This window comes from Eubalaena glacialis, chromosome 11, assembly GCF_028564815.1.
Source record: "Eubalaena glacialis isolate mEubGla1 chromosome 11, mEubGla1.1.hap2.+ XY, whole genome shotgun sequence".
Classification (NCBI taxonomy): domain Eukaryota; kingdom Metazoa; phylum Chordata; class Mammalia; order Artiodactyla; family Balaenidae; genus Eubalaena; species Eubalaena glacialis.
Window position 1 is genome coordinate 90984590 of NC_083726.1, and position 144179 is coordinate 91128768.

The following is a 144179-nucleotide window of genomic DNA, read 5'->3' on the forward strand; positions in this document are numbered from 1 at the left end:
AATAAATTGTTTAAATACTACTTGAAAAGCTGGCATAGCATTGAAATATTTTTTATGCATAAAGGAAGCTACTTGGAATCACTCCAAAAGTAATTACATTTGGCAGGGAGGTGCTAGTGGAACCAGCTGTAATCATTAACTAAAATATTTATTTTTAACTAATTGACTTGTGTATTACTTTCCAAACAATCACTGATTGTTAATAATTAATTCTGATAAAATTTCAGAAGCTCAGTAATCTGTTGAAAATTTCTGCCCTGCCAGGTGTCTCTCTCTCTCTCTCTCTTTTTAAAAGCAACAGCCGAACAAATTATTCACAAAATTTCTACTATGAATTCTGCTAATGGGAAGAAGTGGCTTGCTAACAAAATGGAATATATAGCACTGGACCCCAGAAATTCAACTTAAGCAATTTTGTCAGGTATTTTCATTGTTTAACCTAACAAGATTAAAGAGGCTTCCTAACAGAAAAAGGAGGGGGAAGATAAGCCCATGGAAGAATTCACATTCATCAACTGGCACTTAATGAAATTGCAAGGCTCTATAAATTCAAACCATAATTTTCATCAAGAGAATTAAAAATAATTCAGAATTCTTTATGTGCCAAAAGATACTCATAGCTCTGCTTTTCACCTGAGGAATAACAGAAAGCTAATGTATTTCCTTGTCCTAGAATTAGGCCTGTGATAGTACATATGAAAATGAATATTCTGCAAACAGAAACATCAGCAGCACTTGCTTGTTTTGTATGAGACTGTGACTGCTCAGAGCCAAAGGATTTTTATGCTTCTTTCACTTACAAAACTGTTTCCTTCTATAGAGATATGGTAGGTTGGGTCTGTTCTATAACTTGCACCCTTCTTGGGAAAGGTCATGTAACACTGAGTGGGTTTGCACCCCTTCCACCTAATTCCACTGTTGCCTTCCCAGTCACCAGCATATCACAAATCATACCATGTCTACTGACTATCACTTTCTTATTCAATCCTGCTTTTGGAAGAAAGACAAATGTACCAATAACACATTGTAGATCTGGAAATTGTCTTCTGATAATCTCAACTAACATGCTAGAGTTCAAATGGAATATTAAACTCAAGTCACTTTGGAGACACTGTAAAGATCATCCAACCTCCTTCCTCAGTGGGCAGACAAGCCAAACAAAAGTGGTGAATGACATCATCAGAACTTATGCATATAGAGAGGAAACATATACCCAGGACAGCTACATAATACACAGTGCAAAATAAAAATGTGGGCATCTGTGTTCAAAATGCAGGAAAAGTGCAGTTAAAAGTATTAAAATGTAAAGGTGTTTTCTTTAAAAAAATTTTATTAGTGATAGAATGTAGTACGGGTAATTGTGGTACAAAAGTAACAAAATAACCAGAATATTATTTTTGGTGTTATTCTATTCAAACAAAAAATAGTAATACTTTATTAATGTGAGATCTTGATCGACTATAACAGTTTTCTTATGGCTTGATTTTCTGCAAATTCATTTATTAGGATATTATACTTTTAATAACTTTATTTTCTAAAATTTAGATATAATTGACTAGAATATTTTATTTTATTTATTTTTGGCTGCATTGGGTCTTCGTTGCTGTGTGTAGGCTTTCTCTAGTTGCGGTGAGTGGGGGCTACTCCTAGTTGCAGTGTGCATGCTTCTCATTATGGTGGCTTCTCTTGTTGCAGAGCACGGGCTCTAGGTGTGCAGGCTTCAGTAGTTGTGGCACGCAGGCTGAGTAGTTGTGGCGCATGGCCTTAGTTGCTCTGTGGCATGTGGGATCTTCCCCAACCAGGGCTTGAACCTGTGTCCCCTGCTTTGGCGGGCGGATTCTTAACCACTGCACCACCGGGGAAGTCCCTGACTAGAATATTATATTAGTTTCAGGTTTACAACATGATGATTCAATATTTGTATATTTTGAAAAATGATCACCACAATAAGTCTAGTTAACATGCGTCATCATACATAGCTACAATTATTTTCTTGTGATGAAAACAACTTCATTTTGAATTGATACAATTGAAAGTAGTGTCAGACACTCTTGGAAAATTCAAGATCACAACTAATTTTTAAAATTAAAGTATAATTGACTTACAAAATTATATTAGTTTCAGGTGTACAACATAGTGATTCATTATTTCTGTAGATTATGCACCATACAAAATTATTACAATATTATTGACTACATCCCTGGTGCTGTACATTATATCCCTGTGACTTATTTATTTATTATTTTTTTCCCATTAAGCTTTCCCCCCCAGTCTTGTTGAGATATAGTTTATATTCAGCACTGTATAAGTTTAAGGTGTACAGCATAATGATTTGACTTAAATGCATCATGAAATGATTACCACAAGTTTAGTGAACATCCATCATCTCATATAGATATAAAATTAAATAAATAGAAAAAAATTGTTTCCCTTGTGATGAGAACTCTTAGAATTTACTCTCTTAACACCTGTCACATGTAACACACAGAAGTGTTAATTACATTTATCACGTTGTATGTCCCATCCCTAGTACTTATTTGTCTTATAACCGGATGTTTGTACATTTTGACTCTCTTTCTCCAATTCCCCACCCACCCCCAACCTCTGATAACCACAGATCAGATCTCTTTTTCTATGAGTTTATTTGTTTGTGTGTTTGTTTTTTCACTCTGACTTTTTTTTTCACATCTTTATTGCAGTATAAATGCTTTACAATGTGATGTTAGTTTCTGCTGTACAACAAAGTGAATCAGCTATATGTATACATATATCCCCATATCCCCTCCCTCTTGAGCCTCCCTCCCACCCTCCCACCCTCCCTATTCCATCCCTCTAGGTTGTCACAAAGCATCTAGTTGATCTCCTTGTGCTATGCAGCAGCTTCCCACTAACCATCCATTTTATATTTGGTAGTGTATATATGTCAGTGCTACTCTCTCACTTCGTCCCAGCTTCCCCTTCCCCCCCATGCCCTCAAGTTTGTTCTCTACGTCTGCAACTTTATTCCTGCCCTGTCACTAGGTTCATCAGTACCACTATTTAAAATTCCACATAAATGCGCTAGCATACGGTATTTGTTTTTCTCTTTCTGACTTGCTTCACTCTGTATGACAGATTCTAGGTCCATCCACCTCACTACAAATAACTCAATTTTGTTCGTTTTTATGGCTGAGAAATATTCCATTGTATATATGTGCCACATCTTCTTTATCCATTCATCTGTCGATGGACATTTAGGTTGGTTCCATGTCCTGGCTATTGTAAATAGTGCTGCAATGAACACTGTGGTACCTGTATCTTTTTGAATTACGGTTTTCTCATATACTAGGTGTATGCCCAGTAGTGGGATTGCTGAGTCATATGGTAGTTCTACTTTTAGTTATTTAAGGAACCTTCATACTATTCTCCATAGTGGCTGTATCACTTTACATTCCCACCAACAGTGCAGGAGGGTTCCCTTTTCTCCATACCCTCTCCAGCATTTATTGTTTCTAGATTTTTTGATGATGGCTATTCTGACGGGTGTGAGGTGATACCTCATTGTAGTTTTGATTTACATTTCTCTAATGATTAGTGATGTTGAGCAACTTTTCCTGTATTTGTTGGCCATCTGTATGCTTTCTTTGTAGAAATGTCTATTTAGGTCTTCTGCCCGTTTTTGGATTGGGTTGTTTGTTTCTGTGGTATTGAGCTGCATGAGCTGCTTGTATATTTTGGAGATTAATCCTTTGACAGTTGCTTTGTTTGCAAATATTTTCTCCCATTCTGAGAATTGTGTTTTCAGTTTGTTTATGGTTTCCTTTGCTGTGCAAAAGCTTTTAAGTTTCATTAGGTCCCATTTGTTTATTTTTGTTTTTATTTCCCTTACTCTAGGAGGTGGGTCAAAAAGGATCTTGTTGTGATTTATGTCATAGAGTGTTCTGCCTATGTTTTTCTCTAAGAGTTTTATAATATCTGGCCTTACATTTAGGTCTTTAATCCATTTTGAGTTTATTTTTGTGTGTGATGTTAGGGTGTGTTCTAATTTCATTCTTTTACATGTATCTATCCATTTTTCCCAGCACCATTTATTGAAGAGGCTGTCTTTTCTCCATTGTATATTCTTGCCTCCTTTGTCAAAGATAAGGTGATCATATATGTATGGGTTTATCTCTGGGCTTTCTAACCTGTTCCATTGATCTATATTTCTGTTTTTGTGTCAGTACCATACTGTCTTGATTACTGTAGCTTTGTAGTATAGTTTGAAGTCGGGGAGCCTGATTCCTCCAGCTCCATTTTTGTTTCTCAAGATTGCTTTGGCTATTTGGGGCCTTTTGTGTTTCCATACAAATTGTAAAATTTCTTGTTCTAGTTCTGTAAAAAATGGCATTGGTAATTTGATAGGGATTGCATTGAACTTGTAGATTGCTTTGGGTAGTATAGTCATTTTCACAATATTGATTCTTCCAATCCAAGAGCATGGTATATCTCTCCATCTGTTTATGTTATCTTTGATTTCTTTCATCATTGTTTTATAGTTTTCTGAGTACAGGTTTTTTGCCTCCTGTACCTCCTAGGTAGGTTTATTCCTAGGTATTTTACTCTTTTTGTTGCGATGGTAAATGGGATTGTTTCCTTAATTTCTCTTTCTGATATTTCATTGTTAGTGTATAGGAATGCAAGAGATTTCTGTGCATTAATTTTGTATCCTGCAAACTTACCAAATTCATTGATTAGTTCTGGTGGCATCTTTTTTTTTTTTTTTTTTTTTTTTTTTTTTTTTAAAAGAGTGAATTGTTAGTTTTATTTTATCTTTTTTTAACTTATTTATTTATGGCTGTGTTGGGTCTTCGTTTCTGTGCGAGGGCTTCCTCTAGTTGCGGCAAGCGGGGGCCACTCTTCATCGCGGTGCGCGGGCCTCTCACTATCGCGGCCTCTCTTGTTGCGGAGCACAGGCTCCAGACGCGCAGGCTCAGTAATTGTGGCTCACGGGCCTAGTTGCTCCGCGGCATGTGGGATCTTCCCAGACCAGGGCTCGAACCCGTGTCCCCTGCATTAGCAGGCAGATTCTCAACCACTGCGCCACCAGGGAAGCCCCTGGTGGCATCTTTAAGATTTTCTATGTATAGTATTATATCATCGGCAGTGACGGTTTTACTTCTTCTTTTCCAATTTGTATTCTTTATTTCTTTTTCTTCTCTGATTGCTGTGGCTAGGACTTCCAATATTATGTTGAATAATAGTGGCAAGAGTGGACATCCTTGTCTTCTTCCTGATCTTAGAGGAAATGCTTTCAGTTTTTCACCATTGAGAATGATGTTTGCTATGGGTTTGTTGTATATGGCTTTTATTATGTTGAGGTAGGTTCCCTCTATGCCCACTTTCTGGAGAGTTTTTATCGTAAATGGGTGTTGAATTTTGTTAAAAGCTTTTTCTGCATCTATTGAGATGATCATATGGTTTTTATTCATTAATTTGTTAATATGGTGTATCACATTGATTGTTTTGCACGTATTGAAGAATCCTTGCATTCCTGGGATAAGTCCCACTTGATCATGGTGTTTGACCCTTTTAATGTGTTGTTGGATTCTGTTTGCTAGTATTTTGTTGAGGATTTTTGTGTCTATGTTCATCAGTGATATTGGTCTATAATTTTCTTTTTTCGTGATAACTTTGTCTGATTTTGGCATCAGGGTGATGGTGGCCTCGTAGATTGAGTTTGGGAGTGTTCCTCCATCTGCTATATTTTGGAAGTTTGAGAAGGATAGGTGTTAACTCTTCTCTAAATGTTTGATAGAATTCTCCTGTGAAGCCATCTGGTCCTGGGCTTTTGTTTGTTAGAAGATTTTAAATTACATTTTCAATTTCATTACCTGTGATTGGTCTGTTTATATTTTCTAATTCTTCCTATTTCAATCTTGGAAGATTGTACTTTTCCAAGAATTTGTCCATTTATTCCAGGTGGTCTATTTTGTTGGCATATAATTGCTTGCAGTAGTCTCTTATGATCTTTTGTATTTATGCAGTGTCAGTTGTGATTTCTCCATTTTCATTTCTAATTTTATTGATTTGTGTCCTATTCCTTTTTTTTCTTGATGAGTCTGGCTAATGGTTTATCTTTTTTTTTTTTAATCTTCTCAAAGAACCAAGGTTTAGTTTTATTGATCTTTGCTATCATTTCTTTCATTTCTTTTTCATTTATTTCTGATCTGATCTTTATGATTTCTTTCCTTCTGCTAACTTTGGGTTTTCTTTGTTCTTCTTTATGTAGTTGTTTTAGGAGTAAAGTTAGATTGTTTATTTGAGATTTTTCTTGTTTCTTGAGGTGAGCTTGAATTGCTATGAACTTCCCTCTTAGAACTGCTTTTGCTGCATCCCATAGGTTTTGGATCATCATGTTTTTGTTGTCATTTGTTTTTGGGTATTTTAAAATTTCTTCTTTGATTTCTTCAGTGATCTTTTGGTTATTTAGGAGTGCACTGTTTAGCCTCCATGTGTTTGTATTTTTTACAGTTTTTTTTCCTGTAATTGATATGTAGTCTCATAGCGTTGTGGTCGGAAAAGATGCTTGATGTGATTTCAGTTTTCTTAAGTTTTCTGAGGCTTGATTTGTGACCCAAGATGTGATCTATTCTGGAGAACATTCCATGTGCACTTGAGAAGAAAGCGTATTCTTCTGCTTTCAGGTGGAATGTCCTAAAAATATCAATTAAGTCCATCTGGTCTATTGTGTCATTTAAAGTTTGTGTTTCCTTATTTATTTTCTGTCTGGATGATCTGTCTGTTGGTGTAAGTGGGGTGTTAAAGTGCCCCACTATTATTGTGTTATTGTTGATTTCTCCTTTTATGGCTCTTAGCATTTGCCTTATGTATTGACATGCTCCTATGTTGGGTGCATAAATATTTATAATTGTGATGTTTTCTTCTTGGATTGATCTTTTGTTCATTATGTGCTGTCCTTCCTTATGTCTTATAATGGTCTTTATTTAAAAGTCTATTTTATCTGATATGAGTATTGCTACTTCAGCTTTCTTTTGATTTCTATTTGCATGGAATATCTTTTTCCATTCCCTCACTTTCCGTCTGTATGTGTCCCTAGGTCTGAAGTGGGTTTCTTGTAGACAGCATATATAAGGGTCTTGTTTTTGTATCCATTCATTCAGTCTGTGTCTTTTGGTTGGAGTATTTAATCCATTTATATTCAAGATGATTATCAATATGTATGTTCCTGTTATCAGTTTCTTAATTGATTTGGGTTTGTTTTTCCTTCTCTTGTGTTTCCTGCTTAAATAAGTTCCTTTAGCATTTGTTGTAGAGCTGGTTTGGTGGTCCTGAATTCTCATAGCTTTTGCTTGTCTGTAAAGCTTTTGCTTTCTCCTTTGAATCTGAATGAGATCCTTGCTGGGTAGAGTAATCTTGGTTGTAGGTTTTTCCCTTCATCACTGTAAATATGTCCTGCCACTCCCTTCTGGCTTGCAGAGTTTCTGCTGAAAGATCAGCTGTTAACCTTATGGGGATTCCCTTGTATGTTATTTGTTGCATTTTCCTTGCTGCTTTTAATATTTTTTCTTTGTATTTAATTTTTGATAGTTTGATTACTATGTGTCTCGGTGTGTTTCTTTTAGGTTTATACTGTATGGGACTCTCTGCGCTTCCTGGACTTGACTATTTCCTTTCCCATGTTAGGGAAGTTTTTGACTATAATCTCTTCAAATATTTTCTCAGTCCCTTTCTTTTTCTCTTCTTCTTCTGGGACCCCTATAATAAGAATGTTTGTGTGTTTAATGTTGTCCCAGAGGTATCTGAGACTGTCCTCAATTCTTTTCATTCTTTTTTCTTTATTCTGCTCCCTGGCAGGTATTTCCACCATTTTATCTTCTAGCTCAGTTCTCCATTCTTCTGCTTCAGTTATTCTGCTATTGATTCCTTCTAGAGTATTTTTAATTTCAGTTATTGTGTTGTTCATCAATCTTTGTTTGCTCTTTAGTTCTTCTAGATCCTTGTTAAACATTTCTTGTTTTTTCTCCGTTCCGTTTCCGAGATTTTGGGTCATCTTTACTATCAATACTCTGAATTCTTTTTCATGTAGGTTTCCTATTTCGTCTTCATTTATTTGGTCTTGTAGGTTTTGACCTTGCTCCTTCGTCTGTAACATATTTTTTTGTCATTTCATTTTTTTTTAATGGGTGGGGTTGTATTCCTGTCTTACTGGTTGTTTGGCCTGAGGCGTCCAGCACTGGAGTTGGGTAGATCCAGGTCTTGGTGCTGAGATGAGGACCTCCAGGAGGCCTCACTCCAATTCATATTCCCTGTTGTCTGAGGTTCTCTGTTAGTCCATCAGTTTGGATTTGGTGCTCTCTCTACAGGAGCTTGGGCCTGACATCTGGCCTGGGAACCAAGATTCCCACAAGCTACATGGTGCAGCAAAAGAAAAAAGAAAAAAAAGGAGCAGTACAATAACAAAGAATTAAAGAATAAAATAAAATTAGAAAGATAAGAAATATATCCGGAAAAATAAATATATAATTGAGAAAACTGCAACAAGGTAAAACAAAACCGCAACAGAAAAAAGAAAAAAAAAGGGGGGGGGGGGGGGACAAGCCAAAATGAGCAGAAAAATAACACTGTATAAAGAATAAAATAAAATTAGAAAAATAAAAGATTTACTAGAAAAATAGAAATATAAATGAATCAACAACAACAAGGTAAAACAGAACCCCAACCTAAAAGAAGAAGGAAAATAACAAGGTCTTGGCTATGGGAGGTGGAGTTTAGGTGGGTGGTGGAACTTAGACAGGGGTGGGGTTTAAGGTGGGAAGGGGCCTAGGCAGGGGCGAGGTGACTTTTGAACTTGGGACGGGGCCTAGCCTCAGGACCCATGCAGCTGGACAAGGCCTTGGGGGCGGGGCCTAGGTGGGGTGACATTCGAGCATTGGGCAGGGCCTCTGCTTAAGCCCTGCCAGGAAGGGGAGGGGCAGCATGTGTGGAGTGTGGATTTCGAAGTTTGGAGGTAAGGCCCTGGTTGAGGGTGTGTGGATGTGGTTTAGGCCCAGTGTGGTTGGAGGGGGTCTCAGAGGGGGTCTCTGAGTTTAGAGATAGGGTCCTGGGTGGGGGTGTAGGGGCAGGGCTTGGGCTCTGCATGGTAGGAGGGAGGCTCCCAGTGCAGAGGATTAGGCCCAGGAGCCCAACAGGTTCCCGGTGCCTAAGTGGACAGGGAAAGTGCTGGCTGTGTTCCCTTCTGTTCCTCCAGGCCCCCTCCCAGGTTCTCCCCCAGCATCTCCCCCATCCCTGCTGGACCTCTAACTGTGGGTGGTCCCACTGTGTGTAGGAACTCCTCTCCTCCCCCAGCCACCCCTCGGGGTGCCAGTCCCTAGGTCTAGCCTTTACTTTTGCTCCCCCTTCCCTCCTTTCCACTCCCTCAGGACCTGTGCAGCTGAAGGGGGCCTCGGTGGGCAGAGGATCAGGCCCAGGATCTCAGCAGGCTCCTGGGGGCCCAAGTGGGCAGGGGAAACCTGGCCACGCTCCCTTCTGATCCTCTGTCCCCCAATTTCCCCTTTTGGGTGTGGGATCCTTTCCCCTCCCCCAACCACCCCTCAGGACTGCTGGTCCCATCCCACCTCCACTTCTCCCCTCTCACTCCCCCCATGTCCCACGTCCTACCTCATTGCTGGGGGTTCCTCCCGTCCCCTTAGGTGTCTGTGGTCTCCCACCGGTGCCTGGTAGGTGCCCTAGTTGTGCAGAGACGCGTCCTCCTATTCTGCCATCTTGACTCTGCCCCCCCATTTGTTTGTTTTTGAAGTGTAATTGCCCTAGGACACTGTGTTAGTTCCTGTTACATGACATAGTGATTTGCTATTTCTATACATTTCAAAATAATCATCGTACGTCTAGTTACCATCTGTCACCATACAAAATATTACATTATTACTGACTATATTTCCCACTCTGTACATTTCACACCTGTGACTCATTTATTTTGCTACTGGAAGTTTGCACCTCTTAATCTCCCTCACCTGTTTCTCTCGTTCCCCCACAACCCTCCCCTCTGGCAAGCATCTGTTTATTCTCTGCATTTATAATTCTATTTCTGTTATGTTTGGGGTTTTTTTAGATTCCACATATAAGTAAAATAATACAGTATTTGTCTTTCTGTGTCTGACTTATTTCACTTCACACAATACCCTCTATGTTCATCCATGTTGTCACAAATGGCAAGATTCCATTCTTTTTTATGGCTGAGTAATAATCCGTTTTATGTATGTATATAAACATATATATTGGTTGCTTTCATATCTTTGCTATTGTAAATAATTTTGCAATGAACATACGGGTGCATATATCTTTTCAAATGAGTGTTTTCATTTTCTTCAGATTAATACCTAGGAGTTGAATTGTAGGTGGTACTGTAGTTCTATTTTTAACTTTTTGAGAACCCTCTATAATGTTTTCTATAGTGACTGCACCAATTTATATTCCCACTAACAGTGAAGTAGTGTTTCCTTTTCTCCACATCCTTGCTGCCAACACTTATTTGTTGTTTTTTTGATAATAGCCATTCTGACAGGTATGAGGTGATATCTCATCATGGTTTTGATTTGCATTTCCCTGATGATTAGTGATGTTGAACATCTTCTCATGTGCCTCTTGGCCATCTGTATGTCTTCTTTTGGAAAATGTCTATTCAGGTCCTCTGCCCATTTTTTAATTGGGTTGTTTGTTTTTTTGATGTTGAGCTATATGATTTTTTGGCATAGTTTGAATATTAACCCCTTAACAGATATATCATTTGCAAATCTCTTCTCCCATTCAGGAGGGGGCCTTTTCATTTTATTGTTTCCATTGCTGTATAAAAGCTTTTTAGTTTGATGTATTCCCATTTGTTTACTTTTTTGTTTGTTTATTTCCCTTGTCTAAGGAGACATATAAAAAAATATTGCTAACACCAATGTCAACGTGTGCTGCCTATGTTTTCTCTTAGAAGTTTTATGGTTTCAGGTCTTACATTTAAGTCTTTAATCTATTTTGAGTTTATTTTTGTGTATTGTGTGATAGAGTAGTCTGGTTAGATTCTGTTGCATGTAGCTGTCCAGTTTTCCCAACACCATTTATTAAAGAGGCTTTTTTTCCCCATTGTATATTCTTGCTTCCTGTGTTGTAGACTAATTGCCCATATAAGAGTGAATTCTTTTCTGGGCTGTCTACTCTGTTCCATTGATCTATATCACTCTTTTTGTGCCAGTACCATACTGTTTTGATTACTGTAGCTTGTAGTATAGTTTGAAGTCAGGGAGCGTGATAGCTCCAGCTTTGTTTTCCTTTCTCAAGATTGGCTATTCAGGGTCTTTTGTGTTCCATACAAAGTTTAGGATTATCTGTTCTAATTCGGTAAAAAAAAATGCCATTGGTATTTTGATAGGGATTGCACTGAGTTTGTAGATTGCCTTGGTAGAATGTTCATTTTAGTAACATTAATTCTTCCAATCCATGAGCACAGAATATCTTTCCATGTCTTTTGTCTTATTCAATTTCTTTCATTAATGTCTTGTAGTTTTTAATATACAGGTGTTTCACCTCCCTGGTTAAATATATTGGTAGAATTTTTATTTTTTTGATGCAATTGTAAATTGGATTGTTTTCTTACTTTCTCTTTCTGATAGTTCATTATTAGTGTACAGAAACACAACAGTTTTTTGGTGTTTTGATTTTGTAACCTGCAACTTTAATGAATTTGTTTATTAGTTCTTACTGTTTTTTTGATGGAGTCTTTAGGATTTTCTCTATATAATATCATGTCCTCTGCAAATAATGACACTTTTACTTCTTCCTTTTCAATTTGGATGCCTTTTATTTCTTTTTCTTCTCTGATTGCTGTGGCTAGGACTTCCAATACTGTGTTGAGAAAAGTGGCAAGAGTGGGAAACCTTGTCTTGTCCCTGATTTTACAAGAAATGCTTTCAGTGTTTGCTGCTGAGTATGATGTTAGCTGGGGGCTTGTCATATATGGCCTTTACTATATTGAGGTATGTTACCTCTATACTCACTTTGTTGAGAGTTTTTATCACAAATGGATGTTGAATTTTGCCAAAAGCTTTTTTCTGCATCTATTATGATCACATGATTTTTATTCTTCAGTTTGTTAATGTGGTGTATCATATTGACTGATTTGTACATGTTGAACCATCCTGTATCCCTGGAATAAATCCCACTTGATTATGAGGTAAGATCATTTTAATGTATTGTTGAATTTGGTTTGCTAATATTTTGTTAAGGATTTTTGTATCTAAGGTCATCAGTGATATTAACCTGTAATAGAATCTTTTTGTGGTGTCTTTGTCTGGTTTTGATATCAGGGTGATCCTGGACTCACAGAAAGGGTTTGGAAGTATTCTTTGTCTTTAATTTTTTGGAATAGTTTGACAAAGATATTTATAAACTCTTTAAATGTTTGGTAGAATTCACCAGTGAAGACTTCTGGTCGTGGACTTCTGTTTGCTGGGAGGTTTTTTTTCTTTTAATTTAAAATATTTATTTATTTATTTATTTATTTTATTACTGATTCAATTTCATTGTTGCTAATTGGTCTGGTCAGATTTTGTATTTCATCCAGATGCAGTCTTGGGAGATTATATGTTTCTAGGAATTTATCCATTTCTTCTAGGTTGTCCATTTTATTGGCATATAATTGTTCACAATAATTTCCTATGATCTTCTGTATTTCCTTGGTGTCAGTTGTAACTTTTCTTTTAATTTCAGATTTTTATTTATTTGGACCATCTCTCTTATTTTCCTTGATGAGTTTGGCTAAAGGTTTATCAATTGTGTTTATCAAAAGCACAGAACCAGCTCTTAGTTTCATTCATTTTTCTTTTTTTTTTTTTTTTTTTTTTTAGTCTCTATTTCACTTATTTCTGCTCGGATCTTTATGATTTCTTTTCTTCTAGTCACTTTTCGTTTTGTTTGTTCTTCTTTTTCTAGTTCCTTTAGGTGTAAGGTTAGGTTGTTTATTTGAGATTTATCTTGTTTCCTGGGGTGGGCTTGTATCACTGTAAGCTTCCCTCTAAGAAAAGTTTTTGCTGTGTCCCATAGATTTGTGATCATTGTTTTTCTTTTTTCATTTGTGTTGAGGTCTTTAAAATTTTTTTCTTTGATTTCTTCAGTGACCCATTGTTTGTTTAGTAGCATATTGCTTAGCCTTCATGTGTTTGTGTTTTTTTGCGTTTTTTTCCTTGTAGTTGATTTCTCGTCTCATACCATTGTTATAAAAAATGCTTGACATGATTTCAATTTTCTTATATTTTATTGAGAGTTGTTTTGTTGTCTAGCATGTGATCTCTCTTGAAGAATGTTCTATGTGCACTTGAAAATAATGTGTATTCTGCTGCTTTTGGGTGAATGTATCTATTTGGATATTTGAATATCTATATTAAGTCTATTTGGTCTAATTTGTTGCTTAAGGCCAGTGTTTCCTTATTGATTTTCTGTCTGGATGATCTGTCCATTGGTATAAGTGGAGTGTTAAAGTCCCCTACTACCATTGTGTTACTGTCAATTTCTCCCTTTATATCTGTTAATATTTGCTTTATGTATTTAGATGCTCCTATGTTGGGTGCATATATATTTACAATTGTTATATCATCTTCCTGGATTGAGCCCTTGATCATTATGTAACGTCCTTCTTTGTTTCTCATTACAGTTTTTGTTTTAAAGTCTATTTTGTCTGAAACAAGAGTTACCACCCCAGCTTTCTTTTCATTTCCACTTCCATGGAATATCTTTTTCCATTCCCTCACTTTCAGTTTGTATGTGTCTTTAGGTCTGAAGTGAGTAGGCAGCATATATATGGGTCTTTTTGTAAGTATCCAAACAGACACTTTATGTCTTTTGATTGGAGCATTAAGTCCATTTACATTTAAATTAATTATTGATAAGTATGTATTTATTACCATTTTGTTCATAGTTTTGGATTTTCTTTTTTATAGATCCTTTTTTCCCTTTCTTCTTCTTTTGCTCTCTTCCCCTGTGACTTGATGATGATCTTAAGTGTTACGTTTGGATTCCTTTCTCTTTATTGTGTGTGTGTATCTATTATAGATTTCTGGTTAGTGGTTATCATGATATATATATATATTTTATTAAGTTGCTCATCGCTCAAGTTCAGATGCATTCTAACAATCCTGCATTTTTACATCATATTTGTTTTTTGACATCACATTTTACATTTTTTGTGTGTGTATCCTTAACTGCTTACTGTAGATATAAATGATTTTACTACTTTTGTATTTTAACCTTCCTACTAGCTTTATAAGTGGTTGATCTACTACCTTACTGTATATTTGCCTTTACCAATGTAATTTTTATATTTCTAGTTGTGGTCTTTTATGCTTAGGAAGTCCCTTCAACATTTCTTGTAAAGCTGCTTTCATGGTGCTGAACTTTTTTAGCTTGTGTGTGTCTGTAAAACTTTTGCTCTTTCCTTCACACCCGAATGATAGCCTTGCTGGGTAGAATATTCTTGGTTGTAGGTTTTCCCCTTTCATCATTTTAAATATAACATGTCACTCCCTTCTGGCCTGCAGAGTTTCTGCTTAAAAGTCAACTGACAGCCTTAAGGGAGTCCCCTTGTACTATAACTTTTTGTTTTTCCCCTGCTGCTTTTAATATTCTCCCTTATTTTAATTTTTGCCGTTTTAATTACAATGTGTCTTGTTGTGGACCTCTTTGAGTTCATCTTGTTTGAGCCTTTCTTTCCTTCTTGGATCTGCATGTCTGTTTCCTGTCCCATGTTAGGGGATGTTTTCAATTATTATTGCTTCAAGTAAGTCCTCTGTCCCTTTTTCTCTTTTTTTTTTTCTGGACCCCATAATGCAGATGTTAGTATGTTTGATGTCTCTTGATGTGTCCTCATTTTTAAAAATTCTTTTTTCTTTTTCCTGTTCAGCTTGAGTGATTTCTACTACTCTGTCTTCCAGTTCTCTGATCCATTCCTCTGTATCATCTAATCTGCTGTTGATTCCTTCTAGTGTATTTTAAAATTTCAGTTATGGTATTCTTCAGCTGTGTTTGGTTCTTCTTTATATTTTGTATTTCTTTGTTAAACTTCTCATTGTGTTCATCTATTCTTCTCCTGAGGTCTTTTAGCATTTTATGGTCATTACCTTGAACTCTTTATTGGACAGATTGCTTATCCCCACTTTGCTTAGTTTTTCTTTTGGAGTTTTATCTTGTTCCTTTGTTTGGAATATATTCCTTTGTTGCCTCATTTTGCTTAATTCTCCATGTTTATTTGTATGTATTAGGTAGATTGGTTACATTTCCTGATCTTGGATAAGTGGAGTCATGTAGGAGACAACCTATGTGGCTCAGCACAACTCTCCCCCCTGGTCACCAGAGCTATATGATCTAGGGGTACTCCCTTTATGGGCTGTGTGGATCTTCTTTATGTGGCAAAGCTGGCTACTGTGGGCATGCTGGTAGGTGAGGCTGGTCTGTGTTCTTGTTGGCTGCCTGGCCATGCCTCATCTTGAGGTTGACAGCCATTGGTGGGCAAGGCCATGTACTGGTGTGACTAGCTGAGGTGTGCTGGGGCTAGTGTTGGTCCACTGTTTGGTGGGGCCAGGTCCTGGGGCAGCTGAGTGCTGGGTCAGGGGAGCAACTAAGCCCGTGCGCCTGGAGGTTCCAGGGCTAGTTCTGGCCCAGTTATAATTGGGTTGTGTCCTGTAATGGCTGGATGTGGGTCCGGCAGTCCCAGGCCTGGTGCAGTTTGTCTGGTGGGCGGGGCTGTGTCTCAGCACAAATAGTCCAGAGGGAGGACTCCAAAATGGCACTTACCAACACCAGTGTCCTCATGGTAGATAAAGCTCCTCAACATGGCTGCTGCCAGTGTCTATGTCTCCAGGGAGAGTTCCAGTGGCCTCCTGTTGCTCTGGGAGTCTCTATAAGATCAGCAGTTGGATCTGATCCAGGCTCCTTTCAAGTTACTGCCTCTGTGCTGGGACTCTGAGTGTGTGAGATGCCATATGCAATACTTAAGGGTGTAGTATCTGTTTCCTATAGCCCTCTGGCTCTCTTGTACACAAGCACTACTGTCCTTCAAAGTGAAATGTCCTGGGGACTCATCTCCTGGTGCAGGACCCCCACAATGAGGAGCCTGATATGGGGCTTGGACCTCTTGCTCCTTGGGGAGAACTTCTGCAATTTTGATTATCCTCTCGTTTGGTGGTCACCTACCAGGGTGTGTGGGTCCTGACTATACTGTGTCAAGGGATGTGGGTCTTGACTATACTATGTCTCTGCCTCTCCAACCTGTCTCATTGTGGTTCCTTCTTTTCTGCTAAGCTTCAGGTCATTCTCATCAAAAGTTGCTTTGTAAAAGTTGTAATTTTGGTGTTCCTGTGGGAGGAGGTGAGCTCAGGGGCTTCCTACTCTACCATCTTGGTCACTCCCCTGAAAAGTTTCAGACTTTAGTACGCCACTTTAACAATATAGATTTTATCTAACACCATTATACTTTGGAGTCAGGCTGCTGGGTTTCAAATGATGACTTCACTCTGTGACTTTGCAATTGGCACTTGAGTTCCCAGACCCTCAGTTTTGTCTCCTGTCAAATTAGAATAATAATACTTACTTGAGAGGCTTGTGTGTAGATTAGATAACATAATTCATGTAAGGGGCTTAGCACTATATCTGGCACATTAAGAAAGAACAGAGTAGGGACTTCCCTGGTGGCACAGTGGTTAGGAATCCACCTGCTAATGCAGGGGACACAGCTTTGATCCCTGGTCTGGGAAGATCCCACATGCTGTGGAGCAACTAAGCTCGTGCACCACAACTACTGAGCCTGCGTTCTAGAGCCCTCGAGCCACAACTACTGAGCCCGTGTGCCACAGCTACTGAAGCCCGTGTGCCTAGAGCCTGTGCTCTGCAGCAAGAGAAACCACCTCAATGAGAAGCCTGCGCACCGCAACGAAGAGTAGCCCCCACTTGCTGCAACTAGAGAAAGACTGCGTGCAGCAAGAAGAGCCAACACAGCCAAAAATAAATAAATACAAAATAAAATAAATTTATAAAAAAGAAAAAGAAAGAACTGAGTAAACGAATGCAAAGAAAACAGAAAAAGTATTTTCTCATTAGAGGCAGGAGAAAGAATAAGACAATATGTTTCCATGTGCAAGTAAAATAAAGTACATTTGGACAAAAAGTTTTGAGGGAAAATGTCAAAAATTTGCAAAATAAAAATAGAAAACCTAGAAAAAAGCAGAGAAATTCCTCACTTGCCTGATCCTGTTTGTCTTTTCTCTGTCCTTCTTTCTGTTAGAGAAATTCAAATGCAGTTGGTAATGAAGCCAGTCACAAGTAGACAATAGTTTTTGTACCCATTTGTCTGCTTTCCAAAATGTGTTTAAAATTTAAAAACTTTTACATCTTTTTAAATAAAAAAATTAAAATGTTATTACTGAAAATTTTTAATACTTGAACTTCAATTCTTTATTGTAAGGTAGGTTTCTTATGGTTCCTATGGTATCCTAATAATATAATATATGGAAGCATAAAATATATTTAAAGCATAAAATGCTTCATCATCTTTATGAATGAGAAGAAATGATGTAAAGAAAGGTAGATAATCTACAGCATGAGGGCAAGTTCCCTTGTACAGATATGAAGATTAATCTGCTAAAAGAATGGTCAATAGTAGCAAATGATGAGCCAAATGGAAGTAATTTTGATAAGTTTGCAGCAAATGAGAAAGACCCCCTTCCAGTGTAGTGTTCAATGATATTCTTTTCTCCTTTTCAGAAAAGCAAACAGAATTTATAGTTGATTTCCATTTTCTCATTTGTTTTCTTCATTTCTACTGAAAACGTTCGTTCTTTAATCAAGCAGCTGCCACACTGCAAGCTGGCTTCCAGACCGAGCTACTCCAAATGCAGCCTGCACCCCCTTGCCGGGGCCTGCAGAAAATCTGTATGCCCGTTAGGACACAGCAGATGCCTTGTAAGTCATCTGGCTGCCCATGCTCCCGCTGCGTGCCAATTACTCTGCAGGCTGCTCTTTCTCTGCAGCCACTGGAACCCCACTCCTAACTCAGGGGTGTCTCAGGAACCACGTGACTGAAACACCAAATGATGCTGATGCCCAGTATTTGTCATTAACCTGGAATTCAAATGGCCTTGGAAAAATCTACGTTTAGAAAATTATTTTCAGATAAAGAAATATAAAAGGTAAATATTTTACAAAATGAAGAAGGAAACAGTTTTATGTTGTGACTTAGAAGGGGAGATTATAAAGGATTTTTTAAAGACAAACAAGTTTCTATGAGTTCTAAATGTTGCATTAGCACTATGATTTTCTTTTCTCTCTAACTTAATGGAACTGTTCTGCATTATCCTTCTTGTTCTAATACCAAAAATTTTAATGCAATGCTCTAGGATCTTAGGGTCATTGGTTTAGCTCAAGATGTAAACTGCAAATGGCACCATATTTCTAACATTGCTATAATGAAGTGAGGAGGATTGAACAGTTGGACAGACATGGGGGATAGTCAGGGATTTGGGGCCTGGAGGCAGAACTTTAAAGAGCTGCTGGAGTTCTGAATGTGCTCAAAATGCTCTGAGTCACTTTACAAACAGTCCTGTTTCAGCCAGCTCGTGTCTGGGAAGATTTTCTTGAGAGCCACTCTCTAGCAGAACATGGATTTCCCCTGAAACAAATCCCACCTGGAAGAGAATCCCCCAATTAACCAGCCTGCCATCTCGGAACATTCATCTTATATCAAGTGGAACAACTGCCAGCCCTACTGTGGGACGTGCAAGCCACTTTTAAGTGAAGGCATGTATTAAACACTCAGGTGTTCAGATACATTAACATCTCAAAGTTAATTCCCAACACGTGCCCAGCTTTAATGAGAATTATTCTTATTTCCTCTTATTAACTAAGGAGCCCTTTCCAAGGCCCCAAACCTCAATGGGGACCAGAACTAACACTCGGGCTGCCAGATGCTGAACAGGATGTCTTCCTGATTCACAAAAAGAGAACAGAGAACCCCTAGAAACATTGCTCACTCTTGAGCAGCCTGATGAGTAGTGCCATCCAGGTGTCATACTATTTCTGTTTCCACATCTCACCCCCATTAGCCACTTTTCCCACTGTGTCAAGAAAGGCACATTTATCTTGAATGTAAAAATGATCCCCTACCTTGATGGCGAAAATCCTCCCAGAGTGACAGACAAACATATTGTTCAAAATATTGGTGCTGTCTGGTCAGAGTGAAGTAATGGGGACCAGATTGATCTTCCACCTGCAATAATTCCCAAAAGGCAAAATACATGAAACAACAGTTTTCAAAACACTGGACATCAGGCAGTGAAAGGCAGTGATCTCCGAAAGATGGGAAACGGAAAAGGTGAGCCCTCCATTGCTCCAGCTTATTGACTAAAATAGTTTCTAGGCTGTGGTGCAGGGACGGGTAACTGAGTCAGATTTCTTGAGTTGAGGAGATAGAGCTGAGCATCCAGGGAAACCAAGGCAGCTGGAGTTCATAGGCAGAGCACTAGAGAGGAGAGAGTTGCACAGAGAGAAAAACCTGGGGAACTACGTCCCCCTCGAGTATTTAGCACATGTGTGAGGAAAAGAAAGAGAAACCTCTTTCTCTCAAGATTTGGGAAAGAACCATCAAGAGAATTAGAGGGAACAGTGACTGGTTCTCATGCAGGATTGGGAACAATGTCTGTTCCCACCAGCCAGACTGGAAAAACTCATAATTCATGGGGCCTTGGGTAAAGTACTCAGGAAGATCTTGCCTCAGCGAGAGGAATAATTAGCCTAGACTAGGCAGACCTAGTTCCAGATCTGCCTAACAAATCATAAAAGTAAGTTACTTGGAATAGTTTTCTCCTTTTGGGTCTTAACTGCATAGTAGAACAAAGCTCAAGGCAAGCAATAGGAATACAAAAATTTCCATGACCCAGCAAGGTGACATTCAGGATGTCTGGCATCCAATCAAGGTACCAGGTATGCAAAGAAGCAAGAAAACACACCCATAATGAGAGACTAATCAAAGGAAAGCAACCCAGAACTGACCCTGAAGTTAGAATTAGCAGAGGAGGATATTAAAACACTTATTATCTATCAAAAGCTTGTATAGAATGTTCCTAGCAACTTTATTCATAATAGCTAAGACTAGAAGCAGTCCAACTGTCCATTAACAGGAATATGGATAAACACACTATGTAGCAATAAAAAGAATCATTCTCTAAGAGATACGACAGCACTAAAGAATCTCAAGAACATTTTTCTGTGTGAAAAAAAGCCAAGCGTAAAAAGTACCATCATACCATATGATGATTCCACTTATTTGAAAGTTTTGAATAGGTAAAATTAGCCTATGATGATAGAAATCAGATCAGTGTTTGCTTCTGTGACGGAGGGATCAACTGAGAAAGAAGACAGGGACCTTTTTAGGGTAATAAAATGTTCTCTACACTGATAGTGGTGTGAGTTATAGGAGTGTATGTACTGTAAAAATTGATCAAACTTCACAAACTGTGCATTTCATGCAATAAAAATTTGTGTTAAAATTTTTAATAATCCAAAAGAAGAACAGGCACTTCATTTTTAAGAGCAAATCAAATGGCCAATGATAAACAATTGAAAATATGCTTAGTGTTATTGGGATTCAGGAAAAAAATAAGTTAGGTTCACAGTGAGATACCATTTTGTACCTATCAAATTGGTGCTATTCAAAAATTTGACAGTATTTGACACAATTTGATCACATCTCTGTTGATGCCAAATGTATTGGTACAACCACTTTGGGAACTATTTTGGCTTAACTGGTAATGTTGAAGAAATGAACTCCCCATGCCCTGAAATGCCACTCATGGAAGATTTCTGAAAAATGTCTTGAGCATCAGAGACTTGCAAATTTATTTTTGACAGTATTTTCTGTGATAGCAAAAAAACTGGAGACCTGAACATTTAGTTAAAGGATTATAGATAAATAGTGGGCTAGCTATACATTTTTTGAGTGCTACATTCATGTGGAAGTGGAATTCAATGAATTTAAGCTACACAAATAACACTGGTGAATTGCAGGGGTATAACGCTGAGTGAGAAAAGCAGTCTCCAAAGGATACTTGCTGTATGATTCCATCTACACAGATTTCAAAAACATGCAAAACGAAACCATATGTTGTTTAGAGGTACAAACACATAGTGAAACAATAAGGACAAGAAAGAGAATAATTAACACAATCTTAAACCATGGTATTTGAGAAGGGAGTAGGATTGAGGAAGGGCACACAATACAAAGGTGTTCATTGTATTGTCATTTTGTTTAAAATTTATTTTATTGAAGTATAGTTGATTTACAATGCTGTGTTAATTTCTGCTGTATAGGAAAGTGATACAGTTATATATATACATTCTTTTTCATATTCTTTTTCATTATGGTTTATCACAGGATATTGAATATAGTTCCTTGTGCTATACAATAGGACCTTGTTGTTTATCCATTCTCTATATAATAGTTTTCATCTGCTCATCCCAAACTCCCAATCTATCCCTCCCCCACTCCCCTTCCCCTTGGCAACCACAAGTCTGTTCTCTATGCCTGTGAGTCTCCTTCTGTTTCATAGATAATTCATTTGTGTCATATTTTAGATTCCATATATAAGTGATATCATATAGTATTTGTCTTTCTCTTTCTGACTTACTTCACATAGTGTGATAATCTCTAGGTCCATCCATGTTGCTGAAAATGGCATTATTTCATTCTTTCTTGTGGCTGAGTAGTATTCCTTTGTGTGTATGTACCACATCTTCTTTATCCATTCAACTGTCAATGGACATTTAGGTTGTTTCCATGTCTTGGCTATTGTGAATAGGGCTGCTATGAAATAGGGTTGCATGTATTTTTTGAATTATAGTTTTGTCTGGATATATGCCCAGGAGTGGAATTGCTGGATCATATGGTAATTCCATTTTTGGTTTCTTGAGGAACCTCCATACTGTTTTCCATAGTCGCTGCACCAACTTACATTCCCACCAACAGTGTAGGAGGGTTCCCTTTTCTCCACACCCTCTCCAGCATTTGTTATTTGTAGACATTTTAATGATGGCCATTCTGACCAGTGTGAGGTGGTACCTCACTGTAGTTTTGATTTGCATTTCTCTAATAATTAGCGATGTTGAGCATCTTTTCATGTGCTTGTTGGCCATCTTATTATTATTTTTTAAATGTCATGTATATTCTACTAAAATTCTTTCTTGTCTACTTAATAATTAGCACAAAATATAGTTTAAAAGTGAACAAAAAAGAATATAGAATGATAAACCGAAGAATGTGAGATAAAATTTAAAATATCATTTTTTATTATCAAACAACAATCTAAAAGTCTTTATAAAACTCAGTTGTAAATCTGCCAAGTTCTTGATGTGAAATTTCTCATTTAGAATTATAAGATCACCATGTAATAAAGGCAGCACTGAAAGACTGACTGAATAATGTTGTTTATAAAACAATGCACTCAGATAAATGTCAAGGTACTGTAACAAGTATTAGTTATTCCCAGCTCATAATTAATTGAATGTCCTGTGGAGGCAAGTTGCTCTAGTATAAAGGTTTTTGTCATTTCTATAAAGATGTTCATTTGATCTGCTATTTCACAATAGTCGGCTATGTCTACGTAGAATTCATCTTCTTTGCATAACATTTCAAAGTCATCAGAAGTACACAGGAAATGACTTCCAGAATCAAGGGTGGTTGTGGTGGAAACAACATATAAGATCGCACTTATTGTTTTAGAGCACTTTTAAGTGTACAGCCAAATTGAGTGGAAGGTACAGAGATTTCCCATATATTCCCTGCCCCAACACGTGCATGGCCTGCCCCATTATCAACACCCCCCACGAGAGTGTTACATTTGTTACAAGTGATGTACCTACATTGACACATCATTACTGCTCAGAGTCCGTACTTTATAAGGTCCCCTTTAAAAAAAACCTAGCATTCAAACTCACAACGTTACTCCTTTCCCTGTGAATACTAATGTATCCTCAGTGCATGCATGTGTATAAACATGCCAGTGATGTCTGGAGGAAGAGCATCTGAAGCAGAGTAACAGTTTGCCCATGGAAGGAGACAAGCCCATTCTGACCTCTCAACTTTTTGCAAGACCAAAGAAGCCTTCATAACCAGACCTACCTAGACCAAGGATTCCATGGCTTGACCGAGTTTTCAAGTTACCAAGTCTACCAAAAGGAAGAGAAAAACCATACACTGTGTTCTGTTCATCTAACACTACTCAGGAAAACAGTGCAGTCTCAGGGGGACACCATCCAATGCTACAAGCCTGGAAGAGCTGCCTGCACTTCAGGGGGACTAGGCTAAGGGTGGGTAGAATATAGGAGGTGGTCTGGAGGGAAGAAGCAGTCTGTCTTGTGAAATCACCCAGATTTCTGGGGTAAGTGATCAATGTGTCTATTAAGTAAATGAATCCATAAACTCTTTTTAAGAATCAGCAAGTTCTCTCTTTGTAGGTGCTCAGCCTTTGTTATAACAATGGCAGGTGAAGGCAAATTATGCAGATTGCAAAATTTAATTTACTTTTCCTTTATTTCAAAATTTTCAACCAATACATTTGCCTTAAGTCAAAGACATACAGAGACAGTTATTTAGATTATAGTGGAAGAAAAGAAAAGGACAAAAGCTCATTTGCAAAATACTCTCCACAGTTTTCTTAACCATCATGAGAGTCTCTTTCATTATGGAGTCTAATTTAGTTGAACTGAATATCAATGTAAAACCATTACTTTCTTTATGCAATCCAAGAGCTCAAGTAATGTGTCGGCTCAGAGAAAGGAGACCTTCCCAACGCCCGACTCTGCACACAACCTCCAATTATGCACATGCCATTGAAATGCAGGTGTGTAAAAAAGAAGAAAATGACAGTTCAGTTCTACAGAATTTGGTGGACAGAATAGACTTTGAAAAGTATCCAAAAAATCTTCACCCACTTAGTAGGTGAGAAAAGTAGAGATCAAGAAATTATAATATAACTGGCCCAAAGTCACATGGGAAGCCAGGATCAGGGTGAAACTGCGTAGAACCCAGGTTTCCTGACCACAAAGCAACGGTTTTTTCCTCCTCTCTGTGTTGCCTCTTCCTTTGCCTTTAGCACTACTTGGAAATATCTATTCTCTCACTAGCTTTCAAAAGAACAAAACAAATCAGTGGTTTGACAACATTCAGATTTTTTCAGAACAGAAATGAGGAACATTGGCACATGCTTTAATTGCAAGACCTTCTATTCTTTTAGTCATTAACTATGGTCACACCTGCATCTTCTACTGAAGTAAGGACTCTGCTCTCTGAAGTGTTTTCCTCTCTTCTAGAGCTGTAAATGTCATGATTTGATAAAGTATCATTGGATAGAAACAATCTTCATTGGGGAAAAATACATAATATCTCATTGACTTTATTGAAAACCAAAATTACTGTTTGTTAAGTCAAATAAAAAAACTTTTTTCAACCAGACATATTTATCTATCATAATTTTAGTTTGATGTTTAGTTTAGTTTATAGTTCCTTTAACAGACATGAGGAAAAATTATCTAGGAAAGTCAACTGCAAAATACAAAAAATAAAAATCTATGATAAAGACATAACTCTCAAATATATAACACTCTACTGATCAATAACTGAAATATATTGGCTATTCATTCAGTTCAAAGTGTGTGTGCAGCCCTTAATGTAAGACACAAACATTAATTTTTCCCTCTATGACTGTATTTATTTATTATATTAAGTGCCTCCATTTCTTAGAAATACATACTTATGTTCCCTTTAAACACTTTGCTAACACATATGAAGTTTAAATCTTTAAAAAGAAATCTCTAATGTCAGTTCTCTCATGGAAACTGCTGCTTAGGGTGATTTCAAAAACAATATGCATTTTATGTGATATATAAATAATGATGACCATGATTTGCATAGATGTGAAAAGAATAAAAATTAGTAAAGTCTACATATAAGAAACATATCTTCCTGTGTGGTTATAAAGGTTACCTATCTAAAGTTTAATAAGTTATATTTATGTTCATTTTTTGGTTTTCAACCTGATTGTTTATTTAACAGATGCTTCTTTATCAATTGGAACTCTAAATATATTAAAAGTGCATTTTGACTGAAGGCCAACTCTTAGTCTTGCAAATATTTAAGTTCTAGAAAGTGGGAATGGGTATGTTTCTGTAGTTATGGTGTTATTCTAGACAAGGATTTGAGGCAGGAGATAGATGGGCTCCCGGGGCAAACAGTTGGGGTTCATTCTCTGTGGACCAATACCCCAATACTCTGAGACGAGAATATCAGGACAACTGAGAGAGGAGGCTGGGCCCTGCCCAGATAGAAGATAAGAGAACACATATTTCTCATTCTCAAAGTCAGGAGACCTCCCTGCCTACACATGCGCAGAAAGGTTCCTTGGAGGTCAAAGGGGAGTTATGCTAAGTCTACCATAAGCTTCTTCGGTAGAATTCATCTTGGCTAAGAGATGTGCGAGTGCACATGGGAAGATTCTGAGATATACCAAACACAGACTTTGAACCAGGCAAACCAAAATGATTGGCCAAAGGAAACCGGAAAGAAATGCCCCACATAAGTGATTCAAACTGCCAAGAGGACGCGACTCTCTCTATGAGTCTGCCCGTGTGACTAACCACACATACTGTACTCTTTTTTTTCTCCTAATAAATACTTTACTTGTTTCACTACTTTCCGTCTTTGTGGGAATTCTTTTTCTGCAAAGCTGTAGGGCCAGGGCCTTGTCACTGACCACTGGTCTAGTGGCTAGGATTCGGTGCTCTCACCGCCTCAACCCGACCTCAATCTCTGGCCGGGAACTGAAACCCTGCTTCAAGGCGCTGCAGGCTGAGGCCACCTGAGATCAGATTGACAGCTAGCAGTCTGGACAGGCAGGAATGAGTTTGTAGGTCTGTCTGTGATTGGTTACAAGTCCCAAAGTTCATGAATCATGAGAATTTTGGGTTGGACTCAATAAAGCTATGACATCCTAAGTCACTCAGAGTTCATGATTCCTTATCAGCCTCAGCTTGTTAGACCCAGTTGGGATACAACAGAAGATTGTTTTGTTATCTTCCATGCATGGAGTGCTAGGAGTCAAAAATTTCCTTTTCTCTACGATAGCTATGATGATGACCATAACAGTGATCATGGTGATAATTATGACCATGATATTTTCTACTGGATGGTAAAGTAATGTCTAAATTATTTATATTTGTCGAATCTTGTTTTCTTTTGGTTGGGCAAAATAGACTTCCAAACTCTTAATGATTTATCTTTAATTTTCAAGCATGTATATTTTATGGATCTGTTTACATGTACTTTATAAAGGAATAGCACTAGTCAGTGTTCAAACCAGGTACCACATAATTTTCAGAGCTACAAATTAGCATTTTCACCATGTTATTTGAGATCACAAGGTTCACTGTCTGGTGTAGAATGATGTCTCAGGAAAGAAATATTAGTATATCCACTTAGTGCTCACAATGTAAAGATGATATATTTCTATTATAATCCCCATTACCTCTCAGAGAGCTATGTTAAAAAAAAAAAAGAAGAGAAAGATAAAAATAAAGACCTGAAGGAAAAATAGAAAAGAGAGAAAGGAAGGGAAGGAAGAGAAAAGAAAAAGAAACCCAAACCTGGAGAGCAGCAGCATTAATTACAAAGTAAAATAACTACAATGTAAATTCCCCAAATTTGGCCCAAGAGCCCTGGTTGTATTCTGCAAAACAAATGAGAGACGTTTGGCGGTCTGGAAATCACAGCTACAGAGGCCAGAGAATTCTAAATAGGGACCCGATGCGAGAGCACAGAAACTCACAGCCTGGGATGCTGTACCAAAGGCCTTTGTGATGGTAACAGAACCACATGCCTGCTGGACTATTTACATGCTGACGGTTTTCTCTTTCAACACATGCCCCTGTGCATCTAATTGGAAAGCGGATTAGTCTACACCAACACTTCTCAAACTTTTTGCTCTCAGTTCCCTTCACACTCTTAAAAATTATTGAGAACCTAATGAGTGTTTATTTTGTGTCTCATATCTATCAATTTTGCCATATTAAAATTTTAAACAGGGAAATTATAAAATACATATGAATTCATTTAAAAATAACCATAATGCACCCATTACATGTTAACGTAAATATTTTTATTAAAAAATGTATGTTTTTCAAAACAAAACAAAAAATTTAGTGAGCAAGTGTCATTGTTTTGTATCTCTCTTTACAATCTGGCTTAACAGAAGACACCTGGATTCTCCAATCCGTCTCTGCATCCAGTTTGTTGTGATAGGCTGTTTTGGTTGAAGTATACAAAGAAAATCCAGCCTCACACAGATATACTACAGAAAAAGAAAGGAGTATCTTACTGGCTATTTTAGATAATTGTGGATATTCCTCTTTGATACCACAAAGAGGTATATAAACAGTTGTTTAATCTTTAAGGTTAGTTGCAATTTGGACTCTGAACCTTTTAGTGTCCTGATACATTAAAATAATTGGTCTATTTTACACTTTCAGTGGATCTCTTACCAGTGTGTGATTTTGTTACACCATGCATTGGTCATTTGTAAGTTATTTGTTCAGAGCTATGCAGACATTCCAAATGATGACTCATTATATGATATGAAAAATCATATTGGTTAATATCCAATCTATGTCATCAGAAAAGAGTGCATGTATTAAGATGCTCATGGTGCAGGTATAAATTTTCCAAAATTCTGATTTTCCCTTGAAAGCAAAATTTTTACCTTTAACAACAAATACACTCATTTATTTTCCTTGAAGTGATAGCTCATTTCATTCATTTTCAAGAAAATGTCTCTCAAATCTGAAAAAACATAATTTGTAAAAAGAGATATTCCCTGAAAAAAAGCAGCCAGTTCAGCTTGTAACCCAGGTGATTACACAAGTGCTTTTCTTTAGGACAACCGTCTTTCTTTGGAATGCAGCAGAAGTGCTTTATGTGTACCTCTCATTTTATCACACAAAATGTTAATAAATTTACTCAAGGGGTGAAGATTTGATAAAATCAATAATTTTTCCTGCTTTATCAGGGACTGCAAGTAGTGAAGAAATACAATGACTACTACTAGGTCAGTTTGGTGCCACTGCCTCGATTTGAGCTAAGGTGCCAGTAGTTTTAATCACCATTACCTTTGCACAATTAGTATAAATGCAACATAGTGAAAAAGGCAAATATGTAACATCTGTGGACTGACTGAAAGGATGATGGAGACCTGTAGGGGTCTGATGGACTACACTTTGACAACCACTGCTGTATGCTAAGAGAGACCTCATCATCCACTGACAAATTCACAAGGGGAAAAAAAAAAAAAAAATGAAGATTGCCAAGCACCGGTTTCCAATCAACATTAAGCAAAATGATCCAGGGTTATCAGCTAGGAACTCTACCAACTGCTCTCCATAAATGAAAATTAAAAATTTACTTCCTTAGCATGTGATTTACTCAGAAGAAGATTTTAGTGCTAAGTTCTGAAAGAAGCCAAGAAGCATCTTACTGTAATGATCAACATTTTAGTGTTGAGCTCAGTTCAAGCGCCAAAGCAGTTTTCAATAAATTCATATGAACACATTGAAGTAATTTCTCTTTTACTATATACTTGGGGGTCTGGCTCAGCAAAAATAGCAACATGCTCCACTAATGGTTAGGAAACACGAATAACAATTTAAAAATAAAACCCCCCAAAACTTGCTCAAGTTCTTTAGCCTCAGAAAGGGATAATTTTTTTGTAATCTTTGTATTTCTATGAAGCCACTATTCAGGAAATTGAGAATCCAACTTGGATAAATCAATTAACCTGAAGAACATGAAAGTGAGGAGAGCCTTGTAGAACAAAACCCTGAAACCTGATGGCATTCTCCCCAAGAACACAGGCCATATTTAAGGAAACTAGCAACAGCAGACTAAATACAGTTTTGTGAAGTTTTACGACACAATTTCTGTCTCTCCTATCACAAAATAAGGCCATCTGGCCTCCTTTCTCAGGAAAATATTTCCTTTACTCACCTCCCTCTGCAGGGCCTTAACATGTGCTGTTCGTGCCTGCACCCCAGTGACACGATGGGGTATTCAATGTTAGCAGGAGCAATTTTCATTTCACTATACTTAAAAAATATATATTTCGTAAATGATGTAAAAGCTTTGGATGTTATGGAACTGAAAATCAAAAAGGGCATGAAGAAATTGGAAGTATATTCAGGTGATATGAACATTGGTGTAAACAGATATAAAATTGTTAATAATAAATAATAAATGGTTTTATAATAATTATAGTAGTTGATTTAGTACCAAACACTGCTTGGAAATTACTGCTCCCTCAGGTCCCAGCACCATGGCTTTCCTGACTCCACTGATTCAGGCTGCCTTGGTCTTACTGTAGTCATCAGCAATGGAAGACCAAAGTATTCCTACCACCCAAGAGAAGGAAGAATTCCATAACACTCCTAGCACATTACTAAACAAAGAAAATTCATGTGAGAAAGAACTGAAGAAATTGTGAAGAAAAGAAGAGGAACTCTCACAAAAATTTTAAAAAAGAAATAACCTTTAAAATAAAATATCAAATTACATCTACTTTCATGAAGTGTTGGTCTGAGTTCTTTCTGAAGTGTGGTCTAAATAATTGGCCAACTCCTCCTTTGAAATCTATTAATTCATTAGGCTTAAATTTTCATGAGGATATTTAAAATGATGTGGTGTGGAGGTTTTAAAACATTTCTGTAAATTCTTTGACGCACCTTCCATTGAGAGGTAGGGTCTCTGTCTCCTTCCCTCGAGCCTCGGTTGAGCATGTGGTGGCTTCAACCACTGCAGCACAGCTGAGGAGATGCTACGTGGCTTCTGTGGCTGCAGCTTCCACTTTGTTCTCTGGGAACACTTCCTGTTGGAGTCCTGAGCCACTGTGAGAGGAGTGGGCTATCCTATCCCGCAATGCCAGGGAGACCGTGGCAGCATTCAGCTTGACAGTACAGTTGAGCCCATACCTTGGCATCTGGGCTGTTCACTGGATGAAGAAGTCATCTCAGAAGTGGGTCCTCCAGCCCCAGACTCTTGGGCTGCTTGTAACCATAGAAGTCATACCAGCTGGGGCTCCGACAGACTATGGAGCAGAAAGGAGCCTTCCCCACTATGCCCTTTCTGAACGCCTAACCCACAGAAGCCACAGGGGTTGTTGTTTTATACCACTGAGTTCTGGGGTGGCTTGTAACTTAGCAATAGATGACAGAAATGGGGCTGTGGGTATCTATTAGATGAATGTAAAGCCACACACTTCACTAGTAACAGAGGGCTGCACTTTCCTCACAATCGGTTCATTTGGCCACTTCGTCAAAGGCAGTAGCTGAATGACATGAGAACAGCCTGAGATCAATTGACAAGAAAGCTATGTGAAAGCTCAGCCAGTTTCGCTCAAAACAGATTTGTTGGTAATGATGACTTGATCTACTCATGTCACTACATGTATGTAACACAAAACTTTGAAGTACGTCTTAGGACATCAAGCAAGACTGGGAACATTCTTAGTTTGTGAGATGAGAGTGTAGGGCAATGTCTGTGAAAATGAAACATTAAAATGACACTTAAAAGATTGTTTAAGCATTCCAACAGTGAAGGTCATAATATTTATATGCCTCCTTAAATCTCCTGAATTTTAAATACCCCATGGTTTTAATTTAGTGCCCAACATGAAACTGTCCTCTACTCCCAAACCTGTCTTAATTTATTGATTTACTTACCTGTGTAAAGGCAATTACAAGAAACTTTTAAGATCTACAGACTGCAAATCTAAGCCTTGCCTCATCCACAAAAAGTAGAAAACTGAGCAAAAGTATCATGATCACTAGCTAAGTTCCATGAGAACTGGTTTTGTTTTGTGGTCTGCTAGTCTCCCAACCCCTAGAATAGTGCTTAGCATGTAGTAGGTGCTCAATATTTATTGAATAAATAATTGAACATGACAGATCCTGCAGGGTGGGCTACTGCTGAGGTGATGAGAAGAAAAGAGAAGGGAGGAAATGTCTACAAATTCCCTGAGTCAGAAACTGTCCTCAGTGCATATTTTGGCCACTATCGAAGAAAGTGAAATCAATCAAGAGACTATCTATCTATCTATCCACATATATAACATGATATATAGGATATATATATAGTATATATATATATATATAGTATATAGTATATATATATAATATATATATAGTATATATAACATATATATTATGTATATTATATAATAAATATATATTATATAATGAATATAATATAAATATAATCCATATAGTATAATATGTAATTGTATATTATGTGAATATATTATATTTATTATAATAAATAAATATCTGTATATATACATATATATATGAAGATAAGATTTCATGTAGAATTCACTGGGCTTTCCAATGGAAAATGGAAAAGCTGTGGGCATGAATTTAGTGTTTGTGTAGGATAGGGAGTGTATAATGTGGAGTAATTCCATGAAAAGGCAAAATCAACTTAAATTTTATCTGATTTCAGGACAGAGCTGTATATCCTCGGTCCAATGTTTCCATGATGTATTAAGAGTTTTCTACTTTAAGACAGTCACTAAGTGGCACATAAATCCAGGCAACCAAAGAAATGGTATTTAGTAGGAAAAGATTTTTTCCTATGTTTGGTGATTTGTTTCAGATTTGTTGGCAGATTAGTTTCAGTCTTGTACCAGTGCTCCCAGTACAAATTCATGTGATGTTATTTGTCACAAGCAGCTTTCAAAGTTAAACAACAAGAACATTCCCACCTAAGCTTATTCCCAGCTTGTAAAATGTGGATCCATCATTATTTACAAACAGAAGCACACTCAGGAATAGTAATCATGCTGCTGCTGCTGGTGATGAAGATGATAGCCACCCCTGTACTGAGTAGTTATTGCTCTTATTATCACATTTAGTCCTCACACCTACTCGGTAGGGAAGATATTATCATTACCATCACCCCTGTTTCTGAGAACACAAAACAAGAAAGGTTAAGTAACTTCTCCAATATCAAATACCTGGTGGAGCCAAGATCCAAACCCCAGTCTTTTTGACAGTAGAGTCAGGGTTCTTAAGTCCTAGCCTATATCACCTCTTGGAAGTTTTATTAAGCTTATCTCACCCATGTCTTACTCCAAAAGTACAAGCATCATTCCCCCAAATAATTTTAATGCTAAGTACATTTCTACATTAAAAAAAATGATAGCTTTCTTTTCAAAAAGGGAAAGCTGTCCTCCTCACTCAAACATGTCAACGTGGTAAACATCTGGCCCACTCCAGCAGGGCTGTGTCTCTGTCCAGTCAGGCTTGCTCTCCAAATTAATGGGACAACAGTCACAGGTACAAGTGGGAAAAGGCTGACTCCCTGAGCTAAGCCATTGCCAGGGACTCAACTCCCATCCCCTGTGGCACAGCAAATGGGAAAAGCACAGGCTCTGGAGTCAGACAGACTAGTTTCCAATTCTGACTTAACCACTTACTAATAACTTTGTAAATGTGGACAATGTTATTTGATCTCTCAGATCCTCAGTTTCTTTCAGGTAAAATGGCAATTATGTAATCTACCTCAAAGTAGGGTTGCCAGATTTAACACATAAAAATATAGGAGACCTGGTTAAATTTGAATTTTGGATAAACATTGACTATCTAAAAAAATATAGGTATGTCCCAAATATTGCATGGGTCATACTTATACTAAAATTATTGCATGAAACATACTTAAACTTTTTTTTGATATCTGAAATTAAAATTTAACTGGGTGTCCTATATTTTATCTGGCAGTTCTCCTCTAAAGGGTTATTGTGATGGTTGAATGAGATGACAGATATAAAGTGGTAGCCTACTTCCTGGGACATAATAGATGAATAATAGATGTTAGCTTCCTTTCCCCTGTGGAAGAACCTTATGCATCAATTACCCCTTCATGGACCAGCTTCTTTAGTATCTTCTCTAGAGTTATCTTTCTTACAACAACAAACATTCAACTGTTCACTGGAAGAAAAACACACAACCTAAAAGTTGGAAGTTAAGTTTTATTCAGGGAACTTACTGAGGACTATAGCTTTGGAGACAGTCTCTCAGATAGCTCTGAGGAACTGCTCCAAAGAGGTAAGGAAGGAGAAACGATATGCATTAATTTTTTCCCCTGCTGGTAAAAAAACCTATAGTTGAACATCAAAAGATTACTGTTAATCAGAAAGAACAGAAATATTAAGTTAATGATTTTAGTGCTTTTTTTTTTTTTGTACGGGGGAGAATGCAAGAATCTGGAATCATCTGACATTTTCCCTTAGATATGCATCTTGACTATCTAGGGGATGGCCTATCCAAAGCACAGAATGTTTCCTGTTTTTCTCCATCCTGAATTCCCCTCGGTGCCCTGTCACTGGGCGACTGCAGTGGCTAATGGCTTGATCCTTGTAGAATAAGAAATGGCAGGCAGAATTCTTTTCTTTACACAAGTCTCCCTTATCCATTAAATGACATGTCTCCCTTATTCATTAAATGTAACTGTAAAGAATTAAAATTTGCTCTCTGCCAGTTAGCATGTTACTTCTCCCTGTTCCTTCATTGTCAAATTTGCTGTCTTCAACACTCAGTTCCAATACTTCCTTTTCTTCCACTCTATCATTTATTCATTTGAAAAGTAATTGAAGAGCACTTACATTTGCCAGGCACTGTGCCAGGCCCTGCTACCACACAACTGTGAGCAAAAACTGACGTGGTCCCTCCCTGCTCTTACGGTGTTCACCATCTCCTGCAGTCTGACTTCTGTCCCTCATTCTGCTGAAATCCCCACACTGACAGTCACCAGTGCTCTCCTAATTCCTCATTCCCCTCCTCCATCACCCTTCTAAACAAATGAATGAATCCCTTTTCTCTCTGCCTCAGGGATCTCACACCTTCCTGTAACTACATCCTCCCTCCTCCCCTATCCCCCACCCCCACAAAATCCCTCCTCTACTCTTTCTATCTCAATAAAGAGCTTCCCTATCCACCCAGTTGCTTAAGCCAGAAACTCAGGAATCCTTGATTTTCCTTCTCCTTTTTATCCCCTCTGTTAGCAGGTTCTGTTGACTCTATAGTCAAAATATACTTCAAACTGCCCATGTCCCTTCATTGTCATTGTTACCACCTTGGCTTCAATTCCTTCCAACTCTCCTTTGACAGTGTAACAGCCTCCTAACTTGGTTCCCTTGGTTCCAGACTGAACTTTTCAGAAGAGCAAATCTGATCATGTCACTCCCATAACCATAAGAAACAATACAAAACAAAAAAAACCTTGAAGTGTTAGAGTACTAATGGTATACGTAGAATTTACATATTTATTAAAGGTTTTATTTGTCCAGTGACTTGAGATGTTTTAGAGGCAGCCTCACTTACGGAGTGCCTGTGCTAATAAGTCTATGTTATCAGCATGGTTGGGTCAGGTTAAGAAAAAAGAAATGACTGTAAAGCCTTCAGAAAATCCCATGTGCTAAAAGCATTTTACCCCCTCTTCAAAACATTTTTGAGAGGCAGAGCCCCTGGGGATTCCTCCCATACTTGTGCTGTAATAAATTCCTATCACACACCAAGACCAAGGAGAGACAGTAAGGGAAGGTAGGGCTCTACTTCCCTAGAAAAACAAGAACACCTGCTCTCTGGTGCTCAGAGCTCTTCCACCAGGGAAGCAGCAAAATGTTTGCTCCTCTTAACTGAGGTTTCACAGACCTCAGTTTCTGCTGCAGCAGAAAGAGGGCTACTGGCAAAAGCTCTCCCCAACTGAGAGAGTGGTGGGATAGCTGCTTGAAGCCAGGGTCTCTGCACTGATACAAACCAGAGGTCTGTGGAGGATGAGGGAGGGAGCATGAAATGTTGTAGGGGGGAGTCTGGAACACTAGAAAGCCCCACTCTCCAAAATCAGTTGAACAAGACCTCTTAACTCTGAAGTTAGATAGTGATAACCAAGCAATAACCAACCTACATTCACCACATGCCTTCACCATATAGCAAGCAATTACAATCTGCTGCTTGGGGAGGAACAAGGCATGGAAAGAAATCATCTTCATGCAGGAGTGCAAGCAGGGTTTGTTGATAACTGGGAGCAGAATAGGAACACTGGGAGAAAAAAAACCTCAGGCAATCCAGGCTTCACCCTAAGCACAAAGTAGGGGCAGCCCTTCATTGGCTGCATCCGAAGACTGTGGTGAGCTGAATGTAACTATGGTAACAACAACATAGCAACAACATCCAGCTCAACTACTAACAACCACTAAAGCCTGACAGAGAAAGCAGTGTGCCCATTTTCAGTTTACAAGCAATATATGTTATTCAGTGAAAATTATGACACACCAAAAAGGAAAAAATGACAACTTATCAAGTGATAAAGCAGTTAAGAGAACCAGGTTCAGATTCAAATATGACTTAGTTGTTGGAATTATCAAAGAGGGACTTTAAAATAACTATGATTAATTTGTTAAAAGCTTCAGTGGAAAAGGTGGACAACATGCATTCACAAATGGAAAATTTTAGCAGAGTGATGAAAACAATAAAAAGAATCAAATAGAAATTCTAGAAAGTGATAATATATATGAATTCCTTCCACAGGCTTATCAGCAGACTGGACAGAGCAAAAGAAAGGATCAGTGAACTTGAAGATAGGTCAATATAAATTATCTAAAATCAATCACAGAGAGAAAAAAAGAGTGGGGAAAAAAAGAACATATCTAAGAGAAGTAGGACAATAGCAAATGATCTAAACACATGTATCCTTGGATTCCAGAACAAGAGATAGAAAATGGGACTGAAGAATTATTTAAAGAGATAACTTTCAAAACGAATAAAAGACAAATAAACCACAGATCCAAGAAGTTCAGAGAGCCCAAGCAGTATAAATACCAAGAAAAATCCACTTAGGCTCATCGTAGTCAAATTGCTAAAACCAAAAGATAAAGAGAAAATCTTGAAGGTGGCAGAGATAAAGAAACTTTTTCTACAGAAGCACAGGATAGGAAGAAGAAGAGATTTCTTATCAGAAATTAGGCAAGCAGAAAACACCTTTAAAGAACTGAAAAAAAAAAAAAGTCAGTCAAGTCAGAATTCTGTATTCAGTGAAAATACCTTTCAAAAATGAACTTTTGTTCAGTCATCCTCTTGAATTATCAGAAAAAAATTTCCAGTTCAACCAAGATAAAATGAACTTTTTCACACTGAGAAACATCCAGGGTCTATTTGCTCCACTAAAACTACAAATGGAATTCAAGGCAGTGCAGCATGTTCAGTGTCTTCCATTTCTTCCAAGCTCAAACCTTTCACTGAATATTTTGAGGGGTAATGATGAGCCTATTGGGTTTGAAGATATCCTTAATGACCCGTCACAAAGTGAACTAATGGGAGGACCACATTTGATGGTTGAGTGTAAACTCGGTTTACTGTAATGCAACACGCTATTCATGGAAATAGAGGGGCTGCATCTTGTTTATAGTCATCTTTTACTATAATTTGATGTGCACAACATTAAAAGTACTGACACATGAGAAAAAAAAAATGAGGGTAAAAAAAAATGAGCATGAAGTAAGATTTTTTTCCAGAAAAACAAAAGCTGCTCTCAGTTTTTGAGATCTGCACAACAAGAAATGTTAAGGAAGTTCTTCAGGCTGAAGGAATCTGATACAAGATAGTTTTTTTTTTTATCTACACAAAGAAATAAAGAGAAAATATGGGTAAATATGGAAAATATTTTTCTTATTTTACCCTTTAAAAAATTTTTAACAATCTGAAGTAAAAACATTTAAAGGGCTTTACAAAATATGTTGAAGTAAAATGAATGAGAACAGTGGCATGAAGGACAAGAGGGAGGAAATGAATGAACACGATGGTAAGATTCTTACTCAGTATAAGTACTATACCATCATTTGAAAGTGAACTGTGGTAAGATAAAGATGTGTAATGTAAACCCTAGAACAACCAGATATTAGAGTGGCCTAGATGGTGGAGGAGGAAGACCCTGAGCTCATCTCCTCCCATGGGTACTCCAAAATTACAACTATTTACAGAGCAACCATTGATGAGAATGACCTGAGGACTAGCAGAAAAGATTTTCCACAATAAAGATATAAAGAAGGAACCACAACAAGATGAGGAGGAGGGGTGGAGATGCAGTATGGCCAAGACCCACACACCTGGGTAGGTGGCCCACAAACAGGAGGATAATCACAATTGCAGAGTTTCTCCCCGAGGAGTGAGGGGTCCGAGCCCAACATTAGGCTCCTCACCAGGGGGTCTTGCACTGGGAAAATGAGGCCCCAGAACATCTGGCTTTGAAGGCCGGTGGATCTTGTGTACAGGAGAGTCAGAGGGATGAAGAAAACAGAGACTCTGTTCTTAAAAGGCATGTGCAAATTCTCACACCCTCTGAGACCCAGTTCACAGGCAATAATTTGAAAGGAGCCTGGGTCAGATCCACATACTGATTTTAGAGAGGCTCAGAAAGAGGCAGGAGGTCTCTGGGACTCCCCTTGGGTACATAGATGCTGGCAGCAGCCATTTGGGGAGCTCCTCCTATCATGAGGACACCGGGGCTGGCAAGTGCCATTTTGGAGTCCTCCCTCTAGAACCCTAGCAGGCCAAGCAGTTCAATCATGTGGGGGCCTAGCCCCACCCACCAGTGGGCAGCCACCAGCCCTGGACTCACCTCAGCACCACATCAAGCCATGCCAGAACCAAGCACTGCCCACCAGCAGCTGGCAGCCTCCACATAAGCCAGGGCCTAGCAGCCAACTGGGCTGTGGACCAGCCCCACCTACCAGTTTGCTCACAGTAGTTGTCCTCACCACAGAAGAAGGGACTACACAGCCCACATAGTGGGCACCCCTAGATCACATAGCTCTGATGAACAGAGGGGAGTACAATGTCTTCTACATAAGACCACTTCTCCAAGGTCAGAAAATGTAACTGACCTATGAAATACATAAAAATAAAGACAGAGAATTAGGCAAAATGAGGTGACAGAAAGATATGTTCCAAATGAAGGAACAAGACAACATCCCAGAAGCAGAACTAAATGAAGTAGAGATAAACAATTTACCCAGTAAAGAGTTCAAAGTAATAAAGATCATAAAGATGTTCAATAAACTCAGGAGAAGAATGGATGAACACAGTGAGAAATTTAACAAAGAGCTATAAAATATAAAGTAGAAGCAAACAAAGCTAAAGAATACAATAACTAAAATTAAAAAAAAAATACTAGAAGCATCAACAGTACACTAGATGATGCAGAGATGAGGATCAGTGAACTGGAAGGCAGAGTAGTAGATATCACCCAAGCTGAACAGAAAAAAGAAAAAAGAATTGTAAAAAATTAGGACAGTTTAAGAGACCTCTGGAACAACATCAAGGATACTAACATTTGCATATAGGGGTCCCAGAGGAGAAGAAAGAGAGGAAGGGGCAGAGAACTTATTTGAAGAGATAAAAGCTGAAAACTTCCCTTGAAAGGAAACAGACATTCAGGTCCAGGAAGCACAGAGAGTCCCAAACAAGATCAACCAGAGGTCCATAAAAAATAAACTGTAATTAAAATGGCAAAAAGTAAATATAAAGAGAGAATACTAAAAGCATCAAGGGAAAAGCAAGAAGTAATGTACAAGGGAACTTCCATAAGACTGTCAGTTGACTTTTCAGCAGAAATTTTGCAGGTCCAAAGGGAGCAGCATATTTAAAATAATGAAAGGAAAACCTACTTTCAAAAATACTCTACTCAGCAAGTCTGTCATTCAGATTTGAAGGAGAGATAAAGAGTTTTACAGACAAGTAAAAGCTAAAGGAGTTCAGCACCACTAAACCAGCTTACAAGAAAGGTTAAAGGGACTTATCTAAATGGAAAGAAAGACCACAACTAGAAATCTGAAAATTATGAAAAGAAAAATCTCACTGGTAAAGGAAAATATACAGTAACAGTAGTAGACCAACCACTTATAAAGCTAGCAGGAAAGTTAAAAAACAAAAATAGTAAAATCACCTATATCCACAATAAACAGTTAAGGGATACACAAAACAAAAAAATTGTAAAATATGATGTCAAAAACATTAAATGTGGTTCAATATCCACAAATGAGTCAATGTGATACACCACATTAACAAATTGAAGAATAAAAATCATATAATCATCTTGATAGATGAAGAAAAAGCTTTTGACTAACTTCAACATCCATATATGATAAAAAAAACTCTCCACAAAATAGGTATGGAGAGAATATACATAAACATAGTAAAGGACATATATGACAAACCTACAGCCAACATCATAGTCAATGATGAAAAGCTGAAGTATTTCCTCTAAGATCAGGAACAAGACCAGGATACCCACTCTTGCCACTTTTATTCAACATAATATTGGATGTCATAGACACAGCAATCAGACAAGAAAGAAATAAGAATCATCAAAATTGGAAAGGAAGAAGTAAAACTGTCACTGTTTGTGGGTGACATGATGCTATATATAAAATATCATAAAGACACTACCAAAAAACTATTAGAACTAATAATTGAATTCGGTAAACTTGCAGGATGCAAAATTAACATACAGAAATCTGTTGCATTTCTGTACACTAATAATGAACTATCAGGAAGAGAAATAAAGAAAACAATCCCATTTACAAAGGCATCAAGAAGAATAAAATACCTTAGGGAGGGGCAAGATGGCGGAAGAGTAAGACGCGGAGATCACCTTCCTCCCCACAGATACATGAGAAATACATCTACACGTGGAACTGCTCCTACAGAACACCCACTGAACGCTGGCAGAAGACGTCAGACCTCCCAAAAGGCAAGAAAATCCCCACGTACTTGGGTAGGGCAAAAGAAAAAAGAAATAACAGAGACAAAAGAATGGGGACGGGACCTGCACCAGTGGGAGGGAGCTGTGAAGGAGGAAAGGTTTCCACACACTAGGAAGCCCCTTCGTGGGCAGAGACTGCGGGTAGCAGAGGGGGGAAGCTTCGGAGCCACGGAGGAGAGCGCAGACACATTGGTGCGGAGGGCAAAGTGGAGATTCCCGCACAGAGGAGCGGTGCCGACCAGCACTCACCAGCCCGAGAGGCTTGTCTGCTCGGCCGCCGGGGCGGGCGGGGCCTGGGAGCTGGGGCTCGGGCTTCGGTGCTAGCCGGGAGGGAGTCCGGGAAAAAGACTGCAGCTGCCAAAGAGGCAAGAGAATTTTTCTTGCCTCTTTGTTTCGCGGCGCGCAAGGAGAGGGGATTCAGAGCGCCGCCTAAACGAGCTCCAGAGACGGGCGCGAGCCGCGGCTATCAGCGCGGATCCCACAGCAACAGGGACGCAGAGGGAAAAACAGAGAGATTCCCGCACAGAGGCTCGGCGCCGAGCAGCACTCACCAGCCCGAGAGGCTTGTCTGCTCACCCGCCGGGGCGGGCGGGGGCTGGGAGCTGAGGCGCGGGCTTCGGTCGGATCCCAGGGAGAGGACTGGGGTTGGCTGCGTGAACACAGCCTGAAGGGTCTAGCGCACCACAACTAGCCGGGAGGGTGCACGAGAAAAAGTCTGCAGCTGCCGAAGAGGCAGGAGACTTTTTCTTGCCTCTTTGTTTCGCGGCGTGCAAGGAGAGGGGATTCAGAGCGCCACTTAAACGAACTCCAGAGACGGGCGCGAGCCGCGGCTATCAGCGCGGACCCCAGAGACGGGCATGAGACGCTAAGGCTGCTGCTGCCGCCACCAAACAGCCTGTGGGCGAGCACAGGTCATTCTCCACACCGCCCCTCCCGGGAGCCTGTGCAGCCCGCCACGGCCAGGCTCCCGTAATCCGGGGACAACTTCCCCGGGAGAGCGCACGGCGCGCCTCAGGCTGCTGCAACGTCACGCCGGCTTCTGCCGCCGCAGGCTCGCCCCGCCTCCTCCGTACCGCTCCCTCCCCCCGGCCTGAGTGAGCCAGAGCCCCCGAATCAGCTGCTCCTTTAACCCCGTTCTGTCTGGGCGGGGAACAGACGCCCTCAGGGGACCTACATGCAGAGGCGGGTCCAAATCCAAAGCTGAACCCCGGGAGCTGTACGAACAAAGAAGAGAAAGGGAAATCTCTCCCAGCAGCCTCAGAAGCAGCGGATTAAAGCTCCACAAACAACTTGATGTGCCTGCATCTGTTGAATACCTGAATAGACAACGAATCATCCCAAATTTAGGAGATGGACTTTGGGAGCAGGATATATTAACTTTTCCCCTTTTCCTTTTTTTTGTGAGTGTAGATGTGTATGCTTCTGGGTGAGATTTTGTCTGTATAGCTTTGCTCTCACTGTTAGTCCTAGGGTTAGGTCCGTCTTTTTTTTTTTTTTTTTTTTTTTTTTGGCTTAAAAATTTTTTTTTCCCCTAATAAATGTTTTCTTAATAATTTTTCCCTTATTTTCTATTTTTAAAAAAATTTTTAATAAGTTTTTTCATATTTTTTATTTTAAAAAATTAAAAAATTTTTTTTCTTAATAAATTTTTTCTAAATAATTTTTTTCTTATTTTTAGTATAAAAAATTAATAAATCTATTTTTAAAAATTAAAAAAAAATTTTTTTCTTAATAAATTTACTCTTAATAATTTTTTTTTCTTATTTTTTATTATAATTGCTTTATTTTATTTTATTTTATCCTCTTTTTTTCTTTCTTTCCATTTTTTCTCCCTTTTATTCTGAGCCGTGTGGATGAAAGGCTCTTGGTGCTCCAGCCAGGCATCAGGGCTGTGCCTCTGAGGTGGGAGAGCCAACTTCAGGACACTGGTCCACAAGAGACCTCCCAGCTCCACGTAATACCAAACGGCGAAAATCTCTCAGAGATCTCCATCTCAACATCAAGACCCAGCTTCACTCAACGACCAGCAAGCTACAGTGCTGGACACCCTATGCCAAACAACTAGCAAGAGAGGAACACAGCCCCATCCATTAACAGAGAGGCTGCCTAAAATCATAATAAGGCCACAGACACCCCAAAACACACCACCAGACGTGGACGAACCCACCAGAAAGACAACATCCAGCCTCATCCACCAGAACACAGGCACTAGTTCCCTCCACCAGGAAACCTACACAACCCACTGAACCAACCTTAGCCACTGGGGACAGATACCAAAAACAACGGGAACTACGAACCTGCAGCCTGTGAAAAGGAGACCCCAAACACAGTAAGATAAGCAAAATGAGAAGACAGAAAAACACACAGCAGATGAAGGAGCAGGGTCAAAACACACCAGACCTAACAAATGAAGAGGAAATAGGCAGTCTACCTGAAAAAGAATTCAGAATAATGATAGTAAGGATGATCCAAAGTCTTGGAAATAGAATAGACAAAATGCAAGAAACATTTAACAAGGACGTAGAAGAACTAAAGAGGAACCAAGAAACGATGACAAGCACAATAAATGAAATTAAAAATACTCTAGATGGGATCAATAGCAGAATAACTGAGGCAGAAGAACGGATAAGTGACCTGGAAGATAAAATGGTGGAAATAACTACTGCAGACCAGAATAAAGAAAAAAGAATGAAAAGAACTGAGGACAGTCTCAGAGACCTCTGGGACAACATTAAACGCACCAACATTCGAATTATAGGGGTCCCAGAAGAAGAAGAGAAAAAGAAAGGGACTGAGAAAATATTTGAAGAGATTATAGTTGAAAACTTCCCTAATATGGGAAAGGAAATAGTTAATCAAGTCCTGGAAGCACAGAGAGTCCCATACAGGATAAATCCAAGGAGAAACACACCAAGACACATATTAATCAAACTATCAAAAATTAAATATAAAGAAAACATATTAAAAGCAGCAAGGGAAAAACAACAGATAACACACAAGGGCATCCCCATAAGGTTAACAGCTGATCTTTCAGCAGAAACGCTGCAAGCCAGAAGGGAGTGGCAGGACATATTTAAAGTGATGAAGGAGAAAAACCTACAACCAAGATTACTCTACCCAGCAAGGATCTCATTCAGATTTGATGGAGAAATTAAAACCTTTACAGACAAGCAAAAGCTGAGAGAGTTCAGCACTACCAAACCAGCTTTACAACAAATGCTAAAGGAACTTCTCTAGGCAAGAAACACAAGAGAAGGAAAACACCTACAATAACAAACCCAAAACATTTAAGAAAATGGGAATAGGAACATACATATCGATAATTACCTTAAATGTAAATGGATTAAATGCTCCCACCAAAAGACACAGACTGGCTGAATGGATACAAAAACAAGACCCATATATATGCTGTCTACAAGAGACCCACTTCAGACCTAGAGACACATACAGACTGAAAGTGAGGGGATGGAAAAAGATATTCCATGCAAATGGAAATCAAAAGAAAGCTGGAGTAGCAATTCTCATATCAGACAAAATAGACTTTAAAATAAAGACAATTACAAGAGACAAAGACGGACACTATATAATGATCAAGGGATCGATCCAAGAGGAAGGTATAACAATTGTAAATATTTATGCACCCAACATAGGAGCACCTCAATACATAAGGCAAATACTAACAGCCATAAAAGGGGAAATCGACAGTAACACAATCATAGTAGGGGACTTTAACACCCCACTTTCACCAATGGACAGATCATCCAAAATGAAAATAAATAAGGAAACACAAGCTTTAAATGATACATTAAACAAGATGGACTTAATTGATATTTATAGGACATTCCACCCAAAAACAACAGAATACACATTTTTCTCAAGTGCTCATGGAACATTCTCCAGGATAGATCATATCTTGGGTCACAAATCAAGCCTTGGTAAATTTAAAAAAATTGAAATCGTATCAAGTATCTTTTCCGACCACAACGCTATGAGACTAGATATCAATTACAGGAAACGATCTGTAAAAAATACAAACACATGGAGGCTACACAATACACTACTTAATAACGAAGTGATCACTGAAGAAATCAAAGGGGAAATCAAAAAATACCTAGAAACAAATGACAATGGAGACACGACGATCCAAAACCTATGGGATGCAGCAAAAGCAGTTCTAAGAGGGAAGTTTATAGCAATACAAGCCTACATCAAGAAACAGGAAACATCTCGAATAAACAACCTAACCTTGCACCTAAAGCAATTAGAGAAAGAAGAACAAAAAAACCCCAAAGCTAGCAGAAGGAAAGAAATCATAAAGATCAGATCAGAAATAAATGAAAAAGAAATGAAGGAAACAATAGCAAAAATCAATGAAACTAAAAGCTGGTTCTTTGAGAAGATAAACAAAATTGATAAACCATTAGCCAGACTCATCAAGAGCAAAAAGGAGAAGACTCAAATTAATAGAATTAGAAATGAAAAAGGAGAAGTAACCACTGACACTGCAGAAATACAAACGATCATAAGAGATTACTACAAGCAACTCTATGCTAATAAAATGGACAACCTGGAAGAAATGGACAGATTCTTAGAAATGCACAACCTGCCGAGACTGAACCAGGAAGAAATAGAAAATATGAACAGACCAATCACAAGCACTGAAATTGAAACTGTGATTAAAAATCTTCCAACACACAAAAGCCCAGGACCAGATGGCTTCACAGGCGAATTCTATCAAACATTTAGAGAAGAGCTAACACCTATCCTTCTCAAACTCTTCCAAAATATTGCAGAGGGAGGAACACTCCCCAACTCATTCTACGAGGCCACCATCACCCTGATACCAAAACCAGGCAAAGATGTCACAAAGAAAGAAAACTACAGGCCAATATCACTGATGAACATAGATGCCAAAATCCTCAACAAAATACTAGCAAACAGAATCCAACAGCACATTAAAAGGATCATACACCATGATCAAGTGGGGTTTATTCCAGGAATGCAAGGATTCTTCAATATACGCAAATCAATCAACGTGATACATCATATTAACAAATTGAAGGAGAAAAACCATATGATCATCTCAATAGATGCAGAGAAAGCTTTCGACAAAATTCAACACCCATTTATGATAAAAGTCCTGCAGAAAGTAGGCATAGAGGGAACTTTCCTCAACATAATAAAGGCCGTATATGACAAACCCACAGCCAACATTGTCCTCAATGGTGAAAAACTGAAACCATTTCCACTAAGATCAGGAACAAGACAAGGTTGCCCACTCTCACCACTATTATTCAACATAGTTTTGGAAGTGTTAGCCACAGCAATCAGAGAAGAAAAAGAAATAAAAGGAATCCAAATCGGAAAAGAAGAAGTAAAGCTGTCACTGTTTGCAGATGACATGATACTATACATAGAGAATCCAAAAGATGCTACCAGAAAACTACTAGAGCTAATCAATGAATTTGGTAAAGTAGCAGGATACAAAATTAATGCACAGAAATCTCTTGCATTCCTGTATACTAATGATGAAAAATCTGAAAGTGAAATTAAGAAAACACTCCCGTTTACCACTGCAACAAAAAGAATAAAATACCTAGGAATAAACCTACCTAAGGAGACAAAAGACCTGTATGCAGAAAATTATAGGACACTGATGAAAGAAATTAAAGATGATACAAATAGATGGAGAGATATACCATGTTCTTGGATTGGAAGAATCAACATTGTGAAAATGACTCTGCTACCCAAAGCAATCTACAGATTCAATGCAATCCCTATCAAACTACCACTGGCATTTTTCACAGAACTAGAACAAAAAATTTCACAATTTGTATGGAAACACAAAAGACCCCGAATAGCCAAAGCAATCTTGAGAACGAAAAATGGAGCTGGAGGAATCAGGCTCCCTGACTTCAGACTATATTACAAAGCTACAGTAATCAAGACAGTTTGGTACTGGCACAAAAACAGAAATATAGATCAATGGAACAGGATAGAAAGCCCAGAGATAAGCCCACGCACATATGGTCACCTTATCTTTGATAAAGGAGGCAAGCATATACAGTGGAGAAAAGACAGCCTCTTCAATAAGTGGTGCTGGGAAAATTGGACAGGTACATGTAAAAGTATGAAATTAGAACACTCCCTAACACCATACACAAAAATAAACTCAAAATGGATTAAAGACCTAAGTGTAAGGCCAGAGACTATCAAACTCTTAGAGGAAAACATAGGCAGAACACTGTATGACATAAGTCACAGCAAGATCCTTTTTGACCCAGGTCCTAGAGAAATGGAAATAAAAACACAAATAAACAAATGGGACCTAATGAAACTTAAAAGCTTTTGCACAGCAAAGGGAACCATAAACAAGACCAAAAGACAACCCTCAGAATGGGAGAAAATATTTGCAAATGAAGCAACGGACAAAGGATTAATCTCCAAGATTTACAAGCAGCTCATGCAGCTCAATAACAAAAAAACAAACAACCCAATCCAAAAATGGGCAGAAGACCTAAATAGACATTTCTCCAAAGAAGAGATACAGATTGCCAACAGACACATGAAAGAATGCTCAACATCATTAATCATTAGAGAAATGCAAATCAAAACTACAATGAGGTATCATCTCACACCGGTCAGAATGGCCATCATCAAAAAATCTAGAAACAATAAATGCTGGAGAGGGTGTGGAGAAAAGGGAACACTCTTGCACTGTTGGTGGGAATGTAAATTGATACAGCCACTATGGAGAACAGTATGGAGGTTCCTTAAAAAACTAAAAATAGAACTACCATATGACCCAGCAATCCCACTACTGGGCATATACCCTGAGAAAACCATAATTCAGAAAGAGTCATGTACCAAAATATTCATTGCAGCTCTGTTTACAATAGCCAGGACATGGAAGCAACCTAGGTGTCCATCATCGGATGAATGGATAAAGAAGATGTGGCACATATATACAATGGAATATTACTCAGCCGTAAAAAGAAATGAAATGGAGGTGTTTGTAATGAGGTGGATGGAGTTAGAGTCTGTCATACAGAGTGAAGTAAGTCAGAAAGAGAAAAACAAATACAGTATGCTAACACATATATATGGAATCTAAGGAAAAAAAAAAAAAGAGGTCATGAAGAACCTAGTGGCAAGATGGGAATAAAGACACAGACCTACTAGAGAATGGACTTGAGGATATGGGGAGGGGGAGGGGTGAGATGTGACAGGGTGAGAGAGTGTCATGGACGTATATACACTACCAAATGTAAAATAGATAACTAGTGGGAAGCAGCCGCATAGCACAGGGAGATCAGCTCGGTGCTTTGTGACCACCTAGAGGGGTGGGATAGGGAGGGTGGGAGGGAGGGAGATGCAAGAGGGAAGAGATATGGCAACATATGTATATGTGTAACTGATTCACTTTGTTGTAAAGCAGAAGCTAGCACACCATTGTAAAGCAATTATACTTCAATAAAGATGTTTTTAAAAAAAAAAAAAAAAAAAAAAAAAAAAAGAATAAAATACCTTAGAATAAATATAACCAGGGAGGTAAAAGACTTGTACTTGAAAACTATAAGACATTAATGAAAGAAACTAAGATGACACAAACAAATGGAAAGATATACCATGCTCATGCATTGGAAGAATTAATATTGCTAAAATGACCATACTCTCCAAGGCAATCTAGAGATTCAATGCAATCCTTATCAAAATACCAGTGACATTTACCACAGAACTAGAACAAATAATTCTAAAATTTGTATGGAATCATGAAAGACCCCAAATAGCCAAATAATCTTGAAAAAGAAGAATAAAGCTGGAGGTATTATGTTTCCTGAATTCAAACTCTACTACAAAGATACAGTAATCAAAAGAGTATGGTACTGGCAGAAAAACAGACACCAGATCAGTGGAACAGAATAGAGAGCCCAGAAATGAACGCACGCTTATATGGGCAATTAACCTACAACATAGGAGGCAAGAATATACAATGGGGGAAATCACAGTCTCTTCAATAAATGGAGTTGGGAAACAGCTACCTGCAAAAGAATCAAACTGTACTACTTTCTCACACCATATAGAAAAATAAACTCAAAATGTATTAAACACTTAGATGTAAGACCTGAAACCATAAGAATCCTAGAAGCAAACATAGGCAGTATGATCCTTGACATTGGTCTTAGCAATATTTTTTTGAATGTTCCTCTGGCAAGCGAAACAAAACAAAAAATAAACAAATTGGAATACATCAAACCAAAAAATTTTTACACAGTGAAGGAAACTATCAACAAAACCAAAAGGCTGCCTACTTAATGGGAGATGAAATTTTCAAATGATATACCTGATAAGGAATTAATATCCAAAATATACAAAAAACTCATACAACTAAACTTCAAAAACCAAACAAGCCAATTAAAAAATGGACAGAGGACCTGAATAGACATTTTTCCAAAGAAGACATACTGATGGCCAAAAGGCACATGAAAAGATGTCAATGTCACTAATCATCAGGGAAATGCAAATCAAAACCACACTGAGATATCACCTCACACCTGTCAGAATGGCTATTATCAAAAAAACAACAAATAACAAGGGTAGGCGAGGATGTGGAGAAAAGTAAACCCTCACACACTGTTGGTGGGAATGTAAATTGGTGCAGCCACTATGGAAAACAATATGGAGGTTCTCAAAAAAATAAAAAATAGAACTACCATAGGATACAGCCATTCTACTTCTGGGTATTTTTCTGAAGAAAACAAGAACACTAATTTGAAAATATATATGCTTCCCCTATGTTCATTGCAGCATAATTTTCAATAGCCAAGATATGAAAGCAGCCTAAGTGCCCATCAAATAGATGAATAGATAAAGAAGTGGTATATATATGCAATGGAATATTACTCAGCCATAAAAAGGAATGAAATCTTGCCACTTAGGAGAGCATGGATTGACCTAGAGGGTATTTTGCTAAGTGAAATAAGTCTGGCAGAGAAAGACAAGTACTGTGTGATTTCACTTATATGTGGAATCTAAAAAAACAAAACAAATATAACAAAACAGAAACAGAGTCATAGATACAGAGAGTAAACAGGTAGTTGCCAGAGGGGAGGGAGAAGGGGGTATGAGTGAAATAGGTGAGGGAGATTAACAGTTACAAACTTCCAGTTACAAAATAAATGAGTCACAGAGATGAAATGTACAGCATGTGAAATATAGTCATTAATAATGTAATATATTTGTATAGTGACAGATGGTAACTAGGCTTTTATTGTGGTGATCATTTTTTAATGTATAGAAATATTGAATCACTATGTTGTACACCCTGAACTAACATCCTGTTGTAGGTCAGTTATACCTTAAAAAAAACAACCAACCAATCAACCAAACAAACTCATAGAAAAAGAGATTAGATTTGTGGTTACCACAGGCAGAGGGTGGAGGGAGGGGGAATTTGATGAAGGCAGTCAAAAGGTATAGACCACCAGTTATGAGATAAATAAATACTAGGGATGTAATATATAATGATAAATATAATTAATAGTGCTGTATGTTATTTATGAAAGTTGTTAAGGGAGTGACAACTCTCATTACAAGGAAAAAATAATTCTTTTCTTTTTCTTTTTGTATCTATATGAGATGATGCAGGCTCACCAAACTTGTTGTAGTCATCATTTCATGATGTATGTAAATCACATCATTATATCTTGATAAAATTTGAAGGAACCCCCCTCCAGAATAATCAAATAAATAAAAGTGTAACTAATAAGCAAATTGGGAAAATAAAACAGAATCATAAAAAATAATACAATAAATCCAAAGGAGGCCAGAAAAGGAATGGGGAAAAAAAAAAGAACAAATGGGACAAATAGAAAACAACTAGCAAGATGGCAGATTTAAATGCAGACATATTTATAATTACATTAATGCTCTGAACACTTCAATGTCAGATTTGGTGAAAAAAGCAAGACCCAAAATACATGGGTCTTGCGCAATAAAGGAAACCCACTTCAAATATAAAGACTTACATAAATCAAGAGTAAAAGCATGGAAAATTTTCCATGCAAATACTAATGAAAAGATAGTGCAGTAGTTGTATTAGTATCAGACTAATTGGACTTCTGAACAAGAAATATTACTGTTACAACCCTCAGAATGGGAGAAAATATTTGCAAATGAAGCAACTGACAAAGGATTAATCTCCAAAATTTACAAGCAGCTCATGCAGCTCAATATCAAAAAATCAAACAACCCAATCCAAAACTGGGCAGAAGACCTAAATAGACATTTCTCCAAAGAAGATATACAGATTGCCAACAAACACATGAAAGAATGCTCAACATCACTAATCATTAGAGAAATGCAAATCAAAACTACAATGAGGTATCACCTCACACCAGTCAGAATGGCCATCATCAAAAAATCTACAAACAATAAATGCGGGAGAGGGTGTGGAGAAAAGGGAACCCTCTTGTACTGTTCGTGGGAATGTAAATGGATACAGCCACTATGGAGAACAGTATGGAGGTTCCTTAAAAAACTAAAAATAGAACTACCATACAACCCAGCAATCCCACTACTGGGCATATACCCTGAGAAAACCATAATTCAAAAAGGGTCATATACCACAACGTTCATTGCAGCTCTGTTTACAATAGCCAGGACATGGAAGCAACCTAAGTGTCCATCGACAGATGAATGGATAAAGAAGATGTGGCACATATATACAATGGAATATTACTCAGCCATAAAAACAAACAAAATTGAGTTATTTGTAGCGAGGTGGATGGACCTAGACTCTGTCATACCGAGTTAAGTAAGTCAGAAAGAGAAAAACAAATACCATATGCTGACACATATATATGGAATCTAAAAAAAAAAAAGGTTATGAAGAACCTAGAGTCAGGACAGGAATAAAGACACAGACGTAGAGAATGGACTTGAGGACATGGGGAGGGGGAAGGGTAAGCTGGGACGAAGTGAGAGAGTAGCATGGACATATATACAGTATCAAATGTAAAACAGATAGCTAGTGGGAAGCAGCCGTATAGCACAGGGAGATCAGCTCCGTGCTTTGTGACCACCTAGAGGGGTGGGATAGGGAGGGTGGGAGGGAGACACAAGTTATGGGGATATATGTATATGTATAGCTGATTCACTTTGTTATAAAGCAGAAACTAACACACCATTGTAAAGCAGTTATACTCCAATAAGGATGTTAACAAAATAAAAAATAAAATAAAATAAAAAAGAAAGAAATATTACTGTTGGTAAAAGGGGGCATTCCATAATGATGAATGGTTAATTTGCAAGAGGACATAATAGTTCTAAATATGTATGCACCCAATTACATAGTTCAAATACACCAATAATAAATGATGGTACAATAATTTTGTTGGTTGGTTTGGTTTACTCCAGTTAACAAATGCTGTGACAAAGTTGCTGCTCCGTCAGCACCCACCACCACCATCCTGCTTCGCCGAGCTCAGGGACAGTGGTCTCTATGTAGTCATCATCAGGTCTACAACTAAAGACCAGAATATTTCTACCTCCCATGAGCATATGTCCTAGCACATGTTTAAAGGGAAAATTCATATTAGAATGAATGAAGGAAGTGAAAGAAACTAGAATTGTCACAAAGAGAAGTTGGAAAAGAAAAACCTTTCAAGAAATCTGAAGTTAGATTGTGCATAAGGTGTCTGAAGCACATTGTTTGGCTCTGAGTTAAAAACATTCACTTATTAGTTAGGCTTAAACTTTTATCAGGAGACTTTAAAGTTAATCTGTTAATCAAACATGATTCCACAAACATCACTGTAACTGGTGGCTGCATTTTCTGTGTTGACTCATTATTTAATTTCACACCTTGTTCGTTCAGTAATTTCAGTTTTGACAGATAGCAACTCAGTGAAGTCAGGAGCTACTCATCTGAATCCAGTCAATAAGGAAAGGTATTTGAAATGGGAAAGGGGTGAACAATTTTGATCTGAAGAGAACATTGTTATTTATTAATAATACATAATTTAACCACAGATTTTTTGTTCTGTCACCTGAAAACCTCACTTCACTAACTGTAAATGGAAAGTAACCTTTTAAAATTGTCTAAAAAATAAAATTAAAAAAATGAGTTTGGTTTTCCATTCCAACAGTGCTGGTCAAAACATTTATATGCCCCCTTAAAACCCCTGAATTTTAAATACATGCAATTTCACTTTAGTGGCAAACATGAAACTGTTCTCTAAACCCAACCCTGTGTAAGTAACTTGATTTATATGATTTTGTGCAAGGTAATTACAAGAAAATTTTTAAGATTCATTGTGTGAAAATCTAACCACCACCACCACTCATAAACACACACACACACACACACACACACACACACACACACACTTCTTCTCATACTTTAGATTCTCTTACAATTTTTGGTTAAATCAGTATTTAGTATTAAATTATTATGACCGTGTAAGTATTGTTTACAGCAGAGTCACACACTGAAGTAACTATGAATACATTTCCTTCTTGAACCAATCTGAGGATCAACTTCATACCCATCAGATTAACAAAAGTTAAAAACTCTGATGCAGTTGAATTTTGGTGAGGATGTGAAGAGAGGGGCCTTACTGCTGATGTGCCTGTGAATTGCTCCATCCATTCTGAAGAGCAGTTTCTCTGGATATGGAACAGTGGGCATGGGTTTTCCACACATTTCAGAAACTCCACTTCTAGGGGCATACCCAACAGATACTCTCATCTATATGCTGTTGACACTAGGCACTATTGTACCATAGTTTGTAATAGGAAAACTGAGGAAATAATTCAAGTAATCATAGGAAAATGGATAAACAAATTGTGAAGCTGAAACATTACACAGCAGTTAATATTGATGAACTTTGACTATGTGTATCTAAATGGGTGAACTTCAAAAACCTAATGTTCAGTAGGAAAACAGGGAAGTTAACACAATGATAAATACAGTGATAACTGTAAGGGAGGAAGAAGTTTTCCTCTACCCTTCCAGTTTCTTCTAGTTGTGAAAACGCACAACTCGTCTCAGGACTTAATGAAGCTTAGGCTCTTTATGGCACAGAAAGAATTCAGTGAGGGAAAAAGTGATAGGTAAAGAGTGGATTTATTAGTATAGGATGCCTGTGAAGGACACAAGAGGGCAGGCAAGAGAGCTCTGCCCTGAGAACTAAGCGGGCTATGTTTTTATAATCAAAGGAAAAGTGGAGAAGGGGAGAAGACCACCTTCTTCCTCATTCTTTGAGTAGACGTCAAGCTTACATCATTAGCTTCTCCTTTGTGTCAGGTGGGGGAGTTTTTGACCCTATATGGTCAAACTCGGACTGTCATGGAGCTATTCAACTCAGCAGAAGGGTGATAACATATACTAAAATATGTTAAAATATGTTAAATTGTCTCAAGTTTCACTATAATGAGGGTCTTCTACTTTGGAATGTCACCTTTCCCCTATATTTCTGTCCTCAGTCCATGCACAGGTGCGTGTCCGAAGGATCATTATCTTACTGACCTTGACTAGCAGGATGCAGGCCTCATTTTTTCACTTAATGGCCTGGGGCAGATCTTGTACTTTTATTGCCTGGTGTCATTGTTAAGCAGGCCTGTTTTGTGTCACAATATTCTGTTTACTTTCCTGAGTGATTATTAACTTACGATGGTCTCCCAAAGTTTCCTCTCTATCTATAATCCCCTAGTGGGATTTCCAAAACTAGCTGTGCAACTATCCTAGTCTATCCCTATCAGTTGGTCTGAGAACTAAATGGACATGAGGTAGATAAACAGAAGAAGATCAAACAAAAGTTTAATAACATGTATACCTGTGAGAGACTCGGAAGAACAGAGTAACTTGTCAAAATAGCCAAAGCCCTCACCTTAAATGCCATCTTCAGCTAAAGAGAAAAGAGGATGCTAGGGGTAGTGGTTTGGGACTTCAAAGGAGAAGAAGCGAAGTCACATGGGGATAGAAAAGCAAATGTTTGGTAAGCAAATGTTTGCTGGGCCATGCAGAGACAATGGGACACAGAGTGGACTCTGGTCTCCAGACCCTGCTGAGTTTCCCACACACACCTAGCGTGTGTTCTCTGGAGATAGCTGTATTCTGTTAACAGGCACTTTATCTATATTCTTTTAGACAGCTAAGGGAGAGGTAACAAGAAAAACTTCCCAAGTCTTCTGTTTCTTAAAAATAATCAGCCTAAATTAATCTTCATGTCAAAGAGACACATTTTTGGGTAGCAAGTTTTGCTCCCCTGTATAACCTTTATTCAAAGTTTGAAAATAAATCAAATATGCCATTTGTTCGTTATAGTTATAAACTTATAAAGTAATAGTAATAAAATATGCATAAGAATGATAAACAGCAAATTCAGGATCATGGTTACTTCTAGGGAAGGAGGATACAAGTGGTACAAGAGATTTAAAATGTTTCTATAAGTTTTAGAAAAATGAGGTAGATATATTACAGTGTCAAGACTTGATAGAGCTAGGTGGTGGAAACACAGATGTTCATTGTTTTTCTTTGTAATTTATGTTAGGCATTATATCATAATTTTTTTAAAAGAAAAGAAAATGCACTTTCATAAAAAATGTCCCTCCTGAAAGAAGATGTCTGGTAAAGAAATCCCTCTCTGCCCTTGCAGCCTGAATTTGATTTAGAATCTGCCGATCCTAGGCAAAGTGCCTAGTCGCTAGACAGTTTCTGAGGCCTTCAGTTTTACGGCTCAGGCACTTTGCCTAGAATCGGCTGATAAATTTGGGGAAGTGGATCTTAAGATAGGGTGCAAAATTGCATGTGTATATGAGCATTATCGTAGGAAGGTCTGTTGCTTACATTAGATTCTCAAAGGGTCTGCTGTGTAACAAACCACCCCCATATCTAGGGCAATAAAATACCAAACACTTTCTTAGGCCTGCCACGCTGAGCAGGAATTCAGGCGGGGCGCGGTGGGAATGGCTTGTATCTGTCCCATGGTGACTGGAACTTTGGCTTGAGTGGCTTGAATAGCTGTATGTACAATATGCGCTTGGGGCCTTGGTTCTGGCAGTTGACTTGTTTCCTCAAATTTTCTCCTGGTTGAATCTGGTAGGCCTGGAATGGCCAAAAATTTCTTTGCTCTTTCTTGGTGGCTGGGCTCTGACGGCTCTAACAGAAGCAGGCTGGGCTCCTCTCTCTCGGCACAGCCTTTTCACACAGGCAGCTTGAACTTCCTCACAGCACGGCACTCTCAGTGTGGTGGGACTTCTCACCTGGTGGTTGGCTTCTCTCAGAAAGAGCATTCCAGGACAAGGGAAGTGGAAGCTGCCAGTCTCTAAACATCTGGATGTGGAAAGGAACACAGTAAAACCTCTCCTCTGTCAAAGGTGTTCTGTTGGTCAAAGCAGTCAGAGAGCCTTTCCAGATTCACAGGGAGGGACTTGATTAGCATAACTCTTTCATGGTACAAATGGGAGCCCAGGCCTTGACAGCCAATGTGCTGGAAGGTGTCCTGACTCTTGTCCTGTGTACCTTCCATGGGCGGCAGTGGTGGACACAGGTTAGTGACATCATCTCTAGAGTCACACAAACTTGGGTCCAAACCCTGGCTACACGTACCTCATTAGCTGTTTCACTTTCGGCTGCTTATTCTTTGAGCCTCAGTTTCTTCCTCTGTGAAATGAAAATCGTAACAAGTCCTTATCTTGTGGGGTTGTTGGAAAGGTTGGGTGGTAGATGATCAGCACTCAAGAAACACTAACTGTTATTGGCCAGGCTCCCTGTTATGTACGTGGCATTCTGAACTTTCCCTTTGAAGCATTTGTCACAACTGTAATCAGTTTTACGGTACATACTGTGTGGTATCTGCATTCCCCATATGACTAGAAGCTCTCTGAGGGCAGGAATCATCTGTCTTGTGTTTGGCTTTATTCCTAATGCCCAGCAGAGCAGCAAACACACAGGGTGCATACTGAATGAATGAATGCTTCCATGTATGCAGAGTTGCTGGGTGTTAAATGGTTTGAAAAGCACAGAATTTGAAATTATGTGTTGTGGGCCTTCTAAGCTATGTATCAGCAGTATTATTCTTTCCATAGAACTTCTGCTAGTTTATTATGAAGAAGGTCAAGAAGGATTATTCAGAGAACAAAAGAGACAATTATCCCCTTGGAGAAAGGCCTGGCTCCATAGTGACAGGTGAATGAAGAGAAAGAGGTGCAGGTAACAGTGGGCTGGAGAGACCAGAGGAGACAAGACTTCAACGGGGACATTTAAATAGCTCTGGACGGGACCAAATGAGAGAGAGAGAGCACATCCGCAGTCAGCTGTCGTATCCTTCTGCTGTCAGTGAGGCAAAGCAGAGAGAAGTTAGGACACAGAAACAAGGTGAATACAGGAAAAAAATAGCAAGCAAGAGGGGTTTAGAGGTCACTCTCTAAAAAGTAAGACAGGCAATTCAATTACTCCCATTGCTTGAGAGGAAAGAGAGGAAAGGCATTCTCAAATAAGCCAAGGGGAGGCCCTCTGGCTCACAGCTTTCAGGCACTGTTGAAGCTTTGCAGTCAGATGCATGCCAGGCACGAGCCTGGGTCAATGTGATAACTGGCTCCCGCCTCTGCTTCCCCCTCTGGGATTTACAGAGTGCCGGGCTGCTGAACACTCTCCAAGGATCACATGCCCAGGCAGGGAGGTGATCAGAATGTAATGACTCATCCCAGCTTGTTGCCCCTCAATAGCGCTCTATCATCCTCATGTCAAGGAGATTAAAGATGTAGGAACTTCAAACAAACAAACAAATCAAAGAACCAACAGTTTTCTTCTCCAGATAAAATTCTTCATCTGACAAGGCAGGAAAATAAATCAATTATAAAAAAAAAAAAAAAAATTTTTTTTTTAAGAGTTAAGGCCTTATAATTACTGGTATTAAATACTTCAAAGTCTACATGTCAAATGGCTGCTTTATGGATTTAATAGAGGAAGAAAATTGCAGTATGTGCTTAAACTTGGAATGTGCCTCAGCCATTCTTTTCATTAATAATGTACAGGCAAAAATGCATATGCTTAATTTTTTTAAATGAAAATAGGCTACTAAATAAAGTTCTTATTTGAATATAACATGTGACTACAAAGTATCAACTGCTCTCTCTCTCTGGTTTGTAGAATTCTAACAGGCCTAATGACCAGGGGCTTTCTTGTTAATAACAATGTGCCTGGTTGCCTTCTAGTCACACAAGGAGAAGCTGCCCAGGGCTCTGGGCAAGGGAAGAGGAGGGCTGAAGAAGGTTGTAAAGAAAATATAGGTCAGAGAGTGCAACTGGAAAGGGTACAAGGGTCTGGGAATGAGGAAAAAGAGCTTAGGGCAAAGGATGTGTGGCTTCTCATTAGTATAAAACGTGTCTCTGTGGTTTTGGCAGGTGACAAACACCAGAGCTTTCTTTCTGTGCTCATTTGCCTGAAGCCAAATCAAACAGGATACAGGAGAGATCTCTGAAACACATGGTTACACCTAATCCTCATGCCGAATTACCACAAAAGCAGGCCTTGGGGCCGTGTCCATCTGTCGGGAGCCAGCATCACCAGTCTGGGCAGTCCTGGGTTGTCATCCTTGCCTTCACGTGATCCCAGCTCATTGACCCTCAGTGGGACAAGTCCCAGATTTCTCTTTCCTGCCACCTCTTTGTATAATTGACAAATAAAAATTTACATAATTAAGGTGCAATAACTTGACGTTTTGATATACATATACATTGTGAATTGATCACCACAGTCAATCTAATTAACACACATTTTTAAAAAAAATTTATTTATTTATTTATGGCTGTGTTGGGTCTTCGTTTCTGTGCGAGGGCTTTCTCTAGTTGCGGCAAGCGGGGGCCACTCTTCATCTTCATCGCAGTGCGCGGGCCTCTCACTATCGCGGCCTCTCTTGTTGTGGAGCACAGGCTCCAGACGCTCAGGCTCAGTAACTGTGGCTCACGGGCCTAGTTGCTCCGCGGCATGTGGGATCTTCCCAGACCGGGGCTCGAACCCGTGTCCCCTGCATTGGCAGGCGGATTCTCAACTGCTGCGCCACCAGGAAAGCCCCAACACACATTTTGATAATATTTTATTACAAATAGTTGCAATGATCATTATAAATGTGGTATTCTACTATTATTTCTATAATAAGTAATGTGAGCAGTTGTTATTTATGTGTAAGGACACAACTCTGAAACCAAACTTTCTTATTTAATATTTTTTCAAATGTTTGGATCTGTTTAACTGAAGACTATTCAGAAATTCATGGTAAGCTATAAAAAACTTTTGCAAATACTTACCTGTGCAAACCAAGAGTTTTCTCAGTACTGTACAACTGAACCAAAAACTGAAATAAACTAATACAGATATAAGTTTGCAACTAAATTTTAACTCCAAAATTTTTGTTCACCAAAAATGCTTCGTAATTCTTTATACGAATTTTATAAAAAGTAAATGTTGAAACTTTGAGTTATAAATATAACTATATAAATATAAATATAAATATAACTTCCTGCACCACTTCCCTGCACCACTAGGGAAGTCCCTATTGTTGTATTTTTAATGAAAGTTTGAAAACCAGTGTTTCAAGAAAATTCCTCTGTACATTTTTCCTGCTACTTGATATCAAAATAGGAAAACAACTTATGGTTTCTCTTGCTTTGAGATCATACACCAAGCACAGTCCAAACACTGTGATGCCTGTCTCTTTCACCAGCATTGCTCAGGTCCCCAGAAACAAATTGAGCATCAGGAAGAAGGAAGAAGCCATGGGAGGGAAGCATTCCCCAACACAGCACTGGTCTACACTCCTGAAAAACAAGGCTGAGATTCTTTTACTCTAAGAAGAATTGTGAGTTGCTAAGAAATAACATGTGTAAATATAAGGTCTATTAGTATTTTAACTCTGTTCTAACCTAATCATTAAGTAATTGAGCAGTGATTTAGCTTCGAGAATGTACAGCGTGAATTATTTAAAATTTCCTCCTTGAAATAGTTGGATACTCTGCAGTAGGGCATTGGGTAAATAAATTATGATGCATGCTTATAAATAAGCCCTACACAGTCATTTAAAAATGATGTAGATATATAATTTTAGTGACATGGGAAGATGTTCACAATTAGCTTTTTAAGTGAATAAGTAGATTTCCAAATAGTATACACTCCATGCTCTCATGGGCTCTGGTGATAGGCTCCTGAGGTTCAAATCCCAGTTCTGGTATTTACTAGCCACGTACTCTAAGCAAGCTAAGTACATTGTGCCTCAATTCTACCATGTGAAAATAGCTTAAATAATAGAAACTACCATATAAGGTTATTTGGGGTTTAACTAACTAATGCATCTAACATGATTAGAACATATTAAATGCTCAATAAGTATTAGTAAATATCATCACCGTAGTTATTTTGGTAAGAATGTGTCATAGAAAAAGTCAGTAAAGACACATAATAAAATATTAACAGCAGTTCTCTTTGGTTTTGAGACCATGGATACTTTTATTTGGGGATGGTTTATCTGTACTTTCTAATGTTTTTTCAATGAACATTTACTAAATTGGTAAAATTTATATTTCTAAGTATATTTTTGAAGAGATAGTTCTAAAAGCACTTCAGAGCTGCAAAACCTTCCTTTTACGTTTAAGATAGAATTGTTTCCATATCAAGAAATGGTGCTGTTCCCTTCAGCAGCGGCCATGCTTACCTGCTCCTCCTGTTTTGAAGTGAAGGCCATTAGTTCTGTAGTTGGGACATCTTACCCTTGTTTCTTTACCTGCTACAGTTCCATACATCCCTAAAATTATAGTCATAATATTGGGTAGATATGCATTTTTCTAGGGAGAGATTCCATAATTTTAATGAAAAAGTTAAAGATCAGCTCATTTAGAAATGCCTTTGTTTCTAAAAGTGAGAATGGTACACAAAATAGACACTTCCAGTCACGTAGCTTGTTATTACACAGATCTTGGCCCCCAAGGCCTCATGGTGCCTCTAGAATATAACAACCACCCATTGGGAAAGCCTGAAAGAACAGGGTCAGACTAAAGAGTGGGGATTGATCCTCTTTTGTAATCTGGGACTGTAGGCTTATTTCGATTTAAGATTTCCATAGCACCACTTCATATTATTAGAAACTGGTTTAGAACAGTGTTTCTTAAATAGAAACGCTGGCTCATTCATGGGGTGTATCGTACAGATGTGGATCAATAAGTTAAGCTAAAGACCAACGTTCACAAAGTGGAATCAGATGCCCCTACAGGAAACACGCCAGCATCATTTGCTCAAATGTCCTGTCCCTGGTTCCCAGGAAGCTCTCTAACCCTCTCCCTGCAGAAGAACTGTATCCCTGTCTTGGACAGATGCTCACAGTCATATAAATTTAACAACGGCTTTACATAGGGAGGATTTGAGGGAGGATGATGCAGAATTTTAATATTTAATTTTTAACATCCTTCTATGGAGAGTCAATTTATATCACCAAAATTTATTCATTCAATTATTTTTTCAAAAGTAGCTTTTGAGCAAACACTGAGTGCAGTCATCTTACTGGACTCTAGGGTATCAGGGCGATTTGAATAAGTGGTTGAGAAGAGAGAGGCATAAATGACTGACCATAATGCTGTGCTAAAATTAAGGCACATTTACAAAGAACTATGTAGTGGAAGAATGAAATAATTCTGTCAAGAGTGGAGGTGGGATATGGTTCAGGAAGTGCTTCAAAGATGAAGTCACATTTTGAGCTAATTCTTAAAGGGTGAACCAGAGTTCACCAAAGGAGAGAACTCGGGTGACATTTCAAGCAGAGAAAAGAGCAGAAATAGAGAATCAATTGTCAATTAATAGCAGATAATAATTTTCTGGGAAATATATTGGTAATTATCCTCATAAGATAAACCCGCTCGCTTTGCAGTTACAGAGGAGGGATGGTTTAATGAGATGGGTGTTGGTGCTAGATCACCCAGGGCTTGAATCCATACTCCATCACTTGCTAGTTGTCTATCCATGGACAATTTGATCTTAACTTTCTAAACCTCAGCTTGTCATCTTAAAATGAGAGGAACACCTCCCATCTCCTACCTTACATGATCATTATATTTAATGAGAGAACACACACATAGTAGATGCTCCATAAATCTTGATGGCTCTCTCTCTCCTCCTTTCTACTTCAGAGGAAGAGGGTGGGGCCATAAACATTTCATCTGCTTCACTGAGTGTTTTGAGAAATCATTTTATTAAAGTTCACCTGGATATTGCCTTAAATTACCTTCAGTACATAGTGTAATAAACTGATTATAAATGTAAATAAAAAGGAATTAAATTATATGCACACATATAGATTGACATCAAGTCACATATAAAAAGAAATTCTCTACTGATCTATATCCAAAAAACTTTGAACACAGAAAAATATTTTCATTAGGAGCAGAGAGCTGAAAGCTATTACCACAGAGCTGCTAGTAGAACCACAGTCCATTGATTTGTGAATCTGAGAAGAATTAGGAAATCAGGAAGGTGGGGAAGGGGAGTTTGATGTCACCAAGGTGTCAAGACCCAGCTCTGACCCACAGGCTGAAGACAATGATTATGAGCAGAGCAGCTGTGAGGTCCAGATCTGCTCTGTCTACACAAGGACACTTAGCTCAGCATCACCTGCAAGGCCTCCTGAAGTTTAAACAGAGAATCAGCCTCATCAGTGATGAGGTCCTGGAGTGAAGCTGGGTCCCTGGGCTTGGATGAACACTCTCACTGCACATATGGATATGCAACCCACGGAGAACACCAGACCTCCAGGTGCTCCTGGGGGTAGCAAGTTGGAAGGAAGCAATCACAAACAGGGCAAGCATGGCTCAGGCTTTAATGATGCCTCGAAGCCCTGCTTCTCACCCCCTAGTCCAGTCAGGCTCTACCGGGAAGCCTCACGAGCAGCAGAAACTGCCAGCCCAATGAACCCTGCTGTAAAGAATGTAGCATCCCTTGGAGCAGAGACTCGGAGAGGAAAATAGTGTCAGAGCTGCTAACACTGATGCCAGACCTAAAACCAATTACCATGAAGGAGAAGGAGCTGTTCATTTGGCCTCTTCAGTCACACCTGAGTTCACCCTCTGGTGGGGAGGCAAAGGAGAGTATTAAGTATGGTACCAGGAAACTGCACATGCCATTACGAGAAGAAATAGTTGCCACAGGAAGACAGAAGAATGGGAGTAATTTGGCCTGGAGGATCTGGGAAGGGCTTGTGGAAGAGCTGCTCTGTGAACTGAGACTTAAGGACAGATGACGAGGATTTCAGGAAGCAGAAGGGAAGGAAACATGCATTCGAGGCCAGAAAGAAAAAGATACCTTCCAGGCAGAGGAAACAACAGGAGCGAAGGAACAGGGATCTAAAGCAATGTAGGAGTTTCCAGAAGGGGAGGCACGAAGTGACAAGACATGGAGTGAATGAAAGTGGGAGGGGGGCCATGGGAGGCAAAGGTAGAAGAGAAATTGGGGCTAGAATATGAAAAGCCTTGAATGCTACACTAAAACTGGTGCACTTTATTATAAAGAAATGCTAAACTGTGGGATACTGAGAAATGCGGAAAGGGCTTGGTCAACTTACAGTCAAAGGAAAAAACATGCAAATGAGTAACACATATTTCTGCCTCAACTGCAGGCTGCCATCACCAGGGAGGTGGACTGAGCTGGGCAAATTTCAGATGCCATCAGCATTTTCAGGAAACTCCTCCATGTATCATCAGGCTTGACATCAGGGCGGGGACAGGGTCACTGCTGCACCAAGCAGTCTATGCTGGCGTGAAACGTGTGCATGAATATTTGTGGGAAGAAAGAGCAAATGAATTAACTCTTCCCTGCCTACCCAAGTTGGAATCAAATTCTCTCCCTGCTGAGGTTCTTGTTTATATCGCAACAAGCTGTTAGGTCTTGTAGCTATTTTTGTGTTCTTTTGCTTTCCTGTGAGACTGTAAACGACTCGTGGGCAGGGACCAGTCTGTGCCTGTTCATATACCTCCCGGTACCTAGACAGTGCCTTGTACCCAGTAGGCACTTACTGAATAGTGGTTGAGTGTCTAATTAGTATGGCAGATGAAATACTCTAGTGAAGTCACATGAATACCAAAAAAAAGGGTTTTTAAAAATTTTTCCCATCTTTCCTTTCATTAGTTATGGTCTATTTTTTATCCCCCAATTCAACAAAGGGGAATTATTCTCATTACCCCTTTATTCCTGCATGATCTTCAATTTTTTAAATATAATTCATCCTTATGTTTTGTGTAAGTGCATCTCTTTTCCTTTTTTTCTCTTTCTTCCTCCTTAGAACCTGAACTGAGGTCTACTTTTTCAAATGAGTCTTGTTTTTCATTTTCCAGTGTGATTTGTCTAACAGAACAATTTTCTTGAGTTCTCACACCTCTCCCATCTTGTGACTACAAATGGTCTTCTCTAACATCCTTCCCTAAATGACTAGCTGCTCCCAGTCTCCATTGCTCCTTTTATCTCATTTTCATGGATTTTTTCATTTAGTACTAAAGCCTACTGAAAAAAAAAAATTAAGGTTATTTTACTAATAGGATTTTCCTTTTTTCTTAGAAACCAACTTCAACTCCACCAGCTTGTGATCTCTCTGCCCAAAATGACCTGCAGTTTCATGCACCCCCTCTCTGCAAGCACTGAATTCAGATGGCTATCTGCCCTGCTCATTTGTTCTTTCTTCTAATAATTGACTCCAAGGTACTCCAAACATGGATTTTCAGCTGGACTAAAAAAACAAGTCACGACTTCAGGGCAAAATGGCGGAAGAGTAAGACGCGGAGATCACCTTCCTTCCCACAGATACATGAGAAATACATCTACACGTGGAACTGCTCCTACAGAACACCCACTGAACGCTGGCAGAAGACGTCAGACCTCCCAAAAGGCAAGAAAATCCCCACGTACTTGGGTAGGGCAAAAGAAAAAAGAAATAACAGAGACAAAAGAATAGGGACGGGACCTGCACCAGTGGGAGGGAGCTGTGAAGGAGGAAAGGTTTCCACACACTAGGAAGCCCCTTCGTGGGCAGAGACTGCGGGTAGCAGAGGGGGGAAGCTTCGGAGCCACGGAGGAGAGCGCAGCCACAGTGGTGCGGAGGGCAAAGCGGAGATTCCCGCACAGAGGAGCGGTGCCGACCAGCACTCACCAGCCCGAGAGGCTTGTCTGCTCAGCCGCCGGGGCGGGCGGGGCCTGGGAGCTGGGGCTCGGGCTTCGGTGCTAGCCGGGAGGGAGTCCGGGAAAAAGACTGCAGCTGCCAAAGAGGCAAGAGAATTTTTCTTGCCTCTTTGTTTCGCGGCGCGCAAGGAGAGGGGATTCAGAGAGCCGCCTAAACGAGCTCCAGAGACGGGCGCGAGCCGCGGCTATCAGCGCGGATCCCACAGCAACAGGGACGCAGAGGGAAAAACGGAGAGATTCCCGCACAGAGGCTCGGCGCCGAGCAGCACTCACCAGCCCCAGAGGCTTGTCTGCTCACCCGCCGGGGCGGGCGGGGGCTGGGAGCTGAGGCGCGGGCTTCGGTCGGATCCCAGGGAGAGGACTGGGGTTGGCTGCGTGAACACAGCCTGAAGGGTCTAGCGCACCACAACTAGCCGGGAGGGTGCACGAGAAAAAGTCTGCAGCTGCCGAAGAGGCAGGAGACTTTTTCTTGCCTCTTTGTTTCGCGGCGTGCAAGGAGAGGGGATTCAGAGCGCCACTTAAACGAACTCCAGAGACGGGCGCGAGCCGCGGCTATCAGCGCGGACCCCAGAGACGGGCATGAGACGCTAAGGCTGCTGCTGCCGCCACCAAACAGCCTGTGGGCGAGCACAGGTCATTCTCCACACCGCCCCTACCGGGAGCCTGTGCAGCCCGCCACGGCCAGGCTCCCGTAATCCGGGGACAACTTCCCCGGGAGAGCGCACAGCGCGCCTCAGGCTGCTGCAACGTCACGCCGGCTTCTGCCGCCGCAGGCTCGCCCCGCCTCCTCCGTACCGCTCCCTCCCCCCGGCCTGACTGAGCCAGAGCCCCCGAATCAGCTGCTCCTTTAACCCCGTTCTGTCTGGGCGGGGAACAGACGCCCTCAGGGGACCTACAGGCAGAGGCGGGTCCAAATCCAAAGCTGAACCCCGGGAGCTGTACGAACAAAGAAGAGAAAGGGAAATCTCTCCCAGCAGCCTCAGAAGCAGCGGATTAAAGCTCCACAAACAACTTGATGTGCCTGCATCTGTTGAATACCTGAATAGACAACGAATCATCCCAAATTTAGGAGATGGACTTTGGGAGCAGGATATATTAACTTTTCCCCTTTTCCTTTTTTTTTGTGAGTGTAGATGTGTATGCTTCTGGGTGAGATTTTGTCTGTATAGCTTTGCTCTCACCCTTAGTCCTAGGGTTAGGTCCGTCCTTTTTTTTTTTTTTTTTTTTTGGCTTAAAAAAAATTTTTTTTTTCCCTAATAAATGTTTTCTTAATAATTTTTTCCTTATTTTCTATTTTTAAAAAAATTTTTAATAAGTTTTTTCATATTTTTTATTTTAAAAAATTAAAAGATTTTTTTTTCTTAATAAATTTTTTCTAAATAATTTTTTTCTTATTTTTAGTATAAAAAATTAATAAATCTATTTTTAAAAATTAAAAAAAAATTTTTTTCTTAATAAATTTACTCTTAATAATTTTTTTTCTTATTTTTTATTATAATTGCTTTATTTTATTTTATTTTATCCTCGTTTTTTCTTTCTTTCCATTTTTTCTCCCTTTTATTCTGAGCTGTGTGGATGAAAGGCTCTTGGTGCTCCAGCCAGGCATCAGGGCTGTGCCTCTGAGGTGGGAGAGCCAACTTCAGGACACTGGTCCACAAGAGACCTCCCAGCTCCACGTAATACCAAACGGCGAAAATCTCTCACAGATCTCCATCTCAACATCAAGACCCAGCTTCACTCAACGACCAGCAAGCTACAGTGCTGGACACCCTATGCCAAACAACTAGCAAGAGAGGAACACAGCCCCATCCATTAACAGAGAGGCTGCCTAAAATCATAATAAGGCCACAGACACCCCAAAACACACCACCAGACGTGGACGAACCCACCAGAAAGACAACATCCAGCCTCATCCACCAGAACACAGGCACTAGTTCCCTCCACCAGGAAACCTACACAACCCACTGAACCAACCTTAGCCACTGGGGACAGATACCAAAAACAACGGGAACTACAAACCTGCAGCCTGTGAAAAGGAGACCCCAAACACAGTAAGATAAGCAAAATGAGAAGACAGAAAAACACACAGCAGATGAAGGAGCAGGGTCAAAACACACCAGACCTAACAAATGAAGAGGAAATAGGTAGTCTACCTGAAAAAGAATTCAGAATAATGATAGTAAGGATGATCCAAAGTCTTGGAAATAGAATAGACAAAATGCAAGAAACATTTAACAAGGACGTAGAAGAACTAAAGAGGAACCAAGAAACGATGACAAGCACAATAAATGAAATTAAAAATACTCTAGATGGGATCAATAGCAGAATAACTGAGGCAGAAGAACGGATAAGTGACCTGGAAGATAAAATGGTGGAAATAACTACTGCAGACCAGAATAAAGAAAAAAGAATGAAAAGAACTGAGGACAGTCTCAGAGACCTCTGGGACAACATTAAACGCACCAACATTCGAATTATAGGGGTCCCAGAAGAAGAAGAGAAAAAGAAAGGGACTGAGAAAATATTTGAAGAGATTATAGTTGAAAACTTCCCTAATATGGGAAAGGAAATAGTTAATCAAGTCCTGGAAGCACAGAGAGTCCCATACAGGATAAATCCAAGGAGAAACACACCAAGACACATATTAATCAAACTATCCAAAATTAAATATAAAGAAAACATATTAAAAGCAGCAAGGGAAAAACAACAGATAACACACAAGGGCATCCCCATAAGGTTAACAGCTGATCTTTCAGCAGAAACGCTGCAAGCCAGAAGGGAGTGGCAGGATATACTTAAAGTGATGAAGGAGAAAAACCTACAACCAAGATTACTCTACCCAGCAAGGATCTCATTCAGATTTGATGGAGAAATTAAAACCTTTACAGACAAGCAAAAGCTGAGAGAGTTCAGCACCACCAAACCAGCTTTACAACAAATGCTAAAGGAACTTCTCTAGGCAAGAAACACAAGAGAAGGAAAACACCTACAATAACAAACCCAAAACATTTAAGAAAATGGGAATAGGAACATACATATCGATAATTACCTTAAATGTAAATGGATTAAATGCTCCCACCAAAAGACACAGACTGGCTGAATGGATACAAAAACAAGACCCATATATATGCTGTCTACAAGAGACCCACTTCAGACCTAGAGACACATACAGACTGAAAGTGAGGGGATGGAAAAAGATATTCCATGCAAATGGAAATCAAAAGAAAGCTGGAGTAGCAATTCTCATATCAGACAAAATAGACTTTAAAATAAAGACAATTACAAGAGACAAAGACGGACACTATATAATGATCAAGGGATCGATCCAAGAGGAAGGTATAACAATTGTAAATATTTATGCACCCAACATAGGAGCACCTCAATACATAAGGCAAATACTAACAGCCATAAAAGGGGAAATCGACAGTAACACAATCATAGTAGGGGACTTTAACACCCCACTTTCACCAATGGACAGATCATCCAAAATGAAAATAAATAAGGAAACACAAGCTTTAAATGATACATTAAACAAGATGGACTTAATTGATATTTATAGGACATTCCACCCAAAAACAACAGAATACACATTTTTCTCAAGTGCTCATGGAACATTCTCCAGGATAGATCATATCTTGGGTCACAAATCAAGCCTTGGTAAATTTAAAAAAATTGAAATCGTATCAAGTATCTTTTCCGACCACAACGCTATGAGACTAGATATCAATTACAGGAAAAGATCTGTAAAAAATACAAACACATGGAGGCTACACAATACACTACTTAATAACGAAGTGATCACTGAAGAAATCAAAGGGGAAATCAAAAAATACCTAGAAACAAATGACAATGGAGACACGACGATCCAAAACCTATGGGATGCAGCAAAAGCAGTTCTAAGAGGGAAGTTTATAGCAATACAAGCCTACATCAAGAAACAGGAAACATCTCGAATAAACAACCTAACCTTGCACCTAAAGCAATTAGAGAAAGAAGAACAAAAAAACCCCAAAGCTAGCAGAAGGAAAGAAATCATAAAGATCAGATCAGAAATAAATGAAAAAGAAATGAAGGAAACAATAGCAAAAATCAATGAAACTAAAAGCTGGTTCTTTGAGAAGATAAACAAAATTGATAAACCATTAGCCAGACTCATCAAGAGAAAAAAGGAGAAGACTCAAATCAATAGAATTAGAAATGAAAAAGGAGAAGTAACCACTGACACTGCAGAAATACAAACGATCATAAGAGATTACTACAAGCAACTCTATGCTAATAAAATGGACAACCTGGAAGAAATGGACAGATTCTTAGAAATGCACAACCTGCCGAGACTGAACCAGGAAGAAATAGAAAATATGAACAGACCAATCACAAGCACTGAAATTGAAACTGCGATTAAAAATCTTCCAACACACAAAAGCCCAGGACCAGATGGCTTCACAGGCGAATTCTATCAAACATTTAGAGAAGAGCTAACACCTATCCTTCTCAAACTCTTCCAAAATATTGCAGAGGGAGGAACACTCCCCAACTCATTCTACGAGGCCACCATCACCCTGATACCAAAACCAGGCAAAGATGTCACAAAGAAAGAAAACTACAGGCCAATATCACTGATGAACATAGATGCAAAAATCCTCAACAAAATACTAGCAAACAGAATCCAACAGCACATTAAAAGGATCATACACCATGATCAAGTGGGGTTTATTCCAGGAATGCAAGAATTCTTCAATATACGCAAATCAATCAACGTGATACATCATATTAACAAATTGAAGGAGAAAAACCATATGATCATCTCAATAGATGCAGAGAAAGCTTTCGACAAAATTCAACACCCATTTATGATAAAAGTCCTGCAGAAAGTAGGCATAGAGGGAACTTTCCTCAACATAATAAAGGCCGTATATGACAAACCCACAGCCAACATTGTCCTCAATGGTGAAAAACTGAAACCATTTCCACTAAGATCAGGAACAAGACAAGGTTGCCCACTCTCACCACTATTATTCAACATAGTTTTGGAAGTGTTAGCCACAGCAATCAGAGACGAAAAAGAAATAAAAGGAATCCAAATCGGAAAAGAAGAAGTAAAGCTGTCACTGTTTGCAGATGACATGATACTATACATAGAGAATCCAAAAGATGCTACCAGAAAACTACTAGAGCTAATCAATGAATTTGGTAAAGTAGCAGGATACAAAATTAATGCACAGAAATCTCTTGCATTCCTGTATACTAATGATGAAAAATCTGAAAGTGAAATTAAGAAAACACTCCCGTTTACCATTGCAACAAAAAGAATAAAATACCTAGGAATAAACCTACCTAAGGAGACAAAAGACCTGTATGCAGAAAATTATAGGACACTGATGAAAGAAATTAAAGATGATACAAATAGATGGAGAGATATACCATGTTCTTGGATTGGAAGAATCAACATTGTGAAAATGACTCTGCTACCCAAAGCAATCTACAGATTCAATGCAATCCCTATCAAACTACCACTGGCATTTTTCACAGAACTAGAACAAAAAATTTCACAATTTGTATGGAAACACAAAAGACCCCGAATAGCCAAAGCAATCTTGAGAACGAAAAATGGAGCTGGAGGAATCAGGCTCCCTGACTTCAGACTATATTACAAAGCTACAGTAATCAAGACAGTTTGGTACTGGCACAAAAACAGAAATATAGATCAATGGAACAGGATAGAAAGCCCAGAGATAAGCCCACGCACATATGGTCACCTTATCTTTGATAAAGGAGGCAAGCATATACAGTGGAGAAAAGACAGCCTCTTCAATAAGTGGTGCTGGGAAAATTGGACAGGTACATGTAAAAGTATGAAATTAGAACACTCCCTAACACCATACACAAAAATAAACTCAAAATGGATTAAAGACCTAAGTGTAAGGCCAGACACTATCAAACTCTTAGAGGAAAACATAGGCAGAACACTGTATGACATAAGTCACAGCAAGATCCTTTTTGACCCAGGTCCTAGAGAAATGGAAATAAAAACACAAATAAACAAATGGGACCTAATGAAACTTAAAAGCTTTTGCACAGCAAAGGAAACCATAAACAAGACCAAAAGACAACCCTCAGAATGGGAGAAAATATTTGCAAATGAAGCAACGGACAAAGGATTAATCTCCAAGATTTACAAGCAGCTCATGCAGCTCAATAACAAAAAAACAAACAACCCAATCCAAAAATGGGCAGAAGACCTAAATAGACATTTCTCCAAAGAAGAGATACAGATTGCCAATAGACACATGAAAGAATGCTCAACATCATTAATCATTAGAGAAATGCAAATCAAAACTACAATGAGGTATCATCTCACACCGGTCAGAATGGCCATCATCAAAAAATCTAGAAACAATAAATGCTGGAGAGGGTGTGGAGAAAAGGGAACACTCTTGCACTGTTGGTGGGAATGTAAATTGATACAGCCACTATGGAGAACAGTATGGAGGTTCCTTAAAAAACTAAAAATAGAACTACCATACGACCCAGCAATCCCACTACTGGGCATATACCCTGAGAAAACCATAATTCAGAAAGAGTCATGTACCAAAATATTCATTGCAGCTCTGTTTACAATAGCCAGGACATGGAAGCAACCTAGGTGTCCATCATCGGATGAATGGATAAAGAAGATGTGGCACATATATACAATGGAATATTACTCAGCCATAAAAAGAAATGAAATGGAGGTGTTTGTAATGAGGTGGATGGAGTTAGAGTCTGTCATACAGAGTGAAGTAAGTCAGAAAGAGAAAAACAAATACAGTATGCTAACACATATATATGGAATCTAAGGGAAAAAAAAAAAAAAAAAAAAGAGGTCATGAAGAACCTAGTGGCAAGATGGGAATAAAGACACAGACCTACTAGAGAATGGACTTGAGGATATGGGGAGGGGGAGGGGTGAGATGTGACAGGGTGAGAGAGTGTCATGGACATATATACACTACCAAATGTAAAATAGATAACTAGTGGGAAGCAGCCGCATAGCACAGGGAGATCAGCTCGGTGCTTTGTGACCACCTAGAGGGGTGGGATAGGGAGGGTGGGAGGGAGGGAGATGCAAGAGGGAAGAGATATGGCAACATATGTATATGTGTAACTGATTCACTTTGTTGTAAAGCAGAAGCTAGCACACCATTGTAAAGCAATTATACTTCAATAAAGATGTTTAAAAAAAAAAAAAAAAAAAAAAAAAAAACAAGTCACTTGTCAGAAGTATAATGCTGACATTTAGAGCAATGTGACATGCTGCCAATGACCCACTGTCAGAAATTCTACAGCATTTATAGTAGAAGCATTTTACCTTTTTGCCTCATAGGAGAATTTTTAAAAACTATGCATCCTCTCTCAACTTTTAGGTTAATATTTAAATTTGCATCATAATTTTAAATAGAAAGGATTTCAGTTCATTGTGTATCTGAGATTTAAAAATAAAACTTTAATATCACTGTGTTAAACGTACCCAGTGGAATCTAAATGCCACAGTAATATGACACTCAATCATCTTCCATTTGTACAAACATGAAGAAGCTCTTCTGTAACAGGTGGAGTATTTTATATCCTTCCTTTTCTCTTGAAAGAAATATTTCTGTCCCATTTTTCCCACAGAATTTTAGCTTGCTTAATATATATTTATCCTAGAAAATCTCTAATTAATTGCTTCATCTCTCAATATCATAAATATGTATATAAATTTAAAAAATTCAATTTCCTATAGCTATAAGGCTTTAAGCGTTAAAAATTTTAAATTTGGATTGAGTTTTTATTTTTGTTATTGATACAGATTTGGCCAAACCACATAGACATAATACATTTTTATAACTAAATATTAAATGTAAAAATGTACTTTGGGGGCTGTTGCTCGTGTATCTGTGGGTGAATATTACCTATTGCTAGTACAAAACAGTGGGCAGAATCAACAATATTTCCAATTTTTTCTTTACCAGTTGTTCATGTGTATGAGAATAGGGGGAAGTTGTGTTCCAGCAATGACTCAGTTCTTTGAACTCCTTTCAGAATGCCAAAATTCACACAGTGATTTATTATCAAAACCAGTTCTTAATGTGGTAGCAGCTGACAACTCAATTCCTTTGTAGGAAGCAAATAACTGGAACCCACCTGACATAAAGTGATTTGTAACTCTGTTATGAGTCATTCATTTGCCCAGGTCCTGGGAAATACCCCGTAAGGTTCTACCTTTATTAAAGGAGTTTTTACTGGTATCTTTTACTTCTTCACATAGAGACACCTTAATTAATCCAACAAACTTAGAACGGATTGTAAAATGGAAACAGCTTTGACAAAATAATACTTTAAAAAATATAAAATATTTTAAATAAATACTGTTAATATATTATTATGTTTTGTAATTATATAAGTATTATGTTTTAAATATTTTCATCAAAATGTGGAGATTTAACTCATTCAGTTTATGAAAGATATCTACCAGGTTAACTGACAAAGCCAGTCCTCATTATCAAACCAATTGCAAACTAATGTGTTTTCTGTCACAAACTCTGGTTTTGTGTTTTTAATTCAAATAAACCTATGATACCCATTCCCATGAGAAGTGACTCCCTTCTGAATTTAGAACATCCCCAGCACAGGCCCAAATACCCTATTTCTAATGTCATATTTTACCCTTTTGAGAAAAACTGAGAGGAAGAGATGAGGTTTACTTTCGTTTTACAGGGCCTTGATTAAAGTGTTTTTTTGGGACCCCAGTACTTCAAATCATCCCTTTGCTTGTGCCTTAGGTTTTTATACTAGAGTCGTAAGTAAGGGATTAGTATGATTCTGGTTGAGTGAGAATGATGACTTCTGTATGTAAAGAAGAAAACCTTACTGTGAGCAGGGAAGAGGGAAAAGAGAATCATCCTGGTGCCATGACCACGGGCACATTCTCAGTCAGATCAGTTTTAGGAGAGTGTACAGATGGAAGTTAAAGCTGTGGGAACTGATTCCCTAAAAAATTTCAGGTCCATGTGCCCCTGGGGAAATGTTTGTCCCACTTAAGGTGTTTGGGACCCATTCTAGCTGGCTGAGAGTGGACTGACTATGGTTATTGTGATGGGCACAAGTGGGCTGGACAATTCCAACTCAGTGCATCATCAAAAGAGGGTTGTAGGACCAGAATATTTCTACCTTCTATATCAATAACTTTTCTGTCTCCACAAAATAACTTGACTTCTTATAAAAATAATTCGGAAAATAATGTCTAGGTCACGTAGTCTGTCATTCTAACTTGAAGAATGGGATGCTATATACCCTGAGAAAACCATAATTCAAAAAGAGTCATGTACCAAAATGTTCATTGCAGCTGTATTTACAATAGCCAGGACATGGAAGCAACCTAAGTGTCCATCATTGGATGAATGGATAAAGAAGATGTGGCACATATATACAATGGAATATTACTCAGCCATTAAAAGAAACGAAATGGAGTTATTTGTAGTGAGGTGGATGGAGTTAGAGTCTGTCATACAGAGTGAAGTAAGTCAGAAAGAGAAAAACAAATACAGTATGCTAACACATATATATGGAATCTAAGGAAAAAAAAAAAAGGTCATGAAGAACCTAGTGGCAAGACAGGAATAAAGACACAGACCTACTAGAGAATGGACTTGAGGATATGGGGAGGGGGAAGGGTAAGATGTGACAAAGAGAGAGAGGGGCATGGACATATATACACTACCAAACGTAAAATAGATAGCTAGTGGGAAGCAACCGCATAGCACAGGGAGATCAGCTCTGTGCTTTGTGACCACCTAGAGGTGTGGGATAGGGAGGGCGGGAGGGAGGGAGATGCAAGAGGGAAGAGGTACGGGAACATATGTATATGTATAATTGATTCACTTTGTTATAAAGCAGAAACTAACACCATTGTAAAGCAATTATACTCCAATAAAGATGTTAAAAAAATTTAAAAAAATAAATTAAAATAAAAAAACATTCATTAGCCTCACCTCAGGTAAAGGTGTCCTTGTTTACATATTTGCAGATTTGCATACTCATGCCCTGAACAAGATTTCAAAAATGTTTATGATCCTATGACCACCTTAATTATGAATTCCCAAATAGATAAATAATAAATAAATAAATAAACAAAACAAAACAAAAAAAGAATGGGATGCTAACTTTTTTATGGTCCTTTCAGAACATTCACACTTCTGCATCATAAATACTATGAATGAAAAGGCAGGGTGAGGAAAAAGTAAAATATAAATTTAGAACAAGAATAATGAGTCAGCATTATCATAGGCACCTCAAATGATGCTTGCTGCTTAAAAAACCTTGGGGTATCAATTTTCTGCAATAAAAGACTGTGGGTCTTATTCGTATTTCTAATGATAATGATGTTTAATAATTTTTAAAAACCTGTTCACTTTGGATGTTCAATGAAGGCAATTGTGATCACAAAGGAAAGTTTCCAAGCAGATACATGGTATATTATTTATGAAGATAAAGAAAATATTTTAGTGGCTTTTTTTTCCTGGTCACCAGTGATTACTTGAATTCAAGTAGAGAAAAAAATCAAACTAGCCTGTATTTATTTTTTAGTCCATTATTTCACTGAGTTCCTGAGTGAGAATAGAGTACACAGTGAAAAGCAATATGTAATAAAAGCAAGTCCATGATTCTTGAAGACAGCTTTGTCACAGGTATACATGAACTCAAGAGTCATGAGGTAGTATAAAATTATATTTACTGCTTGGAAATAGAATGAGTTCATGCCTGTCAAAAAAGGTTTAGCCAAGGGGTGGAGATCAAGATGGCAGAGTAGGAGGATGCTAAGCTTACCTCCATCCACAAACACATCAAAAATACACCTACATGTGGAGCAATTCTCACTGAAAACAAATTGGAGACTGGCAGAAAGATGCTTCTACAACCAAGGCTGTAAAGAAAGATCCACACGGAGTTGGGTAGGAAGGGAGGAGAAGAGATCAGGCTGGGCTCTGCACCCTAGGAGGGGACACAAAAAAGGAGGGGGATTACATGGGCTCAGAGATCCTCCCTGGGGAGTGAGGGGTTTGAACCACATATTGGGCAACCCAGCCTAGGGCCTGAAACTGATGAGTCCCCTTATTTGGTTTGAAACCAGTGGGACCTACAGGAGGGCTATAAGAAATCAAGACTCCACTCCTGAAGATGGCGTATACATTTGCTTACTCCCAGGAATAAGATGGAGGAAGTAGACTGAAACTATCTGGGCTCCGGCCAGTTTCCCACAATTGCCCCAGCACAAGCCCAGGCCACTCTAGTTCCCAAGCAGCTCCCCACTATGGGGAAGGCTGCCATTGTCGAGGAGAGTGCACACTTGGGTGGGCTCAGGCTCAGCACTGTATCTGAACAGAGTGATGGTGGTATGGAACTCTGACCAATGTGTCAGGACTGTCCCAGCGCATGCACTGGCCTCTCTAGCTCTGGCATAGCTCCCTACTAGGGGGAAGGCTGCCATTGCCAAGGAGAGTACACACATGGAGGGGGGGAAGAGCAGGCTTGGACTCAGCACGCACCTGAACTGGGTCAGGGTGGACATTACTGGCACTCATGGAGGCAGTGAATCGGGAGTGGTCTGGAACTCTATTTGACATGCCAGAACTGTTCCAGTGCACACCACAGCCTACACTGAGCACCCATTCTGGCCCCACTTGCTTCAACGCTGCTTCTCTCTGGGGCGACAGTGCTGTTGCCAGGATGGGTGAGGGCACACACTAAGAGGGAATGGAACCAACTCAGACCAGAATTTCAGGGCTTCTGCTCCAGAATCTTGGGAACCAACCCTGTCCCTGATAGGTCAGTGATGGCCCTGAGGATAGGAAAAGCCCCAGCTCACACCTGCCTCTGGCTCTAGCTTCTCCATCTCCAGCCCCACCTCTCACCAAGGTGATAGCTGCCAGCACACCTGGGGAAAGGTGTGACCATTGCTCACATCAGATCCAGCTCGCCCACCAAAGCCACTGGGCACATGCAGACTGCATAGGGACTCTCCCACACAAGGACATCCCTTCAAGACTGTGATAGGTAACTGTTTCATCTAATTTCATAGAGACAGAGAAAGTTAAACACAATGAGAAGACAGAGGAGTATGTTTCAAATGAAAGAGTAAGAAAACCCCCTGGAAAAAACACCTAATGAAACAAAGATAATTTACCAGATAAAGAGTTCAAAGCATTAGTAATAAGAATACTAATTGAATTTGGGAAAAGAATAAATAAACACAGTGAGAATTTTAATAAGGAACTAGAAAATATAAAAAAGAACCAGTTAGAGCTGAAGAATACAATAACTGGAATGAAAAACAAAATAAAAGGAATTAACAGCAGAATGGGTGATACAGAGAATGTATATGTGATTGGGAAGATAGAATAATGGAAATCATCCAATCAGCATAGCAAAAAGAAAAACAAATAAAAAAATGAGGACAGTTTAAGGGACCTCTGGGACATTCAGTGTACTAACATTTGCATTATAGGTGTCCCAGAAGGAAAAGAGAGAGAGAAAAGAGGTGAAAATATATTTGATGAAATTACGGCTGAAAACTTCACAAATTTGAAGGAAGAAGCAGATTTCCAGGTACAGGAAGGACAAAGAGTCCCAAACAAGGTAAACCCAAAGAGACACACGCCAAGATGTAGCATAATTAAAATGGCAAAATTAAAGATAAGGAGAGAATTCTATGGGCAGTAAGAGAAAAACAAAGAGTCACATACAAGGGAACCCCCATAAGGCTATCAGATGATTTTTCTGCAGGAGATTTGCAGGCCAGAAGAGAATGTCATGATGTATTTAAAGTGCTGAAAGGGAAAAACCTACAACCTAGAATATTCTGCCCTGCAAGGTTATCATTCAGAATTGAAGGAGAGAAAAAGAGCTTCTCAGACATGCAAAAACTAAAAAAATTCATTTCCACTAAACCAATCTTAAAATAAGCATTAAAGGGTCTTCTTTAATTGAAAAAGAAAAGGTTACCACAAGAAATAAGAATTTCTAGGAAAGGAAAAATCCCACTAGTACAGGCAAATATATAGTAAATGCTGTGGATCAACCACTTAAATAAGCTAATCTGAAGATTAAAAGACAAAAATTGTAAAATCAGCTATAACTACAATAAACAGTTAAGGGATAAACATTAAGATGAAAAATAATGACATCAAAAAACTAAACATGGGGGGAGTAAAAAGTGTATATTTCTTAGGATGTGTTTAAACTTAAATGACTATCAGTTTAAAACAAGTAGATATAGTTATAGATCAACATATATGAACCCGATGGTAACCACAAATCAAAAACTTACAATAGATACACAAAAATGGGAGAGAAAGGAGCACAAGCATACCACTAAAGAAAATTATCAAACCACAAGGGAAGAAACTAAAATAAGAAGAAAAGATGAGAGATGAACTACAAAAACAACCAGAAAACAAGTAACAACATGGCAAGAAGGGCATACCTATCAATAATTACTTTAAATGTCAATGAACTAAATACTCTAATCAAAAGACACAGGGTGACTGATTGAATTAAAAAACAAGACCTATCTATATGCTGCTTACAAAGGATTCAATTCAGAACTACAGACACACACAGATGGAAAGTGTGGGGATGGAAAAAGATATTTCATGCAAATGGAAATGACAAGAAAGTGGGGGTAGCAACACTCATATCAGACAAAGTAGACTTTAAAACAAAAGAATGGCATTACATAATGATAAAGGTATCAACACAAGAAGAGACTATAACATTGGTTAACATATATGTATGTACCTAATATAGGAGCACCTATATATAAAGCAAATATTAACAGACATAAAGGGAGAAATTAATAGTAGGGGACTTTAACACCCCACTTACATCATTGGACATATCATCCAGATAGAAAATCAATAAGGAAACAGTGGCCTTAAATGACATATTAGACCAGTTGGACTTAATAGATACCTACAACACTCCATCCAAAACAGCAGAATACACATTCTTTTCAAGTGCACATAGAACATTCTCCAGGATAGATAACATATTAGGCCACAAAACAAGTCTCAACAAATTTCAGAGGATAGAAATTATATCAAGCATTTTTTCTGACCATAATGGTATTAAACTAGAAATCAATTGCAGGAAGAAAAATGGGCAAAACACAAACACAAAGAGACGAAACAACATGCTACTAAAAAAATAATGCGTCAAAGAAGAAATAAAAGAGGAAATCTGAAAATACCTTGAGACAAATGAAAATAAAAACACAACTTCCCAAAGTCTATGGGACACAGCCAAAGCAGTTATAAAACAGAAGTTTATATTGATACAGGCCAACCTCCAGAAATAAGAAAAATCTCAAATCAACAGCCTAACCTACCATCTAAAGGAAGTAGAAAAAGAACAAACAAAGCCCAAAGTCAGAAGGAAGGAAACATAAAGATCAGAGCAAAAATAAATAAAACAGAAACAAACCAAAAACCCGTAGAAAAGATCAGTGAACCCAAGAGGTGATTTTTGAAAAGTTAAACAAAACTGATAAACCTTTAGCCAAGCTCATTAAGAAAAAAAGAGAGAGGACCCAAATAAACAAAATAAGAAATAAAAGAGGAAAAATTACAACTAATATCACAGAGATACAAAAGTTATAAGAGAATACTATGAACAGTTATATGTCAACAAATTGGACAACCTAGAAGAAATGGATAAATTTCTAGAAACAGACAATCTTCCAAGACTGCATCAGGAAGAAATAGGTAATCTGAACAGAGCCATCACTAGTGGTGAACTTGAATCAGTAATCAAAAAACTCCCAGCAAACAAAAGTCAAGGACTGGACAGCTTTGCAGGGGAATTCTACCAAACATAAAGAAGAGCTAATATATATCCTTCTCAAATATTCCAAAAAATTAAAGAGGAGGAAACACTCCCAAATTTATTCTATGAGGCCACTATTACCCTGATACCAAAACCAGACAAAGACCCTAGAAAAAAAGAAAATTACAGGTCAATATCTCTGATGTATATAGATGCAAAAGTCATCAACAAAATATTAGTAAACTGAATTCAATGATATATAAAAAAGATCATACACCATGATCAAGTGGGATTTATTTCAGGGATGCAAGGATGGTTTAATATCCACAAATCAATCAATGTGATACACTACATTAACAAAAGGAAGGATTAAAACCACATGGTCATCTCAATAGACACAGAAAAAGCATTTGACAAAATTCAAATTTATGGTAAAAAAGCTCTCATCAAAGTTGTTATAGAGAGGTTGTATCTCAATACAATAAAGGCCCTTTATGACAAACCCACAGCTAACATTGTACTCAAGTCCTAACCACAGTAATCAGACAAGAACAAGAAATAAAAAGTATCTAAAATGGAAGGGAGGAAGTAAAACTGTGACTATTTGCAGATGACATGATACTACATACAGAAAACTCCAAAGTCTCCACCAAAAAACTATTAGAACTAATAAATAAGTTCAATAAAGTTGCAGGATACAAGATTAATATACAGAAATCTGTTGCTTTTCTGTACGTTAATAATGAACTATCAGAAAGAGAAGGCAAGAAAAAAAATCTTGTTTAAAATTGCATCAAAAAGAATAAGATATTTAGGAATAAACTTAACGAAGGACATGAAAGACCCATACTCTGAAAACCATAAGCACTGATGAAAGAAACTGAAAATGATGGAAAGAAATGGAAAATAGAAGTACCATATGACTCAGCGATTCCACCCCTGGGTATACATCCCAAGAGCAGTAGACTGCACTAATGGGAGGACTAACTAAAGCCTCCACATTCCCTATCAGGAGGGTCCTGCGTGGTGGGATGCCTTCAAAAATCTGAGACACCCTGGAGAGAAGGACATGAACAAAGGTCCCTGTCCTCAGAGAAAAACATTTAGGCTCAGTTCCCTCAGGGTGGGCAAATTGACACTGTTTTATACTTCTTCAGGCTAATTCTTCCTGACCAATTAAGCCATTCACTTAAAATCAGGTGATTATAAGAAGAAACAGGTACTCTCAAAGGCTCAAGTTTGTTGTAAAAGGCTCAGCATAGAAAATATGAAAGATAGGAAAAAGAGCAAATTTTGGGGGGGTCAGAGCCTTTATCATATTTTCCGCTATATATCCAGTGCCTAGCATAGTGCTTGGCTCATAGTATGCACTCAATAAATATTGGAACGAATATATGGATGGAAGAATGAATGAATGAGTGAAATACTGAAGGAGTATATTTGTTTGAGTAACTCTCAAAGGAGAAATTCCCTCTTTGGAGCTGCTAAGATTGTTATCTATTCAGATGTGGCAAATAGGCTGCTCCAGGGGCAGGTCTAGGGTGTGAACTTATTTTGATTAGCTGTTAAATGTTTAATAAGCCAACATCTAAAAGTCAGATTTTACATTAAAAATTTTTATTTCTGATCTCCCTTGAAATATGAGAAGAACTGGTAACACTGGGCCAGCCTGTATGGATCATTTAGGCGCTCATTCAGATGAGGCAGGTGTCCACGGTTTGCCACAGTCTCTGCAGATCTTTTTGTGTTCCCAACTAGAAGCTGTCATTTATTATTTTACATGCATTATTATTCTTACAGGAAAGAGAAGAGTGGAATAATGTTGGAGTCTATATTACTGTTAAACATGAGAAATCAAAATATAGGCCAAAATGGCTAGTCGTCTCAATGGAAAATGTCTTGAGAAGAAAAATGGAAGGAAGTATATTTCCTTTGAAAGAGGAAAGTAGTTTCATGTGTTTACTATATAAACTGCCCTGAATCAAAAGAATAAATCCAACACTCAGCTCAATTACACATCAGACTGACCCTTTGGGTATTTATACTCAATGTACTGGTAACCAGGAAGTAATTTCATTTCAGTCGAAGAAAGACTTGATGTTTAAAAACTGGGACAGATGTTTGTACCACCAAAAATGTCCAGGCAAAAGCTTGACAACAGTCCACCTGAAATACCATCCAAAGAGGAAAGTATCTTAGGTCTCACAATACCTTGAACAGACCTCCATTAAGGTACATAACCAACTTTTAAAACTCCTTAACTGTCTCTTTTAATGGATCATGAGTAATTTTGTCATTCTTTATCTTGTTCATCATGGTATCCTCCACACTCAGCACAGAGTAGGTTCTAAATGAAAGTTTATTGAATGAATGAGTAATTATTGTATTGAGTTGGAAGTTGGAAATGATTGTTTCTCAGTTCTATGAGTCTCTAACTCTATTTGGTTTAGTGTCCTTCTCTCACTAAAAAATAGGCCAAGTAGTAGGAAAAGAATTTTTTTTTTCTTGAAATAATCTTGATAGCAGTCTCTTACAAACTGAGAGCCCTCTAGACAGTGGCAAATATGAATGCAAATAACCTCTGCCCCATGTAAAATTCTGCCTGCCTCCTTGGAAAACAGTCCAGGAAGGAGGGGCACAGTGAGCTGACTGACGCCAGAGGGCACCATTCCCAGGGGAGCGCACCATTTTCCAGGGAAGTTCTCAGGGGCACAGAGTCTGGAAATTCACGGGAACAGTGTATGAAGAGAAAGGGAAGAACAGATATATATTGTCTTCTTCACACTCTCAGAAGCCTGGTGCTTCAGATATATACATCTTTCTCTTTTAATCTTCTTTGAACAATAGCTCAGGTTAAAAAAAAAAAAAAAGGCTGTAACCCTGGAAGAGAGACCTGTACCGGGAATACAAAAACAGCTGCTCTCAAGGGGATGAGCAAAGAGCAAGATGGTTTCTTTCAGATCCCTTTGTGTGATGAAGGCTGAGAATATTCTCCCCAGAGAAATGTGCATGTGCTCACATGAACAACATTATGCCTCTATTTTCAAGGAACTCAAAGATTACCTCCCTCTGGGGCCAAACCTCAGAGCCCAAGTTAAGAAGTCCTGCTGGAAATACTCCGAATGTCTCTTTACTTGAATGTTCCACATCATCCTGATGTTCCTAAGGGTAACAATCCCTAAATTTTAATTCCAGGCCTTTGAAGGCTTATAAAACCCCACTTCTCTCCCCATCTGCTTCACAGACAGCAACAAACCCCAGTGGCCAAGGAGGCCCTTCTTTGGCCCTCCCTCCTCACCCCCCACCCCTCCCCCTCCCCCCTTCACCAAGGCTCCCAGAAAACTTCCTCCTTGGGTGAAGGGAGTTCAACATAGCATCAGTTCAGGCTTCCCTGGGGAGATAACCAGAATAAATAACATGCTTCAGCAGCTCACTTCTATTTATTTAAGATCACTTGGAAACCATTTCTGAAGGCCTGTGCACTGTAAACATCGCAGGTAGTTACCGTCCTAAAACAGGATTGTGCATGCAAACACATGGCGCCCGGGGCTTCTGGTAAATCCACATCAACACACAGGAAGAATACAATGTGTCCGTGTCTCCCTGGGGAATTTCTAATGATCCCAATCAGCAGGGAAGTCTCCTTCCCATTCAAGAGAAAAGGGTATAAATAAACTGAGTTGCATTTTAATGTCTTCGTGGGTGATTAGAGAATGTGCCCAGGCCGAGGGAGAGAAAACAGCTCAGGGTGGGAATCAAGAATGTCCAAACAAGATGCAGGGCAGGCATGTCCTGGGAAGCTCGATACAAGAGACCAGGAAAGAAGTACTAGAGTGGACGTTCCTGAGTGAGGGTCAAATTGCTCAGGGTTATCCCAGCGCTGTGTTTTCCAATGTTACGTTATTTATTCATTCATTTCAAGAAACTCGCTCTGTGTGTTCTTTCTTTCCATGTTTTTCTAGGATTTGACTATTCTCTCCATGGTCTGGGGGAGTAGTAGGCCAAGGGGTTCTTATGAGCATTTATTCATACATTTGTTTATTCTTTGCCTCCCACTACAAGCATATAAGTTCCCCTTGGGCAGAGGCTTCATTTGTGATAATGTAGATAGCAATTCAAGCTCTTAGAGTTCATCATTATAAATATTATTATTCTCTTATATAGTATCAGTTGAAAAATATGGACATAATGGCTGAAAGAATCCTCGTTAATAACATCACACCAAACCCCTCACCCCCAATCCCACAAAAGAACTCAGAACATTTAAAATATGAGTGTTACCATTTAAAGAATGCCAACTTGGAAAGTTCTTTGAGGTCCAGTCTCTTAAGCCTTAAATTGAAGTCCTCTTGCAGGCAGGCAATCTCAACCTAGTTTTTTTGAAGAAGAGCAACAAAAATTCTCATAAAAGCTTTTCACTATTTCAAATGAAGGAGGTGCTTTTCAAAATTAAATCTCTCCCAGCCTTTAACAGTCGAAACAAAAAGACATAAGCTCCACGATCAAGCTGTCAGAGAACAAATCAGAGTTTCCAAATCACTAGGTGCTCGCACGTATATCATATGTGCACCCAGGGCCTTAAACTGTTCATTCTCTTCTGTTTACAGAAAACAAAAAGAAAAGTTGAATTCACCTTTGATAAAAGGGGAGTGTAAACCACTTCCCCTGCCTGTTCTATCCCACGAGCCCCACCGTATTTCAAAGTTAAGCATCCTCAGAGAGGCAGCCTGGTGTGGTGGTGAAGGGCCCAGAGTGAGAAGCCAGATGCCAGGTGAGGGCAATCCTGACTCTGGTGCTCCTTAGTTGTGTCAGCTGGGCAAGTCACTGACCCTCTCTGTGCCTCAGTTTCCTTCATCTATAAAACTGTAGCAATAATAATACCTAATTCTTTGGGCTAAAGCATAATTCTTCAGGAATAAAATGATTGAATATTTAAAACAGTAGACACTGCACCCAGTATATGCTACACAAATAAGTGTTAGCTATTACCATAACCAGTGGTTCCCAACTTTTGAGTATCTGAGAATCACCTAGCGTGCATGTTATCATGCAGATCCCCTGAGCTACCCTCCATAAATTTTAATTTAATAGAGCTGGAGGGGGCCCAGAGATCTGCAAGTTTTAGAGAAGGATGCAGAGAGCTAACTGCCACACCTTCCACCCAAACCCAACTCTCTGGTAACTGAACATACATCCACTTGCAATTTAAGCTAAAATCCAGGGAAGAAAAAATTGAACTATACTCCTTCATCATCTGTTTCTGGTGTCTGAAATGATGGGTTCTATAACACTTTCTCAGTGAGTTTTCACAGTCCGATACTAAACACCCAGCCCTTTCTTCTGTCTTTCTGTAAAGCTGCTGGTCTTTCTTCTTCCCCATCTCTTGCCATCATCCCAGCTCAAATGCTTGTAAATGGTTTCCATAGTCTTCTTAGATCATTCAACCAATAAATAACAACATCTGGTTCTTCTTGTTTTCCTCTAAGGCAAGTCCCTCTGGCCCTTTAATCATTCTGGTTGCTCTTCTGCATTCCCTCCAGTACCAGGAATAAATCAGCAAATCATCACCACTTTATGTCTCTGAAGTACCAAAGGATGCGATTCGCAGGAACCAATGCACCAATGCAAACATACTTGGAGGCTAAAGCAAGGTTTGTGGTTGTAGTTCAAGTTTAAAGCATGGCATCCTCACACGGCTTTAAAGGCAAGGGGAGGGAGGGAGCATGAGGAAAGAGGAAAGGGGAATGGTCAAGAGGAGTCCACACTCATGACCAAGTTCAGGAGTAGTTACTGTCACTATTGCTGCCTTAGTATTCAGATTAACAGCTGCACCAAAGAAAGGATGTGAAAACCAAGGACAAAGAAAATCACTAATCCTATGTAGAAAGTGGCAAGCCCCAGAAGAAAGCCCTCATAAAAGGAAGTCAACAAATGTTTTAAAATTAGATCATATGAATGCCAGATATCTTCTTTATAACTGGTTTTGGAGTGATTAGTTTCAGCAATAACCTAGTTGTCCTTTAGAGGTGTGTGTTTGCTGGAGGGCTGAGGGGAGAGAGGCATGTTAATTCCTATGGGGACAGAGTATTTACAGGTCCTTTTATTCCATTTAATCTGACAGAAGACAGTATTCCATGGCTACTCCCCCTTTTTTTGCTTGAAATAAAAGTGACCACTCCTTAGAGAAAGCTGGACACCAGCTGAACACCATTAATGGAAAGCAGTTTGCTAACAGAGGGTGTGGAGAGAACCCCTGTGGTTGTGGGTTTGACCTTGGGAAGTAGGATGACTACAGCCTTGCATATTTGGGAAGTACCCCCAGTTGTTATGCTTTAGTATTCCCTCCATTAGGAGTAAGATCTGAAAGTCCTGAAGATCTGCCTCTTCTTCACAGTCACCACCCAGCAGTTTCCAGCTGAGAGACCCTGAATCAGCGGTGTTCTAGAATCAGGGTACTCTTAGGTTCTTTCCACTTTCTTTTGCTGCAAGTGGGAGAAAGGCAAGGAGCCAAAAAATAAGACCAAGGCTACTTTATTCTCACATTTAAAAAAAAAAAAAGGAAAAGAAAGAGAGAGAGAGAGAGGGCCCTGTCTTAAAAATTATCTGGACAACTGCTGAATATTCCCCCAATGATTCCTTTATTGAGTATCTGCTTCATGTGGCAGGAACTGTTCTAAACGGCAGAGGTAGCCCTCATGGAGCTTACACTGTAGCTGGGAGAGGCAGGGTAGGAATAAACATATGAAAATTTAATGCCAGATTGTGATGAGTGCTTTTGAAAAAAAGCAAAAGAGGGTGTGGATGAGGTCAGGGAGGAGTGCTTGCTGTTTGAGATAGGATAATCTGGGAAGTGTTCTCTGATGATGGGTCCTTAAAGCAAAGCCTGAGCAAGCCATGTGAACATCGGCAGGAAGAACTTTCCATGAGGAAAACAGCAAGTCAAAGGCCCTGAGGTGGCAGCGGGTTTGGTATGCTTGAGGAACAACAAAGGACCTCAAGTTTGGGTTTGGAGTGAATAAATGAGGTAAAGATGAAGTTGGAGATGTAACCAGGGGTCAGATTATACAGAACGTGTTTCTACTGTCATTAGAAAAACAATGCCATTACTTTGGCATCATCAAGCATTCCTTCTTTAAAAGTGGGATAACTGGGTACTCAAAGGTAGAAAAAAAACATACAAGTGGCTGTAAAGGAAGATAAAAATAATTTATTGATTACAAAAGATTTCTTCATAAGAAGTCTCCCGTGGCTCCATTCATAGACTCTTCTACGTGATATACACAAACTGCCATGATCCAGGAATATGACCCTTTCTTTGTTATCCCCCTACCGAGGGTAGTGGGAGGGGTCGGGTCCACTCCTATCTCCTGTTGGAGAGAAATTTTCCAAGTCATTTCTATACCTCTTGTTACAGTTTTGTCCCATACTGTCTTTTCAAGGATATTTGAGATAGTGTCTCTCTCTGGAACAGAGGCCAGATTTGTTTCCTGACCAGGATAATAAACATAATGTCTCCTCGGGGGAAAAGGCTGGGGTGGGGTGGGCTTGCTAAGATCCCCTTTAAAAGATTGTGGTTCACTGGCTGTGACACAGACCCACTGTGGATGACACATCCATCTAGGCCCACTTCTGCATCACCCCCATGGGACTTTGGGGGCAAGAGGAAGCAAGTCAACACGAAGCCCATGCCGACTGTTCTGTCCTGAATAATAAAGTGATAAAGTACTTTTTGTCTGACCCAGGCAGCTTCTGTTTTCTGCCAGCATCTATAAAACTGGCAAGGTAGTTGTTTGCGTGTAAGCAGGGTAAAATCTCAGACCCTTTACAGTTTTTGACACCTTCTCTGCTTCTCCCAAACCCAGGCAGCAGCAGATCCCAGCTACCTCCTCTTGCAATGGAAAGCGACCTCAAAGGCGCCCACACAGTCCCCCGTCTGCAAAGTTGTCCACAAGACCCTAAGAAATGACCACCCTGGTAAGAGCGTTACCCGCTGCCCGCCCTCTTCCACACCCCCCTCTGGAGAGGCTGTACTGGGGCTCGTCCGCTTGGTCACTGTGGGGCCCGAGATGGGGGCGGAGGAGATAAGAGCCTTCTCCCAGCTATATCCGGAGAGAACCCTCTCCTACATCGAAGGTACTTGGGGAGAACGTCCCAACTCCCCAGCCCGCGCCTCCCGAACCACCCCAGGAGCTCAGAGAGGCGGGGCCCCAGGACCACGGAGCTGAGGGGCGTGGACAGCGTGAAGAGGAGGGAGGCGTGGAGGGCAAGGCGCAGCACGATACAGAAACTCTCCTCAAGCCAGTCTGGCAACTTCTCAGGGCACCAGCGAGCGAATTTGAAGGTGAGGACGCAGAGCGGCCGGTAGGGGTTGTGGCTGGTGTTCTCGGCCATGCCCTTGCCCCAGAAGTCATTGGAGAAGAGGCCCCAGCGCAGCGGGGCGCCGGGCCGCACGTCGGGGTTGTTGACGATCGCCCACACGTCGTCGTGCACGAACTCGCCCTGCAGGGAGCGGCCGTAGCACAGGCAGCTCGCCCCGGCCAGCAGCGCCGCGGCCCCGGGCGCCGAGAGCCCGCGCGCAGGTGGAGCGGGGTCGCGGCGCGGGGCTACCCGGAGCGGCGGGGAAGGGGCATCCGGGGTCCTGTCCGCTGTGCCCGAGATGCTCTCCGCCTCCCAACATGTACCCCAACAGGGTCCGGGGAGGGCCTCCTGGTGGGCACCACCAGGCCCCGGGCCAGGACGGGCTTAGCAGGTGCGCAGCCTGAACCCCCCGCCCGCCCTCCGGGAGGGAGCAGTGGCTGCCGCCGCCCGGGACGTCCCCGGCTTTTCCGCACCCCGGACAACAGCAGGGGCGGCCCCAGGGCTGCGCTTTCCCTCCCGGCTTCGCGCCCGCGTCCCGTCGCCCCCTCCGCAGTCTCCTTCCCGGGCTTTCGGTCCCCACCGCCCCGCCTCCCGCGGTTGCAGCCTCTGGGGGTGGAGCCCACACGGAAATGGAGCTTACGAAGCATCTTTCTCAAAGCGGAGAAAGGGTCTCCCTGGCGGGGGCGTCTCCTGCCCGCCCTGCCCCGGTTTGTTCCGAGGAGTCACAGGCTGTTTTCCTTTACCGCCCAGTGCTTTGCGCGCTCTTATAAATAAAAGTCTCAGGTTCGATTTTTGGTTTGGGTTTGGGGGCTGTTGATTTCTGAAACATTTCTCCTCATTTTACTTCTAAAGTCTTGAGATGATGCGGGAGATGCAGAGCAAATTCGTCTTTCTTCTCTTCCAAGTGTATCTCTTGGGTTTGAGTATTATTTTCTGGGCTTTGCACGTGTTTGAACTGTTCCTGCCAACATTATGTAAAGAACTGCTTGTTCTCTGGCTCCTAAACTTACCTGTCTGAAAGATTGTTTTGCATTTTAAACATTAATTATTACATATAAACAAATTAGATATCCCAGGGTGCTGATTACTCGATCTATCTGGAGGTTTGAAAATTTGTTAACTCTTTCAAGCCCCTTGAAACTTACCATTGCTAGATGTTATTATATTTAGTTACCAAGAATTTGCAAACCTTAAAATGCCTTATTCACCATGATTTGGCTGTTTACCACCCAAATTTATTCCAAACAAAAAATTCGAGGCAAACTGTTTGAGTAGTTGAACACTCACTAAACGGAGTGACACATTCCCCTGGAATAAAAATATTCCAAGACAGGCAACATTTTATCCATTTTTGGGGCTCATTTTTGGTGACTTTGAGGATGAGATTGAAAATTTGGAGCTGAATGTTTTCATCTTTTCATCAAATAATTTCACACTCTGGTAGCTTTAGCTCTTCCTTTGGGCTGGGTCTGCCTCCAGAGGTCCTGCACCTCTGTCTCCTTCGGACAGCCTGCACTGCACCTAGGCCACTTTCCTGCCCATCAGCCTAATACACTAATACTATGGTATAATCTGTGCTAAAATGTGCAGTGGACTGAACTGGGTTACTGAACCTGTTCAAAGTGTGTGTGTATGTGTGGGTGTGTGTGTAATTAATTCCATAATATTCTCGATTTCTATATTAGTCAGGGCTTTCCAGAGAAATAGAACCAACAGGATATACATGTAATATATATATAATAAGGGATTTACTCACTCAATAATGGAGACAAGTCCCAGAAAAGCTGGAGACCCAGGAAAGACAATGATGGAATTTCAATCTAAAGGGGGGTAGGCTTGAGACCCAGGAAGAGCTGGTGTTTCAGTTTGAGTCTGAAGGCAGTCAAGCAGGAGGAATTCCCTCTTATTCAGGCGGAGGGGCAGTCTTTTTGTTCTCTCCAGGCTTTCAACTGATTGGATGAGGCCCACCCACATTAGGAAGAGCAATCTGCTTTACTCAGTCTATTAATTTAAATGTTAAAGTCATCTAAAAACGCCCTTACAGAAACACCCAGAATAATCTTTGACCGATTGTCTAGCCCCGTGGCTCAGTTAAGTTCACACATAAAATTGACTATAGCAGTTTCTAAGTTGACAGCTAAATAGAATAGTAAAATTGTCCTTGTTAGCAGGTTGGTGTGTTGAGAATTTCAGAAACATGCTAATATTTTTTTCAGGAGCTTTCTAGAGACAGAGTCTTATCCCAAAAGAGTGATTCAAATAGTAGTTTTTTGGTGTGTTTTGTTTTTGTAAAGAGAGCAGGCCTTTTCCTCTTCCTCAAATCACCATAGAACCAACCCTGCCCAGCTCTTTCTCTTCTCTGAGTTGTGTCATTTTTCAGAAGAAAGAGAAATGAGTTTCCTTGAAAATGGACAGAAGTAAAGAAGGGTACTCAAGGCCAGACAGATGACTGGAGGAGCAGAGAGAAAAGAAACTTCAAAGCTTGATTTCAGGTTGCTGAGCACTTGGTGTTTCATTAAGCTTTCCTCTAGATTCATTGACATCTATATTCTATCTTGTTCACATGATGGATTTGGAATTGCTTTTATTTAAGATGCTAATATGTCTTACATCTTCTCAGAGACAAAGCAATAAATAAATATTTTAATATATTAAACTTTTTTGTTTTGCATCCTCATTTTTCCTTGGTTCAGTACTGCTCTGTGTTAAGAGAAATAGTGTAAAACTGTTGGTGTCTGATAGAAGAAGTTTACACTTATATGCTAGCCCATTAAGTTGTCTTCTTCTCTCTTAGCGTATGAGAAACTTAATTTAGCTACAAAAGGGACTGCACAGGAATTAGATTTAAGCCCTCTTACTTGGCCTCTGTCTAAACTTAAGCATTTATTGTTATAGTACTACTACCTTCTGAGACAGCTTTTGCCCACCCATAGCAATTTTTTTCTAGTTTTATTGAGATGTAATTGACATATAGTACTAAGGTATACAGCATAATGATTTGACTTACATCATGAAATGATTACCACAATAAGTTTAGTGAATATCCACCATCTCATACAGATACACATTAAAGAAATAGAAAAAAAAGTTCTTTTCTTGTGACAAGAACTCTTAGGATTTGCTCTCTCAAAAACTTTCATATACAACATATAGCAGTGGTCATTATATTTATCATGTTGTATATCACATCCTTAGTATTTATCTTATAACTGGAAGTTTCTATCTTCATCCAATTCTCCCTCCCCAATACTCCCTCTGGTAACTACAAATCTGATCTCTTTTTCTGTGAGTTTGTTTGTTTGATTTTGAAGTATAATTGACCTACACACTGTTTTAGTTCTTGGTATACCACAGAGTGATTCGATATTTCTAGACTTTTTAAAATGATCATCACGATAAGTCTAGGTGTCATCTGTCACCATACAAAGATATTACATATTTATTGACTATATTCCCCACACTATACATTACATACTTGTGACTCATTTATTTTGTAAGTGAAAGTCAGTACCTCTTAATCTCCCTCACCTATTTCTCTCCTCCCCCCTCCCTCTGGCAACCACCTGTTTATTCTTTGTATCTGTGATTCCGTTCTGTTTAGTTATGTTTGTTCATTTGTTTTCTTTTTTGGATTGCACATATAAGTGAAATCATACAAGATTTGTCTTTCTCTGTTGGACTTATTTCACTTACCTTAATACTCTCTAAGTCCGTCCGTGTTGTTGTAAATGGCAAGATTTCATTCTTTTCTATGGCTGAGTAATATTCCATTGTCTGTATGTATATATACATACATACAAATATATATATATACTCCACTTCTTTATCCATTTAACGATTGATGCACACTCCGGTAGTTTCCATATCTTGGCTATTGTAAATAATGCTGCAATGAACATGGGGTGGATATATTCTTTCTAATTAGTGTTTTCATTTTCTTTGGATAAATAACCAGGGAATTCATGGGTCATATGGTAGTTTTATTTTTAATTTTTTGAGGAATCTCCATACTGTTTTCCATAGTGGCTGCACCGATTTACATTCCCACCAACAGTGCATGAGGGCTCTGTTTTCTCCACATCCTTGACAACACTTGTTATTTGCTGTCTTTTAGATAATAGCAATTCTGACAGGTGTGATGTGATATCTTATAGTGGTTTTGATTTGCATTTCCCTGATGATTAGTGATGTTAAGCATCTTTTCATGTACCTATTGGATATTTGTATGCCTTCTTTGGAAAATGTCTATTGAGGTCCTCTGCCCATGTTTTTAATTGGGTTGTTTGTTTGTTTTGATGTGGAGTTGTATGAGTCCTTTATATATTTTGAATATTAATCCCTTGTCAGAGATAACATTTGCAATAACTTCTTTCATTCAAGAGGTGGCTTATTCATTTTGTTGATTTTTTTCCTTCACTGTGCAAAAGCTTTCTAGTTTGATGTATTCCCGTTTGTTTATTTAATTTTAAAATTTTTGTTTTCCTTGCCTGAGGAGAAATATCCAAAAAGTATTGCTAAGACCAATATCAGAGCATACTGCCTAGGTTTTATTTTGAGAAGTTTTATGGTTCCAGGCCTTACATTTAAGTCTTTATTCCATTTTGACTTTATTTTTGTGTATGGTGTGAGTGAGTAGTCCTGTTTTGATTACTGTAGCTTTGTAGTATAGTTTGAAATCAGGGAGTGTGATGCCTCCATCTTTGTTCTTCTTTCTCAAGATCATGTTGGCTATTTTGGGTCTTTTGTGTTTCCATACAAATTTTAGACTTATTTGTTCTAATTCTGTGAAAAATGCCATTTTGATGAGGATTGCATTGAATCTGTAGATTGCCTTAGATAGTATGGTCATTTTAGCAATATTAATTCTTTGAATCAATGAGCACTGTATATTTTTCCATTTGTGTCATCTGCAATTTTGTTCATCAGTGTCTTAAGTTCTATAAGTTTTACTTCTTCCTTTTCAATTTCAAATTATTTTATTTCTTTTATTTTTAACATCTTTATTGGAGTATAATTGCTTTACATTGTTGTGTTAGTTGCTGCTATATAACAAAGTGAATCAGCTATACGTATACTTATATCCCCACATCCCCTCCCTCTTGCATCTCCCTCCCACAATCCCCATCCCACCCCTCTAGGTGGTCACAAAGCGCTGAATTGATCTCCCTGTGCTATGCAGCTGCTTCCCACTAGCTATCTATTTTACATTTGGTAGTGTATATATGTCAGATCCACTCTCTCACTTCATCCTAGCTTACCCTTCCCCCTCCCTGTGTCCTTAAGTCCATTCTCTATGTCTGCGTCTTTATTCCTGTCCTGCACCTATGTTCTTCAGAACCATTTTCCTTTTTTTAGATTCCATATATATGTGTTAGCATATGATATTTGCTTTTCTCTTTCTGACATACTTCACTCTGCATGACAGGCTCTAGGTCCATCCACCTCACTACAAATAACTCAATTTCGTTTCTTTTTATGGCTGAGTAATATTCCATTGTATATATGTGCCACATCTTCTTTATCCATTCATCTGTCGATGGACACTTAGGTTGCCTCCATGTCCTGGCTATTGTAAATATAGCTGCAATGAACATTTTGGTACATGACTCTTTTTGAATTATGGTTTTCTCAGGGTATATGCCCAGTAGTGGGATTGCTGGGTCATATGGTAGTTCTATTTTTAGTTTTTTAAGGAATCTCCCTACTGTTCTCCATAATGGCTGTATCAATTTACATTCCCACCAACAGTGCAAGAGTGTTCCCTTTTCTCCACACCCTCTTCAGCATTTGTTGTTTGTAGATTTTTTGATGATGGCCATTCTGACTGGTGTGAGGTGATACCTCATTGTAGTTTTGATTTGCATTTCTCTACTGATTAGTGATGTTGAGCATTATTTCACGTGTTTGTTGGCTGTCTGTATATCTTCTTTGGAGAAATGTCTATTTAGGTCTTCTGCCCATTTTTGGATTGCATTGTTTGTTTTTTTGATATCGAGCTGCTTCTAAATTTTGGAGATTAGTCCTCTGTCAGTTGCTTCATTTGCAAATATTCTCTCCCCTTCTGAGGGTTGTCTTTTTGTCTTGTTTATGGTTTCCTTTGCTGTGCAAAAGCTTTTAAGTTTCATTAAGTCCCATTTGTTTATTTTTGTTTTTATTTCCATTTCTCCAGGAGGTGGATGAAAAAGGATCTTGCTGTGATTTATGTCATAGAGTGTTCTGCCTATGTTTTCCTCTAAGAGTTTTATAGTGTCTGGCCTTAAATATGGGTCTTTATTCCATTTTGAGTTTTTTTTGTGTGTATGGTGTTAGGGAGTGTTCTAATTTCATTCTTTTACATGTAGCTGTCCAGTTTTCCCAGCACCACTTATTGAAGAGGCTGTCTTTTCTCCATTGTATATTCTTGTCTCTTTTATCAAACATAAGGTGACCATATGTGCATGGGTTTATCTCTGGGCTTTCTATCCTGTTCCATTGATCTATATTTCTGTTTTTGTGCCAGTACCGTACTGTCTTGATTACTGTAGCTTTGTAATATAGTCTGAAGTTAGGGAGCCTGATTCCTCCAGCTCCGTTTTTCGTTCTCAAGATTGCTTTGGCTATTCGGGGTCTTTTGTGTTTCCATACAACTTGTGAAATTCTTTGTTCTAGTTCTGTGAAAAATGCTAATGGTAGTTTGATAGGGATTGCATTGAATCTGTAGATTGCTTTGGGTAATATAGTCATTTTCACAATGTTGATTCCTCCAATCCAAGACATGGTATTTGTTCAAATGATACAAACATGTGTTTGTATCATCTTGAATTTCTTTCATCAGTGTCTTATACTTTTCTGCATACAGGTCGTTTGTCTCCTTAGGTAGGTTTATTCCTAGGTACTTTATTCTCTTTGCTGCAATGGTAAATGGGAGTGTTTCCTTAATTTCTCTTTCAGATTTTTCATCATTAGTGTATAGAAATGCAAGACATTTCTGTGCATTAATTTTGTATCCTGCTACTTTACCAAATTCATTGATTAGCTCTAGTAGTTTTCTGGTAGCATCTTTAGGGTTCTCTATGTATAGTATCTTATCCTCTGCAAACAGTGACAGCTTTACATCTTCTTTTCTGATTTGGATTCCTATTATTTCTTTTTCTTCTCTGATTGCTGTGGCTAAAACTTCCAAAACTGTGTTGAATAATAGTGGTGAGAGTGGGCAACCTTGTCTTGTTCCTGATCTTAGTGGAAATGGTTTCAGTTTTTCACCATTGAGAATGATGCTGGCTGTGAATTTGTCATATGTGGCCTTTATTATGTTGAGGTAAGTTCCCTCTATGCCTACTTTCTGGAGAGTTTTATAATAAATGGGTGTTGAATTTTGTTGAAAGCTTTTTCTTCATCTATTGAGATTATCATATGGTTTTTATCCTTCAGTTTGTTAATATGGTATATCACATTGATTGATTAGTGTATATTGAAGAATCCTTGCATTCCTGGGATAAACCGCACTTGATCATGGTGTATGATCCTTTTAATGTGCTGTTGGATTCTGTTTGCTAGTATTTTGTTGAGGATTTTGCATCTATGTTCACCAGTGATATTGGCCTGTAGTTTTCTTTTTCTTAACCTCTTTGTCTGGTTTTGGTATCAGGGTGATGGTGGCCTTGTAGAATGAGTTTGGGAGTGTTCCTCCCTCTGCTATATTTTGGAAGAGTTTGAGAAAGATAGGTGTTAGCTCTTCTCTAACTGTTTGATAGAATTCTCTTGTGAAGCCATCTGGTCCTGGGCTTTTGTTTGTTGGATGATTTTTAATCACATTTTCAATTTCAGTGTTTGTGATTGGTCTGTTTATATTTTCTATTTCTTCCTGGTTCAGTCTCGGCATGTTGTGCTTTTCTAAGAATTTGTCCATTTCTTCCAGGTTGTCCATTTTATTGGTATATAGTTGCTTGTAGTAATCTCTCATGATCCTTTGTATTTCTGCAGTGTCAGTTGTTACTTCTCCTTTTTCATTTCTAATTCTGTTGATTTGAGTCTTCTCCCTTTTTTTTTTTAAACTTTCGGTTTATTTATTTATTTATGGCTGTGTTGGGTCTTTGTTTCTGTGTGAGGGCTTTCTCTAGTTGCAGCAGGTTGGGGCCACTCTTCATCGCGGTGTGTGGGCCTCTCATTATCGCGGCCTCTCTTGTTGCGGAGCACAGGCTCCAGACGTGCAGGCTCAGTAATTGTGGCTCACAGGCCTAGTTCCTCTGCGGCATGTGGGATCTTCCCAGACCAGGGCTTGAACCCCTGTCCCCTGCATTGGCAGGCAGATTCTCAACCACTGCACCACCAGGGAAGCCCTCCCTTATTTTCTTAATGAGTCTTGCTAATGGTTTATCAATTTTGTTTATCTTCTCAAAGAACCAGCTTTTAGTTTTATTCACCTTTGCTATCATTTCCTTCATTTCTTTTTCATTTCTTTCTGATCTGATCTTTATGATTTCTTTCCTTCTTCTAACTTTGGGGTTTTTTTTGGTTCTTCTTTCTCTAATTTCTTTAGGTGTAATATTAGGTTGTTTATTTGAGATGTTTCTTGTTTCTTGAGGTAGGATTGTATTGCTATAAACTTCCCTCTTAGAATTGCTTTTTCTGCATCCCATAGGTTTTGGGCCATCGTGTTTTCATTGTCATTTGTTTATAGGTATTATTTGATTTCCTCTTTGATTTATTCAGTGATCTCTTGGTTATTTAGTAGTGTATTGTTTAGCCTCCATGTGTTAGTATTTTTTACAGTTTTTTTCCTGTAATTGATATCTAGTCTCATAACGCTGTGGTCGGAAAAGATACTTGATATGATTTCAATTTTCTTAAATTTACCAAGGCTTGATTTGTGACCCAAAATATGATCTATTTTTGAGAGTGTTCCATGAGCACTTGAGAAGAAAGTGTATTTTGTTGTTTTTGGATGGAATGTCCTATAAATATCAACTAAATCCAACTTGTTTAATGTGTCATTTAAGGCTTGTGTTTCCTTATTTATTTTCATTTTGGTTGATCTGTCCATTGGTGAAAGTGAGGTGTTAAAGTCCACTAGTATTATTGTGTTACTGTCGATTTCCCCTTTTATGGCTGTTAGTATTTGCCTTATGTATTGAGGTGCTCCTACGTTGGGTGCATAAATATTTACCATTGTTATGCCTTCTTCTTGGATTGATCCCTTCATCATTATGTAGTGTCCTTCTTTGTCTCTTGTAATGGTCTTTATTTTAAAGTCTATTTTGTCTGATATGAGAATTGCTACTCCAGCTTTCTTTTGATTTCTATTTGCATGGAATATCTTTTTCCATCCCTTCACTTTTACTCTGTATGTGTCCCTAGGTGTGAAATGGGTCTGTTGTAGACAGCATATATACGGGTCTTGTTTTTGTATCCATTTAGCCAGTCTATGTCTTTCGGTTGGAGCATTGAATCCATTTACATTTAAGGTAATTATCGATATGTATGTTCCTATTACCATTTTCTTAATTGTTTTTCTAATTGTAGTTCTTTAATTGGTTTTCTAATTGTAGATCTTTTCCTTCTCTTGTGTTTCCTGACTAGAGAAGTTCCTTTAGCATTTGCTGTAAAGCTGGTTTGGTGGTGCTGAATTGTCTTAGCTTTTGCTTGTCTGTAAAGCTTTTGATTTCTCCTTTGAATCTGAATGAGATCCTTGCTGGGTAGAGTAATCTTGGTTGTAGGTTTTTCCCTTTCATCACTTTAAATATGTCCTGCCACTCCCTTCTGGCTTGCAGAGTTTCTGCTGAAAGATCAGCTGTTAACCTTATGGGGATTCCCTTCTATATTATTTGTTGTTTTTCCCTTGCTGCTTTTATTATTTTTCTTTGTATTGAATTTTTGATAGTTTGATTAATATGTGTCTTGGCGTGTTTCTCCTTGGATTTATCATGTATGGGACTCTCCGCGCTTCCTGGACTTGATTGACTATTTCCTTTCCCTTATTAGGGAAGTTTTCAACTATAATCTCTTCAAATATTTTCTCAGTCCCTTTCTTTTTCTCTTCTTCTGGGACCCCTATAATTCGAATGTTGGTGCATTTAATGTTGTCCCAGAGGTCTCTGAGACTGTCTTCAATTCTTTTCATTCTTTTTTTTTATTCTGCTCTGCGGTAGTTATTTCCACTATTTTATCTTCCAGGTCACTTATCCATTCTTCTTCCTCAGTTATTCTGCTACGGATTCCTTCTAGAGAATTTTTAATTTTTTATTGTGTTGTTCATCATTGTTTGTTTGTTCTTTAGTTCCTCTAGGTCCTTATTAAACGTTTCTTGTATTTCCTCCTTTCTATTTCCATGATTTTGCATCATCTTTACCATCATTATGCTGAATTCTTTTTCAGGTAGACTGCCTATTTCCTCTTCATTTGTTTGGTCTGGTGGGTTTTTACCTTGCTCCTTCATCTGCTGCATATTTCTCTGTCTTCTCATTTTGCTTAACTTACTGCATTTGGGGTCTCCTTTTTGCAGGCTGCAGGTTCGTAGTTTCTGTTGTTTTTGGTGTCTGTCCCCAGTGGCTAAGGTTGGTTCAGTGGGTTTTGTAGGCTTCCTGGTGGAGGGGGCTGGTGCCTGTGTTCTGGTGGATGATGCTGGATCTTGTCTTGCTGATGGGCAAGACCGTGTCTGGATGTGTGTTTTGGGGTGTCTGTGAACTTAGTATGATTTTAGGCAGCCTCTCTGCTAATGGGTGGTGTTGTGTTCCTGTCATTCTAGTTGTTTGGCACGGGGTGTCCAGCACTGGAGCCTGCTGGTCATTGAGTGGAGCTGGGTCTTAGCGTTGAGACAGAGATCTCTGGGAGAGCTCTCGCCGATTGATATTACATTGGGCCGGGAGTTCTGTGGTCGTCCAATGTCCTGAACTCATCTCTCACACCTCAGAGGCTCAGACCTGACAGCCGGCTGGAACACCAAGACCCTGTCAACCACACAGCCTATAAGAAAAGTGAGAAAAAAAGAGAAAAATAAATAAATAAGATAAATAAAGTTATTAAAATAAAAAGTTTAAAAAAATATTATTAAAATTAAAAAATTTAAAAAGTAATAAAAAGAAAAAGAAAAAAAAAAAAAGAAGAGAGCAACCAAACCAATAAACAAATCCACCAATGATAACAAGCACTAAAATCCAAACTAAGATAAACATAAAGATCAGAAACTGGTCAGTCGCATACAGCAAACCCCAAGTGTACAGTTGCTCCCAAAGTCCAACGTCTCAATTTTGGGATGATTCGTTTTCTATTTAGGTATTCCACAGATGCAGAGTACATCAAGTTGATTGTGGAGATTTAATCCACTGCTCCTGAGGCTGCTGGGAGAAATTTCCCTTTCTCTTCTTTGTTTGCACACCTCCCAGGGTTCAGCTTTGGATTTGGCCCCACCTCTGCATGTAGGTCGCCCTCTGGCATCTGTTCTTCCCCCAGACAGGAGGGGATTAAAGAAGAGGCTGATTAGGGTGCTGTGACTCACTCAGGCCTGGGAGAGGGAGGGTTACGTAATGTGGGGCGAGCCTGTGGCGGCAGAGTCTGGCCTGACATTGCAACAGCCTGAGGCATGCTGTGTGTTCTCCCGGGGAAGTTGTCCCTGGATCACAGGACCCTGGCAGTGACAGGCTGCACAGGCTCCTGGGAGGGGAGGTGTGGATAGTGACTTGTGCTTGCACACAGGATTCTTGGTGGCTGCAGCAGCTGCATTAGCATTTCATGCTCGTCTCTGGTGTCCGTGCTGATAGCTTCAGCTTGTGCCCATCCCTGGGGCTCGTTTAGGTGGTGCTCTGAATCCCCTCTCCTCGCGCACCCCAAAACAATGGTCTCTTGACTCTTCGGCAGGTCCAGACTTTTCCCAGACTCCCGCCCAGCTAGTTGTCATGCACTAACCCCCTTCAGGCTGTGTTCACACAGCCAACCCCTGTCCTCTCCTTGGGGTCTGACCTCCAAAGCCCGAGCCTCATCTCCCAGCCCCCACCCGCCCCAGCAGGTGAGCAGACAAGCCTCTCAGGCTGGTGATTGCTGGTCGGCTCCAATCCTCTGTGTGGGAATCTCTCTGATTTGCCCTCTGCACCCCTGTTGCTGTGCTCTCCTCTGTGTCTCTGAAGCTTCCCCCTGCCCACCCGCCAATTCCACCAGTGAAGGGGCTTCCTAGTGTGTGGAAACTTTTCCTCCTTCACAGCTCCATCCCAGAGGTTCAGGTCCTGTCTCTATTCTTTTGTCTCTGTTTTTTCTTTTTTGTTTTACCCTACCCAGGTATGTGGGGAGTTTCTTGCCTTTTGGGAAGTCTGTCTTCTGCCAGCATTCAGTAGGTGTTCTGTAGGAGTTGTTCCACATGTACATGTATTTTTGATGTATTTGTGGGGAGGAAGGTGATCTCCACGTCTTACTCCTCTGCCATCTTGAAGGTCCTCCTATTTTATTTCTTTTTTTTTGTCTGATTGCTGTGGCTAAGGCTTCCAACACTATGTGTAATAAAGGTGGTCAGAGTGGGCATCTTTGTCTTGTTCCTGATTTTACAGGAAATACCTTCAGCTTTTCACTTTGAATATGCTAATTGTGGGGTTGTCATATATGGCCTTTATTGTGTTGCGGTATGTTCGCTCTCTACCTACTTGATATTTTTTATCATGAAATGATGTTGAATTTTGTCAGAAGTTTTTCTGCATTTACTGAGATGATCATATGAATTTTCATCTTTCAATTTGTTAATGTAGTGTATTAAATTGTTTTATTTATGGATATATGATTTTTTAAATGTATTCTTGTATTTGGTTTGCTAATATTTTGTTGAGGATTTTTACATCTATGTTCTTCAGTGCTATGAACTTGTAATTTTCTTTTTTGTGATATCTTTGGTTTTCATATCAGGGTGACGCCGGCCTAGCAGAATGAATACAGAAGTGTCCTTCCTCTGAAAGCTTAGGGAATAGTTTGTAAAAGATAGGCATTAACTCTTCTCTCAATATTTGGTAGAATTCACCCGTGAAGCTGTCTGATCCTGGACTTTTGTTTGTTGGAAGTTTTTTGTTTTTTTTTAAATTACTGATTCAGTTTCATTTCTGATAATTAGTCTCTTCATATTTCTATTTTTCTTTCAGTTTTGAGAGATTGTACATTTCTAGGAATTTTTCCATTTCTTCTGGGTTGTTCATTTTATTGACATATAATTATCCATAGTAATCTCTTATGATCTTTCATATTTCAGCGGTGCCCATTGTAACTTCTCTTTTTTCATTTATGAATTTATTTGGGTGCGCTCTCTTTTATTCTTGATGAGTCTTGCTAAAGGTTTATCAACTTTGTTTATCTTTCTCAGAACCAGCTCTTAGTTTCATTGATCTTTTCTATTTTTTTGTCTCTATTTCCTTTACTTCTGCTCTGATCTTTATGCTTTCTTTCCTCCTACTAATTGTGGGTTTTGTTCGTTCTGCTTTTTCTAGTTCCCTTAGGTATAAGGCTAGGTTGTTTGAGATTTTTCTTGTTTCCTGAGGTAGGCTTGTATCACCATATACTTCTTTGAACTCTTCTTGTTGTGCCCCATTAGCTGGATCATTGTGTTTTTGTTTTAATTTGTTTCCAGGTATTTTAAAATTTTCTCTTTGATATTTTTCACTGACCCATTTGTTGTTTAGTAACATATTGTTTAGCTTTCAGGTTTCTGTGTTTTTTGCAGTTTTTTTCTTGTAGTTGATTTCTAGTCTCATAGTGTTGTATTGGAAAAGATGCTTAAATTTATTGAGACTTGTTTTGGGGTCTCGTGTGTGTGATCTATCCTGGAGAATTTTCCATGTGCACTTGGGAACGTTGTGTATTCTGCTGTTTTTGCTTGCAATGTTCTGTATATTTTTATTAGGTTCATCTGATCTAATGTTTCATTTAAGGCCAGTGTTTCATTATGATTTCCTGTCTGAATAATCTGTCCATTGCTGTCTGTGGGTGATAAAGTCCCCTACTATTATTTTGTTACTGTCAATTTCTCCCCTTATGTCTGTTAATATTTACTTTATGTATTTAGATGCTCCTATGATGAGTGCACTTATATTTACAACTTTTATACCTTCCTTGATTGATCCCTGTATCATTGTGTAATGTCTTTCTTTGTCTCTTGTTATGGTCTGTGTTTTAAAGTCTACTTGTCTGATATAAGTATTGCTATCTAGGCTTTCTTTTCATTTCCATTTACATGGAATAACTTTTTCCATCCCCTCATTTTCAGCCTGTTTTTGTGTGGTTTTAGATCTGAAATGAGTCTCTTGTAGGCAGCATATACATGGGTTTTGTTTTATATCCATTCAGCCACTCTGTGTCTTTTGATTGGAGCATTAAGTTCATTTACATTTAAATTAATTATTTATAGGCATGTACTTGTTGCCATTTTGTTCATTGTTTTGGGGTTGTTTTGGAGTTCCTTTTTGTTCCTTTCTTCTTCTTTTGCTCTATTCCCTTGTGATTTGAAGACTATCTTTAGTGTTATGCTTGGATTTCTTTCTATTTTCTGTGTGTGTATCTATATAAATTTTTGGTTTGTGGTTACCATGAGGTTTATATATTAGCTATATATAATATATGTATATATATATAGAATTACTAAGTTGCTGATCTCTAAATTTGAATGCATTTTAACAACACTGCATTTTTACTCCTCCCTCCATGTTTATTGTTTGTGACATCCTATTTTACATCCTTTTGTTTTGTGTATCCCTTAACTTCTTATTGTGGATGTAGATGATTTTAGCATTTTTGTCTTTTAACCTTCTTACTAGCTTTATAAGAGGTTGATCTACTACATTTACTGTATATTTGCTTTTACGCATGACATTTTTTCTTTTGTAATTTTCATATTTTAACTGTCATCTTTTCTTTTCCACTTAGAGAAGTTCCTGTAACATTCCTTGTAAAACTGGTATTGTGGTGCTGAACTCTTTTAGGTTTTGCTTTTCTATAAAACTTTTGATCTCTTCTTCAAATCTGAATGAAGGCCTTGCCAGGTAGAGTATTCTTGGTTGTAGGTTTTTCCCTTTCATCACTTTAAATGTACCATTCCACTTCCTTCTGGACTGCAGAGTTTCTGCTGAAAAGTCAGCTAACAACAGTCTTCTGGGAGTTTCCTTGTATGTAACTTGTTGCTTTTCCCTTGCTGCTTTTAATATTCTCTCTTTACTTTTAATTTTTGCCATTTTAATTACAATGTGTCTTGATGTGGTCCTCTTTGGGTTGATCCTGTTTGGGAGTCTGTCCCTACTGGACCTGGAGGTCTGTTTCTTTTTCCAGGTTAGGGAAGTTTTCAGCTATTATGTCTTCAAATATTTTCTCTGCCTTTTCTCTCTCTCTTCTCCTTCTAGGACCCTATAATGTGAATGTTACTGTGCTTGGTGTTGTCCCAGAATTCTCAAACTGTCTTCATTTTTAAAAATTCCTTTTTTGGTCAACTTGAATGACTTCCACTACTCTATCTTCCAGTTTGATGATCCATTCCTCTGTATTATCTAATCTACTATTGATTTCTTCTAGTGTATTTTAAAATTTCAGTTATTGTATTCTTCAGCTCTGTTTGGTTCTTCTTACTCTGTTAAATGTCTCACTGTGTGCATACATTCTTCTCCTGCATTTTTGTGCATTTTTTGATCATTACCTTGAACTGTTAATCACATAGATTGCTTATCTCCACTTCTCTTCTTCTTTTGAGGTTTTATCTTGTTCCTTCATTTGGAACCTATTCCTCTATCACCTCATTTTTCCTAATTTGCTGTTTTTGTTTCTATGTATTTAGTAGGTCAGTTACTTTTCCTGATCTTGGAGACATGGTAAATGAGGAAGAACTATGTTCCTGAAAGAAGTAAAAATGAGGCTAATATAAACCAAGGGCAAGAACATTTTATTCAATTTGTAATTTGTCCTATTATTATTTCATGTAATTATTGCCTTTTGTGCTTTCTCCGCATAATTATATACACAGTTCAGGTATATCCTATATCACTAATAAATGTCTTATCCCAATGTCATAATGGCAGAAAGGATGAATGTAGAATCTACAATGTAAAAAAGCAATTATTTTTCTTATAATAATTAAAATATTACTGATTCTTGAAGAAATACAGAAGAGTATAAAAAAAGAAAATAGAAACATTCTCATTCTATCACACAGAAATAACAACTGTAAATACTTAGGTGTATTAATTTTAGTCTTTTATCAATCCATAGAAATACATTTTCTTTAATGTAAACTGGGATTATGCTATATGGCTATTCTGTAAAAATCTTTTTTTTAAAAGTTAATAGATATGAAGTTATTCCATGCAATCATTCTATTATGAAATGATAGCTAACAATTGTGTAGTATTACATCATATGAATGAACCATAAGCAAGATAAACAACCATATATTTCTTAAGTTTCATTATGTCTTTGTTATATAAAAAACATGTCCAAGATCAAACCCATGTAATTGTAATAATTCAATTATTCTCACAATTATAGCATATATTTATCCTATATTCCGATGGAAATTTATCTGATATGAATTGTTCTCTAGTAATTATTGTCCAATAGCACATTACAATCTTTTTAGTTTCAATTTTAATATCTACTCTATATGGATAAACTACTGGCTAGATCAACTCTTCCCTCAATCTGAACAAGTCCAAGTGTGTTGTGCTCTCCCTCTGTTATAACTCCACCAACCAGAATTTGACATCGGAGTTCTAGTGCTTCCCAGTCTCACTCCTCCCCCTCATATTTTGTCTTTGCCCAACATGTAAGCCCCTAAGATTCAAGATAGCAATATATCTTCTCCTTAGCACTTATTCTCATGTTATCTGGTATTTGTCATTCTTGAACAATAATTAAGGCAGAAACAGAAACAGACCTACTTCTATGCAGATGGTTGATTTATTTTAAAGGTGCCACTGCACTTTGGGGAAAAGTTTCATCTTTTAAGTAAATGATGCTGGTCAGTTAGATCTCAATATGAAAAAGCAAAGGAATCTTGACTATTACACCTTACACAAAAAGCCATTCTAGATGGATTGTAGATGTGAAAGATAAAACATTAAATCTATAGGCATACCTCGGAGATATTGTGGGATTGGTTCTAGACAACCACAATGAAGCCAATATCACAATAAAGTGAGTCACATGAACTTTTGCTTCCCAGTGCATATAAAATTTTGTTTACAGTATACTGTAGTTTGAAAAAACTTTTTTATGTCTAAAAAAATGTCATTGCTAAAAAATGCTAACCATCATCTGAGCCTTCAGCAAATCATTATCTTTTGCTGGTGTAGGTCCTTGCCTCAATGTTGATGGCTGCTGACTGATCAAGGTAGTGGTTGTTGATGGCTGGGGTGGCTGTGGAAATTTCTTAAAATAAGACTTCAATGAAGTTTGCTGCATCGATTAACTCTTTCTTTCATGAATGATTTCTCTGTAGCATGCAATGTTGCTTGATAACATTTTGCCCACAGTAGAACTTCTTTCAAAATTGGAATCAATTCTCTCAAACCCTGCTGCTGCTTTATCAACTAAGTTTATGTTGAATATTAATTTTAAGTGCTTTGTTGTCATTTCCACAATCTTCACAGCATCTTTACCAGGAGTAGATTCCAACTCAAGAAACCACCTTTTTTGCTCATCCATAACAAGAAACTTCTCATCTGTTCAAGTTTTATCATGAGATTGCAGCAATTTAGTCACATCTTCAGACGCTGCTTCTAATTCTCTTTCTTGCTATTTCCACCACACTTGTAGTTACTTCCTTCACTGAAGTCTTGAACCCCTCAAAGTCATCCGTGAGGGTTGGAATCAACTTTTTCCAAACTTCTGTTAATGTTGATATTTTGATTTCTTCCTATTAATCATGAATGTTTTAAAGACATCTAGAATGGCGAATCCTTTCTAAAGGTTTTCAATTTAGTTTGCCCTGATCCATCAGACTATGGCTGCTGTAGCCTCACAAAATGTATTTCTTAAATAGTAAGACTTGAAAGTTGAAATTGCTCCTTGATCCATGGGCTGCAGAATGGATGTTGTGTTAGCACCCATGAAACAACATTAATCTCATTGCACGTCTACATCAGACCTCTTGGGTGACCAGGTGCATTGTCAACGAGCAGTAATATTTCAAAAGGTATCTTTTTTTACTGAGCAGTAGGTCTCAACAGTAGGCTTAAAATATTCAGTAAATCATGTTGTAAACAGATGTGTTATCATCAAGGCTTTGTTATTCTGTTTATAGAGCACAGGCAGAGTAGATTTTTCATAATTCTTAGGGGCCGTAGAATTTTTGGAATGGCAAAGGAGCATTGACTTCAACTGAAAATTGCTAACTGCATTAACCCTTAAAAATAGAGTCAGCCTGTCTTTTGAAGTTTGAAGCCAGGCATTGACTTCTCTCTAGCTATGAAAGTCCTAGAAGGCTCTTTACCTACATTGAAAATCTGTTGTTTAGTATTGTCACCTTCACTAATTTTTTTAGCTGGGTCTTCTGAATGACTTGCTGCAGCTTCTACATCAGCACTTGCTGCTTCATCTTATACTTTTATGCTATGGTGACAGCTTCTTTCCTTAAATCTCATGAACCAACATCTGCTAGCTTCAAACTTTTCTTCTGCATCTTCCTTACCTTTCTCAACCTTCAAAGAATTGAAGACAATTAAGGCCTTGCTATAGATTAATTAAGGTTTGGCTTACAGGAAGCTTGTGGCTGGTTTGACCTTCTTTCCAGACCACTACAACTTTCTCCATATCAACAACAAGGCTATTTCACTTGTTTATCATTTGTGTGTTCACTGGAATATCACTTTAACTTTCCTTAAAGAACGTTTCCTTTGCATTCACAACTTTGCTAACTGTTTGGCACAAGAGGCCTAGCTTTCAGTCTACCTTGGCTTTTGACACACCTTCCTCACTGAGCTTAATCTTTTCTAGCTTTTGATTTAAGGTGAGAGATGTGCGACACTTCCTTTCATTTGTACACTTAGAGGACATGGTGGAGTTATTGGCAGGCCTAGTTTCAATACTGTTGTGTCACAGTGGATCTGGAGGCCCAAGGAGACAGGGAGAGATGGGGGAATGGCTGGTCAATGAAGCATTCAGAACACACATCACATTTATCAGTTAAGTTCACTGTATTATATAGGTGTGGTTTGTGATGCCCCAAAACAATTACAATAGTAACATCAAAGAGCACTGATCCCAGATCACCATAATAAATATAATAATGAAAAAGTTTGAAATATAGTGAGAATTACCAAAATGTGAAACAGAGACACAAAGTGAGCATATGCTGGTGGAAGATGGGGCAAGACAATGATAATTCTCATCAGGACCCACTTCCACCACCTCTCTTTGCTTCTAGACCTAGACCTAAACTCAGGTCTCAGTAGGCCCTTAAAGGTGAGGTATAAGGTATGACTCATGAGCATCAAGATGGTGGAAGAGAAAGACGTGGAGATCACCTTCCTCCCCACAAATACATCAGAAATACATCTACATGTGGAACAACTCCTACAGAACACCTACTGAATGCTGGCAGAAGACGTCAGACCTCCCAAAAGGCAAGAAACTCCCCACGTACCTGGGTAGGGCAAAGGAAAAAAGAAAAAACAGAGACAAAAGAATAGGGACAGGACCTGCACCAGTGGGAGGGAGCCATGAAGGAGGAAAGGTTTCCACACACTAGGAAGCCCCTTCGTGGGAGGAGACTGCGGGTGGTGGAGGGGGGAAGCTTCGGAGCCACGGAGGAAAGCGCAGCAACAGGTGTGCGGAGGGCAAAGCGGAGAGATTCCCGCACAGAGGATCAGTGCCGACCAGCACTCACCAGCCCGAGAGGCTTGTCTGCTCACCCGCCGGGGCGGGCGGGGGCTGGGAGCTGAGGATCAGGCTTCGGAGGTCGGATCGCAGGGAGAGGACTGGGGTTGGCTGCGTGAACACAGCCTGAAGGGGGCTAGTGCGTCACAGCTAGCCGGGAGGGAGTCCGGCAAAAAGTCTGGAGCTGCCAAAGAGGCAAGAGAATTTTTCTTGCCTCTTTGTTTCCTGGTGCACAAAGAGAGGGGATTAAGAGTGACGCTTAAAGGAGCTCCAGAGATGGGCACCAGCCGCGGCTATCAGCGCGGACCACAGAGACGGGCATGAAACGCTAAGGCTGCTGCTGCAGCCACCAAGAAGCCTGTGTGCAAGCATAGGTCACTATCCACACCTCCCCTCCCGGGAGCCCGTGCAGCCCCCACGGCCAGGGTCCCGTGATCCAGGGACAACTTCCCCGGGAGAACGCACGGCGCGCCTCAGGTGGGTGCAACGTCACTCTGGCCTCTGCTGCCGCAGGCTCACCCCGCATCCGTACCCCTCCCTCCCCCAGGCCTGAGTGAGCCAGAGCCCCTGAATCAGCTGCTCCTTTAACCCCATCCTGTCTGAGCGAAGAACAGACGCCCTCAGGCGAACTACACGCAGAGGCGGAGCCAAATCCAAAGCTGGACCCCGGGAGCTGTGCGAACAAAGAAGAGAAAGGAAAATTTCTCCCAGCAGCCTCAGGAGCAGCGGATTAAAGCTCCACAAACAACTTGATGTACCCTGCATCTGTGGAATACCTGAATAGACAACGAATCATTCCAAATTGAGGAGGTGGACTTTGGGAGCAATGGTATATATATATTTTTTCCCTTTTTCTCTTTTTGTGAGTGTGTATGTGTATGCTTCTGTGTGTGATTTTGTGTGTACGGCTTTGCTTTTACCATTTGTCCTACCGTTCTGTCTGTCCGTTTTTTTTTGTTTTTTCTTAGTATAGTTTTTAGTGGATTTGTTTTTTTGGTTTGGTTGCTCTCTTCTTACTTTCTTTTTTTTTATTACTTTAAAATTTTTCTTTAATAATTATTTTTATTTTAATAACTTTTATTGTATTTTACTTTATTTTATTTTATTTTTATCTTTCTTTCTTTTTTTCTCCCTTTTATTCTCACCCGTGTGGATGACAGTCTCTTGGTGCTCCTGCCAGGCGTCAGGGCTGTGACTCTGAGGTGGGAGAGCCAAGTTCAGGACACTGGTCCACCAGAGACCTCCCAGTGCCACGTAATATCAAATGGTGAAAATCTCCCAGAGAGCTCCATCTCAATGACAAGACCCAGCTCCACTCAACGACCAGCAAGCTACACTGCTGGACACCCTATGCCAAACAACTAGCAAGACAGGAACACAAGCCCACCCATTAGCAGAGAGGCAGCCTAAAATCATAATAAGGTCACAGACACCCCAAAACACACCACCAGACGTGGAACTGCCCACCAGAAAGACAAGATCCAGCCTCATCCACCAGAACACAGGCACTAGTCCCCTCCACCAGGAAGCCTACAAAACCCACTGAACCAAACTTAGCCACTGGGGGCAGACACCAATATCAATGGAAACTACGAACCTGCAGCCTGTGAAATGGAGATCCCAAACACAATAAGTTAAGCAAAATGAGAAGAGAGAGAAACACATGGCAGATGAAGGAGCAAGGTAAAAACCCACCAGACCTAACAAATGAAGAGGAAATAGGCAGTCTACCTGAAAAAGAAGTCAGAATAATGATAGTAAAGATGATCCCAAATCTTGGAAATAGAATGGAGAAAATACAAGAAACGTTTAGCAAGGACCTAAAAGAACTAAAGAGCAAACAAACAATGATGACCAATGCAATAAATGAAATTAAAAATTCTCTAGAAGGGATCAATAGCAGAATAACTGAGGCAGAAGAACGGATAAGTGACCTGGAAAATAAAATAGTGGAAATAACTACTGCAGAGCAGAATAAAGAAAAAAGAATGAAAAGAATTGAGGACAGTCTCAGAGACCTCTGGGACAACATTAAATGCACCAACATTCAAATTATAGGGGTCCCAGAAGAAGAAGAGGAAAAGAAAGGGACGGAGAAAATATTTGAAGAGATTATAGTTGAAAACTTCCCTAATATGGGAAAGGAAATAGTCAATCAAGTCCGGAAGCACAGAGAGTCCCATACAGGATAAATCCAAGGAGAAACATGGGAAGACACATATTAATCAAACTATCAAAAATTCAATACAAAGAAAAAATATTAAAAGCAGCAAGGGAAAAACAACAAATAACATGCAAGAGAATCCCCAAAGTTTAACAGCTGATCTTTCAGCAGAAACTCTGCAAGCCAGAAGGGAGTGGCAGGACATATTTAAAGTGATGAAAGGGAAAAACCTACAACCGAGATTACTCTACCCAGCAAGGATCTCTTTCAGATTTGACAGAGAAATTAAAAGCTTTACAGACAAGCAAAAATTAAGAGAATTCAGCACCACCAAACCAGCTTTACAACAAATGCTAAAGGAACTTCTCTAGGCAGGAAACACAAGAAAAGGAAAAGACCTACAATAACAAACCCAAAACAAATAAGAAAATGGTAATAGGAACATACATATCGATAATTACCTTAAATGTAAATGGATTAAATGATTGAACCGAAAGACATAGACTGGCTGAATGGATACAAAAACAAGATGCATATATATGCTGTCTACAAGAGACCCACTTCAGACCTAGGGACACATACAGACTGAAAGTGAGGGGATGGAAAAAGATATTCCATGCAAATGGAAATCAAAAGAAAGCTGGAGTAGCAATTCTCATATCAGACAAAATAGACTTTAAAACAAAGACTATTACAAGAGGCAAAGAAGGACACTACATAATGATGAAGGGACCAAAGCAAGAAGAAGATATAACAATGGTAAATATTTATGCACCCAACATAGGAGCACCTCAATACATAAGGCAAATACTAACAGCCATAAAAGGGGAAATTGACAGTAACACAATCATAGTAGGGGACTTTAGCACCCCACTTTCACCAATGGACAGATCATCCAAAATGAAAATAAATAAGAAAACACAAGCTTTATATAATACATTAAACAAGACAGACTTAATTGATATTTATTGGACCTTCCATCCAGAAACAACAGAATACACTTTCTTCTCAAGTGCTCATGGAACATTCTCCAGGATAGATCATATCTTGGGTCACAAATCAAGCCTTGGTAAATTTAAGAAAATTGAATTTGTATCAAATGTCTTTTCTGACCACAACGCTATGAGACTAGATATCAATTACAGGAAAAAATCTGTAAAAAATACAAACACATGGAGGTTAAACAGTACACTACTTAATAACCAAGAGATCCCTGAAGAAATCAAAGAGGAAATCAAAGAATACCTAGAAACAAGTGACCATGAAAACATGACAACCCAAACCTATGGGATGCAGCAAAAGCAGTTCTAAGAGAGAAGTTTATAGCAATACAATCCTACCTTAAGAAACAAGAAACATCTCAAATAAACAACATAACCTTACACCTAAAGCAATTAGAGAAAGAAGAGCAAAAAACCCCAAAGTTAGCAGAAGGAAAGAAATCATAAAGATCAGATCAGAAATAAATGAAAAAGAAATGAAGGAAACAATAGCACAGGTAAATAAAACTAAAAGCTGGTTCTTTGAGAAGATAAACAAAATTGATAAACAATTAGCCAGACTCATCAAAAAAAAAAAAAAGGAGAAGACTCAAATCAATAGAATTAGAAATGAAAAAGGAGTAACAACTGACACTACAGAAACACAAAGGATCATGAGAGACTACTACAAGCAATTATATGCCAATAAAATGGACAACCTGGAAGAAATGGACAAATTCTTAGAAAAGCACAACTTTCCGAGACTGAACCAGGAAGAAATAGAAAATATAAACAGACCAATCACAAACACTGAATTTGAAAATGTGATTAAAAATCTTCCAACAAACAAAAACCCAGGACCAGATGGCTTCACAGGCGAATTCTATCAAACAGTTAGAGAAGAGCTAACACCTATCCTTCTCAAACTCTTCCAAAATATTGCAGAGGGGGGAACACTCCCCAACTCATTCTACAAGGCCACCATCACCCTGATACCAAAACCAGACAAAGATGTCACAAAGAAAGAAAACTATAGGCCAATATCTCTGATGAACATAGATGCAAAAATCCTCCACAAAATACTAGCGAACAGAATCCAACAGCACATTAAAAGGATCATACACTATGATCAAGTGGGGTTTATCCCAGGAATGGAAGGATTCTTCAATATATGCAAATCAATCAATGTGATACAACACATTAACAAATTGAAGGAGAAAAACCATATGATCATCTCAATAGATACAGAGAAAGCTTTTGACAAAATTCAACACCCATTTATGATAAAAACTCTCCAGAAAATGGGCAAAGAGGGAACTTACCTCAACATAATAAAGGCCATATATGACAAACCCACAGCCAACATCGTCCTCAATGATGAAAAACTGAAACCATTTCCACTAAGATCAGGAACAAGACAAGGTTGCCCACTCTCACCACTATTATTCAACATAGTTTTGGAAGTTTTAGCCACAGCAATCAGAGAAGAAAAATAAATAAAAGGAATCCAAATTTGAAAAGAAGAAGTAAAGCTGTCACTGTTTGCAGATGACATGATATTATACATAGAGAATGCTAGAGATGCTACCAGAAAACTACTAGAGCTAATCAATGAATTTGGTAAAGTAGCAGGATACAAAATTAAGGCATAGAAATCTCTTCCATTCCTGTATACTAATGACGAAAAATCTGAAAGTGAAATTAAGAAAACACTCCCATTTACCATTGCAACAAAAAGAATAAAATACGTAACAATAAAACTACCTAAGGAGACAAAAGACTTGTATGCAGAAAATTATAAGGCACTGATGAAAGAAATTAAAGAGGATACAAATAGATGGAGAGATATACTATGTTCTTGGATTGGAAGAATCAACATTGTGAAAATGACTCTACTACCCAAAGCAATCTACAGATTCAACGCAACCCCTATGAAACTACCACTGGCATTTTTCACAGAACTAGAACAAAAAATTTCACAATTTGTATGGAAACACAAAGACCCCGAGTAGCCAAAGCAATCTGGAGAAAGAAAACAGAGCTGGAGGAATCAGGCTCCCTGACTTCAGACTATATTACAAAGCTACAGTAATCAAGACAGTATGGTACTGGCACAGAAACAGAAATATAGATCCATGGAACAGGATAGAAAGCCCAGAGATAAACCCACACACATAGGGTCACCTTATGTTTGATAAAAGAGGCAAGAATATACAATGGAGAAAAGACAGCCTCTTCAATAAGTGGTGCTAGGAAAACTGGACAGCTACACGTAAAAGAATGAAATTAGGACACTCCCTAACAGCATAGACAAAAATAAACTCAAAATGGATTAAAGACCTAAATGTAAGGCCAGACACTATCAAACTCTTAGAGGAAAACATAGGCAGAACACTCTATGACATAAATCACAGGAAGATCCTTTTTGACCCACCTCCTAGAGAAATGGAAATAAAAACAAAAATAAACAAATGGGACCTAATGAAACTTAAAAGCTTTAGCACAGCAAAGGAAACCATAAACAAGATGAAAAGACAACCCTCACAATGGGAGAAAATATTTGCAAATGAAGCAACTGACAAAGGATTAATCTCCAAAATATACAAGCAGCTCATGCAGCTCAATATCAAAAAACAAAAAACCCAATCCAAAAATGGGCAGAATACCTAAACAGACATTTCTCCAAAGAAGATATACAGATTGTCAACAAACACATGAAAGGATGTTCAACATCACTAATCATTAGAGAAATGCAAATCAAAACTACAATAAGGTATCACCTCACACCAGTCAAAATGGCCATCATCAAAAAATCTACAAACAATAAATCCTGGAGAGGGTGTGGAGAAAAGGGGACCCTCTTGCACTGTTGGTGGGAATGTAAATTGATACAGCCACTATGGAGAACAGTAGGGAGGTTCCTTAAAAAACTAAAAATAGAACTACCATATGACCCAGCAATCCCACTACTGGTCATATACCCTGAGAAAACCATAATTCAAAAAGAGTCATGTACCACAATGTTCATTGCAGCTCTGTTTACAATAGCCAGGACATGGAAGCAACCTAAGTGTCCATCGACAGATGAATGGATAAAGAAGATGTGGCACATATATACAATGGAATATTACTCAGCCATAAAAACAAACGAAATTGAGTTATTTGTAGTGAGGTGGATGGTCCTAGAGTCTGTCATACAGAGTGAAGTAAGTCAGAAAGAGAAAAACAAATACCGTATGCTATATGGACTCCAAAAAAAAAAAAAAAAAAGGTCATGAAGAACCTAGGGGCAAGACAGGAATGAAGACGCAGACCTACTAGAGAATGGACTTGAGGACACAGGGAGGGGGAAGGGTAACCTGGGACAAAGTGAGAGAGTGTCATGGACATATATACACTACCAAATGTAAAATATATACCTAGTGGGAAGCAGCCGCATAGCACAGGGAGATCAGCTCAGTGCTTTGTGGCCACCTAGAGGGGTGGGATAGGGAGGGTCGGAGGGAGGGAGACGCAAGAGGGAAGAGATATGGGGATATATGTATATGTATAACTGATTCACTTTGTTATAAAGCAGAAACTAACACACCATTGTAAAGCAATTATACTCCAATAAAGATGTTTAAAAAAAAAAAAGGTATGACTCATGAGGATGTATACTACACTCCAAAAGAACTACTTGAATTTTCTAATTTATACAGACCAAAATCTAGGGACATGTGTGAAATGAATACTGTGTGTGATAGTTGTGGAAGAAACATAAAGCCACATGAGGCAGAATTCATTGATATGTGCTCACTAATGGAGTTCTGCATTTAATATTGCATCTTGGGGAGTTAGAAAGGGCTGTAACTGTTTTTTTAGTTGTTTGGCTGAAACACGGACCAAAAGGTGGCCTAGTGTGAGTGAACTGGAAATATTGGATGTGCCTTGGTTTAATGTAGAGAAAGGGATTCAAAGACTTAGACTGAAATGTTAGAGTGGATTTTTCATTTAAGACCTAGTCACCCACATTGGGAGGGTTCAGAAGATATACCTTTCCCCAGTACTCTGAGAAATAAATTTGTGAGGGGAGTTCTGGCATCCTTGAAGACATCTGTGATTGTTCTCCTCTGTAGTCCATATCTCACAGAAGGAATGGAAGACCCTGAATTAGGAAACTTAAATGCAATGGGAGTAATTGGATCCCAGGGTGGAAGGGCCAATTGGCAGCACTCATCTACTAAAGGCAGCAGGATCAAAGCAGTAACCAGAATAATATGATTCATGCAGACCTATGTTTTCGGCTAGTTGATCATGGTGTTCCTAGACAAATAGACATGAAGCCTAGTACATTCTTATTTAATCTGTAAAAGAAGAAAAAATTTAGGTCAACTGAACAAAAAGTCTAACCTGAATCATAGAAACAGAGTCATGTCCCCTCAATCAATTTACGCACTTGAGACAGTTTATAAACTCAGAACCCCTTGAAAGAGGAGGCAGGATCCTTTTGATGAAGGATCCCCATACTCTATCAAAATGTATACTGTTAATCTTTCTTCAGCCTTCCCAAAAGGGACCTACAGCCGTTTACCAGGGTAACTGTACATTGGAGAAAAGGAAACAATGAGAGCTTTGGGGGACTACTAGACATTGATTCTGAAATGACACTAATTCCAGGAAGCCCAAAACATCATTGTGGTCTACCAGTCACGTGCACTATGTAGTTCATGTGATCAGTGAAGTTTTAGCTTAGTTCCTTCTCACAGGGGGAACAGTGGGTCCTCAAACCCATCCTGTAGTTATTTTCCCAGGTCCAGAATGCATAATTGGAATAGATATACTCAGCAGCTGGCAGAATACCCACATTGGTTCCATGACCTGTGGAGTGAAAACTATTATGCTGGGAAAGGCCAAATGGAAGCCATTAGATCTGCCTCCTCAGGAAAATAGTAAACCAAAAGCAATACTGCATTCCTGAAGGGATTGCAGAGATTAGTGCCACCATCAAGGACCTGAAGGATGCAGGGGTAGTGATTTCCACCAAATCTCCATTCGGTTCACCGATTTGGCCTGTGCAGAAGGCAGATGGATCTTGATTTTGGATTGCCATAAGCTTAACTAGGTGACTCCAGTTGCAGCTGCTGTACCAGATGTGGCTTTATTGCAAATTAACACATCCCTGGTACCTGGTGTGCAGCTATTGATCTAGCAAGTCCCTTTTCCTCCATCCTTGTCAATAAGAGCCATCAGAATGCTTTTATACCTTCACTGTTAATCTTGGGGTATATCAACTCTGCACTATGTCATCATTTAGTTTGCAGGCATCTCGTTTGCCTTTCTCTTCCATAGGATATCGCACTGGTCCATTATATTGGTGACATGCTGATTGGACTTAGTGAGCAAGAAACAACTATTCTAAATTTATTTTAGGCATTTGCATCTCAGAGGGTGGGAAATAAATCTGACAAAAATTTAGAGATCTTCAACCTCAGTGAAATTTCTAGGGGTCCAGTGGTGTGGGGCAAGTCAAGATATCCCTTCTAAGGTGAAGGGTAAGTTGTTGCATTTGGCCCCTCCTACAACTAAGAAAGAGGTACAATGCCTACTAGGCCTTTTTGGATTTTGGAGGTAAAATATTCCTCATTTGGTGTGTGTTATTGTGGCCCATTTACTGAGTGACCCAAGAAGTTGCTAGTTTTGAGTGGGACCCAGAACAGGAGAAGGCTCTGCCACAGGTCCAGGCTGCTGTGAAAGCTGCTGTGTCACTTGGGCCATATGATCCAGCAGATCCAGTGGTCCTTGAAGTATTGGTGGTAGATAAGGATGCTGTTTGGAGACTTTGGCAGGTTCCTATTGGAGAATCATAGTGCAGGCCTTTAGGATTTTGGACCGAAGCCCTGCCATCCTCTGAAGATTAAAGAGAAACAGCTCTTGGCCTGCTATTGAGCCTTAGTAGAGATTGAATGCTTAACCATGGGCCACCAAGTTATCATGGCGACTTGAGCTGCCCATGATGAACTGGGTATTATCTGACTTACCAAGCTATAAAATTCGGTGTGCACAATAGCACTCCATATCAAATTGCTGTGGTACGTATCTGATCAGGTTCAGGTAGTCCCTGAAGATATAAATATGTTACATAAAGAAGCATCCCAGATGCCCATGATCCACACCCCTGGAAGGAGAAATGGCCAGACATATAATTACATACCAATTCATGTGCTATGACCAATGGTTTGGCTGGATGGTCTGGGACTTGGAAGAAACATGATTGGAAAATTGGTGACAAAGAAATTTGGGGAAAAGGTATGTGAATAAACCTCTCTGAATGAGTCAAAAACATGAAGATATCTGTGTTCCATATGAATGCTCACTGAAATGTGACTCAGAAGAGAAAGATTTTAATAATCAAGTTGATAGAATGACCTGTTCTGTGGATACCAATCAGCCTCTTTCCCCAGCCACCCCTGTCATCACCCAATGGGCTTATGAACAAAGTGGCCGTGGTGGCAGGGATGGAGGGTATGCATTGGCTCAGCAACATAGACTTCCACCAACCAAGGCTGGCCTTGGCTACAGTCCCTGCTGAGTTCACAATCTATCAACAGCAGAGATCAACACAGAATCTCCGACATGCACCATTCCCCAGGGTGATCAGTCAACTACAGTGACAGGTTGATTACTTTGGGCTGCTTCCTTCATGGAAGGGCAGTATGTGTTCTCACTGAAATAGACACTTACTCTTGACACAGATTTGCCTTCCCAGCACACATTGCATTTAAATTCGTAGAATGAATAAAGTAGATTTCCCTCCCCAATACAGGTGGGCATCATACAATTTGTTTAGGACCTGAAAGAAGAAAAAGGCAGAGGAAGAAGGAATTCACTCTTTCTGCCTGACTGTTGAACTCAGACATTGGTCTTCTCTTGCCCTCAGACTAGAACTTACAAATCTACCATCAGCTCTCCTAGTCCTCAGTCCTTCAGATTCAGACTGGAACTACACCACTGGCTTTCCTTGGTCTCCAGCTTGCAGGCAAGATATCATGGAACTGCTCAGCCTCCATAATTATGTGGGTTAATTACTAATAATTAATCTCTCTCTTGCTCTCTCTGTGTATACGGTATATACATACAGATATCTATCTACATATCTATATTTATATCTATCTATCTATCTATCTATCTATCTATCTATCTATCTATCTATCTACCTATGTATCTATCTATCTATCTCCTATTGGTTCCGTTTCTCTGGAGAACCCTGAGGAATACAATTTCTTTTCATAAACTCACATGGAGAATTGTCATTTACTCTTAAGGGCCAAAATTACACTTTCTTATAGATATAGGTGCTACACTTTTGACAATAAGCTCTACTACTGTATTCATCCCTCTCCCTCAAAGTCAGCAAACAACCCACTTGGTAGGCATCTCCAGCAACCCTCAGATACTTCTGGTCACCCAGCCAACAATTGGTACCCTTGGTCTTTTGACTCAGAAACATGCCTTCTCTCTTCTGTAATACCACACCAGCCAAATTAATCAGGAGGGATTTGTTTTATAATGGAATTGTCAAATTAAGTGGTCTTTAAAATCCCTGAGGACTCCTCTATTCATAATCAGGTTTGGCTCAATTGGACACAGACGTACTCCAAGACTTATGCTTAAATTAGACACAAACTGAAGAACTCTGTGAAGCTTTAAATTCCATCTGGGAGAAAAATTCTACCAATATTATCAGGATTATTGGAGCTGAACCTTGCCCAATCTTGCAAAATACCCTTTGATACCAGAAGAAAAGAAAGGAGTAACGCCTATAATAGGAAGAATAGTAAAAGTGGACTAATTTTACCTTATACCAGTCTTTGTAACAATTCTTTTTTGCCTGTTGAAAATATTGGAAGGAGGTACAGATTTGTTGAAGATCTCAAGCTATCAGTAGAATAATTATGAATTGTTTTCTGGTTAAACTGATAATGCTAACTTTTAAATTATTTCTCCAAATTTAAAATTTAAATAACAAAACTCTGCAAGTTTAACCTAAACTAAGTAACAGTGATGGGAAGAGAAATAGGCATCATGAGGTGGGGATATTTTTGTTGTCACTGGTTTTTGTTGAGAAATATCCCATGGAGGTATATTTATTAAGTCTTTTAATTTGGAATTTAAATTCTCAGGGAAAAAAATGTGAAAGATTTTTAAATGGAAAAATAATTACTGGGTGTCCTTTCAATAGAATGCTGGGCATTGTCTAGGCATCCTGACTGGAGTAATCTGATTCTGCAGGAGTTTATACTTTTTGTCATTTTCAGCAGTTTTAAAACTCTGTAATTTGTAGAAAACTCATAGTAATGCAAATTATTTTCATTCATAGAGAATGATGCAAATAGATTTTGTCAGATAGTGATGTAAGTGATTATTACTCTTTGGATATTGACCAGTTTTATATTTGTATTACATACGTTGTAAATATATAAATTAATTATATGTATTTGTAATTTTTGATCAATCAATAACTCTTTAGAAGAATATTTTGGAAATATTATTGACCATGATTGGAAAACATTGTTTCTAGTGTTTAAACACAAATACTTTGTTTATTTGGATACTTTCAACCCTTCGTCTAGTTAGAACACATATAACTTTCCTTGTTGGCTCAAAGGGGAGTGAGATACCTAAAGACTCACACATACATTTTGTTCAGTGGTTGGCAATTCTTTCAAGATTTCTTATCTAAACATCAAAATAGTCCCAGATTGTTGAGTTAATAAACTAAAGGGATTATAATTTAAGAACTATGAATGTTTTTTACTTTTCTACTTAGATATTTACAGAGGCCAATGATTTATCTAAAGACACTGAGAAATCTGTTGGTCGTATAGAAGTCTTTCATTAACATCAGAAAGCATTCTCTTTAGGAACACCTAAATATATAAAAGAAATTCTAACAGAACTGAAGAGAGGAACAGATAGCAATGCAATAATAGTAGGGGACTTCAGTGCTTCGCTTTCAATGATGGGTAGATCCTTCAGATAGAAAATCGAGAAGGAAACATTGAACTTAAATTACACATTAGGCCATATGAACCTAAAAGACATTTAGAGAACACTCCATCCAACAGCAGCAGAATACACATTCTTCTCAAGCACACATGGAAAATTCTTCAGGATAGATCATATGCAAGACCACAAAACTTTCTTGATATATTTAAGAAGACTGATCATATCAAGCATCTATTTCAACCACAAAGGTATGAAACTGAAAATCAGTTACAAGAATAAAACTGGTAAATTCAAAATATGTGAAGTTTAGACAACATGCTCTTGAACAACCAATGGATCAAAGAAGAAAGCAAAGAAAAACTTAAAAATACCTTGAGATAAATGAAAATTGAAACAACATACCAAAAATCCAAAATTTATGAGATGCAGGAAAAGCAGTTCTGAGAGGGAAGTTTATAGTGATAAATGCATACATTAGGGAGAAATAAAGAGCTCAAATAAACTACCTAACTTTAGACCACATGAAAGTAGAAAAAAGGAAAAAACTAAGCCCAAGGTTAGCAGAAGGAAGAAAATAACAAAGATCAGAGAGTGAATAAATAAAATAGAGACTAAAAAGACAATAGAAAAAAATCAATGAAACTAAGAATTTTTAAAAAGATAAACAAAAAAGACAAATCTTTAGGAGACTTATCAGGAAAAAAGACGAGGATTCAAATAAATAAAATTATAAATGAAAAAAAAAAAACATTACAACTGACACCACACAAATACAAGGGATCTTAAGAGACTACTATGAAAAATTATGAGTCAACAAATTTGAAAACCTAGAGTAAATGGATAAATTCCTAGAAATATACAGCCTACCAAGACTGCACCATGAAGAAATAGAACATCTGAACAGACCCATTACTAGTAAGGAGGTAGAACCAAAATCAAAAACCTACCGACAAACAAAAGTCCAGGACAATATGGCTTCACTGGTGAATTCTACTAAACATTTAAAGAAAATTATTACCAATTCTTCTCAAACTCTCTCAAAAATTAGAATAGGAGGGAAACACTTTCAAATTCATTTGACAAGGCCAGCACAACTCTGATACAAAAACCAGATAAGGACACTACAAAAAAAGAAAGTTAGAGGCCAATATTCCTGATGAACATAGATGCAAAAATCCTCAACAATGCATTAGCAAACTGAATTCAACAATACATTAAAAGGATCATGCACCATGATCAAGTAAAATTTATTCCAGGAATGCAAGAATGGTTCAACATACTCAAACTAATCAATGTAATACACCACATTAATAAAATAAAGGATTAAAATCACGTGATCATTTAAATAGATGCAGGAAAAGCATTTGACAAAATTCAATATCCTTTCATGATAAAAAATCTCAACAAAGTGGGCATGGAGGAAATGTACCTCAACATAATAAGGACATATATGACAGACCCACAGCTAACATCATACTCAGTGATGAAAAACTGAAGGCTTTTCCTCTAAGATCAGGATCAAGACAAGGATGCTCAGTCTCACCACTCTTATTCAACACATTACTGGAAGAGCAATGAAGCAAGAAAAAGAAATAAAAGACATCCAAATTAGAAAGGAATAAGTAAAATTGTCTCTATTTGCAGGTGACATAATATTGCAAATAGAAAACCCTAAAGCCTCCACCAAAACTGTTAGAACTAATAAATGAATTCAGTAAAGTTGTAGTATACAAAATCAATATACAAAAATCAGTTGTGTTTCTACATACCAACAATGAACTATCAGAAAGAGAAATTAAGAAAGCAATCCCATTTACAATTTGATCAACAAGGATAAAACACTTAGGAATAAATTTAACTAAGAAGGTGAAAAATCTGTACACTGAAAACTATAAGACACTGATGAAAGAAACTGAAGAAGACACAAATAAATGGAAATATATTCCATGTTCATGGTTTGAAAAAATTAATATTGTCAAATTGTCCATACTACCCAAAGTAATCTACAGGTTCAATACAATCCCTGTCAAAATTCCAATTGCATTTTTCAGCAAAATAGAATCTTAAAATTTTTATGGAACCACAAAAAACCCTGAATAGCTAAAGCAATCTTGAGAAAGAAGAACAAAGCATAATGCATCCTAATTTCGAACTGTATTATAGAACTATAGCAATCAAACCAGTATGGTATCAACATAAACACACACACATGGATCAGTGGACAAGAACAGAGAACCCAGAAATAAATCCATGCATATATGGTCAATTAATGTATGACAAAGAAACAAGAACATGCAGTAGGAAAAGTTAGTCTCTTCAATAAAAGATATTGAGAAAACCACATGCAAAAGAATGAAACTGAATCCCTACCTTACACCATACACAAAAATCAACTCAAAATGGATTAAGGGCTTGAATGTGAGACCTGAAACAAAAAACTTCTAGAAGTAAACATAGATAGTAAGCTCCTTGATATAAGCCTTGGTGATTATTTTTTGGATTTGACACCAAAGCAAAGGCAACAAAAGCAAAAATAAACAATGGTGTTACATCAAATTAAGAAATTTCTGCACAGCAATGAAATCATCAACAAAATGAAAAGGTAACCTGTGGAGTGGGAGAAAATATGCAGAAATCAAATATCTGAGAAGGGGTTAATATTCAAAATACATAAAGAGCTCATACCACCCAATAGCAAAAAACAAACAATCCAATTAATAACTTGGCAGAGGAATGGAATAGACATTTTTCCAAATAAATGGCCATATAAATGCAAACAGGTACATGAAAAGGTGCTCAACATCACTAATCATCAGGGAAATGCAAATCAAAACCACAATGAGATATTATCTCACAACTGTTAAAATGGTTATTATCAAAAAGACAAGAAATACAAGTGTTAGTGAGGATATGGAGAAAAGGGAAACCTCATATACTGTTGGTGGGAATGTAAATTGGTGCAGCCACTATGGAAAACAATATGTATGTTCCTCAAAAAATTAAAGATAGAACTACCACATGATTAAGCAACACTTCTGGATATATACGAAGTAAATGAAAACAAGATATTGAAGAGATATCTTCACTCTCATGTTCACTGTAGCATTTTTCACAATAATAATAGTCAAGGTATGGAAACAGCTCAAGTGGTGTCTGTCAATAGTTGAGTGGATAAAGTTCAGCAAATATATATATATGTATATTTCAGCCATGAGAAAGATGAAAATTCTGCTGTGTGCAACAATGTGGATTGAATTTGATAACATTATGCTAAGTGAATGAAGTCAGAGAGAGAAAAACAAATACTGTCTGATGTCACTTATATGTGGAATCTAAAAAAGCCAAATTCATAGAAACAGATACTAGAATGGTGGTTGCCAAGGGCGGGGGGTGGGAGGTGGAGGGGAAGGAGCAATACCGGGCAAAGAGTACAAACTTCCAGTTATAATATTAATAAGTTCTGGCGATCTAAGTTACAGCATAATGATTATAGTTAATATTACTGTATTATATACTTGAAGGTTGCTAAGAGATAAGATCTTAAATGTTCTTATCACAAAAAAAGAAACGGTAATTATATAATATGATGCAGGTATTAGTTAACGCTATGGTGGTACTCATTGTGTAATACATAACTGTGTGAAATCAACATGTTGTATATCTTGAAGTTATACATTGTTATGTATCAATTATATCTCAATAAAAGTGGAAAAATTATTCTCTTTAACCCATATTGAAATTGTAATGTGGTGTGGGAATGTCTAGAGAAGTAAATCTATAAAAAAAATTCCCAAGTTTGCTTTTACCTTCTTGCATTTCCAAATTTGATTTCCCAACTCAGCAAATCTGGAAATTTGATGTCAGTTTTTCCAAATTCTTGGGGGAAAAAAACCCCCAGATTAACTGGCCTAGTGCTCATTAGTTTAATTTTCATCTGAAAATCAATTTAATAATTCATAATATAAAATGGTTTTTCCAATATGGAACCATACTTTAGAAACCAAATTAGTGAGTACATGAATCAGAGGATGCCTGGAGGAAGGGCACTTCTTAGGAGGAGTACTCCTTTCTTCATCCAGTAGCAGAGATGCACTACTTCCAGTTCCCCTCCACATTCTTCTTTTCAACATCTTAAATGATTCATTAATTTCAATCAAATTGCTCATTAAGAGAAAGATCTATAAACTATATAACATTACATAAATATTAAGTATTAAATTTAGAAATACCTCTTATACCAAAACTTGATATATTTTTCTTAATAGCTAGGAAGTTTGACTTTCATCTATGAATATCTATGTATTTTTATTAGGTAGGAGTTATATAACTTTTGTTCCAGTTTTGTTTTGGCTTCCAGGAAATTCTGGGTTAGATTTTCTGTTCAATTGTGGAAGTTGCCCTTAGACTGAATTTCCAAAACAATGATCACTCCCATATTGTTACACAGCCCTTGTTCTCCCGTCGTTTGTGCTATGGATTTATTATATATGTATTTTATTATAAACCCAGATCAAATACTGACATTGTAGCAAAGATATACATAATGATAAATGAAAAGAAGAAAAATCAGGCTTAACATAAGAAAAATTTCCCATATTTGACGAATTTTGACCTTTGAAAATATTAGTTTCATAAGGTTTAACCTAATAATGAACAAATGAAGATGTTATCTATAATTACTTCAATTCATTTTTGAAAGAGGTTGTTCACCAACATCTTTAACAAAATTTGTATCTTAATGGGAAGAACATTTTCAAACTACAGATATATTCACTCCCTTACAGTATACCTTTTCCCACTTACTGATGGGTGATTGGAACTGGAAAAAAATCTTTGATCGCATTTCGATAGCAGCTTTTAGACTTTTATCACTTGGTAGCTCTTTGTTCCTACCACACATGTGCCATATATTCTGAGTAAAATATCCTCATAAACTTCTTACAACCTGATTTTAATAATAATTTTACAAATAAAAATACATTCTTTTCTTCTGAGTGAAAATAAAACATGCACATTTCTTTAGGTCTACAGACAATTTGCTGAAAGCTTGCCAAGCACAGTGTGAATGTACACTTAAAAATCAACTTCTTAACATGTATGGAACAGTAATGCCACATTAACTTAGACAACTTATTTAAAAAAACAACTAGTGTTTAGTTTACAATTACAGCAGCTGAAGTCAATTCCAAATGCCTGCGTGAAATTCTTATTTCTGATATTTTTCTGGCACATGCTCACTGTGGCTGCATTGGAGCAATTAAGAGATTCACTGTGCCTGCGGTGGACAGGGAATCTTATAGGAACAAAACATCTACGCACATCATTACAGAATTAGGATAAAATTTGCTTTTATTGGAGTAAACGCAGCAAAAGTGACTATGGCAACCTGGAGTAACAATGACCGCATAGTTACTACTCAGTCTTTCCCAATTTTTTCCTGCTATGTTCCTCAGTGGAATCCAAGGTATTGGATTACTTGCCAAGGAGTGGTTTAAAGTCTAAATGGCAAGCCAGGGCATTTAAAAATTGCTGATATGCAATGTACACCAGAAGCAGTTTAGGTGAATTCTGTCTCGTTACCTTGTGATGGTGGATATTATTCAGGGAAATAATAGTTCATTACCCATTAAATATTTGTAAAAATTCTCAGTGTATTCCAAACTTAGACAGGGTTTTTATCTTTCAGCTAAATTATCGATGTTGTTTTCTGGACAACTCATGCTATTCAGATGTGTGGAGAAAAACTAATAAATGATTAAATAATAATACAGTTATATAGGGAGAAATATCTGATGACCCATTACTGCAGTAAAAATTGTAATAAGTTTGGGTTGTATACAGTCCAATTTCCAGAGGGAAAAAGAATGGCTCATTTCCTTTGGAAATTCTCCATGATTTTGACTAGGTTCTCCCCTTTGAGCGTGTGCACGCATGCACACACCACACACTCACATATGTTTTTTAAAAGTTCCCTTCACAATAGTGTTTCATATCATTTTTAGCTGGAGGAAGGTACAGGAAGGAAATGTCCAAGATTTGGTGTTTACTTGGACCATGTCTTTAACATTTCCAATTTGTTGAGTGGTTTTCATGTTTTCCAGAAGTCCTCACCCTGTAAAAGCTGATAGATGGGCTGACAGAGCCTTCCAGGCTTGTGTTGGTATAATATGAGCCAAATGCCTGGAAACAATAAAATAGCAATTTTCTGAGAGATTTACCTGCAGGAAAAGCCAGGAACATAAAGGCCATTTTCAGTTTCCTGCCTTAAGCTTCTTCTTTTCTCTCAGTCCAGGAGGGGTTTGGGAGAGCTGGATCCTGTCAGGTTAACTGAGGGTGACATTAAATTTAATCTCAGCAGCAGCCGCTGTGATGGCTCCAAGGGAAAGACCACTGGAGCAGGAATCAGAGAACTGGGCTCCGGTCTGGCCAGAGTGGAGGCTTTGTGTCATGAACAACAGAAGCAAAGGCTGCAGGGGTTGGGAAATGTCAGATCTTTTCTCTTAAAAGCTGAACAAGGTCATCCAGCCATGATTTGACAAGCAATGGTTCTAGCTCCAATAGCAGCTACAAACCAAGGGAAGGGTCCTCCCCAGTTAAGCCCATCACAGCTGAGCCAGACTGTCTGAAATTCATGGGGGCATCGTACACACCACTGCCTTCTAGAGGGCTGAGCCTCAAAACTGGGTCTCTTTATGTCACAAGACAAGAAGGAATATGCATCCTGGACTCAGTGCCCTAAAGAGGGATTAAGGTTAAGGAGGCCTGGCCTAAAGTGATGTGAAGGGCTACCAGTGGGATTGGTTCCCCAAGTTAGTTTTGTAACAGTAATCAATTAATTGTAACCTTAACCCTGAAATGCCACATCCAAGTCCACAGCCCATTGGATACTTTCTGATTTAAAATGCATAGAACTATGCGAATTTTGCCTACCATTGCCATTTTTTCTTTGGCAAACTAAACTTTGGCATGTAATTTATATTCATGTTCACACAGTACTCCTTGCTTCTTCCGAACGTTAAGTAACCATAAACTTAAAATGAGCTATCTGAGTGACTTAAGAAAATAATAATAAAATAATTTCTTTCAACGTAACTTCGGTTAAACAGTGAACCAGATCTTACCCTGAAAAATCTATTTTTTTAGGGTTTAAAAATCATAAGCCTTAAGCTCAGAGTCTACATATACAGGCATGTGGCAGGATAACAAGAAATTCCCTGTGGGAGGATAACACGATGGAGACGTTTACTAAACAATGAGAGAGAAAGTTTTCTCTTTCCCAACTCAAGAGGGTGAGCAGGCTGTTGGTCTAGAGGAACGAAGTCCCCTTATTTGGGGGCAGGGTTAGGAGTCTTTTTAAAGCTTAGGCTCAAGAAGGTGAAGGAGAAGGGACAAACCAGTTATTTTTCCCTTTTTTCTAATCCTAGGTTTTGACCGGTGTGGACCTATCTGGCCCATTCTCAGGAGGTGCAGGATTTGAACAGTGTGGTCCCTGGATGCCTGGGGCATGAACCCACAGTGCTGCCGCCTTGAAAGTCTCAGTAGGGCCAGTGGCCAAGCCACATGGTCACAGAATAGCAGGACTGTGAATATCAGGTGATCCTCTGGGTGGCAATCATAATGGGCTCAAGACCAGAGGCTTTGCTGCGGCCTCACTCGTGGCGCTGGCCGCTTCCTGCCGGAGGACTGCCGGGACCCCAGAAGAGTGTCCCCCGTGCAGCCAGGGCCAGCATCCGTGCAGGGATGACTGAATGTCGCAGCAAGGGCACTTTCCTAGCCCTCGCCTGCTTCTGTGGCACCGTGAGGCCGACAGAAAGGCGCGAGCTGGGTGTGTGCAAGTCCAGGTTTGACTTGCACTGATTCTGGCCTGCGGTCCAGGATGGTTTGTTCTTGGGACCAGACCTGACCAGAAGTCGACCTCATGAGCACTTCGACCTCTCCAGCTGCCATGCTCCTCCGGAGGCTGAGGCGGCAGCTGCACTGCCGTCCAGCTCTTCATCTTAACGGTGGTGACCTTTGGTCTGCTGGCCGCCCTGGCCTGTCACTGGCTTCTGAACTTTTACTTCTACCTGCGCCACTGGCATCTGAACCGAATGAACCAAGAGTTCCTGCAGCAAAGCTTGAGAGAGGGTGAAGCTGCCCTCCGCTGCCCTCTGTCAGCGGCTCGGTGCCCATCGTCTAGCAGGCCACTCCCCGCCCCTGGCTGGTCATCACCATCATCACAGTGGACAGGCAACCTGGCTTCCACTCTGTCCTGCAGGTCACGTCCCAGTTTCATCAGCTCCTTCAACAATGAGGCCCCCAGTGCGAGGGGCACCAACTTTTCCTGTGCAACGTGGAGTGGAGCGTGAGCCATTTAGATGCCAAGCTGCTGTCCAAGTACGTCTCTGTACTGTCGCAGCAGCTGCGAGGGCACTGAGGATGACCAATTCGTTTGAGAAAGAGAAGCAGGACTACGTCTGTTGCCTGGAATCCTCCCTGCAGGCCTACAACCCAGACTACCTCCTGATGGTGGAAGATGACCCCGTTTCAGAAGAGCAGATCTTCCCAGTCTTGGAGCACCTTCTCCAGGCTCGCTTCTCCGAGCCGCACCTCAGATATGCACTTTATCTAAAGCTCTATCACCCTGCGAGGCTCCAGCACTAATCAACCCGGAGCCCATGCGGATCCTGAAGCGGGTCGGTGTCGGCATGCTGCTGGGGCCCTTACTAACCTGGATATATATGCAGTTTGCCAGTCAGCTGGGGTTTAGCTAACCCGTCATGCTCTTCTTCTTCCTGTACAGCATGGGTCAGGTGGAGCTGGTGGGCCGGCACTATTTCCTGGAGCTGCGGCAGCTGCGTTCTTCCCTGTACAGCGTGGTCCCTGCTTCGCAGTTTTGCACCCCGGCAATACCTTTCCCTGCGCGGGTGGCCCGCCGGACCCTCACCTACCTGTCCCAGGTGTACTGCCACAAGGGCTTCGGCAAGAACATGGCACTGTACTCCCTGTTGAGGGCCAAGGGGGAGCGGGCCTATGTGGTAGAGCCCAATCTCGTGAAACACATCAGGCTCTTCTCAAGCCTTTGGTACAACTTCCACCCCAGTCTGCTCTAGCTTGCCAAGAAATGTCTTTCTGAATTGGCCACTTCTTGGAGATGCAACTATTGAGCTCTTTATTTGGACATGGTTGCTTGCAGATATTTCATTGCTTTAAGGTTGCTAGGGATATAGGTACTGGGATGACTGAAGAACATGCAAGTCAAGAACCTTGGCTTTGGTAACCCTCTGGCAGGAGCAAGCTGTTCACCATGAGTCCAGACCTCTGGTCCTCCACACGGCCACACTGCCTCATGCAGTCTGACCCACCCAACGAAGGGCATTTAAATACCACTTAAATTCTCCAATTGTTTATTGATCAGCTTCGCAATAGAGTTTGTGACTGCCAAAAATATTGTGCACGGTGATATGACTGGTTTAGGATTTTAAGGGTAGAATTTGGTGAAAAGTGAGATTCTTTTGCAATGATTTCTTTCTCATTGGGAATAAGAATGGATGTATGTTTAGAATATACGTCCCAAGAGGCAGGACCATGTTGATAGATTCTATTTGTTTCCTTGACCTGGAGTAATAAAAGTGGAAAAAAGCCACACAGTGCCCAGCATCTTGCAGGTGTTACCTGGCATTTTCTTTTCCACACATTTGTAGTGCACTGATAATCAATTTTGTTCATGAGAGCTTTAAGGCAGAGCAAGATCTGAAAGCACCTTCTGGATCACCAAGGACAGATTGCTTATGTTTAGTAGTGATTTAATATTGAAGATTTCTATCATAATCTGATTCCTTGAAAGTTGGACATTGCAGAATAATATAGAATGGGTGAGCTCTTTACTAATAACATACCCTTTTCCCTAACTTTGCTGTCTAATCATTCACCTTCATTTCTTTTCCTTCTATGCAGCATGATATTATAGGAGAAAAAAGCATGGACTGAAGTCAGAAGACCTGAATTTTTATTTCATATCTCTGTCATGTCTTAGTGGTGTGAACTTGGGCAAGTCATAAACACTCTGAGTCTCAGGTTTGTCACCTGTAAAATGGAGACAGTGGTATCTACCTTTTAAATTTCCTTGAGGATTAAGTGACAGAATGTATGTAAAACACTAGCAAGTGCTTATCTCATAGAGGGCACTTGGTGAATATTAGTTATTTTCTCTCTTATAATAAGCATATACAACTCAAGTGTATTTTGGATAAAGTATTAGTGATATTATTTAAAGTATGATATGGGGCATAGGGCTGACACCTATGGAGCAGCTGTTCCAGACCAAACACTGCTAGAATAAAGGCTGGCTTTTCCTTGTGACTTCAGAAGGATATGCAGCTCAGTTTCATCTAGCCCCACCTCCAGCCAAACCCAAACTAAGAATTGTTCATTCAAACTGGAAATGATCTGAGACTCCTCTTGAGCTTATTCCAAGACTAGCATCTGAAAATTACTCTTCTCAAAAGTTACAAGTAAATGTCACTTGACCATACTTATTGGCCAGTGGCCAACAAGTCCCTTTGTGGGGATGGATGATTATATTAGAGTTCAAGCAGCTGTCCACTTTGTTTCAGTGCCACATCTTACGTTTGCTTTTAAGTTTCCACAGTGAGCTACCATTTTGGGATCTGCTTGAGAACACTAAGGGAGTAACAGGGGTTCATTATCACACTTTATAGATGAACAAACAGGCCCAGAGATGTTAGAGAATTTCCTCAGTTTCACACAGCTGAACAGCAGCAGAGAAGACTGGAATGTGGTAGCTTTTTTGACTTCCAGGCCCTGTACTTTTTTCTTAACCACATTCATTTTATAAATATCTATGTAATCAAATTCTCTTTTTGTGAAATCCTATAGTAACCTGGGCTAAATAATGTCTCTGTAAGCTAAGATGGCAAAAACTCACTGTGGTGTTGGTCTTGGAGAACAAACAGGTTTCAGTATGTGTTGTGTTGTTATAGTGAGCTGTTATGTATCCCCCAGGAATGTCCAAAGTGACCAGAGCTACTAGATGACTTATTGAGATGCTCAGATTCCACCCCTCCATCCCTCCTCTCCCAGTAACTGGTTCAGCCCCATGTTTGAGAAGAGAACCACTCTCAACCTAGAATTCATTTGAGTTTGTTGCATTAATGATTGGATTTCTTCATGAAAAGTTTGTGTCCAATGACAGAACATTTAAACTAGCCAAGCCCTAGATCAGAATCATTGCTGGTTTCCATTTCTGCTCTTTCTAATTCAGTTGTCTACTGCACACAGACATCCCTTCCCCTGACTCCTTCATTCTCGATGGCTAAGGTCATCTTTGCCTTGTCATATTTCTCTACTTACACACTAAGACATCTTCCCTCATTGATCTTAACTAGAGTCTGCCATCCTTGGACATTTTCTGCAGAAGCGGAAACCCTACCCACTTTTGTCCCTATCCACTTTCTAGATCACCCTCCCTTTTGTCCCTCATTCCTAGAGTCCAAATTGTGTATGTTATTCTGGATTAGGACAGCTGACAGCTTTACACCAAAGCTGAAGTCTCTCATTTAATCCTGAGCAGGGGGCTAGGAGAGAACTAAAGTCCCCTTCCAATATCAAGGGACATAGTTTACCATGAGGGTGAAGATCTCTAACGGTCCTGCATACTTTTCAGAATTTAAGTTATTGTCAGGCCTAAGAAGCTCCCTATTGTGACTGAGTGTATTTGCATAGACTTATCTGTTCAAATAAATGTACCTCTTTCACGGAGAAAAAAAAAAAAAAAGACCAGAGGCCCTCCTTCATTTCTCTGGATTGAATATATCCCTCAACCTTCTTGTAAATTAAGATATTAAATATCTTCGATAAAAATGCATGCAAATTTAACTTGATTAGGAAAAATTTAGGAATGCAATGATTCTTGCTCCATGTATTGAGGAGAGAATTTATACATATTAATGAGGTTAACATAGTGGTTTTGTTTTCCACTTTTGCACCTCACAGCGAACATTGCTGTTCTCAACTCACAAGCAGTGGTCTCTGCAGGAGCTCAGCAGAGTGACCACTAATAAGAGAACCAATGGGAGCAAGGTCAGCACAAAGCTACGAGTATGAGTCCAGATGCAAATGTATTCAGAATAATTAGGGTTTGCCCATCAGCTGATGGATGTAATGCACAGTAGCAAACAGCAGAGACTTCGTGATCTACTTCCTACAAATGCTGGAATGCAAAGTAGTTTGAGTTTTGGTTGGTTCCAACTTTATCTCAGAAAACTCATAATCAGCTATAGGCCAGAGATCAGGATGCAATTCCCAGGTCTACCCAGCAATACTCCTAACCTTCAGTCCTGGGTCTGAGTCACACCTCTGTCCTTGGCCTGGATTCTGGCCCCAAAGCACCAAATTGTTGAACATCGTCAACTTCTCCTTGTGCAGAGCAGTAAGTGGAAGCCCGCATGGAGCCATCTTCCCAGCCAGAACCAGAAGGCAGAGGACAGGCTGGCCACCAGGCAGCAGCAGAGTGGACTTCAGAGGCTGTGGCTCGATGTCAGGACCTGTGGGAAGCACATGGACACAGGCCGGCTGTCGTGAGGTATTTCCAGAGAGACACTGTAATCATGCTGGCTCGGCCTCTCATCTTCTGTCTAATTTTCTTCCCAGCATCACCTCCAGGCCTCTGCTGGCAGCGGTGCTTTCCCAACTGATAGTTCCCATTAAATGAGTTTCAGATGCTGATTTTCTGTCTAACAGATGAGCAAGCATTTCCCTAAGTTGCATCTCATTTTACCAACATCACTGATTTCTCTACTTTCTTGCATCCAATCAATCATTTCACTTCAACTGTGCATTTTATTAATGAGCCATTCACTCCCTTTTCCAGATCGTTAGTGAAGACGTCAGATTCTGCCTTGACCTAACACCAGTTCCCAGGGGTCAATGCTGGCTTCCCTGAGAGCTCCCCAGGGAGACATTTTTCACTCTCCTTCTAGTTCCTTCATTGTCCCAAGCTACTTTAACATACTTTTAGCTCACTTTCAAACACTTTTTGGGATATTGACATTAATGTTTACCCAAGAAGCTCCTGTTTGTGGGATGAATGGACAAATGGTCAAATGATACACAGCACAACACGCATAACCATGAAATTCCAGCTCCACTAAGTATACAGCGTAGGCTCCTTTATTCACTCACTTTTGTCTAAAGAGCAGAAGAAGGATTTGACTACAATCCTTTGACTATAATCCTCTAGGCTGTTTCTGTCCTTCCAGCACTCACACTTGTACACTGACGCACCTGTTACACTTGACAGAAGCTTCTGATTTCAGTACACCTTCCTGGCTGGCTTCAGGATATTTCCTGAATATTCGCAGGTTATTGGCTGGCAGTGAATCTTACACAGGTGGCTAATGGGTAACTTTGGACAAGCCAAAAGTTTCATGGCTAGAAGAGCAGGAATTATTTGCTGGGCTTTATTTGCTTACTTTCATCCACTCTCAGTATAAATATGGTTTTAAATCTCTGGCTTAAATCAAAGGAAATAATTTATTAGATGAAGTTGATTTTCTTTTCGTTTTATTTATAGGTTGCTAGGTACAGAAGATATGCAAGTCCCAGGCAAGCCTCATTACCAGCTCTTTCATGTTTGATTGACCACTGGAAGCACTTTTCTTCCTTTTATTAAAATACTTTGAAAAACTTGATATAATGAAAGTTGAATATAAAATTGTATCTGTCCTCTCATTTTAACACCTAAAAATATTCATTTGGACCTCAATGTCCAAGGAGATGGGAGGAACCCCCTAGCGACCAGGTAGGACGTGGGGGGAGTGTGGGGGGAGGAGAAGTGGAGGCTGGATGGGACTGACGCCCTGAGGGGTGGCTGGGAGAGTGGAGGAGTTCCCACGCCTGGGAGGACCCTTGGAGGCTTGGAGGATAAGGGGGGAGCACAGTGGGTGTTTCTCCCGCCCACTTGGGTTCCAGGAAGACTGCTGGGTTCTGGGGCCAGTCCTCCGCCCTCCAAGGCCAGAGGCACTCCTGGGCCCCTCTGGTGCACTGAGCCTAAGCCCCGCCCCCCACCCCCACAGTGTATTTTCCAACCCTGTGGGTCCTAAGCATAGGCCCCGCCCCCATAAACCCTGCCCCTTCCTAAGCCCCGCCCCCCACAGCCTAGGCCTTTTCAGCTTTTTCTTTTTCCCTCTTCTTTGATATTGTGGTTCTGTTTTGCCTTCCAGCTGTAGTTTCATCTATATCTTATTTTTTTTAACATATCTGTTAGTTTTCTCATCTTATTTTATTTTTTACTCTTTGTTATTGTTCTGCTCCTTTTTTCTTTTTTCTTTCCTTTTTTTCTTGGCCGCCCCATGTGGCTTGCAGAATCTTGGTCCACAAGCTGGAGGTAGGGCCTGGTTCCTGTGGTGGGAGCTCTAAGTCCAAAGCACTGGACTAACAGAGAAACTCAGACCTCAGGGAATATTCATCGGAGTGAGGTCTCCCAGAGGTCCTCTTCTCGACACCAAGACCAGGCTATACCCAACAGCCTACAAACTCCAGTTCTGGAAGACTCAGGCCAAATGACCAATAAGACAGGAACACAATCCCACCTATCAAAAAAAAAAAATGAGATGACAAAAAATTATGTCACAGATGAAGGAGCAAGGGAAAAACCTACAAGACCAAATATAGGAAGAGGAAATAGGCTACCTACTTGAAAAAGAATTCAGAGTAATGATAGTAAAGATGATCCAGAAACTCAGAAATAGAATGAAGGCACAGATTGAGAAAATACAAGAAATGTTTAACAAAAGATCTAGAAGAACTAAAGAACAAACAGAGATGAACTACACAATAACTGAAATGAAAAATACACTAGAAAGAATCAAAAACAGAATAACTGAAGCAGAGGAATGAATAAGTGAGCTGATAGACAGATGGTGGAAATAACTGCCAAGAGGCAGAATAAAGATAAAAGAATGAAAAGAATTGAAGACAAACTCAGAGACCTCTGGGAAAATAGTACACACACCAACATTCGTATTATAGGGGTCCCAGAAGAAGAAGAGGAAAAGAAAGGGTCTGAGAAAATATTTGAAGAGATTATAGCCGAAAACTTCCCTAACATGGGAAAGGAAAGAGCTACCCAAGTCCAGGAAGCACAGAGAGTCCCGTACAGGATAAACCCAAAGAGAAACATACTAAGACACATATTAATCAAACTAACAATTAAATTCAAAGAAAAAATATGAAAAACAACAAGGGAAAAGCAAAAAATAACATACAAGGGACTCCCTATAAGGTTATCAGCTGATTTTTCAGCAGAAACTCTGCATGCCAGGAGGGAGTCGCAGAATATACTTCAAGTGATGAAAGAGAAAAACCTACAACCAAGATTACTCCACCCAACAAGGATCTCATTCAGATTCGACAGAGAAATCAAAAGCTTTATAGACAAGCAAACACTAAGAGAATTCAGCACCACCAAAGAAGCTTTACAACAAAGGCTAAAGGAACTTCTCTAGGCGGGAAACACAAGAGAAGCAAAAACAATTAAGAGCCTAAAACAATTAAGAAAATGGTAGTATGAACATACATGTCGACAACAACCTTGAATGTAAATGGATTAAATGCCCCAACCAAAAGACACAGACTGGCTGAATGGATACAAAAACAAGACCCATATATATGCTGTCTACAAGAGACCCACTTTAGACCTAGGGACACATGCAGACTGAAAATGAAAGGATGGAAAAAGATATTCCATGCAAATGGAAATCAAAAGAAAGCTGGAGTAGCAATACTCGTATCAGATAAAATAGACTTTAAAATAAAGACTGTTATAAGAGATAAGGAAGGACACTGCATAATGATCAAGGGATCAATCCAAGAAGAAGATATAACAATTATAAATATTTATGCACCCAACATAGGAGCACCTCAGTACATAAAGCAAATGCTAACAACCATAAAAGGGGAAATCGACATAAAAACAATAATAGTGGGGAACTTTAACACCCCACTACACCAATGGATGGCTCATCCACACAGAAAATAAATAAGGAAACACAAGCTTTAAATGACACAACAGACCAGAGAGATTTAATTGATATTTATAGGACATTCCACATGAAAGTGGCAAAAATACACTTTCTTCTCAAGTGCACATGGAACATTCTCCAGGATAGATCACATCTTGGGTCACAAATCAAGCCGTGGTAAATTTAACAAAATTGAAAGCATATCAAGCATCTTTTCTGACCACAACACTATGAGATTAGAAATCAATTACAGGAACAAAACTGTAAAAAACACAAATACATGGAGGCTAAACAGTGTGCTACTAAATAACCAAGAAATCACTGAAGAAATCAAAGAGGAAATAAAAAAAATACTTAGAAACAAATGACAATGAAAACACGATGACCCAAAACCTATGGGATACAGCAAAAGCAGTTCTAAGAGGGAAGTTCATAGCAATTCAAGCTCACTTCAAGAAACAAGAAAAATCTCAAATAAACCATCTAAGCTTACACTTAAAACAACAAGAGAAAGAAGAACAAAGAAAACACAATGAAAACAATAGCAAAGATCAATAAAACTAAAAGTTGGTTCTTTGAGAAGGTAAACAAAATTGTTAAACATTTAGCCAGACTCATCAAGAAAAAAAGGGAGAGGATGCAAATCAATAAAATTAGAAATGAAAATAGAGAAATCACAACTGACAATGCAGAAATACAAAGGATTATAAGAGACTACTACAAGCAAGTATATACCAATAAAATGGACAACCTCAAAGAAATGGACAAATTCTTGGAAAGGTACAATTTTCTAAGACTGAACCAGGAAGAATTAGAAAATATAAAGAGACCTATCACAAGTAATGAAATTGAAACTGTAATTAAAAATCTTCCAACAAACAAAACTCTAGGACCAGATGCCTTCACAAGTGAATTTTATCAAATATTTAGAGACGAGCCAACACCTATCCTTCTCAAACTCTTCCAAAAAACTGCAGAGGATGGAACACTCCCAAATTCATTCTATGAGGCCACCATCACCCTGATACCAAAACCAGACAAAGATATCACAAAAAAAGAAAATTACAGACCAATATCACTGATGAACATAGACACACAAATCCTCAACAAAATACTAACAAAAACTCCAGCAACACATTAAAAGGATCATACACCATGATCAAGTGGGATTTATCCCAGGAATGCAAGGATTCTTCAATATATGCAAATTAATCAGTGTGATACACCATATTAACAAATTGAGGAATAAAAACCATATGATCATCTTAATAGATGCAGAAAAAGCTTTTGACAAAATTAAACACCAATTTATGATAAAAACTCTCCAGAAAATGGGCATAGAGGAAACCTACCTCAACATAATAAAGCCCATATATGACAAACCCAGAGCAAACATCATTCTCAATGGTGAAAAACTGAAAGCATTTCCACTAAGATCAGGCACAAGACAAGGATGTCTACTCTCGCCACTCTTATTCAACATAGTTTTGGAAATTCTAGCCACGGCAATCAGAGAAGAAAAAGAAATAAGAGGAATCCAAATTGGAAAAGAAGAAGTAAAACTGTCACTGTTTGCTGATGACATGATACTATACATAGAAAATCCTAAAGATGCCAGCAGAAAACTACTAGAACTAATCAATGAATTTGGCAAGGTTGCAGGATACAGAATTAATGCATGGAAACCTCTTGCATTCCTATACACTAGCAATGAATAATCAGAAAGAGAAATTAAGGAAACAATCCCATTTACCAGTGCAACAAAAAGAATAAAATACCTAGGAATAAACCTACCCTAGGACACAGAAACCTGTACTCAGAAAACTATACAACACCGATGAAAGAAATCAAAGATGACATAAACAGATGGAGAAATATACCATGTTGTTGGATTGGAAGGATCGATATTGTGAAAATAACTATATTACCCAAAGCAATCTACAGATTCAATGCAATCCCTATCAAATTACTAATGGCATTCTTCACAGAATTAGAACAAAAATTTTACAATTTTCCAAATTTTACAATTGAAACACAAAAGACCCCAAATAGCCAAAGCAATCTTGAGAAAGAAAAACAGAGCTGGAGGAATCAGGCTCCCCAACTACAAAGTATACTACAAAGCTACAGTAATCAAGACAGTATGGTACTGGCACAAAAACAGAAATATTGATCGATGGAACAGGATAGAAAGCCCAGAGCAAAACCCACACACATATGGTCACCTAATTGATGACAAAGGAAACAAGAACATACAATAGAGAAAAGACAGCCTCTTCAATAAGTAGTGCTGGGAAAACTGGACAGCTACATGTAAAAAAATGAAATTAGTACACTACCTAACATCATACACAAAAATAAACTCAAAATGGATTAAAGACCTAGATGTAAGACTGGACACTATAAAACTCTTAGAGGAAAACACAGGAAAAACACTCTTTGACATAAACCACAGCAAGATCTTTTTTGACCCACCTCCTAGAGTAATGAAAATAAAAACAAAAATAAACTAATGGGACGTAATTAAACTTAAAAGCTTTTGCACAGCAAAGGAAACCATAACCAAAATGAAAAGACAACCCTCAGAATGGGAGAAAATATTTGCAAATTAAGCAACAGACAAAGGATTATTCTCCAAAATATATAAACAGCTCATGCAGCTCAGTATCAAAAAAACAAACAACCCAATTAAAAAATGGGTGGAAGACCTAAATAGACATTTCACCAAAGAAGACATACAGATTGCCAAGAGACATATGAAAAGATGCTCAGCATCACTAATTATTAGAGAAATGCAAATCAAAACTACAATGAGGTATCACCTCACACGAGTCAGAATGGCCATCATTAACAAATCCACAAAAAATAAATGCTGGAGAGGGTGTGAAGAAAAGGGAACCCTTTTGCAATGTTGGTGGGAATGTAAATTGATACAGCCACTGTGGAGAACAGTTGGAGGTTCCTTACAAAACTAAAAATAGAACTACCATATGACCCAGCAATCCCACTATTGGGCATATACCCTGAGGAAACTGTAATTCAAAAGGACACATGTACCCCAGTGTTCATTGCACCATTATTTACAATAGCCAGGACATGGAAACAACTTAAATGTCCAATCACAGGTGAATGGATCAAGAAGATGTGGTACATATATACAATGGAATATTACTCAGCCATTAAAAGGAATGAAATTGGGTCATTTGTAGGGTTGTGGATGGACCTAGAGTCTGTCACACAGAGTGAAGTAAGCCAGAAAGAGAAAAACAAATATCGTATATTAACACATATATGTGGAATCTAAAAAAATTGTACAGATGAACCTATTTGCAGGGCAGGAAGAGAGACGCTGACATAGAGAATGGACATGTGGACACATGGGGCGAAGGGGAGGGTGGGATGAATTGGGATATTAGGATTGACATATATACACTACCATACGTAAAATAGATAGCTAGCAGGAACATGCTATAAAGCACAGGAAGCTCAGCTCAGTGCTCTGTGATGACCTAGATGGGTGGGATGGGGGGTTGGTGGGAGGGAGGCCTAAGAAGGAGGGGATATAGGTATACATATAGCTGATTCATTTCATTATACAGCAGAAACTAACACAACACTGTAAAGCAATTATACTCCAATAAAAAAAATATTCATTTGGACATAAGCTGAAAGAAAAAACAAAGAAAAAAGTTTGATTTTCAGAGGTTGCATAACTCTGGGTAAATTATTTTTTATTTTAGAATAATTTCCTTATTATATAAAGAGTTATTTATGCAGTATACTTTTACATATTCCATATGTTCTTCCAAAACTATGAAAATTATGGGTGTTTAAAAATCTCTTTTTGGGGAAAGAATTTCCCCTCAAATCTTTCAGTTTGTAGCCCAAAGTGAAAGTGGACCTCTCATTAGTCAAGAGTTGTGGTGTTTCCTGAGGGGAAACATTAAACATCTCCCAGGCAATAGATTCTCCGATGCCCCAGCTTTGCCACTTCATTGTAAGCACCATGTGATCAGTAAACCATTCCAGAATGTTAAGCATCTCTTCCATGATGACCTTGTGTGTGTGTTCCAGTTATAAAGGTGCTGATTTAAAGTTAATTATTAAATTATACTAAATAACATAGCATAGGATAATGAAGTGTAGTATCCATATTGTTATTATGGTTAATATATTTTGGTATAGTATATTATTGTATATTAATATCTTAGTGTGGTATATTACACCATAGTATAACATAGTGTGATATACTATATAGCACAGGGTAATATAGTACAGTATAGAGTGATCTGGTATAGCATGGAACAGTGTGGAGAGGAATAGTTTAAAATAGTATGGTAGAGTACAATACAGTACAGAGCTGCACAGTATCTATATAGCATAGTAGTTAGAACAATGCCTTTAGAATCACAGACCTAGTTTCAAATTGTGGTCCTACCACATACTAAATGTACAGTCCTGAGCATATTACTTAGTGCCTCTGAGCCCCAGTTTCCACATCTGAAAAATGAAGTCTAAAAATACTTACCATGATGAATTGGGAGATTGGGATTGACATATATACACTAATATGTATAAAATAGATAACTAATAAGAACCTGCTGTATAATAAAATTTAAAAATTCAAAAAAAGAAAAGAGTAAGAAAATAGAAATACTTACCATGCCTTCTGAAGATGAAGTTTTTATGAGTACTGTGAAGGTAATATATGTAAGGAGGAAGCACTGACAGTTCACAAGCCCTCAATCAAAACTCATATTTTATGTATCTCACTGACAGTGGGGATGAGTAATGAAAGTGCTTGCTTTAAGGAAAATGTCTCCCTAAAAGCATCTAAAAAGAACTGGCTAAGACATGACTCAGGAGTGGTTGGGTGGTTGTATATTTACTTCTTAAGACAAGCACCCTAAGTGAACCTCCCAATCACTTACTATATTTTGCAAAGATAGGCGATGACCCTGGGATAGTATGGAGCTATTGAATCTTTGCACTGGTGATGACAGCAAAGGAGAAGAGTTTTTAGAAATAGATGACAAACAGCTGCAGTCCTCTCTATCTTGGGAAAAGCAGTGCCAACTGCATAAACAAGTGTATACATTTTATTTTGTGGTTGCCTCTTCCAAAACATCCAGAAGGAAAAGATCCAGATGTGCTCAAAGATTTGCTCCATGGAATAGTGAATGTAGAAAACGTGGAGAACCAGAATCAAAGTGAAAGCCCTGTGGAAAACACTAGGAATCAATCAAATGTTTAAGACATTAAAGTGCATAAAAATAAATTTGACCCAAATTTCTTTCTGACTTGACTACTAATAACGACTTTGCCTCTGGCTGGCTTTGATATGTTTCATATTTAGACGTGCTTGGCGAAGACATTTGTACCCTTATACACAAGAATGTCTGTGCCCTCACTGGAAAGGAAAACACCCCCAGAGGAACACTCAGGGTTCAAGAACACGCAGACGACGAGAGTAAAAGAAACACGTAGGTGTTATAAATTTAGGGTCAATTTAATGTTTGAAAATGAGATGTAATGAAAAGCACATTGAAATGGAGATTGGAAAACTGAACTCAACACCTAATTTGACATTTCAAATGGTTGTGACCTTGGGAACGTTTCTGAGCCGCTGTTTCCACACCTGTGTTACAGAGAAACTATCATTGCCCTTTCCTATCATCCAGAGATGCTGTGATTATCAAATGAAACCATGTATGTGAGACTCCTTTGAAAAATGAAAATGCTGTATGTTGGTCTGATCATTCTTATTAGAAAGAAGAGGAGAGAGGCAGGGGGAGAAAATGGGAAGAGTAAGGAAGGGCTTTGGAATTGAACTGGACTGTGACTTTCATAGTGACTTTTCCCCACCTCTTAGTAAATTTGTGGCTACAGGAAAGTCATTTAGCCTTTCTTGGCCTCAGTTTCCTCGTATGTAAAAATGGATAAAATAAGTATTATATCTCAGAGTTGTTTTAAGGATTAAGAGGGAAAAAATGTATGTAAGCTCAAAGATATTTTGGTTTGCAGTTTTAAAGCCATGTCTCATGCCCCTGAAGGTGTCAGGCCTATTTTTTAATCATCAAAGTGTTTAAATTCGGAGAGGCTGAGTGACCAGCTTGAGTATATGCCAGCAGATGTAGAATTCCTGATGGAGTTACCTTTTTCTTTTTTTCAGTGTTTGTTTTGGCACCAGTTTAATAATTTTTCTTTTATTTTTTAATTTTTTCTTTTTCTTTTTTTATTTTCTTTTTTCTTTCTAATCGTTATACTTTTTTTTTTTTAACATCTTTATTGGAGTATAATTGCTTTCTGTAGAACTATCTTGATCAGATTATTTAACAAGAAAAAAATTTTGAGAGCCCAAGACCTTGAAAAAATACCTGTTTTGATTCAAATTATGATGACTATAGATCCCATGAAAACAATGAAATACATCTCACAGTTTGAGAAAACTTAGAATTTTTTAGAGGCTTTTTCTGTTATGTTGAATGCTTTTGCTGTCACTGCATTTCAACTAAGCTTCAAGTGCACTCTTCTTTCTCTGCAGATCAAGTTTCCTAGTGTTAGGAAAAAAAAGGAAGAGGTTAGTGAGATTCAAATAGGTCTAGATTTCCTAAGCAAACCAGATACATTTAAGAGCACTCTGAAGGGTTTGTGCCTCATCTGGTGACCAGAATCAAGACCTCTCTGGTGTCAAATTAGAACATTTTCCTCCGTATCCCACTGACAACATGGCATTCTGGATCACTGTCACCAGTGGGGAGGAGAAGGGTGGAGGAAGGGATGCAGCACATCAAGTCCAGGTGTCCACTCCCACAGGTTGAAGTGTAATATGAATACCAAGTTCCCCAAAAATATGGCCTTGTTTCTCTAGATGAAAAGTTGAAAAACAAGGTTTCTCCTTAGTCACTTCTATTTCAATTTAATTCTCATTTATTAAATTAAAAGCCTAATGAAACAAAAACCAAAAATTCTTCATTTTACATTCTAAATTTAGAAATTATTCTACCTTGTCATTATAATCAATTGACTGTTACATGAAGACTATGCATAGGTAGAGGACTTGAATCTTGTCTTCCTTAACTTTTGTGTCTCCAGAACCTGCCATTCAGCCTGTGCTTAATAAATATTTGCTGGATACACAAACAGACATTCTGCTCAAAACCCACTGCCATGGACGGTATTATGCCCTCCTCAAAACTGATATGTTGAAACCCTTATTTTCCAATGTGATTGTATTTGGAGATAGGGCAGGGAGGCAATTCAGGTAAAATGGGGTCATAACGGTGAGGTCCTAATCCAGTAGGACTGGTGGCTTCAGAAGAAGAAGAAGAAGAAGAAAGAGTTCTTTCTGTCCCAGCGCACCAGGGAAAGGCCATGTAGGACCACAGTGAGGAGGTGGCTGTATGTAAGCCATGAAGAGATCCCTCACCAGAACCAGACCATGCTGGGACCTTGATCTTGAATTTCCAGCCTCCAGAATTGTGAGAAAAATTTCTGTTGCTTAAGACACTCAGTCTATGGTATTTTGTTATGACAACCCAAGCAGACTAAAACAACCACCAAAAGTAAAAACTGAAATTTTTGCCTCAAATGAAAACTACCTTTTGAATCATGTACATATATGCACATGTATACACTTATATCCATCCTGTACATATAAAAATGTGGATTAAGAAACCTAGATTTATTAAATATATCAAATGTGACTATATAATGAAATGATGGCAAATACCATACACAAATTCATCTACTTGATGAGAGTAGAACAAGTAAAACCCTTGGTCAGTTAATTTGAAACATAGTTAGAACCAAACAGCTAAGCAGATACTAAATCAGCAAAGTAACCCGTCTACTTCCTACTGAGATAATTTTTTTCTTTTGGTCCCCCAGTTTGCACAAGGAACCTCTGGAGCAGGCTTAGAATGGAACACTTGATGGGTAACATCCCTCTTGGCATATCTTAGTTTCAGCAAAGCCAAACTTCTGTGTAACATATCTTTTCTAATCTCTCTCAGTAATGAATTTCAATGGAAACTCTACTTATGTAAATAGAAAAACCTCACATCTGATTATTATCATATTGAGCTAAGGACAATTTCCCTCTTGTAATGCTTTTCTCATTGGAACTAGGATGCTGTTACTATTTTTTAATCGATGGTTGCATCTGTACTTGAGGTTGTAGGAGACAAGGAAGACAATGCCGTTTGGAATCCAGCATGCTTCCCAGCGTATGGGGCCCCGTGATCCACATCACCCTTGTTGAGCACATTGGAGCAGACATGCTGGAACATCTGCAGTTGTGTGAGGTCAAAGAAGTGTTTGCTGCAGGCTTTGGCTTGACAAGCTTTGATATATTTCCCAGCTTTTCAGAGGTATTACTATATCTTCCATCTTTTAGAATGTGCCAAAAGGGAAAGAAAACATGGAAAGTTGCCTCTGCCTACAGTATTCTAATTACTGTGCATTTCTGTGTTCTACATGTACAAGTTAGGACCTGGGCTCAATTAGGAGAGCAATTACCACTAACCTGTTATGTTACTGAGTGACTGATCATATGGGATGTCTAGGCATTCAGACCACAAAGCTGAGGTAGTACAGAATTGTGGCTAAGAGTGAGATCTCAGAGTCAGGTCACCTTAGTTGAGATAATTCATTTGTAATTACTAATAAGATACAATTCAGGAATAACAGCAAACTGAAACACATACAAACATACATGCAGACACGTGAAACTTTCCACAGTAATTAATATAAACATTTAAAAGGTACAAGTTAGTATTATCTCTGTATTTCTTTAAAAATTTGATAGTATCTTTCTAATTCTTTTAGCACCATAGTCTCTTTTGTGAATACAATTTTCAACTTTTTGTTGTATAATTTATAGATGATAAAATGTACCTCTTTA

The 144179-nt window shown here is 38.8% G+C and overlaps 1 pseudogene; it reads left to right on the forward strand.

Annotated features, from left to right (window-relative positions):
* The first annotated feature begins 127170 nt into the window (after positions 1-127170).
* Positions 127171-128344, forward strand: LOC133101447 (post-GPI attachment to proteins factor 4-like; annotated as a pseudogene).
* Positions 128345-144179: the final 15835 nt, after the last annotated feature.